Raw genomic sequence first — 122,454 nt, forward strand, 5'->3', positions numbered from 1 at the left:
GTTTGGCCAGTAACCACCGAGCCATTGCGTCACCAAAAACAGTAGTAGTTGTTGTGTTAGTAACAACAGTAATTTGTACTACATCTTTGAACGAATAATGTACTTGACGAGAACAAGAAATAACCGGTTTAACAGTCATTTCTATATCTTTGTCAGGTACATGTATTAAACACATAAAACGAAGACTCTCCCTCTCTCTCATCAGTTATCTCCCCTATCTAGTTCTTCTTTCTATACATTTTGTGGATACTTTTGTTTCTTTAGAGACGACTTGAAATATACATTATTAATCCATGCATAGGTTTAATTTATCATTTACAAAATATGACCGGGTTTAAGAAATAACTGGAATTTGCAAGATGTATGTAATGACAAGAGGGGCGGAAAATCGAAGGGCTAAGAAGCAGTGTATCTTCTCTACGTTAATCGTTATTATATCTTGCTTCCATACCAATGAATACATAGAGAATATTTGCTTGAATCCGGCGAAAAAAGAATATATTTCAACGAGTGGGTGAAAATGCTTCAGCTTCTTCACCGACGAGATGAAATATATCCCTTATTCACTTTATTTTAATCCAGTTGCTTCTGGACTAATTAACTTTCATGTCTGCCGTAAAACACCAGATCTTATAAACAAACTTATTTATTTTTTTGGTAGTTATTGAACTTTCAACATCACTTCGGCAAGTATGATAGCTATATTTGTTAATAATGTGCTTTTGAGTTCAAACGCATTATAATAACGTGTCTGATGGAGTGCAGGCATGTAGTGACATGCTCGGAATATAGTAAAATTATCCAGGACAGGGGAAGAGATAAGAAAGTAGTGCTTTTGCCTGAGCGGCGTATTGTTTTATTGGCGGAACAAAAGTTAATTCAGATGGCTTCAATCATAAAAATAGCTGCACGTGAAAAGTAGTACAGAATTGCTAATATAGAGACTGGTCGCACTTTTTGTTCCTTCGTTTCTTTTCTTTTTTTAAAAAATGTTGTGTTTTTGTTGTTAGTTTTGTTTTAGTGACTGCCGATTGCAGATGTAGTCAAAACTGGTAAGACCAATGTCAAAATTTGTTCTTTGTTGGTCACAGTGTAATCTGCAGGGATATTATGTAAAAGGAAAGAGGACAATTTAAAAAAAAAATTGTTTTGCTTATTTTACGTCAGCAATTTTCAATTATCTTCGATAGTACGTTACGCCATAAATCCAATGGGGGGGGGGGGGACAGTGATCACGCTTTGTACGTATAAATGACTTATATTTTAAAAGAAGACTAAATCACTTGCTCTGACATTCTACAAGGCCCGTCGCTTCTACTCTCATCTTAAATGATCAACTTTGTAGATGTACGTTGGATTATTAAGCACATCCATTTGAACTCTTGGATGTACCTTGAATTTCAGGTTGTTGTATAAGTCCCTTTGAACTTGTGATTACGTATTAAAACACCAACAGCTGTGGTATAAATCATTTCTGGGAACCTGTTTGTAAAACATAAGTTTACTTGTCCTAAATTCTTCTCGAGCCAGGCTTAGAGTGTGCTTGAACGAGTGTTGTGAAATTTGATGACACTGCATCCTGATGCAAGTTAATGTGTGTCTCAAGGACTGGGATTGAAAAAAAAAATATAAAAAAATATTGTTTCAAATGCCCAGCTTTTATTATTTTGAAGGTCAAACTCATGGTCTGTTGTTCTTGAAAGTTGTTTATGACAACAAATTTGCAGTACCTAGATTGTCTATTTTGTCAATTAAGTTCAATACCTGAAAAAAAATCTCCATGTAATGTAACCGAAAGTTCTTGAATTTCTAGAATATTGTTGATTGTTTATTGCAAGAACTATTCTTGTCAGGGTCATGCAAGTAGTATAGTAAGGCACTTTATCTACGGGGTGGAGTGTGGGTAGGTGGGTGGGGACATCCAATGTTAAAGAGGGTCGAAAGGAAAGAAACTAACGGGAAAAATATATTGCATAAAATTGCTTTATAGTGTGTTTTTTACAGGAAGTGTATGTCGGGTCAGAAATGGTAAAAATGTAAAATGTCCTGCTGATTTCTATATCACCGAAATAGTGTGACGTAGGTTTATCATATGCGGATCTGTATGGTTTGAAGGGTACCTGTGTAACATATTTAGATTGCTTTTTGAGGAGTGGAAATTAAAGACTCTCACTAAAACATGTGAGAGCAGGTATGTTTTTCAAACAATGCCACTATCAATTTGGCTGACTTGTGTCTTTTGTCGGTTTAGGGGTTAGTTGTGGCCAACTTACTATAAGGCCGATGTATCGCACAAATATAATCATAAAACCAATGCTATATATGTGACAGATGGTACGATTGCAGTACGACTGTACCAAATAGGGCCGTTCGGGTTTTGAAGAGAGAGAGAGAGAGAGAGAGAGAGAGATTAATTTTTCAAAATTCGAACGACACTATTTAGTATAATTGTTAAGTAATAGCATCATCTGTCACATACGTAACATTGTTTTTAGGATTATACATAAGAGAGAGAGAGAGAGAGAGAGAGAGAGAGAGAGTGCGCATGTACGGAAGTCAATAGATACCTAGATATACTCCTCATTAAATAAGACAGATATTACCCAACAATAGTGATAATATTTCTGATAACATAGGTGTTTGTGAGACGGAATTTGAGAAAGATAGGTTGGGGTGTTGGGTTGTTGGTGGGTTTGGGTTACTTAACCTTCTTATTACAAAAAGGGAGTCAAACATCATTGGAAACGTGGGTTGATTTGAATTACCTCCTCCTCCTTCTTCCAATGTTTCACGGATTGGATTTCTATACTCTGTGTAGTCAAATGTATGTGCATTTTCTTGATTAACATCAATTTGAAAACATGTACTGATCACATCATTACAGAAAATAGACTTTTAGGGATCTGCTCTGAAATTTGATTGCAATTTAATTCGAAGATAATATAAGCTGTAACAAGCGCACTTATCTTGTTTCTTTAAGGATAAAATAAGATAATCACAGACATCTATTATCAAGTACCCCTTATCTTTTGCTCTGTTTTGTCTGTCTGTCTGTCTGTCCTATATCTTATAACTGATGAGAAACTTGTCTCTCTCTCTTTCTCTCTCTGTCTCACACATGCACACTCTCTCTCTCTCTCTCTCTCTCTCTCTCACACACACACACACAAACACATACACACAAACACTACTAGTACCATATCCATGTTATATTATCTAATTCTTTTAATCTTTCTTTGTGTTTCACGCACACAGATTATAGTGGGCTGCTAAAAGGGACCATTTGGGCTTTAGAAACAAAGATAGACTTGATCCCTCTCTTTCTCGATGGATAAAATATTCAAACACACACTATCCATCCGCCCCCACCACCAGCTTGGATGTACCTTGATGTCAATATATTTACAAAACAAGAAATATACTGTAGTCACTAATAATTCTGTTGGAAAACGCACGACTTACTAACAGTAAATGATAGGCTAATATTTGCATTAACTGGTTTGTAAACATACTGTCTGTTAAATACATAGTAATTACACTAAGTATACTGTCTGTTAAATACATCGTAATTACACTAAATTTTGATTTTTAGGGTCACGGGTATGGGACAACACCATATCGGCCTGATATAGAAGCGGCAATACACCTTAACTGACAAGAAATCCCCCCAAGCAAACAAACAAACAAAAACAAACAACCCCCAAAACCCCCACCTCCCAAAAAACAAACTCAATATAAAGCAAAAAAGAAAACAGGAGGTAATTATGTCAGGCAAATTGAAGAATGACTGGTTTGGTAAAATATACTGGCTGTCACTCATGTAACAATTTATAGTGAGAATCTTTAGTTTCAATTTACCGCAAAACAGGCAAAACTTGTTTCATTATTACCAATTCCAACCTGATCAACTTGCATTAAAAAAAACTACAACAAGAAGCCAACTATTCCCTTAATTTCCCGTTTGAATCTCCTTTCTTTACTACAACTAATTTCTGTGTTAGAACAAACTTTTAAGAAAAATACAACTTATAACTTCAACAAAAAAAATTAATTTGAAAATTAAACAAGTAATACATATGATTTACACAGGTAGAAGCTATCCTCTCTACGAATAAGTTGGTGTACTTCGTGTGAAGAAGACATTGGCCGTACTTTATACACTCTTCATACAGGCAAAGAGTTGTGTAGCGGTATTTGGTCAGACAACAGTTTACTATGTACGTGATTGGAATTGCCTGGCTTCGATGCACTGACACAAAAGCTTTCGAATTATATAAAACATAATGCGTGCGACTGATCAGATAAAATAATAACCTGGAACCTATGGGGAAAAGTCTGAACTGAAACTGGAAGAGTATATTTTAGAAACAATGGTAGAAGAATTTGAAAAGAGGAAGAAATAATATTACGAGTGAACGAGAGTAGTAGAAGTGTGGTACAGACAGAAAAGAATGAAAAAAGTCATATTTCCAGATAGGTTAGAGAAGGTGAATTCCACAGAACATAGAACACCAGAGTGCTTATGTAGATTAAACGTGACCAGGAAAGAAGTCGATGTGCACGAAAACGAAAGTAATCTGATTTCATAGTGAGAAAACGGCGACTCGAAGAGGTCAAAGTTTGTTGCTGTTATTTATATTGTGTTTTCTACTTTTGGTGCATATTTTTATGCACGTGATTGGGTTTAATTAGTAAGTTTTTGCCTGGCTCTGAGATGAAATTAAAAGATTATCAATGAAAACAATGACATAGAAGTAGATTTTTTTAAAAAAACTTCAGCAAATCTAAAATCAGAAACAGGAACGAGAAAGAGAAATTAAAATGAAATAAAATAGAAATAAAAAAAAAAAGATGAGAGACAATTGCAATTTCAATTCCAAAACAGGAAGAAAAAGAGGACAGGAAGAAATGCAAATGAAAATATAAAATGCAAAATAAAAGAATAAGAAGAAAGAGAAATCAAAATGCAAACACAAAAAGAAGAAATGGAGATGCAATTGAAATTAAAGGAATTAGAACTGGTAAGCAGAAAACACTTCTCTCACGAAAGCTAAAGTTTTGATATTGCCAAAATACTACGTTAGCACCCCCTTATAAAGAAAAGGTAGTCGATCAGTAATTTCCTCAATCTGAAAAAAAAAGTCCTGAGAATTTGAAAGGGCCAATAGAAGACTGGACTTTGCTATTGCAGAGTGTACTTATAGGCAAAGATCTGAAGTCCACACTTCACTGTCGGTTCATGAAAGTGCTAATTACGATGTACTTAAGGAATCTATCTTGAAGGGTTGTGATTTGGTACCCGAGGCATATCGACAGAATTTTAGGAATATCTAAACTAAACTGGTCAAACCCACGTCGAGTTAGCTAAGGATAAAGGACAACTATTTGATCAGTGATCTGCATCTAAAAGGGTTTATAAAGAGTATGATAATCGTAGACATCTTATTAGTTGAGGAGTTTAAGAATTGTGTCAATAGTCATGTCAAGACATACCTTGAAGAGCAAAAGGCAGGAGCTTTTGCAAGATGCTACTAGTACAGCTGACGATTAGTCCTTGACTTACAAAGTATCGTTTCTCAAGAAACTTCCCTTTGAATATGTTTCTTTTTTGTACTTAACTATCCTAGTTTCATACGAATACTTCCAAATCTCGACCTGGCACAGCTAATAGGAATAAAACTTCAATCAAACTAAGACTGATCAGAACTTCTAATATCTTCCTACTTGCGCTTATTGGAAGCAAATATGAGACTTTATTTTGTGACTGCCATAAGTTACGACGAAAGGAACATAAAAAAAGGAGCTATCTAAATTATCTTATTTCTAAGAGGTCAATATCACAGTCATGTATTGAAAGCAATATATTAATTTGGTCTAATTTTATTATGAAGAATTAGGAATAATTCATGTCGAAAAGTTCTATATCACGTATTGGTAACACTGGACAACAAATTTTTACAAAAGTCATGTTACTGAAATAAAATTAGTCAATTCTTATCAATTTTTATGTGCTGAACACGAATATGACAGTCAAATTGCAAAATTGGCTCTAGTTTTTTTGTAATCTGCAAGAAATTAATGTTTACATAACGAAATGCATTCCAATAGTAAAAGGTCAACTGTAATAGCCTACCTATAAAAAATCAAGTCATTGACTACATCTTAGATTTCTTCGCCTGTCTCTTGTACAGCTGTTCGGGAGCATCTCTGAGGAGTGTCCAGCAGTAGTCAGCCAGCATTGTAGTGGACCATTTTCCCTGGTATCTTTGTTCCATTGTTGCGATATCTTGATGAAAACGTTCGCCGTGTTCATCACTAACAATACCACAGTTGCTAGGAAAGAAATCCAAATGGGAATGAAGGAAGTGAATCTTTAGAGACATATTGCAGCCAAGTTTCTTATACTTCATCAACATGTCTTCTACTAGTTCCTTATAGTTTTCTGCCCTAACATTTCCGAGGAAGTTTGTAGAAACTAGGCGAAAAGCATTCCATGCTTGTTTCGCGTCACCTTCCAGCAAGTTGTTGAACCGGTCATCTTTGAAAAGCTCTCGAATCTGAGGACCCACAAAAACTCCCTCTTTAATCTTTGCTTCGCTGAGTCGAGGGAATTTTTCATGCAGGTATCGGAATGCTGGCAAAGTCCAGTCAATGGCTTTCACGAAGTTCTTCATCAAACCTAGTTTGATGTGAAGGGGTGGTAGCAAGATTTTCTGAGCCTCAACCAGAGCTGGGTGTTGGATATTCTTCTCTCCAATGGCTACATTCTGCCTGTGAGTCCATTCCTTCCTCATGTAGTGCATTTCCCTTGCTCGGCTATCCCACTCGCATAAGAAACACATGTATTTTGTATATCCTTGCTGCAGTCCCATTAAAAGGGCAACTACCTTCAAATCACCACAGAGGTGCCAGCTGTACTTGTTATACTCAATGGAATTCAGTAGCTGCCTTAAGTTATCGTATGTCTCTTTCATGTGGACAGCATACGCTACTGGAATAGATGGAAGAATGTTTCCATTGTGCAAAAGCACAGCCTTGAGACTCAGTTTCGAAGAGTCCACAAATAGTCTCCATTCTTGTGGGTCATGAGTGATTTTTAAAGCATTCATGAGGCCCTCAATATCGGAACAGAATATCAGATTACTTTCCTTTCTGAAGAAAGGCTCCAATTGCTGGTGGCGCTTTCGATATGCAGTAATTGTGACATCTTCTTCTAGAAGATTCCATTGTTGGAGTCTTGATCCTAGCAATTCTGCCTTGTTCTTTGATAAGTCCAAATCACGAATCAGGTCATTTAGTTCTTCCTGTGTTATTCTGTGTGGGGTTGATGATGCACCACAGTGAAAATCTGGATCACTGCATGCTGATGGACCAGGAGAAGAACAGGTCGACTCACCTTTGTCTTCGTCAGATGAATCAAGAGAATATTCTGCTGGAGGTTCTGGAATAGGAAGTCCCTCACCATGTGGAACTGGTCTCAATGCAGACGGAATGTTTGGGTAGACTATTCTCGACTTCTTTCGCTTCGTTATTCCGCCGGAAAGAGGAGGAACCAAGCAGAAGTAACAGTCATTTAGGTGGTTGCTTGGCTCTCTCCACACCATTGGGACTGCAAACGGCATTGATGACCTTTTGCAATTCAACCACTGTGAAAGCTGTGTTGTACATGTAGCACAGCATATATGCGGAGCCCAAGGCTTGTCTTGGTCACCAACCTTGCATCCGAAGTAAAGATGATATGCCTTCTTCACTTGAGAATTGATACTTTTCTTCTGGTTGGCAAATGTCACTTCCCCACAAATATAGCAAAAATTGTCCGCGGTATTAACACACTTTCGAGGCATTACTGTTCTTTATTGTACGTAAATGGATAAAATAATAAGTTTTATGTAACAGTAGCTTGAACTGTCTCGCACAACGTCTAAAATATTTTAAATGCTGAACCTATCTGATTGGGCTTTATATAGTACACTGCTTACGTCAGCTTCAGCAGCCGCCTGGCATTAGTATAATAGGCCTACACATGTATAGTACACTGCTGATGTCAACTTACTTCAGCAGCCGCATGGCATTAGTATTGCATTGCATCAGAAAATGATGCAATCAACTGTGGATGATGTGAGCATGATGGTATTATGCAATGTTACATCATTATTCCGGATGTTGCTGCAGTCCTACTGGAGAAATTTACACAGTGAAACATAGAAAATGAGGTATATGAATATCTTCAAAACGAGAGCCAATACAAATTTTTCACGGTTATATTCGTGTTCGGCACACCAAAATACTACAGATTAGGGCCTTTTCAAGTCAGTAATGATTTCACTGTTGACCAGTGTAATCCTTCCAGGCCTATGCTTATATAAGTGAAATGGAACACATTCCTTTCTCATAGTCTTTTATTATCAAATACGTTGCTTCTGTCTGAGAGGTCTTCTTATAAGGGTTCTTATTCAGGGAGTACAGTGCGGCTTTGTTAATGTTCCTCTCAATTATGGAAATTTGTCATTAGACGTAGTCTTATGACCCGTGACTGTAGGAGCTTCTTTGCCCACTGAGGGTATTCATTTATTGTTAGGCAATGATTTAGCCCAAGATAGGTTGTGGTTAATCGACTTGTAACTGACCAACCTTGTTAGGACAAAAAGTTGATCCTATTGAAATTTAAATCCCTGATTTATGCTCTACGTGTGCAGTTACTAGAGCCATGACAAAAAGAGCTAATGAGTATGATGTTGATAAGGACATTATTCAATTAGCTGACCTATATATTGGTCACCTGCTTGATGAGGTCAAGTTTGCTCCTGGTATTGACCAATCCAAAAGGTATTGGTCACAATGAACCTCTTCTTACAAAACATTCGCTTTATTCTAACTAGAATGACAAAATACAATCACTTGTTGTCGAACAGGTTTACGATCATGAGATGTTTCAAGGGGCTATTAGCGATGCATGTACCACTTTGGTATTTTGTTAAAAATGGGGTCCTTATGAGAAAATTTAGACCACCTGCGGTACCCGTCTGTGGTGAGTGAGCCATACAATTGTATTTCCGAAGCCGTAACGACAGAATATTTGTAGTCTATCTCTCCCATGAAACTTTTTGTCTTGTCATTTAGGAATACATACGAATTAACACAAGATCTGCAACCGTTTCTTGACCGAACATTAAAAGTGATGTTTCCAAATAATGTAAATCTTGTCACACTTGTCAAATGGCAGGCAAACTCAAGCAGACGACATCTAAGGCTAATATGCAACCATTTCCTGCATTTGACGAACAGCCTACTAGAGTAATTATTTGGTTGAGTCGGTCCTTTACCGAAGAAAAAGTCAGGCAACCAATACTTGTTGACCATAATGATTGTATCCACAAGATTTCCACCGGCGATTTATTTACGGAAAATAGACACTATAACCATATTAAAAGGTTTGACAGAGTTTTTTTTACTACATCTTTCTGGCCGTATCAAATTCGACAATCTGATAAAGGTTCAAATTTCATTCTTCGATTTTCCATTAAATTATGAGTAAATTAGGTGGCCAACATTTGAAGTCCTCTGCACATCGCCCTTTAATACTAGAAAAGACTGGGATGAGGGTGTTCATTTACTGTTGTTTGCTGTTAGGGAATCAGTTCAAGAATCATTAGGTTTAGTCCTTCTGAACTCCTTTTCCCACAAATTGTCAGTGGACCATTGAAGTATAAAAATGTGAAACTTCTTTGAACCAAATATTCAAAGTAAATTAATCTTGTTTATATATCTGATTTCAAATACAAATTATCAAAGGCTTGTGAAGTAGCAAGAACTAATCTTCATTCTATCCGAAACAAATGTTACAAAAGAAAGGAGTTTTCAGGCTGATGATGAGGAATAAGAGGATGTGGCAATGATCACAAAATGTGAATAGAAGGAGGATGATCTTGTCCCCGAATATTGACAAATATTTTAGACGTTCTGAAAACGCGAAAACTACATACACCAAGGTCGTATTTGGGTGGCAAGGTGGAGTAAGGGTGTTTCCGGTGTTTCCGCATCCACCCCGGCTCAAAAAGTACACACACACACACACACACACACACACACACACACACACACGCAAACGTACATTCACTTTTCACTTGAAATTTGATATTCGTTTTTATCTTGCGCACGTTTTTTGTTGTTGATATTATGCATATCTTTAGTAAACAGAAACACAAACTTTTGATTTGATGCACTTTCGCAGACAGTCAGGACCCTTTTTAAATTTTACAACCCAACCCCGCACCCCCTTCCCTAACACTTTACCTAATCCGGCTCTGCACACACACACACACACACACACACACACACACACACACACACACATCAAATTGAAAACGGCCTAATTAAAAAAATGAACCGTGAGACACTGAAACCTTTCTTTTAATTTTTGCACAAGAAGAGATCTTTTTTCTCTTCTTTTGCAAATATGTCTATCCGTGCCATGTCATGTAACGGATGTTAAAGGAGAAGGCAACCGAGTTTGTACATGGTCACAATAAGGGATAATCTCATTCAATGGCACACCTTCGCTTGAAACCTGGAATTTAAATAAATGTTAATGTGTAATCCTACATGCACAAACACAACGATAGCAATGTGAAAAGCCATGGCATGTGTTATGTATCTCAGGTACCGGATTTGCGTGTTTTTTTATTCTTTACTCTATACTAAATTAAGTTGCCAAGATGGCATTAGGCTCATATGTGTGTGTGTGTGTGTGTGTGTGTGTGTGTGTGTGTGCGTGTGTGTGTGCATGTATGTTTGTGTGTGTGTGTGTGTGTGTGTGAGAGAGAGAGAGAGAGAGAGAGAACTACAAAGGGAGAAGTGGTATAAACATATATTTCATTGTTGTATTTTCATAATCCAGCGTATCAGCTTGTTAATTTTTTCATCCATCACCTGCTCATATATATATATATATATATATATATATATATATATATATATATATATATATATATATATATATATATATATATATAGCTTGTTAATTTTTTCATCCATCACCTGCTCATATATATGTGTGTGTGTGTGTGTTAGTACGAACGCGACCTACTAGGGTTGTTGAGATTCAAGACTCCCGACCTTCCGGGGACCCTGACCCCAATGAAAATATAAAGACTACCACTAAAATTAGTTCACCACGTTTAGTAGCTCTAGTTTTTAACGCTGGCGGTATTAGCAACAGATTTAAAGTGCACATTTTTTGTATGCGGAAGACATGGGATATCATTACGCAGTACTGGAATTAGTGAGGATATATGTTTCGGGAATTCTCCAGTCTCCATCGGTTTACTTAAGAAAAAGAAGAAAGAAAGTAATGCGATCGGATTTTCTCTGATCTTTTCCGAGATCCATATAAAGCAATGGCGTCACTGTCATGGGAAAAACAAATGCTAACTTTAGGATAATTATTTTGCAATTGTTTCTTTCCAACAATGTTAACGTAGCATATGCTACAGTGTATAATTTGAAAACTGTTTTTTACTAGCTCTTTAATTAAATAAAAATGTAGGCGCTTGAGAATTTATAAGAAAGAGTAAACTGAGAAACAAGAGGAAGGCAGTTCAATCACGGAATCAATGTTTTGAATCAAATCACGTGGACTAACTAATTGTCACGAATGTCTGAAGGCGTGAAACGTGAATGAGTTTAGCGTGCACTTATGATCTGGGGGTGCTCTACAGGTATTATGAACTTCTAAGAGAGTTACAATTGTAAATGAAGTTGTTTACATTTGCAACTTTCACAATGTAGAAACGTTTGGCATACATCGAAGTTACTTTCATGTATTACAACTAACATTCCATTAGATACTGTAATTGATGAAAATTGTACATGATCTAAGCACAAAATCTATATCTATCTATCTATCTATCTATCTATCTATCTATTTCTCTCTCTTTTATATATATATATATATATATATATATATATATATATATATATATATATATATATATATATATATATATATATATATATATATATATATATATATATATATATAAGTGTGTGTGTGTGTGTATATTAGTTCAGTGCTTTCGAACAGTTTCTTCGTGGAATTAAATATTACCAAGCGCAAGCGGATCTAGCAACTTTTTGTAAGTGCAGATCTGAAGTGAGGCCAAGCTATATACCCCATATTGCACACATCAATCATACACCAATGGGAATTAAAAGTTCTTTGGACAATACCTAAGAGATACAAGGTCTTTTAAAAATAGCCAGTATAACCAGTGAGGAAAACCGGGAAATTTGTTTTTCTTAAAATTTCTAACCCTACGCGGGGGTGGGGGTGGGGGTGGGGGGTGGGGAGACGGCCGAGTGGCCGGGTGGTCTAAAGCGCTCTCCGTTACGGATCACTGCCATCTCGCCTCTGTCTGCGTGGGTTCGAGTCTCACTGTGGGTATGCGAAAAAGCTTGCTAGTAGCTTCTCGTGGGTCGGTGATTCTTTCCGGGGCTTTTCTCGGGTTCTTCCTCCACTACTGGCCGCCATGTATAGCCTATCGTGTGCTGAAAAATGGCTTAAAATACTACAACAACAACTAACCCTACGCAAAATACAAAACTGTCGAGCGCCACCTTAAATGTGAGAAAGCGTTAAATGAAATAATATTAATTCCTGTACCTAGGGGATTTTTCGGGGGGTTGGGGTGGGTGACCTGGAGACGAATTTTGCATGTTCGAAACGGGTTCTATTTTCCACTCACAATATTCTAGATACGGGATTTTTTTATGTGTCATGTTCCCGTAGCAGAATCTGTTCTCTTTTGACCATTAGGCTTATCTGGACACTTTCTAACTTATCAATGTACATTTTGGTGATAATGCGAATAGATTCCATCAAGCACTTTAAAGATAAGCTTAGAGTTTATTATATTTATGCATCGTTTTCTTTAGACCATACGAACATTCACCGTACAGAGGGCCTGAGATTTATTCTCCGTTGAAATTCAGCAGTGATTGCCTCGATATCGCATTTGCAGTCGGAAATTACTACGGCAATGCCATTCCGGTGGATTTGTCCATGAAGACAGAAGTGTGTTGTTAGCTTGACTGGTTCCCCCCCCCCCCCACCCCCTCAAACGGTGTCGATCTAGGACCAGCTTAATACACGCGCAACTGAACGAACGATATCTCAAGCATATGACCGGAAGTGCCATAATCACACTGTGAAATGCAACATTAAACTGAGGCCGTGTTATCGACGCAGACACTATTGTGGTGGTATCCAGGGTTGTGTTGGCGATGATTTTATCGAACTGCGGCGAAATCCTTTATAACATAGCTTGTGATTGAATCGTCAGCAGAGTTATGCTCTGCCCAGGCCTGCTTTTGGTTTGGTCGCTTGCACAACCAATGGTTTTGACTCATCCGACCTTTGGCCATTGACAATAATCGTTTTGCCCCTTCATCGATTATCTCATTGATCGACTCCAGGTACACATGTAGATCCATGACCCTACTTGTGCATAGTCGCTGACAGATTTCTGCGGCTTTGTTGATAACATCGATATATTTATTCCAGGTACAGCGTGCCGACACAAGAAGTTCTAACCGATCAATGAGCTCTACGACATCATCTGGACATCTGGTGCGAGGTTAGCAATCATGATTTAAAAAAAAAATCCAGTTGGGGTTGATTGTGCAGTTTGTATGTTTGTATGAATAGTTCTCAACGTGTGTGAATCTACCCCGCCGACCACCAATAACATGTTTACGTTGTCCCTGATCGCTTTTGGGATCTGTGGGATCTGCGCATATCGTTGTGTAAGATAAATCACGTCGGCGTTTTGTCTGCCCTGGAAAATATTTATGCCGGGTTTGATTGCTTCTCGATCATTACGTCGTCGAACACAAGCATATTGTTAATGCCTCCATCTGTGTCCTCGATGGTGGGTCTGTCTTTGATGTTCGAGTTGAATTCATCTAAGTCCTGACCCTCAGTTACATCTCGCACAGCGTCAATGAAATCTCTCCACACATTAAAACACTGTTGGTCATCGGCGGTTGTGCTACCAGGATTAACGTGTCCCACTTGAGTATTCTCAAAACGAGGTTAAGTAACAACTGAGCCTTACCTGTCCCAGACGGCCCTATGATTATCGCGCGGACACTGTATGGTAACGCCTCGTTGCATTTCAAAGGGGTTGGGTGTCTCGTCGCGCGAAAGTCAACTATACGAAATTCTATCTGGCGACCCGTGATCGTATCCAATTGGATTTTGCCATGGTTATTAATCGTCTATTAGCTTATATTGCTTGCGATTCAAGGAACGTACAGACACGTCAGTCGAGCACGGTGTTACAAAGCTCGTCCAAACAAACGCCGTGCAATCACCGGAGTATGTACGAGATGTGAATGTGATAATGTCTGGCAAAACCAAGTTGGCGGACAAAAGTTTCCCACTGCGGGGGTATCACTCCAAACATGGATCGCTGGCGGGAACACCATGGGCAAAATACCCAGTAGATAAACATTTACCGGGGTACAATTACTGCGTGCCGGGTTTCGGACTCGATATCCGACTAGACCTGCTCATAATCTACGCAGTGGCGGCAAACCCGTAAACCAGATTAATGGTACACAACTCGGTGACACAACACGGCAACACACAATTGTGCGCTTATTGATTATTAAATAATGTCAGTGTACCATCTATTCGAAAACATATATCATGCTAGCTAATAATGACTGTGATGCAGGGTAAGTTTGCGCTGAAATATTGGATTGTCCCTGTAAATATTTTGTTGCTCGAGGTAATTAATTGCCCCCCGGGTTAAACAATGGAATCAATTTAGTACAGTCCTAGTTATCAACAGAAGGCCATAGGCGTGGTCAGCAAATTAGCCAACGAAGTTCACCACGCTGTTGTTTTGTTTCAAACTCACGTCCTCGATGTGGAAAGCAGATACAACGAAGCTTCGACATAATATCCAAAATGGCGTCTGAGGCCTCAGAAATATTGACAAGTATATAAGCTTAAATAACTCCAGATGAACAGCATTATGCTCTTGATTTCGAGAAACTACAATGATATATAGTGGCGTCAGACAGTCTCGTTGAGAGGTTTCCTTCATTGCCTTGCGCATTTCTTCGTATTATATTTTAATGGTTTGCAAAAGCATTCTAGCTGTTAGCTGTTTGAGTTGATCATCGCATTCCCGATTATCATCAGTGACTTCTCCACAGTAATCGGAGTCGCTTTTTGGCCAGTTATAGAAGGTCTCCTGATAGATACTCATGTGATTTCCTGAGTGGGATGACCAAACCTGCCAAAATAGGGTTGACATTCGACACGACCATGGATACACAATGGATAACAAGCAACCATGTCTACGGAAATTACATTATTTAGGTTTTAATTGGCGTTCCAGAAGTCACCGTGGCCATATTCAACGCAAGATTGCTTGACGTCCTCGAGAAAACTCTGTGGGGTAGGTTTCCAGCATTTTAATCTGACTAAATATGAAACAACGGACACCTCATTGAATGAATGCGCGGTTAAGTCCGTTATATCATCTGATCATCAATGTATGTACACGCACGCGCAATAAACTGCTGATCGGATTTTAGCAACCAGACCGAAACCGGTTATTTTCAGTAACATATTTACTTCCATCTATAAATATCCCCCGTGTAGTATTTAGAAGTACGTTTTAGTGGAAACATGGAGAGAATTGGACCACGCGTGCGCGTTATGCTCCACGATGTCTATCACTCCCATAATGCTCCTGTATTTTCCCGTGTCATGACAACCTTCGGGGTTTTCAAAGCACGCTCTAACGGATCAACATCTTCTAGAGTAGCCCCTATCTCTCTTACTTTCTTTTCGCATTCGGACATGAGCTGAAGTCTTGGCTGTTTAGCCGGATCCCCGTACTGTACGACAAAAATGGTACTGGATGGTTTTGACAGGGACTGTTATGCATAATAAAGATCCATTTTTTCTCTGTGGTAATCGCGATATCAGCTGCTAGATAATCTAAAATATATTTTACCCTATGACCGAACCGTGACTTTACATTGCTGTGCATGTTATCAGGTTCTGGGGAGTTGTATAGCCGTAAATTATAATGTTAGAAATTGACGGATTTTCTCTCTTCGTTATCAACACACATATCTTTGGGTAACTTGTAATCAATAAAGACACTAAAACAATTAGCAAGATAATAATTTAGAGTATGTTGAAAATAGATGTCGTCCTGATCACCAATGATGCTGTTTTTGTAACTTTTTCCGTGAATGACCATTTCCCAGTTTTTCATTCCTGCGACTGATATCGTCGAGTACTGCGAGAATGCAGGTACGTCGTCGTTCATTGATCACTAATAACGGCTTTATATACATATCATTTGATATCTAACAGGACATTTCTATGATTTAAATTTTCGCGCTCAGTTTAGAACGTTCTTACCTTTGCGCATATCTTACTTTTCGAACACCAAGTGCGGCACATCAAGGTATTTTTCCACGAATGATAATGTGACACAATTCACACAGAACGGGACCTCCTCCCTTTCTAATTCTGTCAGCGAGTATCCAACAATACTTGTTGAAACATTGCTGCCTACATTGTTCTATCTTCCTCATAAGGTAGCATTTACACTTATTTTTTTGCAATTATCGTTACTAAAATTATAATCGTTCTATAAAGGATGAGTACAAAGAGTAATTAGGTTGTTAATAACAATTGCTGCCATTTAGTACGGCAGGGAATGATGATTTGGGTTATGCAAATGTAATGCCGTGTAGGCCATGTTGATCTAATTGAATAGAGTTAAAATTTCTGGAGTGAGAAAGACTAGGAGGGGAAAGGAAGTACCTATTTAGGATATATTTTGGAAGACAAAATCGATCCATTTATCACCCGTTCACAAACGTACTTGGAATTTATCGACCATGACCAAAAAATACCTTTTTAGTGTCGCACTTAGACCCTTCATTCACTAAATAATGAAATATTATATATTCTTCGTACCCATATTCGGAAATGTTATAGTGAAGACAATTTACAACTGGATAACGTGACTCGAAGCATAAATATGGGTTACACAGAGTTGGCAATAGGGAACAGACCTACTCAGCTGGGCAGAATTTGACAGTAATAAGGTAGTTTACTTGCGTTTCAGAAGGTTCAAGCTGACGTTTGGGTTCCTCCGCATGACATTCATCCATTGTCTTCTTTCCCGCTCCCAGACATGTTTGTTCCTCTAGTATGTGATACCCACAATGAAAAGCCCAAGACCGTGTCTTGATGCACGCTGGATTGAGTTTCTTCAGGTAATTGTCTATCGCTCACAAAGGACAAATCATTTTAGTTTACCTTTCATCGCAGATTTTACCAGCCAGTTGCCAAGTGATTATCTGAGAGATTTATGTTTTACAGACTTTAACGTGTGTGTCAACTTCACATCAGCAATATGTCGTTGTTGCAAATCTGGATTTTTATACACGGCATTATGAATATGGCACGCTTGATCAATCGCATTTATTGGATACTCTCTGGGTCTTGGTTGGTTTCGTTCGTCAAGTCGGATATCAAGTCGGGTTCCAGGATCACTATAATTATATCCAGGAATATGTTTTTATCCTGGATACTTAGCCCATGGAGCTCCTGGTAATTTTCCCAGAGAAGCAGCGATATCACAACCTTTGACATCCGTCAAGGACGAAATCAATATATATTTTTGCACTAAATTTAACACACTTGCCTGTAAGTGCACATTTTTATGTTGTTATTATTGTTGGTAATCCACTTATGGGATGGGTTCACTGCATCAAACATTGCTTAATCTGATAATGGGATTACTCAAGTGGGATAAATTATATTTAGATGCAGCATCTATTGATGATCAGAGATGCCACGATGTACTTACAGATTTTATTAAAACGTGAAATTGTTGGACGAGAATGGTACCGATATTATTGATTTTATCACTGACACTGATGAAGCCCCATCTGTAGATGACCTCGATGGATTTATTAATAATCTAGTAGTATACGATGATGTGATGCAGGACAAACAATCAAATCCGCTTGGATTTTCCTCGAGAAAGATAAAAAAAAAAACACGGATACGATTTATTATACTAAGCGATATCCACTAATACCTAAAATGATCAGAGATAACTGCACTATTTTAATTGTCTTTAATGGAGATGATACACATACTCTGCGAAACATTCACCAGACCTGGTGTTAAGGAGGATATGGATATGATTAAGTTCAAACATTATTTTCACGTGCGCAAGTTACCCCACACGGATTTATCACAATACATTTATATGATCCTCGTTTGCGATATCGTGTAGGTCTTGATAAAACTTTCGGTTAATAGATTCAGCGGGTGGGGTGGGGTGACGACACAAATTGAGTATCGGGGTGGGTAAACGAACACGCATAGCAAGAAAAAAAAGTCAAAAATATATTAACAAAATGAGCTAACCCAATTAGAGAAAATCTCGGTGGGCTAGAAGCTTCGGTTTGGTGTTATTGACCTTGTGTTTTCATTTTTTATCGTAGGAAGCTTTATTTTCAAAAAAGAGTTGCTCCAAAGGTTATATGGTTTACCCTCTCTGCCGCTAATGTCCAGAACTGAGGTATCATGCTGAAGACATGTATGACCAGGTCCCATCCAGTCACATTATCCTGACACCATGCCTACCAGTCCTAACACCAGACTCTTAATGCTGAGCAACCAAGAGACTGAGCTTTTAGTATCATTTTTGTCTTTGGTTTGATTCGACCGGTGTTCCAGACCCCGATCTCACGAAACCTAGGTGGATGCTTTAATCACTAAAACCACTGGAGACGTTAGCGCGGTTTGATGTGAATGTCCTGAGTTGTTAATTTTTTCTCGTTTGAGGACTACTCGTTCATTTACCTTTTGAGAGCTAGTTAACAGATTGCTTATCAGGTATGGTTAGCCAAAAATGCACATTGACATGTTGTACTCATCTGCATATGAACATGTTTTTGAATAAACATGAGTCGTTCAATTCTTTTATTTCATTTACATATGAACAAATCCATGTCTGGAGATAAATATGTTTCTACATTTGCCATTCTTTTTCATGCTATCGTCATGTAGAAATATAAAGTTATATTTATATATGTGCACTGAAACGTGACTTTGTAATTCGAGTTTGATATACATATATTAGTACCTTCAATAAAATAGGCTTACTTTTTAGAACAAAGGCTTCTAGAAGCAGGTCTGCTTTTTTTCCAAGGTATGTTCTTACCAAATCTATTTATCTATCTATCTATCTAGGATAATTTCTGATCTTCTGAACTGGCATACAAATAACGAAAACAAATAAATAATCATATAACTTCAAATGGTAGATATAGAGTACTTTGTCCCTTCTTCTATACTTTATAATTTTAAAGTTCATAACAACAACTGTTAGTGTTCCATGTAGCTTTTGTATTATGCTGGCATTCTAATGATACTTTTGAAATAAATGGATGCTAGAGTGCTACCTAGGTTTCGGCTGTATCTTGCTCAAAGCAAGTATTTGTAACCATGCCATTCCCATACCTACAATCGTTTCCTTTTATGCGTTCTTTCATCTTCATCTTTGTCTACTTATCCTAACCCCTAAAGTTGTCTACTTATTCTAACCCCTAAAGTTGTGTTCTTAAACAAAACAAAACTTGTGAGCTTCATTCACATGCATGATGTTAGGAAGCTTTTGTTATTTCTGAATGTCTTGTTTCATACCTTTGTGATTGTTTTCATTCAAAGACACACTATTCAGTTTAATTGATCAATATATCGTAGCTCATAAATTTATGCGTGAGTGCGCGCGCGCGCGCGTCGCGTGTGTGTGTGTGTGTGTGTGTGTGTGTGTGCGTGTCGGGACCGGTGTACATAGTCGTTCAGCCTGTATGCTCTTGTTTTCGTTCGTTCATAAACTCATTTAGCAATCTTTATTTCCTTCGCTGGTTAGACATTTAATATCTGTGACCCTATATCACCTACTCATAACAAATGTAACGTAGATGTGTGACAGAAAGGGTAACTAAACCATGTCTAAACAAGGTCAAGGTGACCTAATATTTATGCGTGAGTGAATATTTTCAGTAGTTCGTCCATTACTTCCTCAAAATCTTGAACCTCCGTTTACATTCCCTTGTGAAACCTGACACCTTGACACATCTCCACAAGAATAACCGAGCTATACCAAAAGTAGGTCACTCTAGCGTGATTTTGACATTGAAGTTTCGTTTATTTCATACAGTCTTTCTATCATTTACAACTAGAATATTCAAAGTTTCTTTTGACATTATACTTATGAAACATAGAATTGCAGTTGTAATATTAACATCCAAATCATTGCGGCTTAGTCATTAGTTTAGACTCGCAACTTGTGGGAAGCAGGTTCGAATTCTGACCAGTCCGTCCTTGATCAGCTTCTTATGTACTTTGAATAGGCCGATAATCAGTTCCTCGCCGTTATGATATTGATTGGCGGTTTAGGGGATGGTATTACCTATTCATTAAAACTTGCAAAAATCTGCAGAAAAGTTTGACTGCACACATCGGTGTACATTTTATACACTTACCTCTATTTCTGTGGAGCTACCGTCAGGTTATGGATTCTTTTGATAACGTGTACATTATATTTCCGGAGTAAATACTATGTCTGGTTACTTGTAAATTCACTTAGAATAGCACAATTATGTGGCCATTTTAAATTTCGCACTAGCTATGGCTGTTACTGATGATGGGTATGTGTCAAAAGTGTATGAAGGTTTATTCTTGGAAGGATTTACCAGCAGCAAAATTGCACTTTAGTGAACAAATGACATCATACCCACATATCGTCCATCATTATCAACACAGATTTGGAGGTTGGGGGGTTTGGTTGATTTATCGGACTACAGTTTGAAAGAACTCTTAACGCCCATTGTATTTTTTGACATTAAGCATCCATATCAGCCTTGATTTGTCTGCTACCTTCCATGTGTACCAATTTAAGTAGGGATTCCGTGTTCATTAGTAAGCACCTAATGTACATTTTTATTTTCTGATGCGCTGTTGCAAACAAGCAAATGTTTCCAGGCGGGCAAAGTCGGTAATACAGTTCGGAAAAATGCAAGGTATGCCGAAGGAAAACAGGATGTAGTAAAGAATATAAAGGATATATTTCATCCAGTGGGTGTAAAACAGTCTCCGGTATTCATTCGGATCAGGGGAAATTTCTTTGTATTTGAGGCTTAAACGTATTGGCTGGGAAAAGTAAATAGGAGATTTCTTACTGTATCCTGCGCGATGATGTTTTGCTGCTGTTATGTATGTATTCGCACGTTAAATATCAGTGAATTATCAAATTTTTTCCTCTTGAAAAAAAAAACACTCTCTACCATTACATACATACATACATACATACATACATACATACATATATACATACGTTAAAAATAGCATGGCTTGAAAATGTTGGTATAAAGTAATTTGATATACCAATATTGTTGATATTTCAAATTATGATCCGCACATGGCGCATTACTACGCGTATACAAACCTTTCTTCTACATTAGGTCATCGCTTCTATACTCTATAAATCAGTGATGAATTTCCACTGATTCATTATTAGCGACGTAAGAAAATAGGGACAAAAATATGAACAATCCCCGTTTAATAAAATAATTAAACTATGTCTCTCACTCCAGATGTCTGCGTTGTCTGCCCCTTGTACATGATGATGATGATGATGATGATGATGATGATGATCATCATCATCACACACACACACACACACCAGTTTCAGTTATATCCAATATAAATTACTTCCTTTTTTGAACACCAAGAACTTGATAATAATAATCCAAATATATGTTTAATTTATTGTTTACTATGTGACTGTGTCCTGTTCTCTGTAGAATAGCCTGTGATATGTTAATACTCCGACCCATAGCTACCCATGTACGGGTTTATTAAATCGTTATAGGAAAAGAAGACACAACTGTATCTTCAGCATTACTCATACAACAGTATGATAGTAAAGTAGTAAAGTATTCGATATGTTTCGTGTTGATTGATAAGTTTGCTTCCACAGTGTCACTACCAGAGAGAGAGAGAGAGAGAGAGAGAGAGAGAGAGAGAAAGAGAGAGAGAGAGAGACCTTTATGACATAACTGTATAGTTTTTCGCTGGTGACGAAGAAGTTATTTGAATAATGTTTTCTACTTGAAAGAATATTGAAGATGACATCATCTGCATCACTGACGTTCGAGTGAACAACGTTAAATTGTTTCACGAGACATTTGGAAATGGCTGATGTTATTGACCTGAAGGGTCTAGATTATAGTACAGGCTGAAAATTACATGATATGAGAAGTAGTATTAGATGGGGTTTCTAGACCATATTTTAATTTGTGTTGTAATTGTATCTGCTGCGGTGCTTGAAAGGTTTCCTGACCCATCCACCACACCCTCCTGCTAGAACAAATAAACTATTTGTCCTTCTGTAAAGGTTTCAAAAATATAAGTACATTTTATACTAGGTTGCAGGTCAAAATAAAAAAATGAGCAAGGCAGTAAATATAATTACAACAAAAATTGTAACATGTAAACCTTATCTAATAATACTACTAGATTGAAATCGATAACTTTTCGTTTCAATATTATTCTCTTTCAATAATACTTATTTGTTGCAGCAGCTTCATCAACTAAAAATTTGAACTTGTTGTTATTAGGGTATGCTAAAAATTAGAGACATCGATGAAATCTAGCTGATGATGTGTCTCTTATTTGTTCCTATCTTTAGCACAAACTTGTATTGATGTTGTATTAAAAAGTTTATCAACATTATTAACTTTATAACCTCCAGAGTGATAACATATTCCAACGTATCAAACAATTTTATTGCTGATTTAAATATCTCAAGTGGAGTTTCTCCAAGAACTAGATATTGCCGCACTGTTGCGTATGCCACACCAAATTCAGATCTACGTTTGGTAATGTTAGTAAGCGTAATTTGATCATCGATTCAAGTTTTAAACTTAGTGTTTCTTGGATCTGCTAGAAATTTTAAAAAAAATCTCGTTGAAACTGGATCTGTAAGTTCGATTTCTTCTTCTGTAGTACATGTTTTTGTCACCTCAAGTAACAGAGTCAGTATATATCAACAAATCATTAACATAAAGTTTTACAGTTTTTTCATACTTGTCGATACACTTTCAGCTTTTTAAACAGCTTCAGAAGGAAATCTATTTTTGAAATGACGAATAAGTAAAATGTTAGCACTAGCAAAATTATTTAAAATATCATTGTCTTTTGTTAAAATATCATTTAAAGGCATGTTTAAGATTTTTTATATCTTTACTTTAATTTTCGTTTATTCCAATTTAATTAATATTTTCCTAGCTTCTGGACGAAATTGCTTCAGCCTTGTCTTTCAGTGAAGCTCTCCTACTAAATCGACGTCAAGAGGCCAAGTTATTGTTTTCTTTTCTTAAGCATCATCAAGATCTTTATAAAAGTTGTATAACGAGGGCCCCGAGTGGCCGAGTGGTCTAAAGCGCTTTCCGTTACGGATCACGGCCATCTCACTTCTGTCTGCATGGGTTCGAGTCTCGGATTCGGCCAATGTGGATATGCGAGAAAGCTTGCCAGTAGCTTCTCGAGGGTAGGTGGTTCTTTCCGGGGATTTCCCGGGTTCTTCCTCCACCATTAATACTGGCCGCCATGTACAGCCTATCGTGCTGAAAAATGGCGTTAAACCCTACAACAACATAAAAGTTATATTTTCTTCTTGTGTTGCAGCTGCTGCTTGTGCTTCGAGTTTTGCAATCTGCATTATAACTTCAGCATTATCATAAGAAAACTTTGAGTCAAGGGCTAGCGATGACATAAGTATAAAGTAAGTTGTTGTTAGCGCTTCAGCATTAGATGTTTCACTGTTTACTGTCAGAACATGCTCACAACATTATTATAATCTAGTCCGAGTTCTCTGTGCAATCGTCCTTGAGCAAAATGTTCACAACATTGTTATAATCTAGTCCGAGTTCTCTGTGCAATCGTCCTTGAGCAAAATGTTCACGACATTGTTGTAATCTAGTCCGAGTTCTCTGTGCAATCGTCCTTTAGCAAAATGCTCACAACATGATTATAATCTGGTCCGAGTTCTCTGTGCAATCGTCCTTTAGCAAAATGCTCACAACATTATTATAATCTAATACGAGTTCTCTGTGCAATCGTCCATTAACAAAATGCTCACAACATTAGTATAATCTAGTCCGAGTTCTCTGTGCAATCGTCCTTTGGCAAAATGCTCTCAAATTTTAGCATATTTTGCTTATAACAAGTTTCTTTTTATCGTCTAGTGCGTTTATGTTGAGCATGGTTTGTTTTGACAACAAACGTTCTTCGTTTTACGTCTTTAATACGACAAAACGTCAGAGTATTGACACGACTAAACTCAAGCATAGTGTAGTGAAGAAGCTCCTCTATTTGTCTCTCCATTTCACATTTATCTTTATTTGACCAATTACTTAACAAATACGTCATACCGATCTAACATTTATCTCATGTGCTCAGATCTCACAGTGCGAACCGACTGATAATTTAACTAGCTTTCTGAAAACAAATCGTATTTATCGTGGTGTTTTAGACTGCTTTTGCTTGAGGGGGCAGGGACCAATTTTTATGTACAAATTTAATGCCGCAATAAGCGACCTACCATAAAAGATCATAAAAAATCGAATACGCAAGTGAGGTCAAAAAGGTCCATATTTTTAGATACCTATATTAAAACAAAGCATAAGAATATTATCCACTTGATGGCAGTTCATAGCAGAAGAAGTTTATGCACCCAACCCCTATTTTATACATGCATTTTTCACATCCGAAGGCCATTTTTGACGGCATGTGGTGCTCACAGTGCAAACGCAAGCCCTTTCCCTGGATGAAAATTTTAAAAAACACTTTCTACTAAATAGCTTGATGCAGTTCAGAATAGTTGTCATCCAAGCCGTTTTTGAGATACTTTACTTGCCTTGAACCCACGTGTCTACTGCTATGGGAGGCTAGCTCTTCTTCCTAGCCAGCTATTGGTATTTCACTATCAACATACTGCAGATCAACTATGGAAGGCGTACATGCCTGACATCAGTTTCAAGAACAACACAAGCCCGAAACACCTAGTTCACAAATATATCCGTATCTATAAATAGTAAACAATAATAGCTGAAAAAGTCACACCATAGCCTTAAGTTAAGAAATTTGCCAGGGGACAATTTACGAAACTGGACCCTGCCACCTTAAGAATTTGGCTGAAAATGGTTTATGTCAAAAGTTGTGTACATATTACATATTTAGACATTATCTAGTACAATGGTATAAAGGAAAACTATTTGTGCACAAAACTATATATGGTATAATGCTTTTAAAAAAGTGACTACTTTGCGGCAAAAAGCACTGCATTATTTACATTATGAGTTATGACTGACTGCATTTCTTGAAAGATTTCAAATTGTTTGCAACCTACAATGCTTTTGGTCTTTGTTTACCACCATAGCATCAGTACAAAATCAAAATTCCTTTACAATATTTCATGAATGTCAAGAAGAGATCTGGAAGTTAGACATTTTAGGAGGGAATGACATAAATGCTATGTTAGTTGTCAGTGACAGAAGTGAAAAGTTTCTATAAACTCTTCTGGCAAATTTAAAGAAATCACACATTTAAATAAATCATGTGCTTTAGAAGTACTTTTAGACTGATATAAAAGAAGCGGTTCCTAACTTTTCACTATCATTCTGAAGGTGCTAGCAGCAGCATAAGTGTTGTGTCAGTGTGTGTTGTGTTGTGGGGGGTAATCGCAACACAAGTCTAGCTAGTCTGGAGAAGTCAAAGTTGAATCAATTAACATTAGACAATGCTGGAATATTGATATACTGATGTGTGGGACCCTAAAACTTACAAAGAGTGACATATCAAATAAATTCATTGATACATATCCAATGAAATTGACCATACATATACAAATTACTCAATACAGTTTAACAGAGAAATTTCTTCTCAGATACCAATTTACTTACAACTGACTTTAATGTTTTCTGGAGTTTACAAAATCATAGTAAATAATAAGATAAGGTATAGAACAAATATTTATTGTGGAAAATTCAGTTCAAGGTAAAAAAAAAAAAACATTTGACCGGCTTGGCTTTTGATAAGCACGTACCATAAAACAACTCCTGCAGAAGCTAAATCTGTCGGTCAAAGTCACTCTCTTGTGCACTTAGATGAGAATGAGTATCTGGATGAGACTGAAGATATTGTTTCTTTCAGCATGACTAACCGATTAATCCTAATCTCTTACCATGCATACTGAGACCTGCAAAAAGAAAAGAAACAAGTGATAATGATGTATTTTTAACATTCAGTGAAAACATCAGACTTTCAGATGAGAAACTGTATGTGTATTGTCAAATGCATGAGACTGCCCCTTAATTTTAAGCTTTTCCTCCCTCTGTTAACTGAACCTAGAAATTTCAAGATATATACATAACACTGAAACATTTCCTGTTATCACCCAAGTGTGAGATATGAATCTCTTATGTCAACTTCAGAGTGGGGTCATGAAGGTAGAAACTATGTCGGTGTGCTAAAACTTTCATTCTTCTCACCAAATAGCAAGCAATATGCCATATGCATAATTATTTCCAAGACCGTTCCACTGGTGACGTTCAATATTCACAAAAGTATGTTTATGTAATGATTCCTCTGAATTCTATCTGCTCCTGTGGACTAAAATCACTTATAAGAATACATGTTGACATGCTATGCAATTGTTTATGTGTGTCTGTATTGAAATGTGAATATTATTTATAAACATAGGGGTGCAAACCGTGACAGCCACAGAAAGTGCAAGACAATACATTATGGTTACCATTTTGTTTCCATATTTAGTAAGTTATGTCCAAAATATGATACTTTGTCATGATGTAAACAGTTCTCACGTTGAGGTATAAAACACAGTTACCTCCCTCTCCAAAGAGCATTACATACAACACCAAGTGATATATGGAAAAAGGAAGGAAATATAATGAAGCTAATACACAAAAATTATTTAAATATACATAAAGAAACAGAAAAGTATAATAGATTTGGCTGACTGCACCATAAAAAGATTATCAATTTTCCTTAAGGGGGCAGGGGCCAGTTTTTATGTACAAATTTAATGCCGCAATAAGCGACCTACCATAAAAAATCATTAAAAATCAAATACGCAAGTGAGGTAGAAAAGGTCCATATTTTTAGATACCTGTATTAAATCAAAGCATAAGAATATTATTCACTTGACTAGAGAACTCAATGGCAGTTCATAGCAGAAGAAGTTTTTGCACCCCAACCCCTATTTTATACATGCATTTTTCACATCCGAAGGCCATTTTTGACAGCATGTGGTGCTCACAGTGCAAACGCAAGCCCTTTCCCTGTATGACAATTTTGAAAAACACTTTCTATTAAATAGCTTGATGCAAATCAGAATAGTTGTCATCCAAGCCGTTTTTGAGATACTCTACTTGCCTTGAACCCACGAGTCTACTGCTATGGGAGGCTAGCTCTTTTTCCTAGCCGACTATTGGTATTTCACTATCAACATACTGCAGAGCAACTATGGAAGGTGTACATGCCTGCCATCAATTTCAAGAACAACACAAGTCCGAAACACCTAGTTCACAAATGTATCCGTATCTATAAATAGTAAACAATAATAGCTGAAAAAGTCACACCATGGCCTTAAGTCAAGAAATTTGCCAGGGGACAATTTACGAAACTGGACCCTGCCACCTTGAACTGGTGGAAAAGTTACTTCTAATGGAGCCCTATATCACGGTTAAAAACAGCATCATAAAATTCTTTGCAAACGTCACATATATCGCTCATCTTTATTTCATTGTTTTAACTAAATCGTCCAACGACAATATTTGTAAAGTCGATAGACCATACGTGAATGGTTCAGCATCTGTACAAAAGATTCTGGACCACTTGTACTTATTGAATGTTGCTGTAGTGACAAGTTTAAACTCCTGTAACCAAATATAAACTCCAAAAGCATTATACAATGTTCTAAAATTAGCATTTATATCAGATCCTTCTAATCGCTAGATGTAAATACCAAAATCTATCTATCTATCTATCATAATTTTCATACCTTCTTAATCGGTATACATATAATAAAAACAAATTAGTAATCATATATAACATCACACGATAAAATGTAATTTGTTATTTCTTCTATTCTTTGCAAATTTAAATGTTCAACAACATTAACCATTAGTTTGCCACGTAGCTTTTGAAACTGTTGTATATGGCTTGAATTCTATCGCATACTAATGCTCCTTTTGAAACAAATGGATGCTTGAGTGCTACCTAAGTTTCATTTTTATCACATGTAACCATGTCATCTTCATCTCTGTTTACTATGCAGTCTGTCGTCTTCATCTAAAGTGGCGTTGTTTGTCTACTTTTCCTAACCGCTAAAGTTGTTTCTCGAAGAGTTGTGAGCTTCATTCAAATTAACGATGTTGGCACAGTTTAGGTATTTCAAAACTCCTGTGTCGTACTTTTATGATAGTTTGCATTCAATAACACACGACTCAGTTTAATAGATCAAGATCACGTATAATATACATACGTATGCATGCATGCGTGTGCGTGCGTGCGTGCGTGTGTGTGTGGGGGGGTGGGTGTGGGTGTGTGTGTGTTGGAACCGGGGTATATGGTGTTCAGTAATTCGTCCATTACTTCCTCAAAATCTTGAACCCCCCTTACATTCACTCGTGAAAGTCGATATTTTTACGCATCTCCACAAGAGCAACCTAGCTAATCCAAAGAAGGTCACTCAAGCTTGGTTTCACATTGCAAGTGGCTTTTATTTCCTACAGTCTCCCTGTCATTTGCCATCTTGCATGTAGAATTATCAAAGTTTCTTTTGACCGTAATCAAATAATAATATATGAAATAAAGAATAGTATATTGCAGTTGTAATGTTAACAGCAGAATCATTGCGACTTAGTAGTTTAGACTTACAAACTGAGATAAGCAGGTTCGATTCCAGGCCAGTCCATCATTAATGAGCTTGGCATGGAGTATCACTTTGGAAGACTCTAAACATCCATTATATTAACATTAAGCCTTCATATCATCCTGTATTGTGTCGGCTTACTTACAGTTTATGAATGGGTATCTGTGTTAGTTAGTAAGCAACTTGTTTAAACTAATGTAAATTTAAATTTTTTATGTGTGCTTTGAAGGAAGCAAAATTTTCCAGGTCGGAAAAATTTGCATAGTATGCCGAAGAAAAAGAGGATGTAGTAATGAATGTAACGGATATATTTCGTAGAGTGGGTGAAAAACAGATTCCGTTATTCATTCGGAGCAGGCAAAATTTTCTTTGCATTTGAAGTTCGAACGTATTGGCTAGGAAAAGTGTAAGATTTATTACTGCTTAATGTATCCTGCGCGATATCCTTATTCCTATTGTTTTGTATCTATTCACACGTTAAATAACGATAGAGGAGAATCTCAGATAGGTACATACATTCTGGGATTTGAATTTGGTTCGATTACAGATTAAACGGTGTTATTTAACACTAAGACATGCACACATCTAAACTCTGTTCAGTTAGTTTTAGTCCTTATATCATCGAAGTCTTCTGACGTCAGTGTACACAGATTTTTGGTATGCCACTCCACTATATTATCAATATTATTCCTCTTAGAAAAAATAATTAACTCTCTAGCACAGTGCACTCACACACACACACACACACACACACATTTTTGTATTTGGTGGATATCGAGGACTTGCGTATGGAGCCGCGTACCGAGGACATTTGTTTTGGCGATCTTAGAGCGAAAAGCAATAGAGTTTCCGGAAGTAAATTGGTATAAAATGGTGATGCATCAAGGAGGGAACCGTATTATCAATTATAAGGAATATGAAATTTAGCAATGCAAGCGAGGACGCACACGTTCACACAGATATTCTGTATAATCCATGAAAAACAAAAGACACATAACTATTGACCAGAAAATGGAAACTGTAGATAATGTGACGTCATGGCCAGCTATGACTCTCATTATCTTGCGAAATATAAACGAAGAGAAACATTATTAAGCCGTACATGAACTGTTCAGACTAAGAGGGTTGGTGCACTCAGATGTAATTGTGGTTTGTTTTGTCTTTTATTTCAGAAATATATTTAACCGTTTCCAGAATAAAAGGCCGATCACAATATGATTATCCTGTCTCTAATTAATGCAACAGTCTTGAATTGTTACTTCATATAACAATGTGGCAGGCTGGTGATTCCATACTGTTCATACATGTGTTTAGACGGAAGCACAGTACTGGGATTGTTAATATGCTGATGCATCAAAACATTCATTGTTATATTGTAACTGTGCATAAATTGATAATATCAAGAACGATTTATGTATCACATGAACCTTTTCTACTAAGTCTTAAATCATCATATAATTCAGGAAATCTGAAACAGATTCTCCTTGTTGGTATTATGACTGAATTTGATTTAATTGTTTCTCAATAATTATTATGTATGAAAACTTTTTTCGTCAACTTTGACCTAAGAATTAAACGAACACTGTACTGTTATATTCTTTTCTAGTATTTCCTATTAGGACTGTGCTTGGATTTCGACAAATGTAAAAGCAACCGTGGCAACGTTAAGCAAGTGTGTTTGATGTGTTATTTTTCGAGTGATATGCATTCACAGTTATTTCCAAATATGCACTTGTTGTTTGTACATGCAGTGTATATATGTAGGTAAGACGATATGCATATGGTGAAAAATGACTCTCTTTTCAACATAGGTTCATCATTTCATCCGAATAATAGTTTTACAATCCTCCTTTAAAGTGCAATAAGGGGCAGTTAAACTAAGCAAATAATTTCAAAGTATTACAAGTCAACTGCTTCTTCTGTTTCAACAACATAAAATTGTAGAAGACATAAACTGTCAACTTTTTGACAAGGACAGCATTTGCAGAAATCACGCCAATAGAATAATAAGTAAGGACGAACGAGTGGGACGCACGAAAAGATGAAAAGGCAATCGGAAGAATCGGCAAAGAGTGAATAGATAGATGAGCAGTTGGCGATGGGATGGTTACTGGAAATAATATGCAAACAAATTTATAGACGAAAATACAAGGCCATGCAGACATATGGATGTACATATCAACGGTCATAGGCATGTCAAATAAATGGTCCGATTCAACGGAAAAGGGAGAGAAAAACGTGTGGATGAACTAACAATAGTTTGAACATATACTGAATTTGATTGCTCTTGAGGTCAAACAATATACAGATAACAAATATAGTACATATACAAACTATTAATGGAGGTTGAGGTAAATTATGATAAATATTTTATACATACATCACAAAACCGGGAAACGATAATAAACATATCCATTCTGAGCTGATATAGACAAATACAAATTTACTTATCTGTTCTTTAAATTTACCCAATCTTACCTTTATAGTAATATTTGCATTATTTAAAAACTCACCAAATGTCTGTATGTTTACATTTTTGAAATACTGCTAACTTATATCTTGTATTCAAGTTTCAGCAAAATATTGATATTGAAAAGAAGTCATCGCCTATATATTCTTATGAATATAATTCACCTTTTTGTTTTCAGATATATAGCAATTCTGCCACCTTCCCTTTTTAATTGGAAACCTGCGCCGTTGTACGGAACTGTGCTAAAGTTATTATTTGCTTTCGTTGCAACACTAAGAAACAAAATCACTATAATTCTAAAGTTGTTTCACCTACATTGTTAGATATATTGAACAATGACCATTTCTGCAAAGTGGACATTATCTCTCTCTCTCTCTCCCTCTCTCTCTCTCTCTCTCTCTCTCTCTCTCTATATATATATATATATATATAATTTTATGTCAATGTTTGTCAGACAATTCAGGCAAAGAAGATTGGATTGAATGATACCCAGCCCATTAACCTGTATAATTTGTTAAATGCAAGTATGAAAGGCTAACTGAGACACGCACGTAGCTATTTCATAAAAAGACTATAGACACATCAGTCTAATGGGTATAAAGTTTGTTCATCTCCGTCATTTAAATTATTTCTAATTTATTCCGCAGTCTATATTAAGTATTCAGATATAAACGCACTTAGTGGTCCATTAACTAAAATAATATGAAAGTTGATTCAACGTCTTTAAATGGGTATTTGTATTATAGCTCTTAGATCATGTTTTGTGAGCTCAAGCGTAAGATTTAAATAGCTTCATAGGCAAAGGAAAATACATTTCTGAATAAACTCTGTCCTCCTCGAAAGTCGGTATCAATGACTGATCATTTTATTTGAAGAGAAATATTCTCACTAAATGCTGATAGCTTCTAAATATTTTATAAGTGATATATCGCACAAGTTATCGTCCTTTTCTTTGATCCATGCATGGAACATGTCTAGACTAAAATGGATATATATATATATATATATATATATATATATATATATATATATATATATATATATATATATATATATATATATTAATCAAATGAATATATGTTGTCTGGTGAAATTGCATAGTCATTTTTATAGACTGTATGTTCTTCCATTCTTTCACCTGAAATTAGCTAGTAGTTATATAGACAAATAAAATTTATTGATCTGTTCTATAAATTTACCTAATCTTACTCGTATAGTTACAATTGCATTATTTAAAAACTCGCTAAATGTCTGTATGTTTACATTTTTGAAATGCTGCTAACTTATATCTTGTATTCAAGTTTCAACAAAATATTGATATTGAAAGAAGTCATCGCCTATATATTCTTATGAATATAATTCACCCTTTTGTTTTCAGATATATACCAATTCCGCCACCTTCCCTTTTCAATTGGAAAACTGTGTCGATGTACGGAACAGTGCTAAAATTATTATTTGCTTTCGTTGCAACACTAAGAAACAAAATCACTATACTTCTAAAGTTGTTGTACTTACATTGTTAGATATATTGAACAATGACCTTTTCTGCAAAGTGAACATTATCTCTCTCTCTCTCTCTCTCTCTCTCTCTATATATATATATAATTTTATGTCAATATTTTAATCAGACAATCCAGGCAAAGACAATTGGATTGAATGATACCCTTCCTATTAACCTGTATATTGCATTCAAGAACACACGATTCAATTTAATAGATCAATATAACGTATCTTACACAATCGTATACGTGCATGCGTGTGTGTGTGTGTGTGTGTTGGAACCGGGATATATGGTGTTCAGTAATTCGTCCATTACTTCCTCAAAATCTAGAACCCCCTTTACATTCACTCGTTAAACCTGATATTTTTTACGCATCTCCACAAGAGCAACCTAGCTAATCCAAAGAAGGTCACTCAAGCTTGATTTCATATTGCAAGTGGCTTTTATTTCCTACAGTCTCCCTGTTATTTACCATTTTACATGTAGAATTATCAAAGTTTCTTTTGACCGTAATCAAGGAATAATATATGAAATAAAGAATAGAATATTGCCCTTGTAATATTAACATCAGAATCATTGCGACTTAGTAGTTTAGACTTACAAACTGAGATAAGCAGGTTCGATTCCAGGCCAGTCCATCATTAATCATCTTCGCATGGAGTATCACTTTGGAAGACTCTAAACATCCATTATAGTAACATTAAGCCTTCATATCATCATGTATTTTGTCGGCTTACTTACAGTTTATGAATGAGTTTCCCTGTTCGTTAGTAAGCACCTTGTTGAAACTAATGTAAATTTAAATTATTTATGTGCTCTGGCAAGGAAGCAAAATTTTCCAGGTCGGAAAAATTTGCATAGTATGCCGAAGAAAAAGAGGATGTAGTAATGAATGTAACGGATATATTTCGTAGAGTGGGTGAAAAACAGCTTCCGGTATTCATTCGGACCAGTCAAAATTTTCTTTGCATTTGAAGTTCGAACGTATTGGCTAGGAAAAGTGTAAGATTTATTACTGCTTAATGTATCCTGCGCGATATCGTTATTCCTTTTGTTTAGTATCTATTCACACGTTAAATATCAATAAACGAGAATCTCAGATAGGTACATACACAATCTGGGATTTGAATTTGGTTCGATTACAGATTAAACGGTGTTACTTAGCACCAAGACAAGCACACATCTAAACTCTGTTCAGTTAGTTTTAGTCCTTATATCATCGAAGTCTTCTGACGTCAGTGTACACAGATTTTTGGTATGCCACTCCACTATATTATCAATATTATTCCTCTTGGAAAAAATAATTAACTCTCTAGCACACACACACACACACACACACACACACATTTTTGTATTTGGTGGATATCGAGGACTTGCGTATGGAACCGCGTACCGAGGACATTTGTTTTGGCGATCTTAGAGCGAAAAGCAATAGAGTTTCCGGAAGTAAATTGGTATAAAATGGTGATGCATCAAGGAGGGAACCGTATTATCAATTATAAGGAATATGAAATTTAGCAATGCAAGCGAGGACGCACACGTTCACACAGATATTCTGTATAATCCATGCAAACAAAGGACACATAACTATTGACCACAAAATGGAAACTGTAGATAATGTGACGTCATGGCCAGCTGTGACTCTCATTATCTTGCGAAATGAAAACGAAGAGAAACATTATTAAGCCGTACATGAACTGTTCAGACTAAGAGGATTGGTGCACTAAGATTTAATTGTGGTTATTTTTTTCTTTTATCTCAGAAATATCTTTAACCGTTTCCAGAATAAAAGCCTGATCACATTATGATTATCCTGTCTCCAATTAAGGCATCAGTCTTTAATTGTTACTTCATATAACAATGTGACAGGCTGGTGATTCCATACTATTCATATATGTGTTTAGACGGAAGCACAGTACTGGGATTGTTAATATGCTGATGCATCAAAACATGTATTATTATGTTGTAAGTGTGCATAATTTGATAATATCAAGAAGAATTTATATATGACATGAACCTATTCTACTAAATCTTAAATCATCATATAATTCAGGAAATCTGAAACTGATTTTCCTTGTTGGTTTTATGACTGAATTTGATTTAATTTATTCTCAATAGTTAATATGTATGAAGACTTTTTCGTTAACTTTGACCTAAGAATTTAACGAACACAATATTGTTATTTTCTTTTCTAGTATTTCTTATTAGGGCTGTGCTTGGATTTCTACAAATGTAAAGCAATCGAGGCAACGTTAAGCAAGTGTGTTTGAAGTGTTATTTTCCGAGTGATATGCATTCACAGTTATTTCCAAATATGCAATTGTTGCTTGTACATGCAGTGTATATATGTAGGTAAGACGATATGCATATGGTGAAAAATGACTCTCTTTTCAACATAGGTTCATCATTTCACCCGAATAATTGTTTTACAATCCTCCTTTAAAGTGCAATAAGGGACAGTAATACTAAGCAAATAATTACAAAGTATTACAAGTCAACTGCTTCTTCTGTTTCAACAACATAAAATTGTAGACGACATAAACTGTCAACTTTTTGACAAGGACAGTATTTGCAGAAAGCACGCCAATAGAATAATAAGTAAGGACGAACGAGTGGGACGCACGAAAAGATGAAAAGGCAATCGGAAGAATCGGCAAAGAGTGAATAGATAGATGAGCAGTTGGCGATGGGATGGTTACTGGAAATAATATGCAAACAAATTTATAGACGAAAATACAAGGCCATGCAGACATATGGATGTACATATCAACGGTCATAGGCATGTCAAATAAATGGTCCGATTCAACGGAAAAGGGAGAGAAAAACGTGTGGATGAACTAACAATAGTTTGAACATATACTGAATTTGATTGCTCTTGAGGTCAAACAATATACAGATAACAAATATAGTACATATACAAACTATTAATGGAGGTTGAGGTAGATTATGATAAATATTTTATACATACATCACAAAACCGGGAAACGATAATAAACATATCCATTCTGAGCTGATATAGACAAATACAAATTTACTTATCTGTTCTTTAAATTTACCTAATCTTACCTTTATAGTAATATTTGCATTATTTAAAAACTCACCAAATGTCTGTATGTTTACATTTTTGAAATACTGCTAACTTATATCTTGTATTCAAGTTTCAGCAAAATATTGATATTGAAAAGAAGTCATCGCCTATATATTCTTATGAATATAATTCACCTTTTTGTTTTCAGATATATAGCAATTCTGCCACCTTCCCTTTTTAATTGGAAACCTGCGCCGTTGTACGGAACTGTGCTAAAGTTATTATTTGCTTTCGTTGCAACACTAAGAAACAAAATCACTATAATTCTAATGTTGTTTCACCTACATTGTTAGATATATTGAACAATGACCATTTCTGCAAAGTGGACATTATCTCTCTCTCTCTCTCTCTCCCTCCCTCTCTCTCTCTCTCTCTCTCTCTCTCTCTCTCTCTCTCTCTCTCTATATATATATATATATATATAATTTTATGTCAATGTTTGTCAGACAATTCAGGCAAAGAAGATTGGATTGAATGATACCCAGCCCATTAACCTGTATAATTTGTTAAATGCAAGTATGAAAGGCTAACTGAGACACGCACGTAGCTATTTCATAAAAAGACTATAGACACATCAGTCTAATGGGTATAAAGTTTGTTCATCTCCGTCATTTAAATTATTTCTAATTTATTCCGCAGTCTATATTAAGTATTCAGATATAAACGCACTTAGTGGTCCATTAACTAAAATAATATGAAAGTTGATTCAACGTCTTTAAATGGGTATTTGTATTATAGCTCTTAGATCATGTTTTGTGAGCTCAAGCGTAAGATTTAAATAGCTTCATAGGCAAAGGAAAATACATTTCTGAATAAACTCTGTCCTCCTCGAAAGTCGGTATCAATGACTGATCATTTTATTTGAAGAGAAATATTCTCACTAAATGCTGATAGCTTCTAAATATTTTATAAGTGATATATCGCACAAGTTATCGTCCTTTTCTTTGATCCATGCATGGAACATGTCTAGACTAAAATGGATATATATATATATATATATATATATATATATATATATATATATATATATTAATCAAATGAATATATGTTGTCTGGTGAAATTGCATAGTCATTTTTATAGACTGTATGTTCTTCCATTCTTTCACCTGAAATTAGCTAGTAGTTATATAGACAAATAAAATTTATTGATCTGTTCTATAAATTTACCTAATCTTACTCGTATAGTTACAATTGCATTATTTAAAAACTCGCTAAATGTCTGTATGTTTACATTTTTGAAATGCTGCTAACTTATATCTTGTATTCAAGTTTCAACAAAATATTGATATTGAAAGAAGTCATCGCCTATATATTCTTATGAATATAATTCACCCTTTTGTTTTCAGATATATACCAATTCCGCCACCTTCCCTTTTCAATTGGAAAACTGTGTCGATGTACGGAACAGTGCTAAAATTATTATTTGCTTTCGTTGCAACACTAAGAAACAAAATCACTATACTTCTAAAGTTGTTGTACTTACATTGTTAGATATATTGAACAATGACCTTTTCTGCAAAGTGAACATTATCTCTCTCTCTCTCTCTCTCTCTCTCTCTCTCTCTCTCTATATATATATATATATATATATATAATTTTATGTCAATATTTTAATCAGACAATCCAGGCAAAGACAATTGGATTGAATGATACCCTTCCTATTAACCTGTATATTGCATTCAAGAACACACGATTCAGTTTAATAGATCAATATAACGTATCTTACACAATCGTATACGTGCATGCGTGTGTGTGTGTGTGTGTGTGTGTGTGTTGGAACCTGGATATATGGTGTTCAGTAATTCGTCCATTACTTCCTCAAAATCTAGAACCCCCTTTACATTCACTCGTTAAACCTGATATTTTTTACGCATCTCTACAAGAGCAACCTAGCTAATCCAAAGAAGGTCACTCAAGCTTGATTTCATATTGCAAGTGGCTTTTATTTCCTACAGTCTCCCTGTTATTTACCATTTTACATGTAGAATTATCAAAGTTTCTTTTGACCGTAATCAAGGAATAATATATGAAATAAAGAATAGAATATTGCCCTTGTAATATTAACATCAGAATCATTGCGACTTAGTAGTTTAGACTTACAAACTGAGATAAGCAGGTTCGATTCCAGGCCAGTCCATCATTAATCATCTTCGCATGGAGTATCACTTTGGAAGACTCTAAACATCCATTATAGTAACATTAAGCCTTCATATCATCATGTATTTTGTCGGCTTACTTACAGTTTATGAATGAGTTTCCCTGTTCGTTAGTAAGCACCTTGTTGAAACTAATGTAAATTTAAATTATTTATGTGCTCTGGCAAGGAAGCAAAATTTTCCAGGTCGGAAAAATTTGCATAGTATGCCGAAGAAAAAGAGGATGTAGTAATGAATGTAACGGATATATTTCGTAGAGTGGGTGAAAAACAGCTTCCGGTATTCATTCGGACCAGTCAAAATTTTCTTTGCATTTGAAGTTCGAACGTATTGGCTAGGAAAAGTGTAAGATTTATTACTGCTTAATGTATCCTGCGCGATATCGTTATTCCTTTTGTTTAGTATCTATTCACACGTTAAATATCAATAAACGAGAATCTCAGATAGGTACATACACAATCTGGGATTTGAATTTGGTTCGATTACAGATTAAACGGTGTTACTTAGCACCAAGACAAGCACACATCTAAACTCTGTTCAGTTAGTTTTAGTCCTTATATCATCGAAGTCTTCTGACGTCAGTGTACACAGATTTTTGGTATGCCACTCCACTATATTATCAATATTATTCCTCTTGGAAAAAATAATTAACTCTCTAGCACACACACACACACACACACACACACACACATTTTTGTATTTGGTGGATATCGAGGACTTGCGTATGGAACCGCGTACCGAGGACATTTGTTTTGGCGATCTTAGAGCGAAAAGCAATAGAGTTTCCGGAAGTAAATTGGTATAAAATGGTGATGCATCAAGGAGGGAACCGTATTATCAATTATAAGGAATATGAAATTTAGCAATGCAAGCGAGGACGCACACGTTCACACAGATATTCTGTATAATCCATGCAAACAAAGGACACATAACTATTGACCACAAAATGGAAACTGTAGATAATGTGACGTCATGGCCAGCTGTGACTCTCATTATCTTGCGAAATGAAAACGAAGAGAAACATTATTAAGCCGTACATGAACTGTTCAGACTAAGAGGATTGGTGCACTAAGATTTAATTGTGGTTATTTTTTTCTTTTATCTCAGAAATATCTTTAACCGTTTCCAGAATAAAAGCCTGATCACATTATGATTATCCTGTCTCCAATTAAGGCATCAGTCTTTAATTGTTACTTCATATAACAATGTGACAGGCTGGTGATTCCATACTATTCATATATGTGTTTAGACGGAAGCACAGTACTGGGATTGTTAATATGCTGATGCATCAAAACATGTATTATTATGTTGTAAGTGTGCATAATTTGATAATATCAAGAAGAATTTATATATGACATGAACCTATTCTACTAAATCTTAAATCATCATATAATTCAGGAAATCTGAAACTGATTTTCCTTGTTGGTTTTATGACTGAATTTGATTTAATTTATTCTCAATAGTTAATATGTATGAAGACTTTTTCGTTAACTTTGACCTAAGAATTTAACGAACACAATATTGTTATTTTCTTTTCTAGTATTTCTTATTAGGGCTGTGCTTGGATTTCTACAAATGTAAAGCAATCGAGGCAACGTTAAGCAAGTGTGTTTGAAGTGTTATTTTCCGAGTGATATGCATTCACAGTTATTTCCAAATATGCAATTGTTGCTTGTACATGCAGTGTATATATGTAGGTAAGACGATATGCATATGGTGAAAAATGACTCTCTTTTCAACATAGGTTCATCATTTCACCCGAATAATTGTTTTACAATCCTCCTTTAAAGTGCAATAAGGGACAGTAATACTAAGCAAATAATTACAAAGTATTACAAGTCAACTGCTTCTTCTGTTTCAACAACATAAAATTGTAGACGACATAAACTGTCAACTTTTTGACAAGGACAGTATTTGCAGAAAGCACGCCAATAGAATAATAAGTAAGGACGAACGAGTGGGACGCACGAAAAGATGAAAAGGCAATCGGAAGAATCGGCAAAGAGTGAATAGATAGATGAGCAGTTGGCGATGGGATGGTTACTGGAAATAATATGCAAACAAATTTATAGACGAAAATACAAGGCCATGCAGACATATGGATGTACATATCAACGGTCATAGGCATGTCAAATAAATGGTCCGATTCAACGGAAAAGGGAGAGAAAAACGTGTGGATGAACTAACAATAGTTTGAACATATACTGAATTTGATTGCTCTTGAGGTCAAACAATATACAGATAACAAATATAGTACATATACAAACTATTAATGGAGGTTGAGGTAGATTATGATAAATATTTTATACATACATCACAAAACCGGGAAACGATAATAAACATATCTATTCTGAGCTGATATAGACAAATACAAATTTACTTATCTGTTCTTTAAATTTACCTTATCATGCTCGTATAGTAACATTTGCATTATTTAAAAACTCGCTAAATGTCTGTATGTTTACATTTTTGAAATAGTGCCAACTTATATCTTGTATTCAAGTTTCAACAAAATATTGATATTGAAAAGAAGTCATCGCCTATATATTCTTGTGAATATAATTTACCTTTTTGTTTTCAGATATATACCAATTCCGCCACCTTCCCTTTTTAATTGGAAACCTCCGTCATTGTATGGAACTTTGCTAAAATTATTATTTGCTTTCGTTGCAACACTAAGAAACAAAATCACTATAATTCTAATGTTGTTTTACCTACATTGTTAGATATATTGAACAATGACCATTTCTGCAAAGTGAACATTATCTCTCTCTCTCTCTCCCTCTCTCTCTCTCTCTCTCTCTCCCTGCCTCTCTCTCTCTCTCTCTCTCTCTCTCTCTCTCTCTATATATATATATATATAATTTGATGTCGATGTTTGTCAGACAATTCAGGCAAAGAAGATTGGATTGAATGATACCCAGCCCATTAACCTGTATAATTTGTTAAATGCAAGTATGAAAGGCTGACTGAGACACGCACGTAGCTATTTCATAAAAAGACTATAGACACATCAGTCTAATGGGTATAAAGTTTGTTCATCTCCGTCATTTAAATTTTTTCTAATTTATTCCGCAGTCTTTATTAAGTATTCAGATATAAACGCACTTAGTGGTCCATTAACTAAAATAATATGAAAGTTGATTCAACGTATTTGAATGGGTATTTGTATTATAGTTCTTAGATCATGTTTTGTGAGCTCAAGCGTAAGATTTAAATAGCTTCATAGGCAAAGGAAAATACATTTCTGAATAAACTCTGTCCTCCTCGAGAGTCGGTATAAATGATTGATCATTTTATTTGAAGAGAAATATTCTCACTAAATGCTGATAGCTTCTAAATATTTTATAAGTGATATATCGCACATGTTATCGTTGTTTCCTTTCATCCATACATGCATCATGTATAGACTCGTGTGTAGATATATATATATATATATATATATATATATATATATATATATATATATATATATATATATATATATATATATGTTCTTCCATTATTTCACCTGAAATTAGCTAGTTATTACATTTATTAAAGTAGTACATATCAGTCAATGATTTTCATTTCTACAACCTAAAGTCGTAAGTCGAACGTGGAGGTGTCATGAAACGGTAAGGTTCGTATCCGTTCGACTAAACACCATCATCAGGGTTTTTGCATAGTAGACATGTTAAGAAATCTTTGTAAACGATGCAGATTTAGTATTTGTAATATTTCTTAGTTGTCTCTGTGTCTTCGTAAGAAAATGAAATCGTTTCTCTCAGATGTTGTAGTCACTAATTATTAGCACTTTCATACAACTCTTAAGTTTGTTCTCATTTTCGTAATTCAAGCATTTTTAGAATGAAAATAGGATTAAATACGTATTTTATTGGTATTTCTTAACATATCATGGATGCATAGTCACAAAGTTAACCAATTTTGTTTACGAAATTGTGAAAGTAATTATATATATATATATATAATTATATATATATATATATATATATATATAATTTTATATGTATATATATATATATATATATATATATATATATATATATATATATATATATATATATATATATATATATATATATATATATATATATATATATATAATGATCTTCCGAATAATTAGTTTTAACATATAGCTCATTTACATTCCAGCTCGGTTCTGTCAGATTAGGGTATCATTAGACGTCACTACCGCTTGATACATTTTGGCTGAGAATGAAGCATATCCTCAGTGTGAAATATTGTCCAAAAGGATATACTTCTATCAGCATATGCATATATCCGTACAGGGGTGCCAAGAAGAAGACATATCATTATAATAGTATATCATGGCTAGAGATCAAACTATGCATGAAAGTATATATTTAACCAGAGTTAAGTTTATTTTGAAAGTAAATTGAACCAGGCCCTTTTCGATTTTATATATATATATATATATATATATGTATATATATATATATATATATATATATATATATATATATATATATATATATATATATATATATATATATATATATATATATATATAGAATGTACCCTGTATGAACGAAAATGTACGAGATGTATAAATGTTTCATTAAAAGGAAATGAGGCTTGCCGAGTTTCCTTTTAATGAAAATTTATACAACTAGTGGTATATCATTGATACAGCGTACATACTTTGGATATAGTTTATTTATATCACATGCGAATACATATATTTGCCATTTGAATGGAGCTGGATTGATGATAGGCAACTGTGTATTGACTGGGTGAAGGAACTCACATCGTCGGCGAGTGTGTCCGGTACAAAAAATAGTTATGTCTGTTTGTGCCTATTCACGTTCACGTTTTCATATTGATAAGTTGCTTGTTTTCATTTCTGTGTTTCTATCTTTATTCACATGGATTCAATGAATATAAATTACACTTATGATTTATACATGAAAGGTGGTTTTAATGAAGAAAGTAGAGTACTAGTTCTTCATACACATATATTTATAGGTTACTGCATTTATATGGGAAAATATGAATGAGTTTTTCGGATGGAAATGGTACACAACCGCAGATTCGTCATTACACAACAATAACATTATTAATGTGCACATAACTTCACCCAGATAAATTTGAACTTAGTCGCACGCTAGACATAACTTTCGAAAGAAAATGGCGTTTTGATCTACTTAAAACTGAAATTTGGAGTCATATTGTGAATAAATGCGCATTGCAAAAACTTTTTATTTTGATCTGGAATGAATAGATTTTGGTATTTTTGTCGATTCTACGAAATTTCGTGAATATGGACTACATTTATCTGTGCCAATTCTACATGAAATACATCGGATTGAAGCAGTGAAGTTGGAGCGTGTTGAACGCTGCAAATGTCTTTTCTTTCTGTCATTGAATGTTTGAAATCATAATGTGGGAAAATATGAAGTCTTTCAATTACAATTATCAAAAAGACGCCAAGGAATTTAATATTTCATTTTGTGTGCAGTAAGGAGGATATAATTTCACTTGGAATATAGTCGAATTTCACAATACAATTTCGAAATGTATAATCAAGCTTGAGAACGCCTGACATGGCTCATGTAATTCGGATTTGCAGAACTAAGAAAGTACATTTTGCGGTAATTCAGGATGTCAAAACTGAAAGTATATTTGTTGCCATTCTTATTGCCAGCTAAAGAAGATAGTTTATGCCTTGTCATGCGTGTTATTTGTAAGAACCCTGTCTGGCGTATATAGCTAGCCTAAATCCGAAACGTTGTATCAAAAGAGTTAACGCGGAATGTGCCAAAGCAGCTGGTATGTGGCAGTCCACGAAACATCTCGTTTAGTTCATTCAGAAATAAACTGAATCAACCAAAACTTAAAGCGTCTACTACCAGAGTGTACATGATTTGTTTACAAAGTAGTTCCTAATACACTATTGGGCACACGTGAGTTCAATATGAAGTTCCGCGCGAGTACATTATCGTAAAATACTCAACGATTCTGACAATCTAAAGTTAACGGAGAAAAAATGAGCATATAACAATCTTGAATATTGAACGCTCATCAATGCATTGACGTACAGGCGGAAGGAAATTAGCGTGAAATAGAATCTAAGCGAAACAGGAGGTAATTAAAATATTTTAATATATTTAAAGTTGATCTATATCATTAATTTGCTTTAACTGACATTACTACCGACCGTAAAAATATCTTTCTGTCTGTCTGTCTCTCTCTCTGGTCGGTTTGACTTTAACATTTACCATCAATTTTCATAGGTCCAGAGACGTTATGGTATTACACAAGCGAAAATCCGCTATTCCCGTCTTTTCATGGATTTTCGCAGTTATCTTCATTTGATAGTCAACAGAGAGAGAGAGAGAGAGAGAGAGAGAGAGAGAGAGAGAGAGAAAGGTGGGTGGGTGGGCGGCCATTGGCTATTTTCATATTTAATTAATAATAATTGATTCTAGAACCTTACAATAGGTTTAAGAAACAGCAACAACATCAACAAAGCCTTAATACATTACATATGTGTGCCCCGTAACCAAGACATTTACCTTTCTGTTTCCACCGGCAATTTCAACTTTGTATCATTGATAATATAAACACTTTTGGTAGGTCCCAAGAGCAGTGTAAACATACCGTTATGAAGAATGTTAGTGTAGGTTCCTTAGTGCAGTTTCAGTTTCAATGTTTTTTATCAGACCCAATTTCTTTTTATCTCTCACTCCAGATTTCTGCAAATTTGTCCCTCGGGCATGAGAGGGGAGGGGGTAACGGGAAAGGAAAGGACTACGATTAAAGTGTGTACCATAATAAATTCTTTTAGATAACGGGGATTATTATTACATTTTATCGTTATTTTCATACGTCTCTAATGATTAATGGGTGGAAATTCATCATTGATCTACAGGAATAGACCCAACAGCACACAGTTCTAAGAATGTTTATGTATGCGTATCATTGCGTATATCAAATTGCTTTATAGCAACGCTTTAAAAACCATGTTATTTTTAATGTAAATTTTAAACGCCTTTTTACAGCACATAGCCAATCTACACAGGAGCTCTAAAAGTGAAAGGATAAATAGATATAACATAGTCAAATCAATAAACAAATGAAATGTTTTGTTTCAGCTGCGAATCCGCTTATTTCAAAGACAAATATATCTTCTTTTGTAAATAAAGTAACAATAATTTTTGATGTGTAACACTATAATATGAACACTATTGACATAATCACGGATACCGTGAACATTTGTGCATTTTGACCAACAAGGACACGTTTACCCATCTAGTCCTAACAATCAATCCAAATTAATGACGCACACACTATTGACAAAGTTTGGACATTGATACGTAATGGACAACGAAGATTCATAAACACATCTAGTCTGAACTATCACTTCAAACCAAGGACACACTATTGACAATATCAGAGACCGTTGACACCGGTACGTCACTGACAAATAATGACGTATTTTCACATCTAGTTTGAACTATCAATAGAAACTATTGGCAAAACATGGAGACCGTGGACATTGGAACGTTATGGACAATGAAGACGTACTTACACATCTTGTCTCTACAGTCAGTACAAGCTAAGGACGCACACTGCTGATGCAATCACGGAGACTGTGAACATTGGTACGTCAAGGACAACGAAGACGTATTTATTCTGAACTATCAATACAATGTAGGGACGCACACTACTGGTAATATCACGGAAACCGTGATATTCATGAACATGAATATGAACGGAGACTCATGAACAACGATGACTTATTTACACATGTAACCTGAATTATCAGTACAAACTAAGGACCCCCACTATTGACAAAATCACAGAGACCGTGTACATTGGTACGTCATGGACAACGAAGACACACACATCTAGTCTGAACTATCAAAACAAACCAAGGACGACTACTATTGACAATATCCCGGAAAGCGTGGACATTAGTAACTCATCAACAATGAAGAGATCTAGACTTAACTACCATTACGAACATAGGACGCACGCTATTGACCGTGGACATTGACACATCATGCACCACGATCCGTGAATCAGTGGATTTCGGTTGTGGTCATCCAGTCTGGAGAGGGGTGGGCTCCGCAAGGCTGTATCTTGCCCTTGACACACCGTACAAACTGGCAAAGCACACGTGGACCCTTCTGCGATGCAGAAACAAATGAAAGAGGACTCAGGCTCTTGGACTTTGCTGCCAACAACAAACTTGTGCTAGCCAGCACATACGGCCCTCCCAAAACATCTAGATGATGGACCTGGTTCAGTCCAGATGGACAACCAGATTGACTACATCTTGTTGAAAAGAGATTCTGCACAGGACCGGATATGGCCAGAACACGAAGTTTTCCAGGAGCAGATATTGGAAGTGACCATGACTTATTAATGACAACGTTTCGCCTCCACCTGGAAAGGGTCAGAAAGCCTAAACAGCCAAGAATCAGATTGGACCTTGAAAACTTGAAAGATCCAAAAGTCGCAGAAGCATTCCAAGCAGTGATAGGTGGTAAATGTGCACCTTTGATAACCCTGGACAGCCAAGACACCGACCCAGAGTCCTTAACAACCACATTCAACACAGCTGTGACTAGCACAGCTAACAAGATCATTAGCAAATATCGTCGAACAAAGAAACCTTGGGTCTCAACATAAGTCATATAACTATGTGACAAAAGAAGATAACTAAAAAAGGGAAAGAGATCATGAAGCAGCTAGAAAATACAGAAAGGTAAACAACACGATCAGGCAAAGCATGAAAAAAGCAAGGGAATCCTGGATAGAAAGAGAACGCTGCAAAATCGAAGAAAGTCTGAGTAGAAAGGACAGCAAAATGGCATATCAACTGGTGAAAGATCTCACAACCCATAAACAAGGGAAAACTACCACAATCCAAGACAAATCAGGAAAATGCCTCATAGTTGATCAAGAGATCCTCAAGCGATGGACAAAATACTGCTCAGAATTGTGCTACCATAAGACCCAAGGAGATTCAGCAGTACTAACTTTCCCTCAGGCAGAAGAAGTTGATGACAACCCCATTCTTCGTTAAGAAGTATAAATTGCAGTTAGGTCACTAAAGAAAGGAAGGTCAGACGGCATTGACAACATACTAGCAGAGCTCATTCAAGCAGGATGAGAAGAGATAGTCACAGTCCTAACAACAATATGCATCAAGATATGGCAGACAGGAGATTGGCCCACCCCATGGACTCAATCCTTGGTCACCGTGCTCGCCTAAGAAAGGAAACCTACAGCTATGCCAAAACTACAGAAACATCAGTTTGGCCAGTCACCCAATAAAGGTCATACTGAAGATAATTCTCAACAGACTAAAGCATCACATAGAAAAAATTATTGCTGAAGAGCAGGCTGGCGTCCGAGCACGAAGGAGCGCCACTGAACAAATCTTCAATCACAGACTGCTTCAAATTCATTCAGCATCAGCAGAATCTATACCACGTCTTTCTAAATTTCAAAAAGGCATTTGATCGGGTATGGCATGCAGCCTTATGGGCAACTATGGGGAAGTACAACATCATTTCAAACCTAGTGCAGGTTTTTAAGCACCTATATGACAAAGCCACCAGTGATGTCCTTATCAATGGCAGCAGATGAGATTGGTTTAGAACAACAGTTGGAGTCAGACAGAAATGTATGCTGTCACAACACTCTTCAATATAATCCTGGAAAGGATCATGGAGGATGCCTTGCATGACCACAAAGGCACTGTGGGCATCGGAGGAAGAATAATCACCAACCTTCTCTTCGCAGATGATATTGATGGTTTAGCAGGAGATGAAAACGATCTGACTGACTTGGTTGAGCGCCTCGACACAACCTCCACAGCATACGGTATGGAGATCAGCACCGAAGAAAACCAAACTGATGACAATTAACACCAATGGCATCAGTGCAGAAATAAAGGTCAGTGGACAGAAGCTGGAAAGAGTCACAAGCTTCAAGTACTTGGGGTCAATTATTACAGATGAGGGCTCCAAACCAGAACTGCTTTGCAGGATTGCCCAGATAACAGCAGCAATAACAAGGTTGAGATCAATATGGAAATATACCAACATTGCTTTTGCTTCCAAAATAATGCGGATTGTCATATCCATCTTTCTGTATGCTTGTGAAACATGGACGCTCACATCAGATCTGCAAAGAAGGATTCAAACTCTCGAAATGAGATGATACCGCAAGATCTTGGGGATCTCATACATTGACCATTTTCCAGCGAAGAAATCCACAACAGGTTCCAAAAGAACCATTGGATCCTATGAAGACCTCTTGACCACTGTAAAAAAGCGCAAACTTAAGTGGTACGGTCATGTCTCAAGATCATCGGGACTGGCAAAAACAATCTTGCAAGGCACAGTACGAGGGTGCAGATGAGGCAGACAAAACAATGGGTGGGAATACAATATTAAGGAGTGGACAGGCATGGGATTCGGAGATTCCCAAAGGGCAGTAGAGAACAATGAAAGATGGAGATAATTGGTTGTAAAGTCAACTGTGGTGCCCAAACGACCTCTTGGGTTAAGGGATTGATGATGATGATGATGATGATGATGGACCACGAAGACGCATTTACACATATAGTCTGAACTATTAATACAAACCAAGGATGCACGCTATTGACAACGTCACTGAGACGGTGGACATTGGTAGATCATGGCCAACGAGGTCATGTTTTTAAATGATTCAGATTTAGGAAATGCTACCGTATAAGGAGATAAATTATACTGCCAAATAGTATTTATTTTCGATTTTAGAAAACTTTGTGCATTAAAATTTTATGATTTAGTCTTTTACAATCATATCTAATTTTAAATTCTAATATCTGCATGAGTTTAAATTTTACGGATATCTGATCCAATTGCTAAAATGGAGCAGCATATAATGCATTGAAATTTACCTTTAGCTTTAATATTGTGCAGTCAGGAAATTATACAATGGAAAGACAGTATTGTTTAAATTAGATTTAAAAGTAATAAAAATACAGATATTGCCGAACTCAATGTTCTTTGACTGAAAAAATGACAAATGTTGCACTCAATTTTCCACGGTAGGTTTGCGAAGCTTAAAATTACGTGTGACTGTAAAAACAGACCAAAGAATGAACATTAAGCTGTTTTAACCAGTTTTAATTAAAAATGGTATTTATAAAAATCCATGTTATAATGGGTTTTAAAATTTAATTTTTTTATCGGTTATTACTGACTGTGAATTTGCTTTCATTCGTAAAGTGATAAGTGTTCCTGATAATTTTAACTGATCGTTTTCTTTTCGTTTTCCTCTTACATGTGTGGGGGCCCCGAGTGGCCGAGTGGTCTAAAGCGCTCTTCGTTACGGATCACTGCCATCTCACCTCTGTCTGCGGCGGTTCGAGTCTAAGATTCAGCCAATGTGGGCATGTGAGAAAGCCTGCCAGTAGCTTCTCGTGGGTCGGTGGTTCTTTCCGGGGTTTTCCGGGTTCTTCCTCCACCATTAATACTGGCCGCCATGTATAGCCTATCGTGCTGAAAAATGGCGTTAAAACCCCACAACAACAACAACTTACATGTGTGTGTCTTCAGGAAGGTGTTCGCTTCCTAGCCCAATACCACTATTTCATGCTTCCATTGCATTTTTATTCCAGTTTTATTTTCTGTTATCCCTTTTATCACAAATACATATTTGGCACTTAGTATTACGCTTGCCTACCTGTCCGTCAGCGATCAATCCATAAGACTCGTAATTCAGATCAAAGTGATTTTCCCAAATAGTATCTCCATTTATTTGTCAGTACTGAACCTTCTAATGCATACACTTCCAAACAGGTCATGTTTTAATCCCAAACATCTTCAAATATGAACTCGCGATCAAGATCCTGTCACAGGCGAACACGCATTTTTGAAATGCTTACATATATACAAATCAAGGAGGCATGGATCGGAGATTTCATTCCTGGGCATGCATGAGTGACACTTTGCTCATTGTGTATTATCGTAAAATATGAAGCTGTGTTGTAAAATGTGTTCATTTTGAGGATACGTAGGTTGTTGATATATTGTAGCGTGCTGTTGTAAACGTCCTAGCAGGCACTATTAATAATGTTGGCCACATTGCAAATTCTAAAAATTATGTGATACCGGGATGGATTAATTGTACAAGATTCACGTAAAGAAGGTAGGGATTATTGCATCATATGGAGTTATAACGGTAAGAATATGTATGTTTTTTTAATGCGAGATGATGATGAAATTCAGTGCCCAGTTTCAGTATTCCTTAAGACTGTGACAATAACTGTATGGATGAATTCTATGCCAAGAAGTTAAACAGTAAAGACTTAATTCATTTTGGAAAGACTTTTATCAAGAGACTAGAAAAAGGTCTCCTCAAGCCATTGATGTGGGTAACGTGACAGGTAAGAAAGACATTGCTGTAATGATGCGAAGTCACTGTTGTGAGATATTTTATTCAAGTTACGGTTAAATAAGAAAGAAAAATGAAACCCTCCCAACCCCTCAAAAACAAACAAGGACGTTAGACGAGTTTTGATTCTGATTCTCTTCAACTAGACCACCTTAAATATGCCACTGAAATCTTGCGTGTGCTAATCTTGTTGTGTTTCAATAAATCCAATAAAAACGAAACTATCGTGTACTATACTTTCATTTGTCTTTAAATTTCTTTGTGAACAAGAATGGTGATTCAAGACATTTTGAAACGTTTATATGGGCAAGGGGTGTTTTTTTTTTCTCGTGTTAAATTTAATTCGATCGTTTTATGTTTTACTATTAAGCATATGCAACAAAAACTGACACTTATAGAATCTTTATATTTAGGACCAATGCTGAATAAACTTTATAGCAGTATGGTTCTATTTTTATGTAGGGAAATATCAAACCTGATTTTCAGTACAGTAGTATATTATTGACAAAGGATCGTCTTGAAACAAGGATTTATTAGCCAATCTGCTAATCGTACAGTTTAGTTCCAATACTTTCGTCCTTGATACACGTAACACTACGCTGAGACTGCTAATTTGACAAAGTTTAAAGTTTTAAATGGTATTTGTATGGTCGCAACCAGTAAATGACTTTAAGTGATCCATAATACTCGAGTGTACGGGGTTTAAGTTTTCGAAGTTAATCAACATGAAACACAATCAGTTTTTAAGCACCCTCACCCTCTCTCTCTCTCTCATTCTCGATATATATATATATATATATATATATATATATATATATATATATATATATATATATATATATATATATATATATTCGCTGGCCAAGGGTCCGATAGTCCGATAAGTTAACTCTGTCAACATAGGGTTAATAAATCGGAACCTTGGCTAGGTAAGATGAGTGTATAGCTCATCAACAACAATATTGAAACTCCTCAAAACCCAACCGTTTCTATACCAGAATGCCTTTAACATAGGAATTAATATTTTTAGTGGGGAGGGGCAAGTTTTCCTTCCTTAATATCTTTTTCCCCCCAGTAAACCGAAACCACCATACTTGAAAACCGAAACAAAATTTGATCCTAAATCTCAGTTATACACTTATAAAACATCAAATCTCTTCGAACTTGGTAATGGAGTTTAGCTGCTAAATTCCTGATACGCGTTCGACTAGATTATTTACGCATAGCAGTACTGTAGTAAGCTTAGGAGGAAGAAAATGTGTAGCAGGCACACCTCGTTACAACACTTAACGCGCGCCGACACCGATTAGGGTCGGCTATGGCTTAATGCGAATGAAGTCTTTGCGCCATTATACAGAGAAAGCATTTATGGTGAATTATTAATAAGTAAATTATTGTAAATAAGCACATAAGGAAGATTAATTTTATCTGCTTAGTATATACTCATGGTTGATGCCTTTCGTTTGTATAAAGGATCCAAATAATGATTTTTGTTTGTTTGTTTGTTGCTTTTTATCTATAGATTAACATATTTGGTTAATAAAGTCCCGGTATTTCATTCAAAAAGAGATTTGGGACTTTTATGACAATACTAAGAATATATACTCGTCTAATTTCACACTTAGTAGTTTCATATATTTTGAACTATTTTCATCGGCCAGAAAAACGGATCATGGAAATATTGTAGGTGTTTTATAAACAGCAGAGGCTCATTTATTAATTAGTCTTTTTTAAGTTAAGCTTGATTTGTCATTTCATATCACCTGAAAACTAAGTTTAATCTACATAAATGAATAACAAATTTTCCCATCCTAATATACTAACAGATAGACCTCTTAGCCGAATGCCAAACGGTTACAGCTGGGTGGAGTACTTTTCTTACAAGGAGTTCCATTGCAATATGGACATAAAAAAAAAAAAAAATAAGAAAGAAAACAATAAACACTGTAGAGACATGATTACTGCAAAATTTGGTTAGTACGTTATTGCAACTAACAAATAATTAGCTACAAAATAGTTCTTTTTTATTCAAAATAATCTTTAAATTCATGAAGAATGCGTGGAAGGGTTTACTTGTCGACACAACTAAGAATGATTCCATTAATTTGTACATAGACATTTTATTTCCCTAACCAAATAAAGATATTATAAAAATCAAAAGAAAATTAAGCGTCATAGCAAAATAGTATTTGTGGTAAAACATAAATATTTGTGGTTTAATGTCAAATATGTATAGACCATATCCATATTGTTGTCATGAATACTGTTATTATTTTTCATTGTTAAGTGGGAAAACATGAAATTGCCATGAATTACTATATCCTATGTGAAAGTACAGGTTTTCTCTACTCACAAGTGGAATTCCATCGGTATCAACAATAAAAGTAGTGATTTTCTTTCTTATGGCATACGTTTTACTTTCGCGGGATTGTTTTTGATGCCTATTGATCAGCTGTGGCAAGATAATAATAATAATAATAATAATAATGATAATAATGATAATAATGACTTTGTATAGCGCCTAATCTTTAGAAGCTCTAAGCGCTTTACAACATTAAACAACACCTATAAGATAAAAGACATATAATGATATCATTACAAAAACAAACGCCATGAAATTAGGAAACATTAACAAAACATGCTGAGAATATTTAAGGTAGGAAACAGTATTAGGTCTTTGAGTTTTGAGAGCACTCTTGAATGTGATCACTGTGTCTTTGTGTCTAAGTTCAGTGGGCAATTCATTCCACGTTGCTGGGCCCTGGTATGCAAAAGAACGCTGTCCATATGACTTTGTTTTTATAGTGGGAATAATGAGTATACGATTGTCAGAAGAGGAGCGTAAGTATCTTGCTGGTGTGTTCTCCTGGGTGAGGTCGGATAGGTATGTTGGATTAGAGTCCGACAGTGAAACGTAGCACAGATAACAAATTTTTTGTTTGATTCTGGATCGAATGGATAGCCAGTGTAGAGTACAGAGCAGCGGGGAGGTGTGCTCTAATCGTGGTATTCTAAGTATGATCCGAACAGCTGTGTTTTGAACTTTTTGAAGTTTCTCGAGCAGATATTGAGATGAACCAGACAGAATTGAGTTACAATAGTCCAGTCTTGAAAGTACTAATGAATACACAAGTGTTTTAGTGGCATCAACTGAAAGATATTTGCTAATTGAGCTGATGCGTCTCAGCTCAAGACATGCAGCCTTACATATGTTCATGACATGTTGGTGCAATGTTTTAGTACTGTACAGAGTAACACCTAGGTTTCTTACTGATTGTGTGAACTTAATGTTGGTGTTGCTGATATTATTGTTTGAGGTAAAGGATGTGAATGAGAAAGTCTTTGTGTTGTGATCAGAATGGCCTCAATTTTATCATCATTCATCTGCAGCTTGTTACATATCATCCATGATTTCACATTAGAAATGTACCTCTCTACACCTTGGATGGTAGCATCAACGTCAGTTGGGTGGCTAGATTTGTATATTTGGGTGTCATCAGCGTACTATTGGTGAGACACTGGATGATGATCTATGACACTTGAGAGCGACTGATGAGTGTACAGAATGAACAGAACAGGTCCAAGAACAGACCCCTGTGAAACACCACAACATAGATCAGCTGGGCTGGAGTGTATTCCATTTGCATATATAATTTGTGACCTGTTGACCAAGTAGGACTTGAACCACAGTAAGGCTGTATCATGAATGCCAAATACATGCTGGAGATGGCGAAGTAATATACCATGGTCTATTGTGTCAAATGCTGCAGATAAATCAAGGAGGGTGAGGACTGTAATCTTTCCGCTATCCAACGCAGAGAGAATGTCATTAATTACTTTTAGAAGGGTAGTTTCAGTACTGTGGCAAGGGCGATATGCAGATTGTACATTGCTAAAAAGACTGTTTGAATTTAGATGAGATATAAGCTGGGATAGAACAACCTTTTCTAAGATTTTTGATATGAATGGGAGACTAGAAACTGGGCGGTAGTTCTTTAAATCGTTATGGTCTAGTGTTGGTTTCTTCAGTAGAGGCTTTACAATGGCAGTTTTGAAAAATGATGGGAATTCCCCGGATGAGAGAGAATTAATAATAACATCAGTTAGTGAAGGCAATATTGGATCTAAGCACTCAAGCAGCAGTAATGTTGGAATTGGATCAAGTTCACATGACTTTGGTGCACTCTTCATCAGGATTGTACGTACGAAATCCATAGAGACAGGTTCAAATGCTGCTAATGGTTGCCGCTCAAATTCTGTATCCCAGCTGTATGGTGACGACGAGTCAATTGAACTTGTGGTGTCAAGCTGATCTCTAATGGTTTGTACTTCGTCACGGAAGAAATTTGCAAACATGTCCGGAAGGTCGACTGGAGAGAAGGTAGCTGGAAGTGGTGTAGATTTGTTCCTTGACATTAGCTTGTTAGTAATCTCGAAGAGCTCTTTGCAGCTTGAACTTTCCATGATCTTAGTAGTGTAGTGGGCTGATTTCGCTGCATGGACTATATTTGTGACATTCTTCTTAGGGGCTTCATAGATTTGCTTATGAATAGTGAGTCTGGTGGAAAGCCAGAGCCTTTCAGCTTTACGGCAGTCTCTTTTAGCAGTGCGAAGCTGGTCCCTAACACTGCTATACAATGGAGAACACTTTTGAATCGACACTCTGCACTTGGTAGCTGGGGCATGTTTGTCAAGCAAATGAACGCAGGCAGTTATTGAGTTGTTCTGCGGTAGGAGGTAAGCAAGTTGTTAGGTTAGCTTGGATGTCGTGCATTAGTTTGGTTCTATTTATCATACGGAGGTTTCTCTTAGTAGCAGATAAATATGGAGGGTTAGGGACTGATACGTCAAGATGGCATATAATGCAGAGGTGATCGGAGGCAAGGTCATGGGATACCAGGGAGGACCATAGAATGTTATCATCAGGTCTTTGAAGAATCCAGTCTAAAATGTGACCATGTTTATGGGTGGGTTGGTTAACGGACTGTTTGAGGTTGAAAACATTAATGGAATCTATGGGTTTTGATGTATTTGAGTTTTCGGGACAGTCAAAGTGAAAGTTGAAATCTCCAAGAATAATCAGATTGCCACCTATCGAATTTCCATAGTCCAGGAGATTCGGAAACTGCTCCAAAAAGAGAGAGTCAGCCAGCTTGTTTTTTCTACTAGGAGGAGGGCGGTATAGGCAGAAAAAATGGACTGACCTTTGCCCCAGTGTGAGTGTGATTTGGACTTGTTCAAACGATGTGTGGTCGAAATTGAATGTTGTGGTGTAGTTAAGACGTTTTATCATGGAGTTCTTTGTGATGACAGCAATTCCACCGCCTCGAGAATTACGGGGGAACAACTTGATGGAGTAACCAGTGGGTGTTAGATCCGCACACTAGAGCTCATCGCCTGATGTTTTTAGCCATGTTTCTGTCAGGAACAATACGTCAATATTCTGGTCGTTGATAAAATTAACTATTTCTGTACGCTTTTCCGGTGGTCCTATTGACTGGGCATTGAATAATGCAATGCGCAGAGGTATTTATTGAATGTTGACAGAAAGGTTGACGAATTAATAGGGATTTGAATTAGGTTATCTAATTTAACGGTCGAATTTTTTTAAAATTGTTGAGCCGAAATAAGGGAGATAACTGGAATTCTTCGTCCTGTTCTACGCCGGGCAGCTTTGAAACAACGTTTCTTTTTTCGCTTCTGTTAGATAGGTCTAAATAATTCATAAGTTCGCAAACATAAATATTTTCTGCGAAGTTTTATATAATTCTGTGTAATGATTGACTGATATTAAACAGTGACCATTTGGGAAACTTTTCTTACCAAAAATGGCGTAAGTTTAGTAAAATAGAAGAAAAAGGCTTCACCAAATTGCATTGTTCGGTTAAATTCCGTATCTAGAGGTTTGTTACTGTGCGAAGAAACTTAAAATATGCCGTTTTTGAAATAAAATTGTTGAAGTACATTACCTTTTATGGTTGTTATAATGTGACATTTTTGAGGGATGGGGTTTAAAGTTGGCCATTGAAATTGATTTTGAACTTACTGTTAGATAAAAACGTAACGTAGATGTTGACAGTGCCATATTCAAACTACATACACCGTGACGTTTTTAAATAAACTGCAGTGTAATTTTGGTTTTCACTCATTATTTTCATTTGAGAGATCATTGGCAAAAAGCATAGTAACAGTGCCATTTTGTACATTAGGTCCTTATTTCTATTGGTTAGTATTTTTCGGAACAGGGTTTGAGATCATTCTCAGTATTCAACTCGTTTATGTTGCTACAGATTAAAATACAACCTCAAAATCTGAGTCACTCTTCTACATCAGGACAAGCACAAAAAAATTGAATTTTAAATACATGTTTCTAACTGTGGTATCATATGAATTTCAGGTGATTCCTTAAAGCCATTATTCAACGGGCAGGCACGCTACTTCAGTTGTCTGGTCATTATATCAATTACTTGTGGTGATGTATCTTAAAATGCCAAACCAACTCAAATCATTTTTGCTTTGGAATGTATGTCATCGTCGGGGATAATATTAGTCTCTCTGTCTATAATGCTGTCGCCTCCAACAGCTTGGTTGAAATTTAATATTCTTTACAGTACTGTCAACTCTTGTTACAACAACCAAGCTCTTGTTCAGCCATATTTTTTTCGCAGTAGCGAATATGTCGTTTGGAACGTCATCTCTTTAATTTTCTAAAACTGGTCATATAAAGAATATATAGAATATATGTTGGGGCTTGGGCCGAGACAAGGAAATCCCAGTCAAGGGTTTATATTATTTTTCTCCCCACGAGGCTTGCCCGAGTCAGGAGACATATAATATAAACCCGCGACTGTGATTTCCTTGTCTCGGCCCAAACCCCAACATAGATTATTTTTTTCACCCAATATTTTCCTTTAAAGTAAAAATCGTTCTTCACTAGCGCTCACGTCCAATGTTTACATGCAGCGCAATAATATAAATATGTTAATGAGGGATGTGGTGTGACCGTTGCGTCCGAAGTACACAGTTTATACGCGTGAGCAAAGAAAAGTAACAACATAAAACGTTGTATAATAATGAGGCATGATCACATTTGATATATGGATGTTATATGAAATTGACAATAAATAATTAATATTTATTACAAGAAACTGTTTTATTTTCATCAGTTCCAATTTTGAAAAGTTATATTGTAAATAATAAAACGATATTGGCTACTCATCTCTACTGTACTGTAGTTATACTTAGTACAAGCTGTAACGAAGAGTAACATCTTTCTTTAGATTATTCATGGGTAATTAGAGATCTGTGTCACTAATGTATATAGCTATTCTTTTCTTTGGAGGAGGTGAAAATGTGTGTTACATACTTGTATTGTCCTTAATATTGATTGTAAAATTTCCCCCGTGTATAACAGACCCTCTAAAAACGGAGTTGATAACCATGTGCTAAACTTTCAAGTTCACGGATTCTTTGAACACTTTTTTTTTCTGTCCTGGAAATATGGCAAGTGCTACAGTAAAATTTGCTTATGGATTAATGTGCTGACGGATAAATTATTCCTTCTGGCTGGTAAGTGTCTTATTTGTCATTAAATATTGTATGTATTTTTTGATTCAACCGGGGCACAGTGGAGATACTTAACAAAATTAGAAAAAGCATGTTTTATATAACACTTTTCTGGTTGTTACTACGTTTTCCGTAGTTGTTAAGAGAGCAGGGAGGCTATGAAGTGTATAGGTCTATAGCATATATGCATGGATAAGTGTTTTCTGTTATATTGTTCATTTCACACATCAATGAGATATTTATCCTATCTGTAGCACATTTATTTTCAGGTCAGCGTCATTAAATGTAGCTAACAGTATATAATTTGTTTCACACGAAGTATTTAAAACTAGTTAGGTAGCTTTAGCTACATTTAATGCCGCTGATTTAAAACTGTATTGAGCTAGGCCTGCATATAGGATAAAACTGATCATGCTGTGTGGAATGAACAAGCATAATACCAAAAATCTCGACATCATATGTGTTTGTCTTTGTCTCTCTCGAAATGTTTTTGTATGGTGTGTTCTCAAAGATGGATCTAACTTAAGGTACTATGATTTTGTTATATATTTGTTGCTGTTGTTTTTGTTTGATTTTAGTACAACTACGTCAGGTACAGCAGAAGACAGCAAGGGTTTCTTTTCTTAAAAGTAGTTCTGAGCGCGTGGACACCTTGACTGACACGACTGGTCTGAGATGACTAGACTGAGATAAGAAAAGTAAGGTTAGCAAAACAAGTAGATTTCTCTGTCGCATGGGTGACAAATTATGATATATGCAAACCATTGGATCAGTGAGAATAATATGTCGGGTAAGTAACTATTTCATTTTTAATATTGTCTTACTTATTTTTAAATCTTATACACATTTTCGTACATATAAATGCCATTGTTTAAAAATGGCATATGTACATGTAACTTTCTGACACAGATGCATGTCTGTTACAGGATAATGCTGATTTAGAAACAGCATATTCGGTCATAGAGATAAACGTTATCAAGTTTAGCTAAAACACGACTATTTCGCAGTACTTAGCAAACGTTTCAGTGAGTACTGGATGTATAATTTGTCATTTGTGAATGGTCTGAGAGAATGGTGTTTTTTTTTTGTTTCCTTCAGGGTACATTGGTATGAAAGAACTTAGAATATTATATTATAATTTGAAATAAAAATATTTTCAATTCATCCATATGTAAAGCATGGTCCAGCATACAAATGGTCGAATTCAGCTACGCTGCTGACTTGACCTCTGTTTAATGTTGGTCACAATTATTCTATTGCAGTTAGTAGTACATTGCCATGGAAACAGCCATTATCTCCTTTGCTAATCAGGCCTCAATTTTGAATCTTTTTGACTTGCGAGTAAATATTCTTTTTAAAAGTATAACAAACACTTTATATACTGATACTTTTAATATTATGTAAAAGGAGGGATATCTAAACTATATTGCTGAATAAAAAAGCATGCAATAATGAAAATTTTCACAAGTGGGTAAGGTATAAACTTGACTTAGATGTGATAATACAAAAATAAGGTCCTAGACGAAGTATAATGCCGTTGTAAAATAGAGATCAGAATGGAAATCTCATTAAACAAGAAATTATAAACCTCATGCATTCATTCCACACACACACACCTTTTTTGGAGATAATTGTGGAAAGATATGAATTAAAAAATATAATATGCGTCCTTCCTACATCTTGGCACCAGGTCAAGAGAAAAGTATCAATACAAAATCTATCACGTTGCATGATCTGCACACAGTAGACTGTTTTCAATGCCACATCCTTAAGATAAATGAAACGTCAATTTGAGCCATAAATCACCTTATACTGGTTTTAGTTAACTGGTTGGGTTCTGGCATGCTATATGCGAACTACCAAGACTAATGAACCTGATGAAGTGAAGCACCTTAATAATTACTTCACCTTTATTACAAAAATAGATCTTTTTGACCTATATCTCATGCTGATGCGAATTTATTGATATTTTTTCGGTTAGAATTAATTTGGTCTGTACAGTTCATTTTAGAATGATGCAGCGTGATAAAAGGATGCATCTCTGTTAGTACTATACTTTACAACCAAACACTTCTTACCTATGTCGCATGCTCTAATTACGAAAGTAACTAGGTTTTTTTAACTCATGACGATACGAGCTACATTTCTGTATTTTATATATATATATATATATATATATATATATATATATATATATATATATATATATATATATATATATATATATATATATATATATATATACGCTTTATGCGTTGTATAATTGTAACTCACTATAATAATCCGTTAATATCTTGACTTCTGTCAATGAAATCCGGACTGACTGTGTACCTGTGTACTTTGATAAAATTACTTTTGATGATGTTTGTTTATCGTGGGGGTATGAGTGCGTATGGGCAAGGCGATGGGTACCGTAATTCTCGGACTTACGTTCGAATCTAGGTAGAGTATAGATGAAAAATCTTCTAACTTTTATTATAATGTTCTTTCTACATGTCTACAAATTCACTTCACGCATCCCCCTGCACCATCATGTGATAGCATTTTCCGCTCTGTTAGGCATCCGGAGTGACAATGTACTTAGATAATAATTAATTGCTGGGTTGATAAGTGGGTCTGTCTTCTAGGCACGAATATCTATAACAAGGACTTTGTGGCATCCTTGTTTTAGGATGTGTACTTGATCAAGGGGTATATAAAGATATACAAAATAGTTGACGTGTGTAGACAATGCGATGGGTGCCGTATTTCGTGGACACTGGTTCGAATCTCAGTAAAATAAAACATTTTTCAATCTGTATTATACTATTCTTTCTCCATGTCTAAAACATCACTTCAAATAACCACGCATTCGGTGCAGTTGATAGTTGGAATACATGTGTTTATTCAATTGTAAAATTGAAACATTTGCGTCTAGATATTTATATTCTTATAGGTTACTCTCACTAACAAGTGAATGAGTAGTCATTAGAACAAGCAAGGCATCCTACAGCTTACGACCTGTTTTTATCCGCATATAAAGCTTGTTTACATTAAGGTGTGGGTGTGGCTGTGTGGTCTAAAACCAGTGTGTCCCCCAGGGGTGTAAAATTGAGGGTACAAAAAACCCCTTGGTGTCAAAACTGGGGGTCAAATAAAAAATGTGGGGGTCAAAAATGTACTGACAAATTTTCATACGACTATTACTTTTTCAGCTTGAAATAGGATATTGCAACTTGCACAACATACTCTTTCTCTCTCTTTCTCTCTCTTTGTTTAAACATACAAATACACCAACATGTTCTGCTTCTTTCACTTTCTTCGCTAATGTTTTTTAGTGCATGACGTTTTAATCTGGAGATCACTTTCTAGTGCAACAAGCCTTGAGGTTGAACATCTAGATGACAGCTTGCATAGCTCGATGGAGAAGCTCGCGATATTAGGGGAAGCTACTCGGTCATAACATTGCCTAAGCTAGTCTGGTTCATTGTTTTATATGTTCCCTGCGTTGCACTTTGCTATGCGAATAGAGGAGCGCAAGGCAGGGAGCAAACAAAGCGGGGAACCAGTCAATGCCTATACTCGAAGTATATACGATGCCATCCATCGTTCAATGCATTGGCTATTAAATAAATCATGATCATATTATGAAAATCCTTTGCGTCAAAAACAACGCACGGCAACAAAATGTGTGCGTCATTTATCTCCAGCGTGCGTCCCTGACGCACAGCTGTGCGTAAAGAGAAACACTGTCTAAAACACTCATTGTTGTAGATCACTTCCATCTCAACTCTGCCTGTTTGGGTTCAAGTCTCTGGTTCAGCCAATGTGAGTACATTAGAATGTATGCAAGCAACTTCCATTGGGTCGCTGTTTCTTCGCGGTTTCATAAGGTGTGGCTTGAAACGTCCCTTATTCCGGCTAACGCCTCTGAGGACTTGCACCTGCATTTATTAGAATAATGAGCTCCATGCATAACAGCTGCTGTGCTTCTAGAGTGAATAATATTAAAAGTTTCTGAAGTTAGTTTTTATTACCGATGATTTCGAGAAGAAAAATAGGAATCAAAATCTTTGGTTTTCATCAGCTCTGTCACAGAATAGAAACCGAGTGGGGTTTTGGACTAAATGAATAAGACAAACACAATGTGAGAAAGATGGAAATTTATGAAATGAATTAATAAAGAAAAATATATGATGTAAAAATACAATGAATCTCTCACGCTCTCAACATACGATTGACTCAAATCACTCTACACAACATTCACACATTGAAAATACACCAAAATATTAAATGAATATGAAGTACAGATCCAAGAAACCTCATGGACTGCAGATACGCTTCAAACAGTATTTTACACTATAAGAGAGATTCACATAATCTCGAATATGAACTGTATTAAGATTCAAAATAATCTTATGAACACAACTAAGATTCAAAATAATCTTATGAATATAAAAATGCAATGGAACAACAATTTATCCAAACGTATGCTTCTAGACCCCTTGTACAGTCGCACGATTCCTTGGGTTGGCCCACACTCTTATCGGCCGCTCGCACCCTTTATGAATCCACCACGTGTACAGTCATACGTATATACGTACAGACAGCATACAGCACCCTTTATAATTTGCTACGTCTACGTCCGTGCCACAGACATACGTACATACATACATACGTATCGACAGCACGCAGCATTAAATATTCTGGAAACTCCAGACAGCTCTAAACAACTTTAGACAGCTTCAGACAGCTCTAGTCATATTCAGTCACACTGACAATCACACTTCACAGCGACAGACACAATCAGCTACAAACACAGTCACAGCGACAGTCACAATCAGCTACAATAAAACCAAATTGGTGATAATAATAGTTTCTGTATAATCTCTAGATATATAATACTTTAACCTCTAACAGTGACTTGTAATTCAAAGTTCAGATCTGCGTTGTAATAAGTGCATTATTACGCGGTAAGACATTACAAACCGAATAAGCTTGTCATATCAAATGAAAATGTAAATTTAACACTTACCCCTATGGCTGGAGAGCAATGGAGAGCGTACACTCCTTTACGTGATCCAAAACGACCAGTGTCGGTGTTAGAAATTGATCTTACTTAAATCCATAGGAGAGTGAGCACAAGTCAGGATAGAATACCCCTGCATATCATGTTAGTAATATTACCTCGTCACAAGTAATCTCTGGCTAGGTACATGTTAATACAGTCGCTTACCTGGCAAAACACGTATTCACCCTAGATAACGTTGTACGCATGTACAACGAGAAATAGTCGAATAGTTCTAAGGCAAAACCAAATTATTTCTTTGCCTAATTCTGTGACAAGCTCATTATGGTACCTATGCTTTCTTACCACAAAAAGGAATGTTTATTAGTGTATTATGTATTTTATGCCTGTTGCAAGGGCCAACATGTTGTAGGTCCCGATGTTCACATGTTGTTTATATATGGCACGGGACGAACTTCATCGTTTCAACCTGCATCTTTTCACCTCAGCAACGCACAGGTAGAACCTTTTCAAATCGTCATAAATGTATCTGTGATGTAAGGAGCGTCATTTATGTTTCTCTCAAAATATTTGTACGCACATCCGCGAATTCCTTACGCCTAACCATAACATATTCTCTCTCTCTCTTTCATAATATTAATCCATGAACCACAGGGCTATAAATAGTTTGTAGCATAGCATACCAAGAAAGACCTCGGAAATGCTAAAAGCTTACCTAACAACTGGTGGGACATTGTTTTATGGAATTGATTATTGTTAGCCTGGTGCCAGTTTTCGTGGATTCTGTAGTTGATACAAACTTCGAATATATAGACCCATATATGAAGACAGTATAACTCATGTCATTCAAGTGTATAAACTGAGGCAATTCACATTATTATGGGCAGATATATAATATTTTGAATTGTATTTCTTTCATAGATAAGGTAACGGCAAATTACTGATAACCAGAGATATTGACCAGTTCAAAATTCAAACACTAACTGTACGCTTTAACTGATTTCCACTCTTTAAAATGAACTCTGTTTTGTATAGTGCGCATTTTCTTATACTAAATGAATAAATTAGGAAATGCTTATTTCCACTGTGCTATATCTACAGAAATGCGAGTTACAAACATCCTTTTACATATATTTATAGAGAAGAACTTGCAATTTGTATCTCGCGTGTGCTGTGATTGCGTCCGACATTACTTACTCGCATTAAATAGCAATTTTGTGCGTGATGGGCGACACTGAAATATGTTATCCTGATGGAAGCGAAATCTCTGATATCTTTAATGATGGCATTGCTTGTGGTTCATTAAATTTGGTAGCATCCATTTTTCATCTGTGCTAAGAAAGTCGACAGACTGACCATACAAATTAGACTCCACTCATCCATGTAATTTGAGAGTCTTAAATCTGAGACACTCAGGATTTGTAAGTTAGCCACCAGGAGGACAGTGGACATATTAGTTGGGGAAAGAGAATGTGTGGCTTGCTCAGATTGTATTTTGCCTGACGATTGCCACTAAGAACGTGCGAATGGGAGTCGACATTGGAATAGGTTACACATAAATTTAACTACTTGGTAGCTTTTATAATATTTGGAAAAAACACATTCCTTGAAGGACCGACAAAATTGTGACACATTGATATGACAGTGAAAAAAAACCACTAATATTTGAAAATTAGTATCTTTATTTAAAACAAAAAGGACGTAAAAGCTAACCCAGTGTTTCTTTGCTGACAGTCGACAAACCATAGTCATAGAGTATCAAGTATTAGTATCCTTTGATTGGTGGAACTCTCTGTTTTCAGATAAATATGTGCTTGCATGAAGTTGACGTATAGATTCGATTTGAGACTAATTGAAAATGAAGTGCGATCAAGGCATGACGTGTTTCCGAACCTGTGATCGGTTTCGTCAAATTTGAACTCATGACGTCACATATTGGCGCTTGAAAGAAAGCGTCTGGTGTCGAAAAACATAATTACAAAGTCTATGCAAATACTTTGGTTGTTTCATTTATGTGTGTAATCTGCTTTAATTATATGAATCTATCACTTGGCTATTGTGATGTATATATTCCAGTACGAATTATATCATGATAATATATAACGTTAGGGAATGTAACTTAATGTTAATTGTTTATTAATTTTACGGTCCTTACTGAGTAAAATCGGTGTTTACATGTAATACCATCGTAAATTTGAGATGATTTTAAATGGTTCAACAGTCCTTACTAATTCAATTCGTTCCATACATTTCATTTAACAAAGACACTCGTGTAAAATCCTCCACCTACTGTAGCTTATGTAATTGTTTACATTCCATTATTGAAAAACGATAAATAACACTGGACAACAAATTTTTACAAAAGTCATGTTACTGAAATAAAATTAGTCAATTCTTATCAATTTTTATGTGCTGAACACGAATATGACAGTCAAATTGCAAAATTGGCTCTAGTTTTTTTGTAATCTGCAAGAAATTAATGTTTACATAACGAAATGCATTCCAATAGTAAAAGGTCAACTGTAATAGCCTACCTATAAAAAATCAAGTCATTGACTACATCTTAGATTTCTTCGCCTGTCTCTTGTACAGCTGTTCGGGAGCATCTCTGAGGAGTGTCCAGCAGTAGTCAGCCAGCATTGTAGTGGACCATTTTCCCTGGTATCTTTGTTCCATTGTTGCGATATCTTGATGAAAACGTTCGCCGTGTTCATCACTAACAATACCACAGTTGCTAGGAAAGAAATCCAAATGGGAATGAAGGAAGTGAATCTTTAGAGACATATTGCAGCCAAGTTTCTTATACTTCATCAACATGTCTTCTACTAGTTCCTTATAGTTTTCTGCCCTAACATTTCCGAGGAAGTTTGTAGAAACTAGGCGAAAAGCATTCCATGCTTGTTTCGCGTCACCTTCCAGCAAGTTGTTGAACCGGTCATCTTTGAAAAGCTCTCGAATCTGAGGACCCACAAAAACTCCCTCTTTAATCTTTGCTTCGCTGAGTCGAGGGAATTTTTCATGCAGGTATCGGAATGCTGGCAAAGTCCGGTCAATGGCTTTCACGAAGTTCTTCATCAAACCTAGTTTGATGTGAAGGGGTGGTAGCAAGATTTTCTGAGCCTCAACCAGAGCTGGGTGTTGGATATTCTTCTCTCCAATGGCTACATTCTGCCTGTGAGTCCATTCCTTCCTCATGTAGTGCATTTCCCTTGCTCGGCTATCCCACTCGCATAAGAAACACATGTATTTTGTATATCCTTGCTGCAGTCCCATTAAAAGGGCAACTACCTTCAAATCACCACAGAGGTGCCAGCTGTACTTGTTATACTCAATGGAATTCAGTAGCTGCCTTAAGTTATCGTATGTCTCTTTCATGTGGACAGCATACGCTACTGGAATAGATGGAAGAATGTTTCCATTGTGCAAAAGCACAGCCTTGAGACTCAGTTTCGAAGAGTCCACAAATAGTCTCCATTCTTGTGGGTCATGAGTGATTTTTAAAGCATTCATGAGGCCCTCAATATCGGAACAGAATATCAGATTACTTTCCTTTCTGAAGAAAGGCTCCAATTGCTGGTGGCGCTTTCGATATGCAGTAATTGTGACATCTTCTTCTAGAAGATTCCATTGTTGGAGTCTTGATCCTAGCAATTCTGCCTTGTTCTTTGATAAGTCCAAGTCACGAATCAGGTCATTTAGTTCTTCCTGTGTTATTCTGTGTGGGGTTGATGATGCACCACAGTGAAAATCTGGATCACTGCATGCTGATGGACCAGGAGAAGAACAGGTCGACTCACCTTTGTCTTCGTCAGATGAATCAAGAGAATATTCTGCTGGAGGTTCTGGAATAGGAAGTCCCTCACCATGTGGAACTGGTCTCAATGCAGACGGAATGTTTGGGTAGACTATTCTCGACTTCTTTCGCTTCGTTATTCCGCCGGAAAGAGGAGGAACCAAGCAGAAGTAACAGTCATTTAGGTGGTTGCTTGGCTCTCTCCACACCATTGGGACTGCAAACGGCATTGATGACCTTTTGCAATTCAACCACTGTGAAAGCTGTGTTGTACATGTAGCACAGCATATATGCGGAGCCCAAGGCTTGTCTTGGTCACCAACCTTGCATCCGAAGTAAAGATGATATGCCTTCTTCACTTGAGAATTGATACTTTTCTTCTGGTTGGCAAAAGTCACTTCCCCACAAATATAGCAAAAATTGTCCGCGGTATTAACACACTTTCAAGGCATTACTGTTCTTTATTGTACGTAAATGGATAAAATAATAAGTTTTATGTAACAGTAGCTTGAACTGTCTCGCACAACGTCTAAAATATTTTAAATGCTGAACCTATCTGATTGGGCTTTATATAGTACACTGCTTACGTCAGCTTCAGCAGCCGCCTGGCATTAGTATAATAGGCCTACACATGTATAGTACACTGCTGACGTCAACTTACTTCAGCAGCCGCATGGCATTAGTATTGCATTGCATCAGAAAATGATGCAATCAACTGTGGATGATGTGAGCATGATGGTATTATGCAATGTTACATCATTATTCCGGATGTTGCTGCAGTCCTACTGGAGAAATTTACACAGTGAAACATAGAAAATGAGGTATATGAATATCTTCAAAACGAGAGCCAATACAAATTTTTCACGGTTATATTCGTGTTCGGCACACCAAAATACTACAGATTAGGGCCTTTTCAAGTCAGTAATGATTTCACTGTTGACCAGTGTAACTTCATTCAGTCCTGTCCTATCAGTCATCTGCAAAGTACGACCCGTGAACTACAGACAAGCTTGACCTCTCTTTCACCTTTAAGTAACTGTACATGGCGGTTCATTTCATCTGGGAGTAGATATGGAAACCTTCTTTCTAAGCCCTCTTGATCAGTTGGAAAGCGTGGATCAGTGCTTAATTCATCATTTTTATATAATTTGTTCTGCCCTTTATCTCATGTTTGAAGCTGTGAGAATTGTACAGAAATAATTAAAACAGATTCAAATTAATCCGGTGTTATAAGTTTCAGTCCAAAGACATCAGACTGAAGATTCAAGTTACAAGTGACTTACACAAAAGTGTAAATAGCATGATTTTTATGTACTTCTTTGTAACACAAAGATCGATATTGGGAAACTGATTGTTTCTACATATATTAATCTCACCTCTTTATTATCATGCTTCGGTGATATAACGTCTAGTTTCTTTTAAAATAATTGTATAAACTGGAATGAGCAAAGAGTGTGCATGGCCAATGTGCATAAGCAATTTGCTCATTCTGCCCATTCAGTAGGTCATTATTATATGCTCATTTTTTCCCCCGTTAACTTTACATTGTCAGAATTGTTAAATATTACCCGATACTGAACTCGCGCGACAATACAAATAGCGCATTCACGTGCATAAAGGAACTACCTTCTATTATAAACAAACAATGGACGCAGACGCCAGCACTTTTGATTTTGTACACAAATCATGTACACTCGCGTAAGAGGCTCTTTACGTTGTGGTTGTTTAAATTTGTTTCTGAATGAACTAAAAAAATGTTTCGTGGACTGCCACATACCAGCTGCTTTGGCGCATTCCGAGTTGATACAATGTTACGGATTTAGGCTAGCTACATTATATAACAGACGCAAGATAATGTCCTTAAAAATAACATACAAGAGACAAGTCATATACTCTCTTCTTTAGCTGGTGATAAGAATGGCAAAATAAAATATACTTCAGTTTTACATCCTGAATTTCCTCAAAATGTATTTTCTTAATTCTGCAAATTCGTATTGCATGAGCCATGTCATAATTTTTCGATCTGGATTACAAATTTCGAAATTGTGCTGTAATTTTGATGATAAGTATAATTGCATCCTCATTACTGCACTCAAAATGAAATAAGCATTAAATTCCATACCGTCTTTTTGATAATTGCAGCTGAAAGACTTAATATGTTCCCCACATTATGTTTTCAAACTTTCAATAACAGAAACAGAAACACATTTGCAGATGTCAACACGCTTCTCCCTAGCTTATTAAATCTTATGTATCTCATGTGGAATCGTCACATACAAATCCAGTCAATAATCACGAAATTTTCTAGAATCGAGAAAAAACCCAAAATCTATTCATTTCAGATCAAATGGAAAGGTTGTTGCAATGCACATTCATTTATAATATGACTCCAAATTTCAATTTTAACTAGACACGCCATTTTCTTTCGAAAGTTATGTCGAGCGTGCGACTAAGTTCAAATTTATCTGGGCGGAGTTATGTGCGCAGTAATAATGTTGATTTGTGTAATGATGACTATGCGCTCGTGTATTTAGTTCGGAATGCGGCATACATTCATTTACGTTGTTTCTTGTAGTGTATTGTGTTTATATAATTAAACCTTAGGTAGAATTAAAAAAGTGAGCATATAATAAAAAAGGTTACTGCCTTTGTATGGGAAAATATGAACTCGTTTTGTCGGAAGTATATACTGCACTCCCAAGTTCGAGCCGTATTCCATCCCAAAACTCGTTCATATTTTCCCATACAAATGCGGTAACCTATAAATATGCATTGGGCTATCAGAAATCTCTGAGAAGAAATAGGAATTTTTTTTAAAAAAGTTTAAAAAGTGAACATTAAAAATTAAATTAATTTAAAATGAAGATCCTTTTTTTTATCAAACTGTAAAGGAAAACTGTTATATGCACTTACATGCATAAGACTCTACAGGAGAACTAAGACCAAGTTTTCGAAAGAACCATTATACTTGTTATTTCATAAGCTCTAATAAGAGAATTACATTCCCTCTGTCCTTCCTTGGATACGAGTCTCTAAAGGTTCCAGATATCATTGCCGTTTGGACAATTTGTTTAACGTTAGAAATTATTTATTCAATTTCCATGAGTTTTTCAGCCATTCCTATTTTGGCAGAAAAAAATTACACTGACTAATTCTACGAGGGGAACTTTTCTAAAACCCTGAATTCCGGCCAGGAACACCAACTCCCCCTCGTTTAGCATAGACAATTAGGATTGCTACTTTACCCTCCAATATTCTTATCACTCCCAACGAAGACAGATTAAATATTTCTAGTCCACCTTTATTAATAAAAATTTCGGAAAATATCGCTTTACGATTTCTGTTTCAACGGACTACAATTCCCTTAAATATATACTGGGTTGTCTCAATCCTCGACATCTTACGACTACGACATAACATTAAGAGTGCACTCTCACATGTTCCTAACTGTAAAACAAGCGTGTCCTAATTGAAAGTCATTTCATGCCCCAAGCAGAGCAGAGTCTATCCTTCTCCGTGTACACTTTATTTTGACACAAGCCAATAGATCAGTCTTAATTGGTACATGTCAGGCTGACCACAAAATAATGTACTATGCAATTATCTACAGCACTATTCTACAAAATCTTGCACCATTACAGATTTAAAGTTGAAATTACTACTCAGATTAATAGGAGTAAGATCCTTCCAGAGTTCCTTTGGGAATTTGGATCCAAATATCGTAATGTAAGATGAAAGCTGACCGATAAGCAGCATATCATCTGAAAATTCGTATGAATGTAAAATGTTATAACAAAAATCATTTATTATTCAAATATTTCAATGACATCATTAGTTACAAGGTGTCGGATGACTCATTAACAGCATGTGCTCTAATAAATTCGCTTACTGGAAGATCAGATCCTCTTTAGAAAAACATGTAATTGAAAATAGTCCACATCCTTAGCTGAGAAAAATATAGAAACAGCATGTAAGTTTAATTCAACAGCAAATAACATAACTTATTGGTATGATGGATACGTATGGAGAACTGTTTTTTTTGTTTGTTATCTATTCAGATATATCCGTGTAAAAAGGTTCTTCATGCAGGTTGAGATCTGTCTAGACGTAAAGTAACAAGAATCAATCTTTACGAATTGATAATTAGTTCGCTTATTGTTAATTCTCATTTTTCGCTTTTAATTCAGAGAAAAGCATATTCAGCATGTTATAAATTTGTTAAAAGTTAAATTATTTGTACCTCTCGTTATGATACAGTTTCGTTTCTATCTAATGGTCTGTATTCTCATCAGTGATTCTTCCTTTTAGTATTATAGTTAAATCATCTGAATGCAGGTTTCAGTATTATCTACAGTAATATTAACTAGGTGATAAGTAGTGACCACCTTAGATGTAACATGGAATAAAGGTTCCTTTATAATCCATTTAGAAGCACCTGATTTTCTATCTCAGATTACTATTCTTCAGTGACGTATCGCAACCCTTCCTTTTTCATTCTTAGCTAACAATTGATTTGTGCAGCATCGGTAGTATCCACAACTTCCACTTTACCCACTGGTTTCAATTCCATACACTATTCTTTTTTTTTGAATAATTTTGGAGGGACATTTGCAGCTCGTGTCTAACTCGTAATTGATATACCTCTTTGTCCGTTTGTATAAATTTGCGGATCGTGAGCTAACTGTTCATTAAGGTATCACCTTGTCTGAATTGCAGTAAGACCCATTTAATATAGTTTTTATACCACTTATTTATAATTTTTATTTGAAGGTCTTTACGTGGCTACTTTTATAAAGTAATAGTATATTCTCAACGAATATTTCATCTAAATTATTACCATTCATAACCATTAATTTATATATAATTATGAATAACATTTGGTAACTTCTGTACAATCACCAGTAACACTTATTAATTGTGTGCCATTATTTTAACAATTACTACTTTTGTGTACAAGTATTAATAACACTTCCTAATTTCAATACAATCACCAGTAACAATTACTAGTTTGCATGCCATTAATTTCAACAATTACTAATTTGCTATCAATAAGTATTACTAATTTGCATACATATGCTAATATAAATATTTTTTTATATATAATTGCAAATAACAATTAATAATTTATACAGTTAGCAATTACAATTACCAATAACAATTTTTCCAACTGCATATATCTTAATAGTGATGTTCTGCTTATATATTATCTTTTTCAAATGTTATTTTAGTTCTTAACATTCTGACAAGGTGTCTAAATGAATATTTATGAACTGAATATAACTAAATACACTGTTAGCAGTGGAATATTAATAGAGATTTATGTTTTTGCTCAACATGAATAATCGTATCTGAATTTGTTGACAAGCCTTAACTATTATCTTATCTAGCACTGTGCTCACATATTGTTAGCGAAATTCGCTTTCTATATCAAAGGGAAGTTTTTGGGACATTCTTAATTCACTAAATTGTATTTTAAAACGTTGCTCTTGTCCATCGTGTGTTTTCATCTTTTCTCACTATGAATACTTAGACGAAAATGAAACCAATTAACAGCAGTCAACAACATTCATTGTTGTCTCTTTCAAAACTCTCAGTATTATGAACCTGAAACCTATAATCTATTATAAGACATAATAACTAATTCATTGTATTTTTTGTCTTTCATATCTACTTTAGCATGTTTCCACAATACAAGCTTGTACAAGTTAACATATATGGTCTATCAAGGTCATAATACAGATATATAATATATTTTTCGTTATATGGGTCTATGTCTATTGAAAATTAAATATTAGATATTAATGACTAGATTAAAAAGAAGGGATTATAACATAGTTTGACGATATGACTGCAGAAGATTGGATGGAATATTATAATTAAATTAGAAAAATTAATAGCATATGAACATACTATAATGATATAAAATATTTTTAAGAAACATACATTGTCTATAAATAACAAAACATAGTAGAGTAACTATTTAACTACTACTTGATACTATTTTATCACTATTAGATTTCATCTTAAACGTTTTGTATACCTTCTTTAGAGCTTACTTGTGCATACAAACTCATGATATTTGAGTTTCTGATGGACTTGGTATGTTTTCATAGATTGATGATTCTAACATAGAGCTTTTAGTGTAGTACATTGTTCACTTAGTATCCATTATTAATTATGTCCTTCAGTCTGGTACATAAACTACAAAACAACACTTGACAAAATATTATTCAAATATAAAACACGGGTGTATTGATATGTCGAATACACAATTCTATCCTTCTGCAATTGTTATATTCATTATTCTTAATAGCTGTATATAATGTTGAAATAAATTCATATTAATCGTCTTACACTTTCTGTTGCAATTGAACTCATTATGTATCTTTTAAATTGTCGGTATAGTTACCTGCATTTTTTTGTGTTGTTTTCTGAAGGTGTGAGACATCTTCACATTTCACTGCGGGAATTCTGCAATTTATCATCTACAATCATGGAAAAATTATAACCCCAGTATATATACGTGCAATACTTGTTTTAGACGAATATATTATCTAGGCTTAAGCTTTATCATTGAAATCAATCATAAATAAAATAGTTTTGCTTACAGTTTATTTAATGTAATCATTGAAAATAATCGTCGTGATCAATATTTTATTTATCAAAATAAATATATTTTGCTGATATTTCTAATTTCTCTCCCTGCATACTAGTTTTCCGAGTAAATACTCTCGTTCTGTACTTGTTGAATTTTCGTTCAGAATATCTTTTATTGATTAGATCGCCTTTTTATATGACCGCTACAGTATTTTTCAGTGGCGCGCGTACATTGAAATATGTTTTCAGTAATATTTATCTCTTACATTTGCTTTAGGGTCTATCAATCTCAGATAAACTGGATGGTGTTAATTTTCTTTATAAACAGGCTCAGATTGTGCTTGAAGGAGTTCTGAGACGTTACTGGCACTACATCCTGAGGTATGGTTTGTAAGAATAAATGACACGGACGAAACAACTCTGTCATCCATCAGTCCATATATGCTTTATTGAAGTTCAAAATAATGCTAATGTTCCTGAATATTGTGTTTGTTTGAGATATAACAAATTCTCAACACTAATCATGTCTACTTTGTTGATCTAATGAAATACCTAAATAGGATCAATTTCCTCGTTTTAAATCATAATGAAGACAAACTGAAAATTTACCTTGATATTGCGGGTAATAGCTTACAGCAAGTAATACTATTTTGATACGTAAGCGCATGTAAAATAATTTCTGCTTTGTCGTACGTTAAATGTTGTGGCAGCAAAATGCATATAAATCCTTATAGTGAATTATCTGCCTTTTAGCTAGGATAACGCCACTTCCAACACAACTTCAAAGCTGTCGCAAATTTGTTGAAATGATTTTTGTTGGAATTTGGCCTTGCTTTCAAAATAATGCGACTAATAGACAGAAAATAGTACCAAACAATACATTGCCATCTTACAACCTGTACCAATAGCTTAAATTATTTAGTTTAAAAAAATTTGTTAATCCATACACATATATTCTTATGTTACGGAAAACAACAAACCTTGAAAACTACAATAATTTATTTCCCTGGAAAACTTCTGTAAAGATCAAAAGATATGAACTTACAGGTTTTAAGAATGAAATCCAAAAATAATCCACAATTTAAAAAAAAAATCCACGAATAAAATTTTTAAAGTTCCAAGAATAAAACGTTCTAACGATTTCAATTTCGAGTCCCGAGAAGACTCCAAGATAGAAGACGATGACGTATGTTGTAACCTGCAGTGTTTAAGTCTATAGTTCTACAGTAGAAACAATAAATATTACTTCCGTTTTGGAAATCTGAATAAATTTTTATAAGCACTATCTTAGTTCAAGTATTTCCCATGTGCACACGCATTTTCCAGAAAAAAGAATCAATCCTTTTGAATCCAAGTAATTTAAAATAACTCCAAACGACAAGACACCTTTCACTGTAAAGAAAAAGCCCAACTGAGATTATGTCTCCAAAGCAAAGGTTCTATAGTATTCTAAACCGCAGTTTCGAAAATCCTCCAGTTGCAAAATCGAAACGGGGAGTCAAGTGATCGTGTTCATATCATGTACGCTTAACATGACCCTGATGAAAACCAATCATTTTACTCTAAGAAATAAAATTTAAAAAATTGTTTACGTATTAAATTACGTAGTCCCATCATGAGCTGGACAAAAAACAATCATTTTAAAATAAAATGCTACTAATTTTGAATCAAGGTCAGGATCTAGGTCAACACCTGGTGTTTACTAAAACGGACAGTCAAGGTGAAATTATTTTTGAAAAAGAAGTATCAAGTTCCTAACAAACAGAACTACATTATCTTGACATAATGAAATTTTCAAAAATTCCATAAAAGATTACAAAACTTACAAACAATTAAATCAGATATAATTAAATCAACTATACATAACAATATGCCTGATTTAATTTCAGGTTTATAAGTCTATCTTGAGATTATTTATTTGATAATGGTATGCATATATATATATATATATATATATATATATATATATATATATATATATATATATATATATATATATATATATATATATATATATATATATATATATATATATATATATATATATATATATATATATATATATATATATATATATATATATTTAGAAGTCCAGAAACTTATTGTTCGGGCAATGATATGGATTTAGAGCCAAATTTATTTTAGGTCTGACCATGTATCGTGTCTTGCCATACCTTTGAATATGAACAGTATTCGTCATTCGCCGTTTTGAGAGACTAACCACATTGCTACAAATAACTTAATAGCTAAAAGTTTTCAAGTTCAAATATTTAGAATTTATGCTATCAGGTAGATTTGCTGCTGCCACATGTAAAGAATGCCGCAGAGGGGAAACTGGAAAAACTGGTTTGAATTTATCTTTTCCTGCATCGGATGTCTTGTTGGTCTGGGAAATATTTGGAGGTTTCCGTATCTCTGCTACAGAAATGGAGGTGGTAAGTCGTCTTTGTTTTTTCGTAAGTATTGAAGGTCATTCCGAGCCAGATGTCAGTCTGTTATACGTTCAGTTACCGTATGGCTCATGATAGGATAGAATATATGTTGTTTATCTTAATAAATAGCATATGCAGGCATGCATATTTATCATCAGAACAACAACACATGCGGTATAGATCAAATGCTCACCGTATTATTGAATTACTGATTATATACGCATGTCCATTTTTATCATTTCTACTTAATTTTGCAGAATATAATTTTAACGCGATCTCTCTCTCTCTCTCTCCAAATACATACAAAAACAAATACACAGACACGCACACACACACACACATATACATATATATATATATATATATATATATATATATATATATATATATATACACACACACACACACAGACAGGGAGAGAGAGACAGAGAGAGACAGAGAGAGGGTTCGCTTCAATTTTGTCTTGTCTGTACCATTGAGTAAGCATTTTGGATAATTCGATTTCATCATGTAGCAATCAATTACTTTACTCATGAAAGAAACAAAGTTATCTGAAGTAGGTAAACGATGCTGTGCTCTGATTCCGTATCACCATGCTCTCAACCAAGACAGCAATATGAAAACGTGTGAATACCTAATCCGTAGCCTCATGTGACATGCAAATGGAAGCAAGTAACATTGTTGTAACATATCTTTATCACAAAGTTTCACCACTTTGTCCAATCCAATGGTATACAAGTGTCATAAATAATGCTGTTTTTTTTGTACAAACTTCTGTGATGAAAACTTTGACGATATTTTGTCCCGACATGCCTCCAAACATTATGAAAATTAGTTAATATTGACTCATACGCTTCATTTATATAACTGATATTTTTTCAAATAGTTTTAGAAATTTATAGCAATAAAGATGGAATTACCAGAATATATGATCTAGGAAATGTATCGAATTTGTTCATATTTATTTTCAGGTGCCTTCCTTATACCATATTTTTTTTTCATGGTCGTGTGCTCGCTACCGATGTTCTTGTTAGAGATGTCCTACGCTCAGTTCTCAAATTTAGGTCCAGGTAGAGTGTGGATTTGCTGTCCTTTGTTTAAGGGTGAGTTGATGCAGAAATCAGGGGCATTTAAAGCAATGTACTGTGACAATATAGACATATTCAGTGTGAGCTTTACATTCCAGTACATTGAGTATGGCTATTTTAACACAAGTAGAAACAAATGTTATAGGAAGCTGTCACGTTTCCACAAAAAAGCAGCAGCCATAATGGATCTCTACAAAATCATATGCGGATTAATTTTCTACTAAATTGTCGGTTATTAAGTGGAAGAGTAAAATGAAGCCAGGCCAACACATGAAACAAGTACGACTGGTAGAAACTAAGATTTATTCTTCACAATCTACTTTTATAGCGTGTTGCACTACAATATTTGCAAGTTGGAATACGTATACCCGTCTATGAAGATCGTGATGATATTAATGAATAAATACATTAGCTATATTCATTTAAATGTATGTCATTTACGAACAGTGCTTTAGGTAATATTATGTTCAAATATGCTTGAAAGAAGTTAATTATATTCCGACGTAACAAAGATATTGCAAACTCGCTGGTATGATATGACACAGTAGCTTTAATGTCAAATAGTGAATACTTAACATTCAGTGCTCAATTGGATGCTATATTTGTCCTGCTTGGAAAGAAGTTGCTACTAGGTCGGACTAAGCATAGTAGCTGATTGTGTTTCAAAATCTTGTTTCAACCTTGAGGGGCGCCTTTTACCACAAACGAGAGGAAGTATTAATGCTCACGACTGTTACAAGTGGCAGTTACCTTGCTAACAATATCTCAATGGTCTCCATTACCATCTATTGGCTCTTGTATGAGAGAGAGAGAGAGAGAGAGAGAGAGCGCACAGTTACTACTGTAGAAAGATATCATTTAAGCCTCAACGTGGAAAGACTCAATGCTATTGTTAGATCCGATCGTTTGTGTGTTCCTAATGTCTATTACATATCACAACTTTGATTATTGTGACGATATGTAACAATTTAATTTGTAAAGATGTACGATTAAATCTAGTTTATTCTCTTCATGACATCAATATATGTTACTACTCTATGGTCTTAAACGAAGTAACAGAAATGCACTAAACCAACAAGTTTAGTAAAATCAACAAACAATTTATTTTTTTATATTACGAAGTGAACATTTAAGAGGAACATACTATATTGTGAATTTATAGTCTTGAATAGGACCATATAACAATAGTACTGATGTATCGCAAAGATATAATCCAGTCTTTTACTGACTTTGCAATAATGACAGAATATTGTTTTAGTCCAGAAAGTCATCGAGTACTTTGCAATTCCATTGAATAATCTAACTAAATGATTCCTCTCAAATTATATCTTAACAAAACATTACATATTTTCACAAACTGAACATAAAACGGAATGAAGACATTTTGCTTATATCATTATTGCTTACTAATTTCAATGGATTTAAGACACCACAAAAGTGTTGAGCATGTTAGTCACACATAGATTTCCAGAACACTCTGTAAATAAGATATGACCTTGAATCAAAATACCAGTGAACAATCTATTTATAACTTAAAATCTTTAGGAAATACACGAGAAGAGAAAACCTCTGCCCTCAATTTCTGACAAAGGTCAAGCATGTAATACAAATTAAATGTAAATAACAACAAAAATACAATTAAGTTAGTTAACTGGAACACCCTTGTAATATTTTGTGTAATATGTTTAATTATTGTGTGCATTTTCAGGAGTTTGGTACGGAATGATTACTTTGACCGGAATAGTTTCCATCTACTACAATGTGATAATAGCATGGACATTATACTATCTCGTCATGTCTTTCAACTCTGTTTTACCGTGGAGCACATGCGATAATTATTGGAATACTCCCTTTTGTTACCAGCGGAGTAAGGTGCACGTGGATGCGGTAAATAGTACCACACTCAACGCCCTTAATGGGAAATACGTCTACACAAACTCTTCAGATGAGATGGACACAGGAGAATACAAAGATCAAAATCTTGTGTCACCTTCAAATCATTCCAATGACAAGAATCCAACCTTGTTCGGTGGAAATGGTTCTAACATCACAGATATGGCCTATTTTAAGGGCAAAACATCGACTGAGGAGTTTTGGGAGTGAGTACTGTACTGCGTGTTTCATTCTCCAACTATCTTAAGTCCATTTTGAATGCATCTGATCAAATCGAAATCAAAACGATACTTGACGTTTGTGTAGAAGACAATATTACGGAAACTTAAGGGAGATAAGGTTCACAAAACTATCGTCCCATCCGTACTAGTCAGAGTTAAATGCGAGTGGTGGATAAAGGTCAGATAATAACAAATAATAGAGGGTATATATACGGAAAGGGTTTCAATAGGATTGGTCTTCTATTGAAACTATACTTTATAGAAATTTGCAAATATACAAATCCCAGTTGTCTTGTGTAACCGAAACTCGTAACACAGATCAAACTAAACTCCCCTTTCAATGTCTTCTGTGTTTAATACATGTATTTAATGAAACATTTTCTAGCATAATATATATATATATATATATATATATACACACACACACACACACACACACACACAATTTGGTTCATGTTCTTAATCTCAGATTTACTCATATTAGTAAAGGATGACAAAATACTGGCATTTTCACTAATAATTTGTTGATATGGTAATGAAAGTTCGTTATATGTAGAAGAAATAACGCAGCTGATATAGATTATTTCTAGATCCACGCAGATTTGACGGCCGTATTTTTTCTGACATGAGAGGATCAATTTTAGTGTTCCACGGATTTAGGTTGAAAAAATATGTAGATTCAAAATTACTAAACTATATACAAATTAAGTATCGTGACTTATATTGATGACTATCCATATATATTGTACCTGTTACAATGGCACGACGTAATATGAAGCACAGGTAGACACGGACGTAAGCAGTGCAAATCAAACACTTGTCAAACCTGCAGAAAACAAGTCTACTTGTTTGGGAACGGTTCCATGATTTGCTGTCATTCATATTTATATTTTGACAGAACATGAAAATGTCACCAGCTCTATGTAGAACTATGGCAAAAAATCAGAATAGTAACAACAAAATAATGAGAAACATCTGTCACACGTAAATTCTCTTGAGATCAATTATAATTTGTCACCCCTCAGTTCCTAAAAAGACAGTATTCGTGTCTAGCGTACTATATCTACGAATTAAGATATGAATGGTATATATATATATATATATATATATATATATATATATATATATATATATATATATATATATATATAAAACATACCAATGACATTAATAATACAAACTCCCCTTTAACTTCTTTTTTGTCTTATTCATGACATCTCCTTGAAGGTGGAAAGTATTACAATTGACCCCTGGGATTGAAAATATTGGAATCGTCCGCTGGGAGCTCATGTTATGTCTTTTCGTAGCTTGGCTGGCGGTCTTCTTAAGTCTTATCAAGGGCATCAAATCTTCTGGAAAGGTCAGTAGGAACAGTTATCTATCTATCTATCTATTCAGTTTCGTAGTAATCAATTTGCATCTCTTTTTGTGCAAAGGTATATTTCGTCGATGTCTAAGTCTTAATAGGACATTGGGCTAAAATCTGTCCAGAGAAGGTTCAACGTTCACTGGATTGTTAAACACGTTTTTTTTATTTTTTTTTTAGCAACAGCAAATTCTATAAAAAGAAATGGATCCGCTCGAAAAATAATGAATTATATGTATCCCACTCTATCTACTCTAGAGAAATTACATTCTTTTACAGGTAGTATCCATTATATTTATATCACTCTACCTACTCCTGAGAAAAAGCTTTACATTTTTTTGTCAGGGAAGATCCATTATTCTAGACGGTTTCAGAGCCACGTAATAGTCGTCATGCCTTATCAACTCTTTTCTTCAAGTTTGAAAATTCAGTGAAGTTGGGCCAAATAATAACGTTTGTTTCCTTGGTCTAATTTTGAGATAGAACAACGATGTTTACCTAGTATACAAAAGACCCGAAACCTGACCAAAGGAAACTATTATAGATTTAATTTACCTTCATACAATATCAACTTCATATGTATGCTAAAATTATTTTATTTGTTTTATTTCCTATCGCAGGTAATGTATGTCGCTGCCACCGTTCCATATGTATTGTTGCTTGTTCTTCTGATAAGAGGAGTAACTCTGCCGGGAGCTTGGGACGGCTTCAAATATTACATTGTGCCGAGATGGGAGGCGCTAAAATCAGTGACGGTAATAGTTTAACTATTTCAAGAAACTCCCAATACATTTTTAAGAAACATTATTCTACCTACGAGTTTAATAAAAAAGCTCCCATTGTTACAAACTGAATCAACAAATTTCGATATAACAGGAGTATTGTTTGTCTAACTATTCTGTTAGCTCTGGTTGAAAATCGACTTCCTACCGAGTCTCCGATACACATGCTGGGATAAACAAAACGAAAAGCCAGAACAGATAATTGTATAATTTCCAAAGAGGACCCCGAAATGAATTCACTAAAAACCTGGAGGGTTTCAGAACTCGGATACTTTCAAATCTGTATTCACCTTAGAGAGTTTGACACAGTTGTTCTGCCAACTTTTGTAGCTGGTAAAGAGGCGGAATGATGATAAGTCGTAATCATAACAGAATGAGGAGATTTTCCGTACTCTCCACAATGGCACCCAAGCAAACAATGAAAACTCCCGAAGACTTATTTCAGAGTGCAATGACTTAGACTGATTTAAAATTCATCGGTCTTTCAAACCTTTAGGAATGTGATAGACGCCAATTAATAACTGAACCTCTTTCCCCATGATCGATAAAAATAATACCTTTAATAATAAAACTGATATCAACGTTTGATTCTCTGTGCTTTGCTGAGACCAACATTGATAAATTGGGTCATGCTGATATTCTGGGTTAAACACAATCTAGTTCTATTAATGTGCACAACAGGGACCACATGTATAAACTTTTCTTATTCGAAGAGACCGTAGACAGGGCGGAGCGGGCTCTCCCTCTTCAACTTACTATAAATAATGAGTGCAAAAGAAATCGATGGTTTCCTAATGTACTGTTTCTTTACAGCTCTATGGTTAAACTTGTGTCTTGGACACAATTAAAGTGGAGGAATTCCACCTTATGGTCCACCCACCAGAGCTTTCATTCAACTGACTGCTTGCCCAGTTGTTTAACCCCCTCCACACATCGCATTGATTCTCCTCAAACAGCGCATTTTGTATTTAATGTTAATACCAAGTCAATGTTAACAGATGTTATCAATCCATCTCTGTCCGTCCGTCTGTCTGTCTGTCTGTCTGTCTGTCTCTGTCTCTCTCTCTCTCTCTCTCTCTCTCTATATATATATATAGAATCCAGCCTTCTTTCCTGTCTATCTCAAGCAAACAAAGAGCAATAACCCATTAGCTTGCCTGCCATCACCAGCTGACGCTAGTTTTTAAGCTTTTCTGCTGTACCGATAACAACGTACATTATACTTCCAATAAACCAAGCATTTAATGTTAAAATTTGACCACCAAATTTTGAATTTGAATTTTGTATGTTGGACAATCATTCTTCAACAGGTTGTACACATTATTTTTATTGTTTGTTCGAAATTCAAGTGACATTGTTACCTTTACGGACTCCGTCAATTTTAAACCACGTTCTAACACACTATCCCTGAACTCATGCTGTCATTTACCAGTTAGGGTGATGCTACGTTTTGGTTAGTCTTTTTGTAACGTGGGTGATATTAGCGAGTTAGTAACATGCTGAATTGCTAATTCAGGCTTATTTGTCTTCTTAAGTTGTTCGGTAGAAATGTCAACTAAATGCATGAAATGCAAAATGTTCAAAGCAAAGAAAGACAACCATGACTCTTGAATTATGTTTAGCCGTAACTCCAATAGCATATGTGGATCCATTTTATAATACAGAATCGCCGTCGCAAGCCATCCAGCCGTCACAGCTTTGGAAGGTTTGGGACAAAAACGTTCCGATCAACTAGGAATTATGGGATCTTAGCTACAGATCCATCAGTTTATCCGTCCCTTGGGAGACATATCTTTATTATGACAGAGATTTCAGTGGGAAATATGTCCGTCCAGCCAGACAGACCCATGTCGTGGCCTGTTCCGGTGATAACTAGACCATCATCTATATTGTCACCATCCAGGCCGATCATACGCCAGGCAAACCAACCGAATATTCCGGCAGTGCCAGACATCCATGTGTTCACCGCTGATCCAGAAGGGAAAGTTAGTGACATTGTTAAAGATCTTGGAATTGAGTTTTCGCTGCAACAATACTCCTACAAATCAGCTGTACTCAGATCCGACCATAGAACAGACCATGGAACAGACTGAATTCAGCTTTAAGGCCGTAGTCAAAGAAATTCATACAGTGCTGGCAACTCCGGAATGCCGTCCACCTCCTACCACTAATCAAGTTTATAAAGGTCTACGAAGAGGAAGAGACTTCTTACCCCAATTCGGAAAATAGGGGATCACTTACCGGATCTCGAGTACAATGGGTGACTCAGGGGATTCAGACACCAGATTCAAACTCTCTCAGTCACCTTCAGTGCTGACGTACCGGCCCTTGACAATAATCTAGCAGCAGTTCTAATGTCCGCTCCACTGTTTTATAAATTGGACAAAAGCGCGTTCCATGCAGCGTCAGTGTTTTTCCGGACCTAAGTCGCTTCGTCTTCAATACTATATTTGGCCTCTTTGGCAACTCTCTGACTCGCGAATAAAATCGACAATGGCAACACTTGGGAGGCGACAGTTCACTGTTCCAACTTAGACATGATACGACGAGATGTTTGTCTGCGGTCCACTTCACTCAAGCCTCATTGTACCCTAGCTATACGAACGACCTCTTTTGGGTCAACGTCACTATTTGGATTGAAATGTAAGGAAGTGCGGAGGAAGGCAGATCAGGAACTGTCGCCCCCGCCTCAACACGTTGGTCATACACGCATGCTTTTCTAAACAATAATCAACCGCCACTGCGGCTGGACGATAAACGGACTTGGGACAAAGGATGTATTCAGTCAAGTGTACAATATAGATCCCAGCCCAATGCCAGGAGACAACAGCCTAATGATGATAGAAGGCAGCCTTACAGAGGCGGCAATGAACCAAGTTTCTCCGCCTTCATGTCTCTTGACCCTAGATGTTAACTTACCCCTTCCTATCCGCCTAATGTGCAAGCGCTTCTTTCTTCCGGTGAAAGCCGGGAAACAGGATATCGTCCCTCAAGCCCTTACTTTGTGTCTGAAATGGGTTATAACCTCAGCGTACTCAGAGGTTTCATAAAAGATCAGAATCACCTCATAAAGATTGCCGCTCATGCGATTAGAGCGATCTCTACGAGTCTAGCGTTTGAACGTAGCCTTTCATCCGATATGTAGTAAGAGCCTTTTGCTGGCAATCATAGTCAACCTTCTCGAGTATTTCTCTCAGATATTTTATTTCGCTTCAAAGAGACACACCTTGAGTCTGGTAGGTACGTTGGTACTTTGGCGGAATTCCAAATAACCACCAGACCCCAAAAATACAATCAATACAGCCTATAAGTTTCGCTGGAATCGCCAATGAAATTATGTGGGTAAGAAGATTTCAATAATTATCTTCTTAACCGGTAGCGGTCGCAGATCAAGTGACCATATCATGTGTAGCTTATGTAATGAGGAGAACGGTTTATCCAGACATCATTCCCTACAAGGATACCGGAGGTAGAGGTCGAATGCTCAGAATTCTGTCTCTATTTACGTATTATCCTAACGTTAATGGGATCTGGGAACGTATTTGAAGGAGAAAGCACATTTTAAAGTAAGTTCCGTTTCACCGAAAATACTTACCCAATTAATTTACCCTCCCAATTACATTGCCATGCAAACATACTCGTTTGTATCTCGCTCAGGCTAAACTCTTGCTACACCTGGCGTGGCAAGGGGAGATAATAGGCAAAAGTAATTGTCTTTCGTCGAAATGATAAAGACCGGTAAAGACGATTACTATTTGTGTAGCAACATTTTACTTGAACAACCCATTGTATTATCAATATGTAAATGATGATATTACCTTCCAGTGGTCTATTTACACTGGTCATAGTTAATTGTTTATATTAGTATGCATTCATTTATATTAACATATCATAAGCGAGGTCCTTAGTAAAATAAATGTTTTCAATGACCTTTTACTTTGACTAGTCCACAACGGCTATGGTCAGATCAGGTCAAGTGTTTCGGAGAGTGTGGAAGGAGGAGAGGAGTTGCAAATTTCAAAAGGGCCCTGGCTGCTCCAAAACAAAAATCTATTTTATATTTATTCAAAGTCTGAGTATCACCAAATAAAATTGCGCAATAATAAAATAATGGACAAATTTCAAGTGAGAAGTGACTTACTTTTGTGTGTGTACCGCTTTTGCAGATTTTATAGCGGGGTGTTTGTACCTGAGACTCCAGACCTCCCCCTCCCACGATCCGGCTCTGAATAAATGTGTTTTTCGCCAGACGTAAGACAGACTTTAATGTAGTCATCTTTGTATTTCCCATAGATGCGAACGACAAATAAACTCCTGAGTTAATATCGTAATCAATGATTGTATTTCTTAAGTTACTGTCTTCGGTGCACTTGTCTAAATCCGAGACCCGTCGAGTAATATGAACTGTACCGTGTCTGTCATTGAATAAAATCAGGTGCCAGAAGAGACTTAATGTATTAAATTTAAATTTTGCTTGCTCGGCACATTTTAGGAATGCACATTATGCAGTTCTTTTCTATTGGATATGGATATAAGGTACCCATCCCCTCTTCGCTAACTCTTGTTTTTAAAAACATAAAATGTTAAGCTTCATAATTCAGTCTTAAGCAAGTGTTTCATTGCAAATTAACTCGTGACCTTATAATATCAGACAGTAAATATTGTCAATGAAAATAATAACATCCATGATTATCCATTGATGATGAGTCCCCTGATCAAGATCTAAGTTCTGTTAGAACTGATAGGAAAGCAGCATGTGTGATTATCCGTTACTGCCCGCGTTAGAAAAAATGTTGTTTCTGCCCGAGAACAGGCTTCAAACATTGTTGGCATACTGGGAGTATTTCCAAAATTGTTCATTCAACATCGGAGCTTTTCTATAACTTGTACAACTCTGTTTTTTGTCGTATATAATTTATACATGTGGACTGCATATATTGAATTCGGCTTTACACCAGGGTACCTAGAAGACACGAATTCTGACTGTGAAATAATACTAAACAGTCTTGTTGCCAGCATTTTGATCAAACTCAAGATTGCTTTTCAAATTGAAAGTACTGTCTATAAGCTCTAATATAGCGTCATTAACGCTTTTGTGTTGCTGCGAATGATATCTTTGAAATTTAGAGTCATGGAAAACCGATTTCGAGTAACAATCGGATATAATCTTCCACAACGAATTAAATAGTTTTTAATCGAGCGTAATATTCAAATCTCAAACCAAATGCCGTGACCCTAACTATGAATAGCGTTCAATTCAACTGAATACCTGTATGTGACTGTTCAGCAAGTTATTATGAACCCGAATTAAAGAGATTAAAATGAGAGCTGTTCACGATCTTATTCAGTCGATTTCATCTTAGGAATAATGTTTATATAATAATACACCGATTATGCTCTTTCTAACATTTTAACATTTTAGCAACTTCAAATCCAAAAATGGTTTCTGTATTTTTGAAGGTCTGGGGTGATGCTGCAGTTCAGATTTTCTACTCAACTGGAATAGGATGGGGCGGAATCGCAACTCTTGCTAGCTACAATAACTTCCACAACAATATTCAGAGGTATTTGAAAATTCTCACCCTTTGCTTCTCTGTAACCATATACTTTGGAAAGAATAAAGCAACATACTGAAAACCAAGTCCAGAGACTTCACACGATTCTGACCCTCACATTCAGACTCCACACAAAAATGAGACATCTGCTTGACTAAGATAAATGTCATTGATTAATCAGGCGTCATAATTCTTAGTTATATCTGAGTTTGTTTTGGAGTCTCGGGGCCTGATTCCTTATTAAATGTACACTCAGACTCAAATATTGTATCTGTCATTTAAATGGGTATATATATTTCCATTTACCCGTAATGGTTGTTCATAATTACTATCATGCTTCAATTGTGCAGACTGTAGGTAGAAACATTTAAGATGTCGTGCAGTTTGGTCATTATCTGCCATCAAAAGTCCAAGTTGCGTGTACACTCACGTTGAGGGGTTTCCTGAACACTGGCCTGGATATTAGAAAACTACGCGTGTGTGTTAAAGAAAATCCCCTTACGTTTCGAGCTACAGCAATATCATTCTGATGGGACAATACAAATAAATACAGAAATGGTCTCTCTCTGTCTGTCTGTCTGTCTGTCTCTCTCTCTCTCTCTCTCTCACACACACACACGAGATACGCCATGAACAGAAAATATTGACTAATGCGATTGTATTGTTTGATAAGAAAAAATGCAGCATGGTGTCATCGTACCATTCCGATACAATCGGTAACTTAGGATGAAGATTCCAAATTTTAAACTCAATGTTAAAATTATTATTTACAGCATCATAGCAAATTGTGCACCTTTTCTTTCGAAAATTAAAGAATATATAAAAGTTGCTATGTAAATATAATTGCTATAACATTATTATTATTATTATTATTATTATATATATATATATATATATATATATATATATATATATATATATATATATATATATATATATATATATATATATATATATATATATATATATATATATATATAAGTTTTAATCTAAATACAAAATCATGCACATATGTGTATTACATACAGGCCTGTCACTTATTGTCATCATGATGAAATACAATGATGTTTGCATCAGTTGTGCATACCTGTTACATGATGTCTAATTTTAAGTTCCTTCGGGAAGAATGTACCCTTCAACGTGAGATGTTCCTTAAATTCTTCTCGTTGACATTGTGTTTTGCAATGACGACTTTGCAATATCTATATTAAATAACAGAAGTTTCCGATTTATAAATTGTTACAATATCTAAGGGTCCCATCGACGTCTGACTTGTTAAAATGCAGCTGAAAGGATGTGATATTGGATACCAAAGTAGTGTCTAGAATCGCAAGAGTAATTGTAATTAAATTAGGTGCGATATAATGGGCGTTAAACAGCAGAGTCTATCAACAGCATGGTTCAGTTTGATATCTTGTATAATTACCTTAAATTTCTAATTATATTACAAGGTGCGATACTCAATTTCGATATCATGTTATACCAAATGTTTAATCAAAAATATTATGTCATTGTTGTCATTTTTGTTGCAGAGATGCCTTAGTCCTTCCCATCATCGACGCAGTCACAAGTCTGTTCGCCGGTTGTGTTATCTTTGTGAATCTTGGCCACATGGCTTACAAGACCGAGGTAGCAATTGAATCAGTTGTTAGTCAAGGTAAGTATCGGAACTTAAAGGTGGACACATTCACTATAAAAGGCAGCAAGTTTTATTCAGGCTCTGTCTGAATCAATTGAACAAACATCAACTTACAGGTCACAATATTTAGATGTTTTTCGCACAGCCTGCAAATATAACAATAACATATTATTTATTAAAAACATGTTAAAATATTTGTCTTAAATAAATACGGCTGTCTTCAGACTTTAGCAAATGCATTAGTACGTATATCTAGCATAAGCCATTGAACTCTGATTCATGGACAGAATGAGTATGAACTTAAATTTTGATTCCGATTTTCAAACTCTTGGAAACAAGTAAATTAAGCTTAAATAATTTTCTTGCTTTCTTGTAAATGCTGTTCTTTAGAATAAACACCCAAACTTTTCAATTGACTTTATCATTACACTTTTACTATCGAACTGCTCAAATTAAATATAAGCCCATGCGATTTTAATTAATTTAGTAAACATTCAAATGGTATTATTTATCGGGATTTACGGTATACATCTTTCACGATGCGGTTGCTGTATCCTTACATATTTACATTTGTTGAACGCATTTAAAACATCAGCATGTGCGATATTGAATAACTTTTCAAACATTCATATATACGTTTCGTTTTGACCTATTGTAAATCCAAAACTCTTTAAAGGTAATTTATTTACCTGTGATAAAAATGACTTTAAAAATAAATGGAAATGCCTGTGTTTCTTTAAATATGAATTCCTTTTATTTATTTAATTATTTTTCTGTCGTTCCGTTTCTACTTTTCTTGTTCAGGTCCGGGTCTAGCATTTATTGTGTACCCAGAGGCTCTTTCGCAGCTTCCGATACCCCAACTGTGGTCTGTCTTGTTTTTCCTGATGCTTTTTACTGTGGGAATAGACAGTCAGGTAAATATTTGTGTACTGGTGTGCATCCATATGTGTGTAAGTAAGCAAGTATGTATGTATGTATGTATGTATGTATGTATGTATGTATGTATGTATGTATGTATGTGTGTGTATATATGTATGTATGTATGTATGTATGTATGTATGTATGTATGTATGTATGTATGTATGTGACCGCTCCGGTGGCCTAGTTGTTATAGCTTCCGCCTCGGATGCGGGAGGCCGTGGGTTCGATCCCCGGCCGAGGCATACCAAAGACTTATTAAAAATGGTACTAACAGCTGCCTCGCTTGGAGGTTAGCATTAAGTGGTTAGTGTTAGGACTGGTCGGCCTGATGTCAGGATAATGTAACTGGGTGGGACATCATGCTACATGTCTGCTGTATGATGCCCCAGTACTTGGCATCACTATAAACTGCCACATTGCAGACATCGTAGCGATATGACTGAAAAATTGTTAAATCTACGTTAAAAATCCGAACACACACATACAGGTATGTATGTATGTATGTATGTATGTATGTATGTGTGTGTGTGTGTGTGTGTGTGTGTGTGTGTGTGTGTGTGTGTAGTTCGGTATGTTAGTGAGCCTCAATAATAAAGGTAAAAAACATAAACGAGCATTCATGTCATAATGGAAATACCGTCAAATCTATTGATACAGTTGCCTCTGTTAAACAAACTCTTAACTTAGGCAACGACCATTTCACGTTCTGTTACTCATATATAGTAACAATCGAACTAATGTTGGATTGTAAAAGGGGTCTATTGTTATCACAGAAGAATGTGTTCATTGATGTGATTCAATTTGTAATTTGTAGTCACCAGGAAAGTGACAAAACCTTTTACCATAAAATAATAGTGAATTCCAAGTATCCGATGCAGAGTAACTTCGACAACCATTAACACTTTTGCAGTCTAGAAAAAATTAAGTCAATGACAAAATACAAAATAAGTACAGTTATTCTACTTGCTCGACAATCATTTTTTTAAATCTCCTTTTACATCTTAATATCTGTCTTTAATCTCAGATTGTCCATGTCCAGACGCTTACGAGTGCAATTCAAGACAGCTTTCCCAAGCATATGATGAAAAGAAAAATGTCACTAACTCTTGTATTGTGTGTTACGTTGTTTGCACTCGGTCTTGTATGCGTCACACAGGTACGTAGTCAATTACTAAATGCAAACTTACAATGCAGTGTTGGTGGGAAATAAAGCTAAAATGCTTCAAAACAATTAAAAAGGATTACTAATTTCTAGAAAGATATATCTTAGAGCATGGAGGAGAAGTGTCTGGAAAAAACAAAATGAAAGTTTGAATCATATTCTGAATCTGTCACCTTCAAGCTCATGCGATCTTTCAACAACCAGTATACATCAGTTTGTTTCACTGAGTAAACCAATGCAGTCTTTCATAAGACAGTTTGTTTCTCTGAGTAACCCAATGCAGTCTTTCATAAGACAGTTTGTTTCTCTGAGTAAACCAATGCAGTCTTTCATAAGACAGTTTGTTTCTCTGAGTAAACCAATGCATCTTTCATAAGACAGTTTGTTTCTCTGAGTAAACCAATGCATCTTTCATAAGACAGTTTGTTTCTCTGAGTAAACCAATGCATCTTTCATAAGACAGTTTGTTTCTCTGAGTAAGCCAATGCATCTTTCATAAGACAGTTTGTTTCTCTGAGTAAACCAATGCATCTTTCATAAGACAGTTTGTTTCTCTGAGTAAACCAATGCATCTTTCATAAGACAGTTTGTTTCTCTGAGTAAACCAATGCATCTTTCACAAGCCAGTATGTACCACTTTGTTCCAATGACTAAGTAAAATGCAATCATTTTTAAACCAATACGCATAGGTTTGTTGCATTAATTGAGTTGTAACATTATACATTTCCAGTCGTTGACAAAATAGGAATTGTAAGACCAGAATGATAAATCTAAATGCAATAATCATATGTATAGATATGCTGTAAGATCCAAGAACGTGACATTAATTAAGCCTCTTGTGAAATATTATTATTCAGCTTTAATGTCAATCAGGTCACATCTTATGTATGCTAGAGTGTTACAACCAAATTTAACTTTCGTTTTGGAATGCAAGATCTTTATTAAAACTCATAGTCTTTCTTTGCATTACTGGCTTTTTTCTATCCTACAATATACAGAGATGTATCAGTGAGTTTCAAGAAATCCAATAATAATTTGAAGTCTAAAACGGACATGGATTACGGAGTGTTACTAAAAAAGACAACACTTACCGATATATTCTTCTCATTGCTGACCCATCCTTACAAAACTAATGCTTGCTGACATTGTATCTTGGGATTCATTTCAGGGCGGAGTGTATATTTTGCAGATCCTTGACTGGTACTGTGCTAGTGTGTCCGTCATGTTCCTCAGTTTAGTCGAGTGCTTGGTCATGGCTTGGGTATACGGTATGCACTAACCCGATGCATGATATTTGTTTTAAAGTCAATGTTTTCTATTTCTTTCAGTTTTGTTTTATTTTTTAAACTTCGCAATATGCCATATTAAGCTCGAGCCAAACAAATGATACGCGTGGACGTATTGTTCATTTCATTGTAGTTATTGCCAGTTTCAGGAATTTGCGATGTTCCGTGCATGAGTGTAAGGCTATTTCAGAAATAGATGCATATTGAAGTAATTACGAACAATCTAAATGACACCATGTTGGTACGCTGAAAGGAGTCAAGTTCATGCTGTCTATGTGTGATTTGGATTTTTAACGTAGCTTTAACAGCTTTTCAGTCTTATCGCTACGATGTCAGCAGTGTGTCAGTTTATAGTGATGTCTATCACTGGGGCTTCATGCCGCAGACATGTTGCATGATGTCTCACCCAGCCACATTATCCTGACACCAGGCCTACCAGTCCTAACCTGTTGATGCTGAGCGCAAAACAAGGCAAATGTTCGTACCATTTTTGTAAGTCTTTGGTATGATTCGGCCGGGGATCGAACCCACGACCTCCCGCATCCGAGTCGGACGCTCTAACCACTAGGCCACCGGAGCAGTTCAATTTCATGCTAATGCTAGTGCTAATGCAGTTCATTGTACATATCAGGATCTTATGAAATAAAATCTAGGTCATATAATTCAACACAGATACCTGAAGTAATCCAGTTGAGATTACGCGACACAGTAAACGTTTAGGAATAGAATCTTGTGGTATAATAGCAGAGGCGGCGTTAGGATTACGCGGGGCTTAGGGCCGACCATGACCGCGCGGGGCCAGAATATCGGTATCTCGGTTGGTATGCTACTGGAAACACTGATTATGTCCAGACTATATCAACTTTCGCGATCTGGTGCACGAATTTATTGCTTTGCATTATTCACAAAAAAAAATCGAAGTTGACTAAGTTGACTTCGCAACTTTGCGTGCATTACGTGCCGCCTGTATAAGCGTTTCCAATTTACCGGAGAATATAGCTTGACAAACTCATAAGGACGGCCTTTGGCCTGAAGCGAGTGCCCCCCCCCCCCCCCCCCACCTCAAGACCGGGTTCTGGGGGGGTCGCCCTACTTGGCACCACCAAACGCCGTTCACGTATAATAGTTCCTAGATAATTAATAAGCATGGCTCAAAGTATGCCTTCCTTATGCTAAATTTATCGTAGACACTTGTTACCATTGACCCTCTCTAACCATTCAAAGGCTACCCCATATTAACCTCGTTTTGACATATGGTGGATTGAGTGGTATTAATCTTTTATCTGGATGACCAACAAGTACATCAACGATGATCCCGAATACTTTGATCTAAACTGTTAAAATGTAAACAGTAAATGGGAAGGATGCAACGCATTGGAAAGAGCTAATATTGTAAATGTTAATATCTTCTTGCTCATTATTAAGACTATAGAACAAGTCCAAGGACTACAATTGTAGACTAGGGATATATATATATATATATATATATATATATATATATATATATATATATATATATATATATATATATATATATATCTATGCATGGGTTAAATATAGCTTCAGACTTAAGATCTACATCACATTTATTATACAAGATTACATGAAAAACCAAGTAATCTATAAGTTCTTTGTATCGTAAGAAACATGTTATACATTACGGTTATAGTATTTATGTTAGCAGAAGATAGGGTGAACAAACCACTTACTGGAAGGTCCATTTTTGAAAAATAAAGCTTTTCTACGAAAAATGAAAAATACAAGGCTAATGACTTCAAACCGAAGCCTCTAACTAAAACCGAGAGTTTCTCTAATTGGGTTAGTTTGTTTTTTTATTCTCTGATGCTGTAATGTGTGAGAGATCAAATCATTATCATATCAATAATGGAATCATACACAGCTAGATTAGCTCGAGAGCGATTAAAGGCGCTTAAAAATATCTTCCCGTCCGTGATTCTGCCAAACGAAAATTGTAAGCTCGTCAGGGGTCTCAAGTGGAATTTGCAGAAGGTACATAACCGTTATGCAAACCAATTCTCGAACCAAACAAGAAATTTGTTAAAGCAACTGAGGCGGCTCAAAAATCACTTGAGACATTGCTTGTTGATATTGCTGGCCGTCTTCAAGCAGCTCATCCACCACCCCAGCAACCTCTTTAAACACAACTTGAAGTTCAACTACAACCTCTTTCAACCTTTAACATTACAGACAAAGTCACGCCTCAAGGTACTGCCGCTATCAAAGACCCATACCAAATGTTTGATGTTGGCGAGCATGGATATCATGAATCAGATAAGTATGTAAACCCCGAATATATCTTAAAACGTTTAACAAATGCTGATTGGATTAGGGATATATATTTCATCGCTACTAATACTCAGCAAATCAGAGCTGAGGAAGATGTTATTGATTTTAACATTGTAAACCAGATAGTAAATGCGTTTATTAGGCGATCAATGCTTGAAAGGAGACAACAAGCAGAAGAAATGAAGTTGCAACTTGACGAAGATAAACAATCAAGGAAACAAAGAGAAACAAAAATGAGGTCGAAACTTAAAGAGGCTGAACGAGAAAGTGAACAAGAAAAAGAAGATTTGGAATTTAAAAAAAAATAGACAAAGGAAGGAATTACGTTCACTAAGTAAGATAAAGAATGGAAATCAGTCTCAGGGAAATGGGAGAAAGAAGCACATAAAACAAGCGAGGAAGGACGAGAACCTATAGAAGAAGAAATAAATGATGAAGCTTGTGAGAAATGTTTTGGTCCGAAAACTGGACGTGGTCTTATTAATACATGTCCCAATAATGCCCATGCCGATGTTGAGCGACTAGAAATTCTGACTGGCGGAAAATGCCAGTAATGACTTCATCACTTGTTGAGGAACAACGGCTGCTCTATTTTGTTAACACAGGTGGTAAATCAACATTATCATGGTTGACGATGACCACATATAGTGTACAAAGTACTGTTAATGGTTTACTTACATGGAATATTGCATCACAGCAAGGTGTTTCTGTACCAAGACATACATTTATTGCTTTTCAAAATGCTGAACGAGTAAATTCGCAAACACGCAGTATGATGATATTTGAAAAACTTGGTGTTACTGAAATTTCATTAAGCATATACGGTCATCAAGAACCAGCTGAGGACATAATATTGAACTTTGAGAATAATCATGTTGCACGTGCATGTCATCGTACTTGTTACGTGAATAAAATTTTGACACTGGTTTACAAATATCACAACTAGATATTATAAATTTATATCCGATCTATTACCTTTCGCTGGAACACCTGGATTTAGTTTTACAATATGTTGTTGATATACACTTTCGAGCTCGTATGGCAAGATGAGCTATAGCTAATTACAGAGAAATCGCTGTTATACTCACAGAAAAAAAAATGTTGATTGAAGGTGTTGCTGGACGAATGAGAATTATTGATGATTCAGTGGAAAACATGTAGTTAAATCGACCATGATATTTATAACGTAATATCTTCATGTTAGTGTCAGTCTGACTCCTGGTCAGACAACCCATCAAATTCCGGTGTTAAATTTGATCTTTCTGCGGATGCCATTAAAGACGTGGTTACAAAAGGTGGTATATTTCCACTTCTTGCAGCTATACCAACATTAATATCCGCAGCGACTCCAGCTGTTGCAAAAGCATCTGCACTTAGTATTGTTGGAACTGCAGCTGGGATGTCATTAAAGAAAGCAACAGGATAAGGAATAAAAAGTTCTAAAGAAAGGAAAGTGTCTAAGATCGCCGAGAACGACTCACTGGTACGGGAAAGGTCCGAAACGTCCTGAAATTTCGCTGAATCTTCCTATGTCAAATTTGGATTTACTCAATGATGCTAGAAAATTAAATATAAAAGATTCAGAGGTGTTTTTATACGTGATCAATTAACAAAACAACCAAACAATATTAAAACAGGCATTATTAAAGTTTCGGCCCAGGTACTCATTGGGCTGTATACGCAATTGATTCAGGTGGAACTTTTTATTATTCGTATGGATTAGCGCCATCAAAAGAATGTTTAAATTACCTAAATACAATAAAACCTCAGTCTGGTATTAAACCTTACCAACAAAGACAATACCAGATCCGACAATATGCGTTCGTGAAATAATTGCTGTACTCGACGCTGTGTCATCATCAACAATACCACCTCATGATGTCGTACACGAGTATACGAGCAGACGGTCCAACATTTGAAACAGATCTTAAAGTATAATGGTAGATATTTACGGAAGATCTTCGCTGAGTAAGGCTAAGGGCAAACTACAAGGCGACTTATCTAAATATGCAAACCTTGACGAGGTCAGGGATCAACGCGATCATCTTTTGAGTCTTGCAAATTTGGACCAAAATGATATCGTTGTTTTGCAGGATAAACAAGGCGAGTAATATACCGTTGACAGATATTATTCTGCGGGTTCCAGATGCAACGGAACATAACTTAGTGGTGTCTAATAAACAATGTAAGATTAAACAATCAGAGGAAATAGTTCTATCAATCAATGGTGCAATTGCTGGACGTATCAGAAGAAGTATCAGAAGAATTAGAAATATTATGTACTGCAATCTGAATATGAGTAAAAATGCACTTATTAATGTAAGAGAACCAAAATTAGATGATGACATGGTAACACAAATTATGTCGACAGCAACCACAACTTGATTATAACTGAGATCATTGATCGTTTATTAACCGCAGGTGATACACTGACTGGTTCTCTCAATAGAACTAATAATAAAATTACCGGTCTTAGAGAACCGGAATCAAGCGATGACGCTGCAACGAAGAAATACGTCGATGATAGCAAAACTTGTAATGCCAGAATTAAAAACTGACGAACTAAAAAAATCAGTCAGCGATGTTAACTAATGAAAACCTTCCAAAAACTGTTGAGTCATGAAGAAAAATACCAGTAAGTATTCTCAAACACGACAATGATCCGTACGGTGGCGACCGACATATTTCACTGGGAATTATTAATATTACAGCAACAATCTCAGTCAATCTGGTATTTGATACAACTGATGGCAGCTATCAAATCGATTTTGAAAAATCAAATGAGGTTCAGCAAGGTTATATTTTTTTATACATTTACACCTAAGGTACGTCCTGGATATTTGATCGTACAAGAACCGATTAAACCGGTCTATTTGCGATGTGATAATCCACTATGATCAATGATACATTTCAACTTCCTGACCAGTTACTTGATTTACGAAATCGAACTCAGAATATAAATTTGTATGTTAGGTCATATATCTTCACGTTCGTGATTGATTTACAATTTTGGTTCATAATCATATATATATATATATATATATATATATATATATATAACAGAATTTAATGCAGTCAGATTTTATAACTGATCGGTATATAGTACTCGTAATCATGAAAATAAGAAATTGTATCTAATTGATGGGTATATTACCTACATGTTTTGAGATTATTAGTCAGTTTCATCAGCTTGACAATCTTGCGAGATAATCTTCAGCCTTTCTTATAATCTTGTCATTATTTTCGGAGTTATTTTTTAATCATAATATCGTTTCAGCTCTCAGTATTGTTTACAACAACATTGCACACACAAATGCGTTCCTTTTCTAACCCTAACCCCACACTTCAAACATGGTTTTGGTCCATAACACCCGTATCGTACACTTTGTAAGTGAAGTCCACATAATTCGTTTACATGAGGTTTCTTACTGGGAGTTGTGTAACCTATCAAAAGCCATTTGCATTTATTCTTTGTTTGAATCTGTATATATATATATATATATATATATATATATATATATATATATATATATATATATATATATATATATATATATATATATATAGTAATTTAAATATTTATTTGTCTAGATTATAATATGGAAGAATTCAAGAGATTATCTGCCATTGAACCTTCAAATCTAGATTCGCTCAAGATAGAAGAACACCTGACCTACGAAGCGTTTGCTAGTTTAGTAAAAAATAATTTAATCAAAATTCTTTGTGATGCTAAGGAAGAATTTCGCATAGATGACGCATCTCGTGTCGCGAACATCTATAATAATTAACAATAACAAAGTCATCGATGCTACAATGAACAACCAACGAACGACCACGATTATTAACTCCACAATCAAAGATAATTTTTCAGAATAACATTTATTAAAGAAGTAGACTATACTGGGATTATCAGTGACAAACCTGACACTGTTCGATTACACCACGGCGTTGGAAATACTGTTAATTTAATAAAAAAATTCAAACCAGGAATGTTGACTGGTATTGACAAAACGTTTTACGAAAAAGCGTATCCTGTGATTGCAGTTATTTATGCAATATATCCACTGAATAATAAACCCAGCGTTCAGGATCTAAACCAATGAAATTATCAAAAATAAATTATGTAGCCGAACGAGTAATGGGTCATTTTACAAACGCGATACGCAGAAACGGTTTAACGGATCTAAGGCGTAAAACAATAAACAAATGGACTGAATCAGTCAAGGATAAAGGAGCTAGAATTATTGATGTTGCTGAATTAGAAAATAAATTAAAAATCCCAGTAATAGTAAGAACAATAACATGAGAGATTTGTACGAGTCAAACTATAAATTGAAAGGAGCTCCGATCAATAGTATCGATCATAATTAGCATGCATGGAAATCGGTTATAACAATATTTCCACAAAGTGGAATTGTTCAATTCTATGACGGTGATATGTTTGATTTTTTTTAACGAAATAAAAAAATCGGTCCAGTATCAGTACAGTTCTTTCAGAGTTCTGCAGAAGATCACAACGAATTAATAAAACCTGATGAAAGTATCTGCATCGAAAAAAATAATTTTGACCAAATGCTGAGATTTATCGAACATAATCTCTCCACGAAGAAATAAAAATTCTTGCACTGAAATAAACATATGACGATGTCATGCATGAAAAGTTGCTCAGTAATTGCTTTGCTTTGCTAGAAAGAAAAATTCGTGGAATCCTACGAGGTTTGATTGTCTCAATGTTATAATATCGAGTTGTGTCGAATTCAGACAAGGTGGATTATAGAGTACCATATACAATTATAAAGATTTTATCTCACTTGATCTGGATGCATGCTATGCCCGAGGTTTTCAAAGATGGGAGCGTGTTCTAGATATATTGAGCGATTTGGACAACCACCACAGGAGATGACCAGATTATCTGTAAACGGACCATTACCAGATTTTTTTTACCTGGCTGGATTCGCTTGTATTAAGTCATTTAAGTTTGCCAAAAATCTTCATCCAATTTGTTATGTCTGGTTTGGCATACATTGTTCAGAATAAAATGAGGACACCAACAGTAATATTACGGTATATACTTGCTGTAAAAATGCTTTTATTGTTAACAGTAAGTGAAGCAATTATATAATATAGTGTAGAGGAACAAGTTTGATTACCACAGCAAAATAAGTATTCTGATGATGAAAATCCTCATATAACTGATTTTAAGAATAAAATCGCAAAAAGATCCTGGCAGAAAAAGAATTGGCAAATGTACCCAAGGAGGATCATATGATCGTAAACGACAATGTTCAAGATGGATTATAGATGATGCTGAACAAGATTTCATAATTATTGATACATCGAACAGAAACATATTTATAAGACTAGAAACAGTTTTATTGCCAAAAATTAGGTACAGTTGTGAGTTTTTTGACGATGAATCACCGCAGTTTACTTATATTAAGATCTTAAATGCTTGCTTATGTTTCGATAAATGTTATTTTGATGAATAACATATTTTCTGAATTTGCTGTTAGAATCGCTACGGTTTCATTTTATATCAACAAAAACATGCAGGATTGTTAGAACAATTACAATTGTATGCGCTTATGCATGATGGGGTGACTGGAAAATAAAACAAGAAAATATAATTAGTTATTCTGAATATGCCGACTTTGAAATAAGAAACATTTATTTCGAAAATAATCAAACATCAAACTTATCAGCAGCACCATTGTTATATTATCCTGTAGCTAGACATAAAACTGTTTATTTCAATGGACTGGGAGCTCTGGTAAAACAAAAAGTGCGATTGATTTATTTCGTCAGAGTTCTTCAAAGTCTGTTGATATATTTATTTTAACATCTACACACAGACTCGCCAGAGAAAAGAACGAAGGAGGAGTTCAATCTTACACCTTCCATACCTTCTTCCGATGGAAGGGTGATACATGGACTCCTAGACGAATGGGTGAAAATTTATATACGAAGGATTATTTATGGCACAAAATACTAGTGTAATAATGTGCGACGATCATGGTCAACAGCCACCTTTTGTTGTATTGTCTCCACATGAATGGTTAAAGAATTATGTTGATTATTATGAAGATCTACAATGATGGTCATTGAGCATTTGATCCAGAATTAAGAGAATTTAAGAAATTAATCAGTCTACAACCAAATTAAATTCATTGTAAAATAATGCGTGAAATAATTTAAGAAACTCCTATTAAAAATCATTAGAATTTATGGAGACCAGATGATTTGATAGTTGCAAGTAGAAAAATAGTTTTTGATAAACTTCAACAACAATTATTTCAGCTACATGAACAAAAAGTTTCAAATATACCTGTACCATTATGTTATCGACCAGCAGATACGCAACGACATAATATTGAAGTTGATATACCAGGAACATCAGATAAACACAACCTTGTATTAAATTATATTGTTTTAGCTCCTGTCAGCGGTGTATAAGAGCGTGGTAAGGGACAAATCTCCGTGGTGTCTAGGATATGCTATAACGATTCCCTCGTCGCGAGGATTAGCTATCTCTGATAATAATATTTGGATTGTTGAGGATCGTACGCAGTAACTCAAGTCAGAAGAATATCTCAGCTGCAAGGGGTTATTATAGACTTTGCAGAAAATAACCAAACTGCTGCTGACAATAGAGATGATATATAAGAACAATATTGGTTGGTTATAAATAGTGCGACAAAATAATAAGCGGGACTTTGATCTCGTTTTTGTATTTATCATGACGCTGAAAGAACAACAAAATAATCATCATGCAAGTTGTAATACAGTAATGTCGTGGCAATATTCAAATAATAATTCAAGACAGTTTACCATAGACAGAATTAATAGTAATTTAGGTCACACACGCGAAAATGTGATGCTGACCTGTCTTGAGTGTGATCGACGTCGATGCACTAGTTCACAGAAGTGAATGCGATGGTAATTTGGTGTCTTCAGGAATTACTTATAAGTGTACACGTACAAATCCATGTTGAGGAGCAGTTCAATCTAGTCTGTAGATTGCGAGTCTACCTGTGGATCTTCAACGCTGGAAATGTTATGTGTCGCAATACTCATAATAGGATCAGTCGCTCTTTTTACCACCTTCAAGTTCACCAGGTTCATATAAATATCTGATAGGCATATTACCTAGTACTGGTTGTTTTGAAAATAAGTCATGTCGTTCTATTGATATATGTTTGTATTAATTGCTTCGATGGGTTGCATAGAAATTGCAAGAGTGATTTCATTATTTAACGTAGCTAACACTATTGGTAATCTTGCAACCAATTCGAGAGATCATATATCTTTCAAAATTTTTTCTTTCGCATACTAATATATAAACAATCTCTCAGCAAGTGTTCGATTAAATCGTTCGACAATTGCCTGATCGCGATTAATTGCGGTATGTCCTCGTCTAATGTTGACATTATATTTTTTCATCATTGATAATACTTCACCAACAAATTCCTTGCCAGGATCAACCTGAAGTAACTGTGGCCATCGCAAGGGTCCTCGTTGATAAATTCGTTCAAAAGCAGATATAACTTCAGCTGCTGTTTTAGTTAATATTGGTTCTGCTTCTTTAAACCTATATAACGACAGGCAACGCGTATTTGGGTGTACGTTATTAACGTCTACTAATTTTAATGTTATCGTGTGGTAAAGTCAAAATATCTGCCTGATGAAATTCATTAAGAGTGCTGATATCAAAATGTACATGCTGAATTTTTTTAGGTGTGGTAAATACATTTTCCATATTGCCTGTCGTGCTAACCAATTTGCAGCAACATAACGTGTAATATTTGCTGCATCAGCGAGTTTAATAATCACTGCTCTCTTCCTCCCATATCCTTTTGGGCTATGATAAATAGATTCCATTATTTTAATCATCTGATGATTAATTACCTGCCACATATACTAGTTTACATTTCATCGCAGATCTTATCAACCAGTTAGCTAATGATTCTCTGGAAGATTTATTTTTTTATGGAATTTAACTAGTGAATCAACTTCACATCTGCAATATGTCTTTGTTATAAATCCTTTTTTATATGCTACATCGTGAACGTGACATTCTTGAACAATCGCGTTTACTGGATACTCTCCAGGTTTTGGTTGATTTCGTTCGTAAAGTCGGATGTCAAGTCGAGTTCCAGGACCACAATGATTATATACAGGAAGATGTCTTTCTCCTGGGTATTTAGCACATGGAACTACTAGTAATTTTCCTAAAGAAGCGGCAATATCACTACTTGTTTTCATACGAGACGAACTAAATTTATATTGTTTGTACCACATTTTACACATTAACCTGTAAGTGCACGCTTTTTAATTTCTGTTCTTATTGTTTTTAATCCACTGGTAGGGGTGGGGTGGGGATGGATGCTCTACATCGAACGTAATACAGATCCTTATTATTTGTTATATTTGTATAACATGGATCTCATCGATTTCTCAACGACACGAAAGCAAGAGCCAGGAAAATATATTTCATCTTTATCTAATTCCATCAGTGTGAACATACCAGGTCCATCCAGGTCGGGTAAAACACAATTACTGCTTAATCCGATAATAAGATGGCTCAAGTGGGATAAAATGTACTTATTAGCTCCGTCGGTTGTTGATCAGAGACGTTGCGATGTACTTAAATATTTAAATGAAAATGCAAAATTATCGAATGACGACGGCAATAATATTATTAATTGTATCACCGATATTGATTACGCCCCATCTATTGATGACCTCGATGGATTTATTAATAATATCGTAGTATATGATGATGTAATGTCTTATAAACAATCAAATCCAGCTCGGATATTTTATCGAGGCGGACATAAAAACACAGACGTGATTTATGTTACTCAGCGATATACACAAATACCTCAAGTGATCAGAGATAACTGTAATATTTTACTTGTGTTTAATGGTGTCGATACACATACTCTGAGAATTATTCATCAGACTTGGTGTAGTGGGTACATGGACATGATTCAGTATAAAAACTTCTTTTCAAAAGCACAATCTACCCCACATGGATTTTAACAATATATTTACCTGATCCTTGATCGCGATAACGTATATGGCTTGATAAAATATTTTGTTGAGAGACATATAATAATGATTTAATTAATCACATCTACACAGATGCATAGAGGGTACTACCAAACATGCGTGTTCGACGGGTAAATAAAAACACGCATACAAATTTAGATAAACGCGAACGACAAAAATGAAGTAACAAAAAGAAAACTAACCCAATTAGCGAAACTCTAAATTTAGTTAGAGGCTTCGGTTTGACGTTATTGGCCTTATCGTTTTCATTTACCGTAGAAAGCTTTATTTTTCAAAAATGGACCTTCCAGCAGGTGGTCTGTTCACTCCATCTACTGCTTCTTCATGTATTTTACCTCATACAATTGAGTTCGCTTTTAATTCTTTGTATACCTATTGGTCCACAAAGTGTTATGCAGACAGTTCAATTCATTTATGAATGCATGACACTAGCGTCACTTGGTCATTTGTTGTATACAAATCAAGCGTTGCATGCTGACAGTACCGTATATTCCTCACAGTCATTGTTAACATAACATTGAATGCGTATTGCTGCCTGGCTTCATGGCATGTAATGCAATAGTCACTCACCCCTCTGACCATCACAGGAAACAAATGGTGTACTGGCTTCAGCTTCGCTTATAGAAAAGTCATACGGGTCATATATGAACACTTACTCATCTTAAATTAAATGTAAATTATTGTTTTACAATTTAATACTAATTTTGTTTAACCAATTTCTATTCAATTCCGACTAATGAATGTAGTCCCCCTTGACTGTCATAAAGAAACTTTACAGTGGTAGACAGATATTTAAATGGGTCACGTAAAGAGCACGTCGAGTGTAGTTGTCACAATATAGGGTAGTACGAATTCGTTTATCAGCATGCATAGTTTTCATTGTGACATCACTGGCGCGATATTCAATCCGCATTGTATTGTAACACACATTTAGGTTCCCCCCGTCCAAAAATGTCCATGTACTTTAACCTTGATTTTGCGGATATATTTCCCGGGCTTGTAAATAATGACGTTTCCAATGAATATGGATCTATGATGATCCAGGTAAACATTATAACTGCCATGTAAATGTGTGTAGAATCAAATTATAAAAAATGACTCCCATTATTGAATTAATCGGCGTTGAACGCATATATGACCTGTGTAATAGGTCCCTATTTAGTTGTTACCATATATTTAGTTGCTTTGCCTGACCGGTTCATAAACTGCCATTAAACTATCAGCATTATGCAAAATGGGTTAATTTGAATCTTATATTGTATTTCTAGGCGCCAGAAGACTAAGTAATGATATCGAGATGATGCTTGGAAAGCCAATATTTCCATTCTGGAGAATTTTCTGGATGTTTATTACACCTCTTACGATGTTGGTAGGTGGCGTCATTTGTGGGGCTATTGGGTCATATTTATTTAGTTGATGGATTTTAATAGACCTCATTTTACATGTCTGTTATTGATTTGTATAACCTTCAGCGAACATAGCACACCTACCATACATACCGGTATGTGTCAACATATGATCGGACAAGTGAGAAATAAATATAATATTCATTAGAACCGCAATAATCTTGATCATGCTCCAATAGTTTGCCACATTCATTCTTCCTGTTAAACAAATATCGTATAGGTATAATTGTGTATGTAATACACGAAGTCGCTATTCCATAAGATGCATTTCGTATGTAGCAACTCGTGAGGATCAAACTTTGCGATGCAGCTGCATATTAATTTCAAAAATATTTGAAAATATTGGCTTATGATTCTTAAGATAGACGTAAACGTATAAATGCTCACGTTTTTATGAAGTGAACGAAACTGCAATTATTTATCTGATTGTTATCAGTTTGTGTGGGCTTTCAATATTGCAAGCCTGAAGCCAGTAACCTATGGAAACACAGCTTATCCTCTCTGGGCAATTGGGATAGGTTGGATTGTGGCCCTTCTTTCATGCATTCCACTTCCGGTTGGAATCCTGGCTCAGATAAAAAGTGTTTCAGGATCATTTATGCAGGTAAGTCGAGGACGTTTGCTTGTTCTAGGAAGGCTGTTTATTGGTTTTGTTGTTGGTGTTGTTCTTTGCAATATGAGTAAATCTTTATTACATGTGTTATTTTAGCAAGCATATGCTAAATAAATAATGATAGAATAAGATACTTATTTGGTACCTACGTCAGAAAGAAAACTGAATAATATTTACAGATATGATTAGATGGTGTACTTTTGGAGTAAAAACAATAATTACATTATTTTCTGTACTAATTAAAGGTTGGGGTATAATTGCACTAACCATAACAGGTTAATTTGCACGATTTTAAAATATGTGACGAATTTCGATGCGTTAATTTTATCCCCCACTCCACCTGTCTCTAGTTACATCATACATACATTCAGAGTTGATAACATAGTTCGCCGCCGGTGGTTTTTTTTTTTTTTTCGTACATGTTGATATTGCCTTCACACTATGAAATCTATGCAAACCAGCTTGTCTTTGTGTGTCAGTACGTGTAATCAAGATGGATGAATTCATGAGTATGATGCAGGCAAGATTGTATATTACATATTTTATTGATCTACGTTCCAATGTATTTTCAAAATTATACGATCTACTATTTACAGAGGTTGAAATGTTCTATTGAGCCAACCGCAAAATGGGTTCCTGTCAAATATCAAGCAACTGAGGTTGAACTGGACAATATCATCAATGCATGTGAAACGGAACAAACGAGGAAAACAGATTCATGAATGTAGTAATTGTAGCATTGTTCTTGAATGTATCTGTCTTTACGTACGTGGAGTACGTTTCCAGGCAAAATAATAAACACCTTCAACCGTCTTATTATTCGCGGGTAGTTGTGTTTCTATTTATTCCATTTCCTTGAAGGGAAAACACCACATAATAAGAATTCACACCATGTTGTTACCAGTGGATTCCAGCTAGGGATTGAAATACGCAGTTGGTCATGTCTAGAGCCTTACTTCTACATTAGGACTGAATTATTGTTAAACATTGTATTCAGTATTGAAAAGAAAAGGGATGTACTTTGAAATTATTTTTTAATATTGTATCTTAAAAGGAATATCGATGTTATAGACGATCTAGTCATGATTACATGTTTCATAAATCTCCATAGGCGTTATAATCAGTATACGTCATGTAAACGAAATCATAGTGTATATAATACATTATATAGACTTTCAAATATACACCAGGTATAGCCCTTTCGATTCTTTTCAGAGTATATTTGTAATTGTATCAAATTAATTACATTTATGTTGATTTCCGTCGCAGGAATCCGGAATAACTGTGTAGTTATATGTGAATTAATTACTAGGTCCTTATGCGAGTGTATGTGCTATGCACGAGTGCTTATACCAACAACTTTGTAGCATCAATGTTTGGTGATGTGTTTTTAATCGTGACGGTATATTGATTGGAGCGTGCAGACAAGTCGATTTGTACCGTTTACCCGGTAAACCCGTAGAGTAATATTGGAGAATTTCCTAATTTGTATGATATTTTTATTTGTATTAATTATTCAATCTGCCTACGACCGTCAATCATTCTCCTTTAGAATCCATGGATAGCACTTTCCATTCCGCTTGGTGTATAATTGTAATTCTCTCTCTCTCTCAATATGTATAAAGTTTGAAAGTAACAAAATAACAGTTTGCAATATGCTTATATGTTGAATATAATTCCGTATATTAACGCATCCGTCGCCTTGCCTGCATGCACCAACCCCATACCTTATTGAAAAGATGAAACATACTCTCATCTATAGACAGACTACTACAACGCTTACAATGTTTGGTCATGGTAATAAATTTCATCACATAATAAATCAAAAGAGAAAACATCAAGCGAAAAAATGCAACGTATAACTAATAGCTGGTCCAAATGTTTTGAAGAAGTCTAAATGAAGTGAAATCCTTAAAGACATTGATATAACAATCATAAATTTAACTTCTCTCAACTTTAATTTAAACATAGATAGCAGTCACGTTCACAACTGCTTAATACCGGATGCCGTCTTCCAAGGATTAAATCTTAGCTCGAAAAAAATGATGGAAAATATTGGAAGAAATACATTTTATCAGAGATGCTGAGATGCAGAGATTGAGTAAAACTGACTAGAATTTTATGTTATGGTAACAATAAAGGTAAAAGATCTGAGATTGAAATAAACAGAAAATTTTACGCGAATGTGGAAAATAAACACAAGATAGGTCCATCGGTGTATTTGAACAATAGAAAACTCAGTTTTATTTATCTTTGATAAATGAACCTGTATTTAAAATATGAATCAGCACTGCAACCTTTTCTTCCAGTGTAGCTCAGTTAAACGTTCCTTTAAGCGGAGTGATTTCGCAAATATTCGACAACGTAAAAATGGACCACGCGGACACATTCGAGTCTCTGAAATATTTTTAAAGCTTCTATCTACACGTTCACGGAAATGATTCAAACAAAAACACACCGATGAACAGGACGTTTTGCAGAATCAGTTAAACTGTTTTCTACGGAAGGCAACAGGTAGTTGACTAATTTTATAATTGACCAAATCAGCATGCAAATTTTACAGTTGGTTTTAGATGAGAAACCTCCTTCATAAACACAAACTGTCTATACAAGATGATGGTGCACTAATGTAGGACAGATGAAGCAATGTATTGAATGAATCAAATCGTATCCAATATGCATCTTGTATCCTATAAATACCGCATCTAGCACGCAATGCCTTGAGACCAATCACAGTTAAAATGTTGATGGCTCTACTTGTTTTATGACGGTAAGCTTTCATTTTTTATGTAAATAGCATAGTCAGTTTCTCAAAGTACCTAACAGATTAAAACTTAAAACTTTAAAAAGCTGTTGCTGATGACGCTACCTACTTGCTGCTGAGTTACATAGTAATACAAACGGAAAGGATAGATAGAAAAAACAAAATATGAGGGGCTTTTTGGAGGGCGAGTGGTATAAAGCGCTCTTCTTTCCCGATTAGTGGCATCGGGCCTGGCCAATGTAGGGATGTGAGAAATGTTTTATAGCAGCTTCCGGTGGTTCTTACCTGGGTTTCAATGGGCTCTTACTCTACCAATTGCTCTATAAAAAACCCCAAATATTTGTAGAATTGCAATGCAATGTTTAATCTGCTGAAGACTTAACTCTTAACAAACAAGGAGAAACACATCAGTATTTCGACCGAGAGGAAATAACATAAATCATTGATTGACCTTAATGAATTATCCAGTAATACATGAGTCGATCTTGGATCACGAAGGTGTATACTACTTGGTCAGGTGATATTTTTGTCAGAGTGCGATCTCGTTGACAACTGCCAACTAAAAAAGCAATTGGAGACATTAAGGTCTTGCGTTTACACAGCTCTAATGGTCTCAATTATAATATAATGTGTCCAGTGTTGTATTAATACGACATGTGCTGTATCTTCCAAAAAGTGCGTGTTGTCAAGCTGGGCCAATTTAACGTTTGGCAAGCTTCCTATACCAGGCTTCAAAGCAGCCAATCATCTGCTATAAGGTATGGGAGGATTATAGGATATTTGCAATAAGATGGTGTGTATAGTGTGCACACTGCTTTTGCATATGAAAAGGGCTTGTCGTGTTTCTGTGTTATGTTTTTTTTTTTGTGGAAACTGCGTTGTGGAAGGCGTGCAGCGTATTTGATCCTATGAGATTAGATGTAAACATACCTTGCAATGTATAGCGTTTCAGATCATAGACTAGCGTTTCAGATCATAGACTAACTTCTTCGTTTATCATTTAAATTCGTTGGACGGTAGGCAGGAAACGTTTACCAACCGCACTTCTTTGAGGTGCTTTGAAAGGAAAATATCACAGCTGCTGCAATAGATATGGGGTGGGGTGGGTCAGTCAGGAAATCCAATTGATGACTAATTTGGTTCGAGCTTAAGGAAAATGTAAATTTAGCATGTTTTCATGTGAATTGAGCATATAATGGGATATTGGTATAGTTATCGACTTATAGGATTTATCCAGTCCATATTGCTCTATATGATGCTGAATTGGTTAAGGCAATACATGACTGATTTTCCCCCAACGAAAGCTTAAACCATGTAAATTATACACAGTTAATTGCGCTTCGGGTTTCAAGGGTTGTCATCGCCGGGGGTGGTTGTGGGAGATAAACACCCACTTCCCTTGGAAATCTCCCAATGGCTTGCGTCTGATAGAGCCTCTGACAACCAAATCCAGCTCCAGGCCTTCACGAGAGCCAGACGCCAGGGGTTGCTTCTGACGGTGGGAGAGACCAACATGTTTCACTGGAGAGCTACAGCCCGCCTCAAGCTGGGCAGCCCCCAGCCAATAAGGTGCCGTCCCGCCACAGTTCGCCTGCCTTGCTGGGTGCGTAAGGCTTAAGGTACGCGAGTACCTGACAAGCGGACTGCAACTACTGCACCAAGAAATAACAAAATAAAAATAAAAAAGAAAACTTCAATCCTCAAGCTAGGTACCTGGAATGTTCGGACCATGCTGACTGGGCTTTCAGATGATCTCCAGACAATCAGTGATGTTCGTAAGACTTCAGTCATCAACAACGAACTTGCAAGGCTCCAGGTCGACATCGCCTCACTACAGGAGACACGACTACCAGATTCTGGGTCCCTCAGAGAAAAGAACTACACATTCTTCTGGCAAGGAAAGAGTGCAGATGAAGACAGAAAGTTTGGTGTTGGATTCGCTGTCAGGAACACTCTGCTGGGAATGATAGAACCCTGCCAACAAGGAAATGAAAGACTACTGTCCCTCCGCCTCCACACCACAAACGGGCCTGTCAACCTGATCAGTGTTTACGCTCCCACACTCAGATCCGCCACCGATACCAAGGATGAGTTTTATGATGAAGTAAACTCGCTCATCGACAAAATTCCCAATGAAGAGAACTTGACTTTGCTGGGCGACTTCAATGCTAGGGTCGGTGCGGATGATGACTCTTGGCCCTTCTGTCTTGACAAGTTTAGCGTCAGGAAGATGAATGAGAATGGGCAGCGCATTCTAGACATGTGCTCTTACCACGAACTCAGCATCACCAATTCATTCTTTCAGACAAAGCCACAGTACAAAGTGTCTTGGAGGCATCCCCGGTCTAAATACTGGCACCAACTGGACTTGATCATTACAAGACGGTCAGTCATGAAGGGTGTGCTTCTTACCCGTACCTACCACAGTGCTGACTGCGACACCGACCACTCGCTGGTGTACTGCAAAATGAAGCTTCATCCAAAGAAGATCCACCGCTCTAGGCAAGAGGGTCAACCACGCATCGATGTGAGCAAGACATCATATCCAGACAATGATGAGGAATTCACATATGCTCTTTCCAAGACGTTCGACTCAGAACCCCCAACGGCAGTGCCAAAGAAAGATGGGATTACATCAGAGAGATTGTATACAGCACAGCCACATGGATCTTTGGTAAGAAGCAATCTTAGAACATTGACTGGTTTGAGACTAACTCTGCCACACTCATGCCAGCCATAGATGAGCGTCGCAGTGCCCACCTGCAATACAAGTGATCCCCCCTGTCAGAAGACATTACAGGCATACATGTCTACCAGAAGCAAAGTGCAGAGATTAGCACGGTAGTGTGCCAGTGAATACTGGCTTCAGCTCTGTCAGAGTATCCAGTCAGCAGCAGATATTGGAAACATCAGAGGCATGTACGATGGCATAAAGAAAGCAATGGGTCCCACGAAGAAACTGACAGCACCACTGAAGTCTGCCACAGGCGATACCATCCACAACAAGGGCAAGCAGATGGAGCGTTGGGTGGAATACTACTCCGAACTGTACTTCAAAGAGAACCACGTGAACAATGATGCTCTCAACGCCATTGAAAACCTCCCTCTCATGGCCGAACTGGAAGAGAAACCTACTGTAGACGAACTAAAGAAGGCCTTAGAGAAACTGTCCCTAGGTAAAGCCCCAGGGAAGGATGGAATCACGGCAGAACTCATCAAGTGTGGATGTAGTGTGCTTCTCACACACCTGCACGACCTCCTCTGCCAGTGCTGGGACGAGGGGGCAGTGCCTCAGGACATGAGAGATGCTAACATCATAACCCTGTACAAGAACAAGAGCGACAGAAGCGACCGCAACATTTACAGGAGCATATCCCTTCTCAGCATCGTGGGTAAAGTGTTCGCACGCGTCATCCTGAACAGACTGCATACGCTTGCTGACAGAGTTTACCCAGAGTCGCAGTGCGGGTTCCGCGCAGAGAGGTCCACAATCGACATGATCTTCTCTGTCAGGCAACTGCAGGAAAAATGCAGAGAACAACACACACCCCTCTTCCTGGCCTTTATAGACCTCACCAAGACATTCGATCTGGTCAGCAGAGACGGACTCTTCACAATCCTGGCGAAAATTGGTTGCCCTCCAAAGCTGCTAAGCATGATCCAGTCCTTCCACGATAACATGAAAGCACAGTGCAGTACGATGACTCAACATCCGACCCCTTTGACATCCACAGTGGAGTTAAGCAGGGATGTGTCCTTGCCCCCACGCTCTTCTGCATCTTCTTTGCAGTTTTGCTCAAGCACGCCTTTGGGACGTCCACAGAAGGAATTTACCTGCACACACGAAGGCAGACTGTTCAACCTGACACGACTGAAGGCAAAGAGCAAAGTGCGTGAAGTAACTATCAGGGACATGCTCTTCGCAGACGATGCTGCTCTAGCCACCCACAAAGAAGCTGAGCTTCAGCGCCTGATGGCCTGCTTTGCTAAAGCATGTGATGAGTTTGGGTTAACCATGAACCTAAAGAAAACAAACGTGATGGTTCAGGACGCGGACCCCCCAAGCATCATCATCAACAACTACGAACTTGAGGTGGTGAGTCAGTTCATGTATCTCGGCTCTACCATCACCAACAACCTCTCGCTCGATGCTGAGCTCAACAAGCGGATCGGAAAGGCATCAACAACTCTCTCCAGGTTGTCGCAGAGAGTGTGGACCAACAACATGCTGACCATGAACACTAAGATCACCGTGTACCGTGCATGCGTACTAATCACTCTCATGTATGTCAGTGAAACCTGGACTCTGTACGCCTCACAAGAGAAAAGACTGGTCGCTTTTCACATGCGATGCCTCCGACGCATACTCGGGATCACCTGGAGCGATCGAGTAACAAACAACGAGGTGCTCGAGCGTGCCAAGATTCTCAGCATGATCACACTCCTCCGCCAATGCCGCATCAGATGGCTGGGCCATGTACGTCGGATGGTTGACGGACGGATCCCCAAAGACATTCTTTATTCGGAACTCGCCTCTGGCAAAAGGTCGATCGGACGGCCACATCTCTGCTTCAAGGATGTATGTAAACATGACATGAAAGCCCTTGATATCGATGTCAACAGCTGAGAAGAGCTCGCTCTAGACAGATCAGGCTGGCGACATGCTCTAATCACTGGTCTGAAAGCCGGAGAGGACAAGAAACGCTTGCTAGCTGATGAAAGACGATCGCAGAGGAAGAAGAAGCAGCTTCAACCAAAACCTGACACAACCTTCAAGTGCAGCAAGTGCAATAGGGACTGCCACTCCCGCATTGGACTACTTAGCCACAGCAGACGCTGCTCAACCACCAACCGGGACATGTCTCATGGGCGCAGTTCTATCGTCTCTCGAGACTAACGGATGCCAACTAACTACTACTACTAACTGCGCTTATCTTGTCTCCCTTATTGCAAAGCTTTCAAGTTATAATCTTCCCCATACAGAGTTAAGCGCTTCAAACCACTCATATTTAACTGAAATATGTTTTTCGCATTGACAGTGTATAGATGCGATTAATCACCTTAAGTGCCAAAATAATTGTTTCCATTCTTGTCATGGGGTCATCAATGCATCTATAAACATGTTATATATAATCAAACATTTTCTAAACATAGAACTCGTTCATGAATTAATAGGAATTAAGAAAATTAGACTTAATGCATCGTTATTTGCATTCTGAATTTATACGCGGAGTTCTACATAACTAGTAGTCAATGGTTGAGTAATAACAACGTAATGAAGTCAACAAGCGAAACTATGCAATATAGGGCGAGAATCATTTTGTTTTGCACCGTGTACAATTTTACTCAGTATTAATAAGACTGTAAATTAGTTGATCATTTTCATTGGTACTTTCGTGGAGTGAAAGAAAGTTGAAGGAAAGCTTATGTGATGCTGACATTCATAATTCAGAGACCACCCATTATCTAGAAAGAAACATGTAAGCTTTTCAGATCTAATAATACAAAATGGGAATTTATTCCATGCCCATGTAATTCAAGTAATTCAAGATTTAAGATGAAGTTCTTATTACGGGGATTGAAATGTCAAGTAATTTCTTTCTTTTCAGTTATGTTAAATGAATTTACTAAATTATCTGGAATTTGACAGTCATGTTAAATGAATTTACTGAATTATCTGGAAATTGACAGTTATGTTAAATGAACTTACTGAATTATCTGGAAATTGACAGTCATGTGAAACGAATTTATAAAATTATCTGGAAATTGACAGTCATGCTAAATACATTTACTAAATTAACTGGAAATTGATAGTTATGTCAAATGAAAGATCATTGTCGTAGTAATTCGATCTTCAATGCGAGATTACGCATTGGTGTTAGCATCAGAATTTCCGGCTGATTTCACGATGCTTCGTGTCTCGTCATTATTCGAATTTTCTGATGCTCTCAACTAGACATGAGCTAGAAATCGTTTTACTGTGATATATTAAGGACTTTGTATAGCACCTAATCTTTAGAAGCTCTAAGCTCTTTACAACTTTAGACAACACCTATAAGATAAGAAACATAATAATATTATTATAAAAACAAACAACATGAAATTAGACAAACATTTTTAAAAAAACAAATGCAAACAAAACATGCTGAGAATATTTCAGGTAGGAAACATTATCAGGTCTTTAAGTTTGTTCTTGCTGTCGAAATAAGTGAGTTTTGAGAGCCTTCTTGAATGTGATCACTGTGTCTTTGTGTCTAAGTTCAGTGGGCAATTCATTCCACGTTGTTGGGCCCTGGTATGCAAAAGAACGCTGCCCACATGACTTTGTTTTCATACTTGGAATAATGAGTATATGATTGTCAGAAGAGGAGCGTAAGCATCTTGCTGGTGTGTACACATGGGTGAGATCAGATAGGTACGTTGGACTAGAGTCCGACAGTGAAACGTAGCACAGAGAAAAAAAATTGTGTTTGATTCTGGATCGAATGGATAGCCAGTATAGGGTACAGAGCAGCGTGGAAGTGTGCTCTGATCGTGGTACTCTAAGTATGATCCGAGCAGCTGTCTTGAAAGTACTAATGAACACACAAGTGTTTTAGCGGCATCAACTGAAAGATTTTTGCGAATTGAGCTGATGCGTCTCAGTTCAAGATATGCAGCCTTGAATATGTTCATGACATGTTGGTGCAATGCGAGAGTTCTTAGTAACACCTAGGTTTCGTACTGATTGTGTGAATTTAATGTTGGCATTGCTGATATTTATTGTTTGAGGTAAAGGAGAAAGTCTTTATGTTGTGATCAGAAAGGCCTCAGTTTTATCATCATTCATCTTCAGCTTGTTACAAGCCATCCATGATCAGAAATGCACCTCTCCACACCTTGGATGGTAGCATCAACTTCAGTTGGGTGGCTAGATTTGTATATTTGCGTGTCATTAGCGTACAACTGATGAGACACTGGATGATGATCTATGACACTTGAGAGCGACTGAGTGTACAGAATGAAGAGAATAGGTCCAAGAACAGACCCCTGTGGAACACCACATCATAGATCAACTGGGCTGGAGTGTATTCCATTTGCAGATACAATATGTGTCCTGTTGACCAAGTAGGATTTGAACCACAGTAAGGCTGTATCATGAATGCCAAATAAATGCTGGAGACGGTGAAGAAATATATCTTGGTCTATTGTGTCAAATGCTGCAGACAAATCAAGGAGGGTGAGGACTGTAATCTTTCCGCTATCCAATGCAGAGAGAATGTCATTAACTACTTTCAGAAGAGTAGTTTCAGTACTGTGGCATGGGAGATATGCAGATTGTACATTGCTAAAAAGACTATTTGAATTTAGATGAGATACATGCTGGGATAGAACAACCTTTTCTAAGATTTTTTATATGAATGGGAGATTAGAAACCGGGCGGTAGTTCTTTAAATCATTATGGTCGAGTGTTGGTTTCTTCAGCAGAGGCTTTACAATGGCAGTTTTGAAAAATAATGTGAATTCCCCAGATGAGAGAGCGGTATTAATAACATCAGTTAGTGAAGGCAATACTGGATTTAAGCACTCAAGCAGCAGTGATGTTGGAATCGGATCAAGTTCACATGACTTTGGTGCACTCTTCATCACGATTGTACGTACGAAATCAATAGAGACAGGTTCAAATGCTGCTAATGGTTGCCGCTCAAATTCTGTATCCTAACTGTATGGTGACGACGAGTCAATTGAAATTGTGGTGTCAAGCTTATCCCTAATGGTTTGTATTTTGTCAAGGAAAAAATTTTCAAACATGTCCGGAAGGTCGACTGGAGAGAAGGTAGTTGGAAGTGGTGTTGATTTGTTCCTTGACATTAGTTTGTTAGTAATCTCGAAGAGCTCATTGCAGCTGGAACTTTCCATGATCTTAGTAGTGTAGTGTTAGTAGTGCAGTGGGCTGATTTCGCTGCATGGACTATATTTGTGACATTCTTCTTAGCGACTTCATAGATTTACTTATGAATAGTGAGTCTGGTGGAAAGCCAGAGTCTCTCAGCTTTACGGCGGTCTCTTTTAGCAGTGCGAAGCTGTTCCCTAACACTGCTATACCATGGAGAACACTTTTTAATTGATATTCTGCACTTGGTAGCTGGGGCATGTTATACTGTTATATATGTCACTCGATTATATGATACCATTTGTTCCATCGATATAACAGAACAGCTAACTGAATTTCGAATAAATTTTGAAATTCTGTTTTTAAAACAAAGCGAACCATTCAAATGTCATGTTCAATTTCATTTTTTTTATGTAATTGATTAATTTTTTCTATTTTACATACGAGGACTCGTGTTATTCTGCTATATATCCCTAATCAGATCTGTGTTATTCAATATTCAATCAGTAGTTTCATATTTTATTTTCTCGCTTACTCAATCCAGATAATAACACAGTTTGATTGTCTCATAGATAATAAAAACCAGAATCGTCATTATGAGCGTGGGAGCCTTGCATGGTCCCACTTCTGGACAGAAACAGATGCTGGAAGTGGAGCTACACGGCAGTTTCAAGTAACTTGCACGTACCTTGTCAAGACTGTGTAGAGCCAGTATCCCATGGAGATGTATTGTACGATTTGGACCGAAATTTGCAGTACGCAAGTTTATCCATGTAACAGATGACGGTTTTTCTTACCGTGACGTGACCTCTGTAGCTAATTATAATGCAAAAAGTAGTGTTGATGCTGTAGGAAGATAATGTTGTTCCTAAGCGTGGAATGACAGAACGATGCGGTTTGTACCATATCTATCTCGTATATTGTCACTACCGTTAATATTTTGAAGACATTATGTAATTTACGAATTTGATTTCAAGAGAGTGTATTCTCTTCTTGGGATGAACAGAAGAAAAAGATTGTACATTTGCCAAATTCAACATACTTGTAATATCTGATACAATATATTTCTCAATTCTGTACATTTTCATATGTTTGGTTTGATTTGTTCCACTGGAATACTTGTCATCTACTACAATGTGATCCTAGCCTGGCCATTACACTGTCTCCTAGTTTTTCAACGATGTTTTACCGTGGGACAAATGCGATAATTATCATTTTACTTCCTTGTACTACCAGCGAAGAAGAGTGCACGTGGATCGCGTAAATATTACTTAATTCAATGCGTTTGTGATAAAAACTTAGATACAAGCGCTTCATAAGAGCTGGACATATGTCACTAATACAGCCTTTTTATTCTATCTTATTGAAATTATTTTCAATAAAATGCATCCCAGGTTGCTCAGTGGGAATGGTTCTAACATCACATGATTGGCTCGAAGGGTTACGACTCGACTGAGGAGTTTTCGGATTGAATACTAAACTGATTGTTATATTCTTTGACTATCTCAAGTCCATTATGCATGAATCTCATTAAATCAAAGTCAAATCGATACTTGACATAATACCACAAATGTTAAAAACGATTTTGAGGTTAACTTTGGGAAGACCAAATTCACTAAACGTCGACCCACCCACACCAGTCAAAGTTAAACTCAGGTGGAAATTCAAGGTAACAAAATGACACAGAATAAAAGCTACTTTTATGGAAAGGGCATTTATAGGTTTGCTTTTTGTTCTGCTGAAACCTGTTTTGGTACACATTTGCGAACAAATAAAGCATAATTAACGTGTTTAACTGAAACTCGTGGCAAAAGAGCTGTATTTCTATATATATCAGAGTAGGTAAACTTTTAATGCCCTCTGCATTTATTACTCGTACAAGCTGAAAAACATACAGACGTAATATATGTAAAAATATTTGGAACCAATACCCTAAGGTCGAATTTTTTCATATAAGTGAAAACTATAATGACGTTAGCTTTACAATTCTGTGATGCGGTGATGAAAGTTGGCCAAATCTGGGAAGATAAAAGCACAGCTGAAACACAACATGTATAGGTCTACAAAGATCTCGTGGCCCTCTATTTTTAAATCTTAGCGTCAACAGGGACAAATAATATTGGAGATTCGACAAAACCCGGAAGATCTATGTTGAACTTAAGCATCAAGTCGGAAAAGTAGACAGAAAAGGCTTTACCACAGATAAAAAATAATCTTTTATTACCAGGAGCATTGCGCTAACATTATTAGCAATATCCATCACACACACATAAAGCTTCTTGCAATCACTCTTACAGTGCTTAAAATTAGTTTAGTTCCTAAAATGAGATCGTATATGTTCGTTTCTAGCAAACCAATAACCAAGTAGCGTTTCCAAAGATATTTATTGGCAGATTGAGTCATTATTCATTCATCTTCCGATAGTGGGACACTTTAACCTAAAGGGGGCAGGGGCACCCTAAGATAAATAGGATATGCTCGGCTGTCGAGGCAAACAAGAAATTAACATTAGGTCGCCATTTTGCAGAGTATAGGGTAAATGTATTTACTAGAAATTGTTTCATACGCTTTTCATGTTAAGTGTGTCTGATGATTCATCTTCGGAAATGAGTAGGATAGTGGAACACTTTAACCTCAAGAGGGGGAGGGGCACCCTAAGATAAATAGGACATGCACATCTGCAGAGCTAAACAAGAAATTAATACTAGGTATCCATTTTGAAATATATTGGGGAAAATGTATTTTCTAAAATTAGTTTCATAGGCTTTTCATTTTTTGTGTGTTTGTCTGGTTAGGAAAGATACTAATGCAACAGGTTGTTTGTTTGGCTTGAACTGTGATCCTAAAAATAGGTTCATATGTTTGTTGTGTGTGGTGAGTCTTTCTGGTTAGAAAGGGTAACAATGTGACAGTTTATGAATATTTGGCGGGAAACGGAAATTAAAGATACCAACTAGAGAGAGAGCGAGAGAGAGAGAGAGAGAGAGAGAGAGAGAGAGAGAGAGAGATGGTTTTATATTGTCGTTTTCAACGCAGTTATTAATCATATCAGTTTCAGGAAGTTGCAGTGGCTGCTTCACCTCAATATCTACTTAAGAAATTTCAAAAAGTTCAAAACACCGCTGATCGGATCATATTTGGATTACCACTATCAGAGCACACCTCCCCGCTGCTCTGTATCCTAGACTGGCCATCCATTCGATCCAGAATCAAACACAGCATTTGTTCTCTGTGCTACGTTGCACTGACGGACTCCAGTCCAACATACATATCTGACCTCACCCATGTGTACACACCAGCAAGATACTTACGCTCCGCTTCTGACAATCGTATACTTATTATTCCAAGTATGAAAACAAAGTCATATGGACAGCGTTCTTTTGCATATCAGGGCCCAGCCGCGTGGAATGAATTGCCCACTGAACTCAGACACAAATACACAGTGATCCCATTCAAGAGTTCTCTTAAAACTCACTTATTTCGACTGCAAGAACAAACATACTATATGCTGCGTATCATTACTCTTACGATTTGCATCTATATACGATTTTTATGAAGAGCAAAAAGAAACTAAATCTATTATTTTATAGAAAGTAATGTATATAAAGAGCAATCGATGTGTGGTGTTCGTTATCATAAGAAACAAGTTAAACATTACTGTTACAGTAATGTCGTCACGTATTATACCTAGTTCTCTCTTTACAATATTAACTGTCCCGGTCCATAACGTGTTACCTACTCAGCCCCATTCGTTCCTGAATGCAAGTCACGTGCAGCTACTGGTCATATAAGTGTATGATTCACGCGCTGAATGCAAACAGAGGAGCATCGTACCGTAAAATGCACAGATCCCTTGATAATGTAAACAGATATTGCATGATGCCGACGGGCTTCACGGCAATCAATGGACCAGCGGTCACTCAACGTCTCCGACCATCCCATGAATAAAGAGGTATATTTGTTTCAGCTTCTGTTAGTAAGCAAAGAGAACATCGAACATATATACATCATAATACCTGACAATTAATCAGTACAAACTTATTATATATGTAAAGTTGTTACACTCGTGACCATGTTGAAGTTCAAATGCTTTTCCATGTTGGTTCCATATTATATAGGCATTGTGTACATGTTATGCAGGCATTGTCCTTTCTACAATATAGCAATTTATGCGGATCAAAAGTTGATGTAACTGCATATTAAGTTCATAAATATTTAAAATTATGCGCTCATCTTCTTAAAAATATATAATGTACATATGAAGGTCTGTCTATTAGGTTATTGAAACTGTAAATAACTAATTAGTATCCGTCAATACGGGGCTTCAGTCTTGCAATCATAAAGCCAGTAACTAATGGTAACACAGCTTATCCTTCCTGGGCAATTTGAATAGGATGGATTATAGCCCTTGTTTCATGCATTCCACTTGCTGGTTGGAATCCACGTCTGCCGGTCAATTATGATTTGTTGTTAATTCTGGGGATGCTGTTTACTTTTTAAAGTAAGAGAATATCTTTATTACATGTATTCTCGTATCAGTTTATGCTAAACTGAATATTAAAATAAAACACTTATTACTGACCCACATAGAGTACATGCGCGTGATAATTTCGTATTAACGAGAATTTGCTATCCTGAAGCCACGGCTGGAGTATAATTGTGTTACGCGTAGCAGGTTATTTTTTATTGTGTTGAGTTTTGATGCAAGATGATTCATATGATTTTCCACTTGTCCCTAACTGCATCGTACATGTTAAGGTCGAGTTAGGCTGTCATCAGTAACATTGTCTTCCATATATACTGATTTTGCTTATGCACTTTAAAATCTGTGGAAATGGAGCAAGTGTCGAGAACATAACCTTAAATATAATAACCGTAGCCTTGTTCTTCAAACTGTCTGATGGTAAATTTCATTTAATACCTTTTCGAGCAGCATAATGAACTTGGAAGTTAGAAAGTCATGCAATAAGAATGCTGACAACGAGAATAAAACACAAGTCATCCATGTATATAGCTCTAATTCTGTAATAATATAGAACCATGGTTGAGGATTTGTATCCAGTATTGGCAAGGAAAGGCATATGCCATAAATAATTTTTTAAATTTTAATTTGTATGAAAAATGTTAAGGGAGGACCGGAGCAACGAGGTGGGTAGAGAGAGAGGGGAAAGAGAAAAAATAGTATGATAAAGGTTTCGAGGTTAGAAAATTTGTATTCTGCCACTACGAAATGAACTAGTGTCCGCATGATGCGGAACTCATCGCCTCATCTACTAAATGGACATGACTAAATAAGGATGTAATCTGATCATGGATGTATTAGTTGTGGATAGCAGACATTGCGGCCGAGTATTAAATCTCATCGATTTATAAAGTCAGTCCGGATTCCTCTGACAAATATTAAAGCATAAAGAGGTTAATATAGAAAGTTGCCAATATAATACAGACATAGTGGAAAATACTATCCAAAGATCATAGAAGAGGATGAGAGTTAATATTAATTGAAATTATATGTAGAAAATAAATATTGTCATGCAGATTTGAAAATGAATGCTTCGCCTTCTACTGAGAAATGGAGTTAATAGAAGTCACAGACTTGTAGATTAATCCTGAAGCGGTACCCCTAACAATGGTTAAAGTGAAGCTTCATACGGGTAGTGAAGATACCAATAGGGGATGGAACAATGTCGGTGGTGCAAATTCTCGAGATCATTTATAGATGTTCAACGCGACAGCAGTGATAAGCCTACGTTTGCCTACATGACAACATGACAGCCAATGAGATTATACATTTCACCCGACGTTTGTCATTAAAGATAAGCTTACCTCTATCCGTATTAGATCGGTCACGTTTAGACAGGTACGTGTTTCAGCTGAAAAAAGCAATGTGGACAACAAGATGCTTACACAGTAATCGACAGATAGATAGGGCAGTTGTCTATGGTATAAAAACAGAAAGAAAACAAAACATGTTGAAACAGTGATTGACAGTTAACTGGTTTGAAAAGAAAAATCTTAGGCAGTATTGTCTACTATTCCCTCACTGATGACATGAGCCATTTTGAATCATTTGTGATTTGCTATTTCACCTTCAGGCGGCATTTGAGCATTTTCTGTTGGCGAATATATATTTTATCATTTTCTGCTTTTTGAAGATCTTGTCAAAGACGAGGCATTTAAATATAATAAATGGCTACATCAGCACGTATGATTCCAGGAACAATTGGTAACTATTTAGCATTTACAGGCAAACAAATTCATCTCAAGTTATTTTGTTCGAATGTAATAGATGAATAAATTATTAAGTAGAACACAATAGATATTATGTAAGAAAATAAAGACGTCAATCAAACCAATGCCTAGAAGATTGATTACTTGAATGAAAGAT

General features: G+C 36.0%; 1 protein-coding gene across 6 annotated transcripts; it reads left to right on the forward strand.

Annotated features, from left to right (window-relative positions):
- The first annotated feature begins 19,217 nt into the window (after positions 1-19,217).
- On the forward strand, positions 19,218-106,250 carry LOC149781625 (sodium- and chloride-dependent glycine transporter 2-like). 6 transcript variants are annotated; one of them, XM_089935675.1, is made up of 15 exons: positions 19,218-19,268; positions 74,012-74,064; positions 75,973-76,118; positions 77,087-77,218; positions 78,912-79,302; positions 80,545-80,677; positions 81,304-81,438; positions 86,926-87,029; positions 88,553-88,677; positions 89,464-89,576; positions 90,608-90,739; positions 91,914-92,013; positions 104,679-104,779; positions 105,253-105,420; positions 106,026-106,250. In XM_089935675.1, exons 3-15 carry the CDS (start codon positions 76,001-76,003, stop codon positions 106,149-106,151), a joined length of 1,878 nt encoding a protein of 625 aa, XP_089791801.1. In that variant the 5' UTR covers positions 19,218-19,268; positions 74,012-74,064; positions 75,973-76,000; the 3' UTR covers positions 106,152-106,250. The 6 variants fall into 6 exon arrangements, with proteins under 6 accessions (XP_089791801.1, XP_089791805.1, XP_089791804.1 ...); XM_089935679.1 differs by lacking the exon at positions 19,218-19,268 and adding an exon at positions 23,888-23,909; XM_089935678.1 differs by lacking the exon at positions 19,218-19,268 and adding an exon at positions 41,893-41,918.
- The last annotated feature ends 16,204 nt before the right edge of the window (positions 106,251-122,454 follow it).

The sequence above is a fragment of the Sinohyriopsis cumingii genome, chromosome 15 (genome assembly GCF_028554795.1).
Source record: "Sinohyriopsis cumingii isolate HCF-2022 chromosome 15, ASM2855479v2, whole genome shotgun sequence".
In the NCBI taxonomy this organism is placed as follows: domain Eukaryota; kingdom Metazoa; phylum Mollusca; class Bivalvia; order Unionida; family Unionidae; genus Sinohyriopsis; species Sinohyriopsis cumingii.

Coding starts and splice junctions, on each gene's coding strand:
- LOC149781625 (XM_089935675.1), top strand. CDS start 76,001: ATGCCGCAGAGGGGAAACTGGAAAAACTGGTTTGAATTTATCTTTTCC. Junction 88,678..89,463: donor TGAATCAGTTGTTAGTCAAG/GTAAGTATCGGA, acceptor TTTCTTGTTCAG/GTCCGGGTCTAGCATTTATT. Junction 89,577..90,607: donor CTGTGGGAATAGACAGTCAG/GTAAATATTTGT, acceptor CTTTAATCTCAG/ATTGTCCATGTCCAGACGCT.